Source organism: Lotus japonicus, chromosome 4, assembly GCF_012489685.1.
Source record: "Lotus japonicus ecotype B-129 chromosome 4, LjGifu_v1.2".
NCBI classification, from domain to species: domain Eukaryota; kingdom Viridiplantae; phylum Streptophyta; class Magnoliopsida; order Fabales; family Fabaceae; genus Lotus; species Lotus japonicus.
The window spans coordinates 81,313,971-81,435,777 of NC_080044.1; the positions used below are offsets into that span (position 1 = coordinate 81,313,971).

At 35.5% G+C, this 121,807-nt stretch overlaps 17 protein-coding genes and 1 long non-coding RNA gene across 27 annotated transcripts; 7 read left to right on the forward strand and 11 right to left on the reverse strand.

Moving 5' to 3' along the window:
* The first annotated feature begins 1,258 nt into the window (after positions 1-1,258).
* On the forward strand, positions 1,259-5,129 carry LOC130715914 (pollen receptor-like kinase 1). Its single transcript, XM_057566070.1, has 3 exons — positions 1,259-2,131; positions 2,834-3,418; positions 4,300-5,129. Exons 1-3 carry the CDS (start codon positions 1,453-1,455, stop codon positions 4,917-4,919), a joined length of 1,884 nt encoding a protein of 627 aa, XP_057422053.1. The 5' UTR covers positions 1,259-1,452; the 3' UTR covers positions 4,920-5,129.
* Positions 5,130-7,721: 2,592 nt separating this feature from the next.
* Positions 7,722-13,560, forward strand: LOC130710650 (U-box domain-containing protein 52-like). Of its 2 annotated transcripts, none has more exons than XM_057559989.1 (10): positions 7,722-8,181; positions 8,724-8,842; positions 8,978-9,099; positions 9,572-9,780; positions 10,021-10,078; positions 10,435-10,723; positions 10,990-11,091; positions 11,419-11,844; positions 12,336-13,130; positions 13,226-13,560. In XM_057559989.1, exons 1-10 carry the CDS (start codon positions 8,007-8,009, stop codon positions 13,313-13,315), a joined length of 2,385 nt encoding a protein of 794 aa, XP_057415972.1. In that variant the 5' UTR covers positions 7,722-8,006; the 3' UTR covers positions 13,316-13,560. The 2 variants fall into 2 exon arrangements, with proteins under 2 accessions (XP_057415972.1, XP_057415973.1); XM_057559990.1 differs by having other exon boundaries at positions 9,575-9,780.
* A 430-nt stretch (positions 13,561-13,990) lies between these two features.
* LOC130710651 (biotin carboxylase 2, chloroplastic) lies at positions 13,991-21,264 on the reverse strand. Its single transcript, XM_057559991.1, has 15 exons — positions 21,027-21,264; positions 20,600-20,937; positions 20,337-20,478; positions 19,516-19,614; positions 19,347-19,403; positions 18,746-18,817; positions 18,148-18,237; positions 17,630-17,689; positions 16,683-16,961; positions 16,536-16,617; positions 16,285-16,391; positions 15,548-15,623; positions 15,153-15,199; positions 14,983-15,045; positions 13,991-14,386 (listed from the first exon to the last, which is right to left on the reverse strand). Exons 1-15 carry the CDS (start codon positions 21,081-21,083, stop codon positions 14,324-14,326), a joined length of 1,632 nt encoding a protein of 543 aa, XP_057415974.1. The 5' UTR covers positions 21,084-21,264; the 3' UTR covers positions 13,991-14,323.
* A 2,885-nt stretch (positions 21,265-24,149) lies between these two features.
* LOC130711183 (DExH-box ATP-dependent RNA helicase DExH10) lies at positions 24,150-32,165 on the reverse strand. Its single transcript, XM_057560690.1, has 16 exons — positions 31,007-32,165; positions 29,196-29,510; positions 29,002-29,106; positions 28,833-28,901; positions 28,253-28,420; positions 28,095-28,166; positions 27,875-27,991; positions 27,421-27,603; positions 27,148-27,306; positions 26,853-26,942; positions 26,660-26,752; positions 26,247-26,400; positions 25,996-26,144; positions 25,824-25,919; positions 25,369-25,461; positions 24,150-24,751 (listed from the first exon to the last, which is right to left on the reverse strand). Exons 1-16 carry the CDS (start codon positions 31,961-31,963, stop codon positions 24,641-24,643), a joined length of 2,931 nt encoding a protein of 976 aa, XP_057416673.1. The 5' UTR covers positions 31,964-32,165; the 3' UTR covers positions 24,150-24,640.
* Positions 32,166-35,550: 3,385 nt separating this feature from the next.
* On the reverse strand, positions 35,551-36,062 carry LOC130715436 (mitochondrial import receptor subunit TOM7-1-like). Its single transcript, XM_057565534.1, has one exon. It carries the CDS (start codon positions 35,986-35,988, stop codon positions 35,770-35,772), a length of 219 nt encoding a protein of 72 aa, XP_057421517.1. The 5' UTR covers positions 35,989-36,062; the 3' UTR covers positions 35,551-35,769.
* A 1,492-nt stretch (positions 36,063-37,554) lies between these two features.
* LOC130714914 (homeobox-DDT domain protein RLT3) lies at positions 37,555-48,494 on the forward strand. Of its 5 annotated transcripts, none has more exons than XM_057564892.1 (17): positions 37,555-37,704; positions 37,954-38,238; positions 39,452-39,510; positions 39,591-39,845; positions 39,952-40,029; positions 40,112-40,328; positions 40,424-40,524; positions 40,885-40,971; positions 41,104-41,235; positions 41,338-41,478; positions 42,291-42,413; positions 42,604-43,062; positions 43,278-43,670; positions 43,872-44,486; positions 44,940-45,044; positions 45,144-45,379; positions 48,023-48,494. In XM_057564892.1, the coding sequence occupies exons 2-16, from the start codon at positions 37,989-37,991 to the stop codon at positions 45,339-45,341; spliced, it is 3,213 nt and encodes a 1,070-aa protein (XP_057420875.1). In that variant the 5' UTR covers positions 37,555-37,704; positions 37,954-37,988; the 3' UTR covers positions 45,342-45,379; positions 48,023-48,494. The 5 variants fall into 5 exon arrangements, with proteins under 5 accessions (XP_057420875.1, XP_057420877.1, XP_057420876.1 ...); XM_057564894.1 differs by lacking the exon at positions 48,023-48,494 and adding an exon at positions 46,621-47,999 and having other exon boundaries at positions 45,144-45,345; XM_057564893.1 differs by lacking the exon at positions 48,023-48,494 and adding an exon at positions 46,621-47,998.
* Positions 48,495-48,504: 10 nt separating this feature from the next.
* On the reverse strand, positions 48,505-53,304 carry LOC130714915 (ABC transporter I family member 6, chloroplastic). 4 transcript variants are annotated; one of them, XR_009011485.1, is made up of 7 exons: positions 52,962-53,304; positions 52,626-52,847; positions 52,126-52,248; positions 51,864-52,040; positions 50,532-50,653; positions 49,781-49,867; positions 48,505-49,038 (listed from the first exon to the last, which is right to left on the reverse strand). XR_009011485.1 is itself a non-coding variant. In XM_057564896.1 (6 exons), the coding sequence occupies exons 1-5, from the start codon at positions 53,244-53,246 to the stop codon at positions 50,564-50,566; spliced, it is 897 nt and encodes a 298-aa protein (XP_057420879.1). In that variant the 5' UTR covers positions 53,247-53,304; the 3' UTR covers positions 48,505-49,038; positions 50,532-50,563. The 4 variants fall into 4 exon arrangements, 1 of the variants encoding a protein (XP_057420879.1); XR_009011484.1 differs by having other exon boundaries at positions 49,781-49,870; XR_009011483.1 differs by having other exon boundaries at positions 49,781-49,897.
* A 2,483-nt stretch (positions 53,305-55,787) lies between these two features.
* On the forward strand, positions 55,788-60,336 carry LOC130713765 (ethanolamine-phosphate cytidylyltransferase-like). The gene is made up of 10 exons (XM_057563561.1): positions 55,788-55,913; positions 56,604-57,011; positions 57,137-57,372; positions 57,616-57,767; positions 58,071-58,142; positions 58,287-58,354; positions 58,434-58,554; positions 59,056-59,115; positions 59,200-59,322; positions 60,003-60,336. The coding sequence occupies exons 2-10, from the start codon at positions 56,659-56,661 to the stop codon at positions 60,072-60,074; spliced, it is 1,257 nt and encodes a 418-aa protein (XP_057419544.1). The 5' UTR covers positions 55,788-55,913; positions 56,604-56,658; the 3' UTR covers positions 60,075-60,336.
* Positions 60,337-60,927: 591 nt separating this feature from the next.
* On the reverse strand, positions 60,928-62,699 carry LOC130715377 (uncharacterized). Its single transcript, XM_057565470.1, has 2 exons — positions 62,247-62,699; positions 60,928-61,644 (listed from the first exon to the last, which is right to left on the reverse strand). The coding sequence occupies exons 1-2, from the start codon at positions 62,506-62,508 to the stop codon at positions 61,286-61,288; spliced, it is 621 nt and encodes a 206-aa protein (XP_057421453.1). The 5' UTR covers positions 62,509-62,699; the 3' UTR covers positions 60,928-61,285.
* Positions 62,700-63,770: 1,071 nt separating this feature from the next.
* LOC130711535 (isoamylase 1, chloroplastic) lies at positions 63,771-72,547 on the reverse strand. The gene is made up of 18 exons (XM_057561205.1): positions 71,904-72,547; positions 70,925-71,107; positions 70,659-70,751; positions 70,422-70,574; positions 69,471-69,562; positions 69,018-69,159; positions 68,422-68,529; positions 67,590-67,675; positions 67,380-67,451; positions 67,161-67,287; positions 66,983-67,069; positions 66,050-66,142; positions 65,607-65,765; positions 65,259-65,342; positions 64,905-64,985; positions 64,743-64,825; positions 64,560-64,677; positions 63,771-64,220 (listed from the first exon to the last, which is right to left on the reverse strand). The coding sequence occupies exons 1-18, from the start codon at positions 72,252-72,254 to the stop codon at positions 63,957-63,959; spliced, it is 2,376 nt and encodes a 791-aa protein (XP_057417188.1). The 5' UTR covers positions 72,255-72,547; the 3' UTR covers positions 63,771-63,956.
* Positions 72,548-80,931: 8,384 nt separating this feature from the next.
* On the reverse strand, positions 80,932-81,754 carry LOC130711969 (auxin-responsive protein SAUR23-like). The gene has a single exon (XM_057561774.1). It carries the CDS (start codon positions 81,636-81,638, stop codon positions 81,192-81,194), a length of 447 nt encoding a protein of 148 aa, XP_057417757.1. The 5' UTR covers positions 81,639-81,754; the 3' UTR covers positions 80,932-81,191.
* Positions 81,755-83,243: 1,489 nt separating this feature from the next.
* Positions 83,244-83,627, reverse strand: LOC130713447 (auxin-induced protein 15A-like). Its single transcript, XM_057563212.1, has one exon. It carries the CDS (start codon positions 83,625-83,627, stop codon positions 83,244-83,246), a length of 384 nt encoding a protein of 127 aa, XP_057419195.1.
* A 2,032-nt stretch (positions 83,628-85,659) lies between these two features.
* Positions 85,660-86,455, reverse strand: LOC130714053 (protein SMALL AUXIN UP-REGULATED RNA 12-like). The gene has a single exon (XM_057563908.1). The coding sequence runs from the start codon at positions 86,356-86,358 to the stop codon at positions 85,912-85,914; it is 447 nt and encodes a 148-aa protein (XP_057419891.1). The 5' UTR covers positions 86,359-86,455; the 3' UTR covers positions 85,660-85,911.
* Positions 86,456-86,882: 427 nt separating this feature from the next.
* On the reverse strand, positions 86,883-89,048 carry LOC130714212 (uncharacterized). Its single transcript, XR_009011197.1, has 2 exons — positions 88,934-89,048; positions 86,883-87,157 (listed from the first exon to the last, which is right to left on the reverse strand). It is a non-coding gene; the product is annotated as an uncharacterized LOC130714212 (long non-coding RNA).
* A 2,559-nt stretch (positions 89,049-91,607) lies between these two features.
* Positions 91,608-101,163, forward strand: LOC130711592 (galacturonokinase). 2 transcript variants are annotated; one of them, XR_009010726.1, is made up of 15 exons: positions 91,608-91,872; positions 92,487-92,600; positions 92,801-92,872; positions 93,071-93,114; positions 93,900-94,050; positions 95,276-95,341; positions 95,626-95,705; positions 96,475-96,574; positions 97,596-97,771; positions 98,199-98,239; positions 98,336-98,364; positions 99,080-99,149; positions 99,248-99,337; positions 100,183-100,267; positions 100,612-100,751. XR_009010726.1 is itself a non-coding variant. In XM_057561272.1 (14 exons), the coding sequence occupies exons 1-14, from the start codon at positions 91,840-91,842 to the stop codon at positions 100,854-100,856; spliced, it is 1,311 nt and encodes a 436-aa protein (XP_057417255.1). In that variant the 5' UTR covers positions 91,609-91,839; the 3' UTR covers positions 100,857-101,163. The 2 variants fall into 2 exon arrangements, 1 of the variants encoding a protein (XP_057417255.1); XM_057561272.1 differs by lacking the exon at positions 100,183-100,267 and having other exon boundaries at positions 91,609-91,872; positions 100,612-101,163.
* Positions 101,164-101,313: 150 nt separating this feature from the next.
* LOC130711593 (phospholipase A2-alpha) lies at positions 101,314-103,576 on the forward strand. The gene is made up of 4 exons (XM_057561273.1): positions 101,314-102,026; positions 102,121-102,163; positions 102,271-102,396; positions 102,861-103,576. Exons 1-4 carry the CDS (start codon positions 101,907-101,909, stop codon positions 103,034-103,036), a joined length of 465 nt encoding a protein of 154 aa, XP_057417256.1. The 5' UTR covers positions 101,314-101,906; the 3' UTR covers positions 103,037-103,576.
* Positions 103,577-104,492: 916 nt separating this feature from the next.
* Positions 104,493-106,783, forward strand: LOC130710505 (uncharacterized). Its single transcript, XM_057559801.1, has one exon. It carries the CDS (start codon positions 104,734-104,736, stop codon positions 106,222-106,224), a length of 1,491 nt encoding a protein of 496 aa, XP_057415784.1. The 5' UTR covers positions 104,493-104,733; the 3' UTR covers positions 106,225-106,783.
* Positions 106,784-110,047: 3,264 nt separating this feature from the next.
* LOC130710506 (cytidine deaminase 1-like) lies at positions 110,048-111,176 on the reverse strand. Its single transcript, XM_057559802.1, has one exon. The coding sequence runs from the start codon at positions 111,123-111,125 to the stop codon at positions 110,241-110,243; it is 885 nt and encodes a 294-aa protein (XP_057415785.1). The 5' UTR covers positions 111,126-111,176; the 3' UTR covers positions 110,048-110,240.
* Between the last annotated feature and the right edge of the window lie 10,631 nt (positions 111,177-121,807).

A 121,807-nucleotide genomic window follows, 5' to 3' on the forward strand; every position in this document is an offset into this window, starting at 1 on the left:
ATTTTTTATAACTTTTTCTGAATTCATAATAATTTTTGCAAGATTTTTAAATATTTCAGATATATTATTATTTTAATATATGGACCCAATAAATTCATCCAACCCAATCCAAACTTCGTCGGGTTGGTTCGGATCGGGTCCGAAAAAGAAATTCGTGAAATTCAACCCAACCCAACCCATACAATTTTGATCGGTTAGGATTTTATTTTGACCAAAATTCATCCAACCCAACCCATGTGCACCCTTAATGAAAAGTCATAAATTGAGCATTTAGGAAAACAACGACAAAAAGATTAAAAAAAGAGCTACCCGAAAAAACAAAAACAAACATTCAGTAAAAAACATACAAATTTATGATTTCTTATATCTAAAATAAATTTTATTCTTTTAATCGGTAAAATATCTTTTAAAAAATAACTCAAAAAATAAAATGAATACCCCCGTGCATCGCACGGGTAAAAAATACTAGTTAGTACACAAAAGTGAAGAAAGCTATTTTTATTCAAAAATATTATTTTTAGTGTTTCTCTTGCAGTAGAAGGAGAAAAAAATGAAAAATTACTATTCTATTTAATTTTAGAAATTTAAATGAAATAAAAAATATTTAATAGCAGAAATAAAAATATTTTTTCTGCAATTTTTCATTTGTTTAATCTATATTAATTTCTCAATTTCACTACTCTTGATTTGGACGTTAGTGTAAAAGAAAATGGTCAAACAATTTATATTTTACGATTACACAATTTGAATGGTTAATTAATTTAAATAAAATATTTTACTATTTCACTATTTTTTTGAATTTGTTTTGTGAACAATTTTTTACACAAATATAATTTGTATGCCTTACACATCTTTTTCTCCATTTCTTTCTCTTTGATTACATCTCTTTTTCGCTCTTTCCTTTTCCTGTTACTCTTAAATAGGAGTGGAAGTCTGTTTGGTTCTTGAGACTCTCTTGAGAAGGTTAAATGTACACAGGTTAGTGCAGGAAGATGAGAAGATGAATCTTGTATCGTCTTCGACATAGCATAATGTACTGAAGTGGTATGCTGTAGTTGTTGTTGTTGTTGCCCTTTCTATGGTCAAGGTAAAGTCTGTACAAGCCTTGAAAATAGGCATTGCAAAAGGTGCTAAATCTATATTGTGCAATTTAAAGGCTGGCCGGTTCCTTCTCCTGTTTAAGACACATTTGTAAAACAAACACTTTCTCTGTCTCCTATTCTTGGCTTTTCCCTTTTCTTCCTTCTCTCTCTGTCTGTTTCCATTCAATGCCATCAAAACTTCTCCACCCTCCAAATATTTCTCCTTCACGACCCCCGCAGTTACCCCCTCTTCTCTCCACTGCGAAGCAGGCCCTTCCTGAGGGCGCACACGCCGCCCCTAGCGTGTGTGCCTACCACCCTGCCAAGAATTCGTATGAGCGCCGGTCGAAGAACCTGAAGATTATTCACTATGGCACTCAGTGATGATCTTAGGCGGCCTCGGTGCATCACATTATTCTTCATCTTCCTATCATGTCTTGTTCTTGTTGTTGCTTCTTCTTCTGACTCAGAAATTCTCCTCAAGGTGAAGAACAATCTGCAAAACAGCAACAGCAACAATGCATTGTTGTCTTCATGGAGCACCTCAACATCTCCCTGTTCAGGAGACAGAGCAAATTGGGAAGGGGTCCTCTGCTACCAAGGACAAGTCCACGGCTTGAAGCTTGAGAACATGGGGCTCAAAGGGGTCATTGATGTTGAATCCCTCAAGGAGTTACCTTATCTCAGAAGCATTAGTTTCATGAACAACAATTTTGATGGTCCTTGGCCTGAAGTGAACAAGATAACTGGGTTGAAGTCCCTTTACCTTTCAGATAACAAGTTCTCTGGGTTGATTCCTGATCAAGCTTTTGAGGGCATGCAATGGTTGAAGAAGATCCATCTGTCAAATAACCAGTTTGAGGGTCATATTCCGGCTTCGGTGGCGTTGTTGTCAAGGCTTCTGGAGTTGAGATTGGAGGGAAACAAATTCACTGGTGTCCTTCCTGAACTGCAGACATCCGAACTGAAATCATTTAGCGTAGCTAATAATCTGTTGCGGGGTGAAATACCATTTCACCTTAGAAAAATGTCGGCTTCTGCATTTTCTGGTGAGTAACAAGTTCCAATCCCCCTATCCAATTGAATAGTTATTTTGACCCTTAAAAGATATGGTTCGGTCAACTTAGTCTTTGAAAGAAGCAAAATAATCCCTGGAGATAAAAAACAATCATTGATTTACAATGAATATAATGCTTGAAAGATGAAAAAGGACGCCACTTTTTAGTCCTGAAAGACAACATTGAAATTTGGTTTCATATTTTAGATATTCTTCTATCTATTTCCTTAATAAAGGGACGAAAATGGTCGGCTCTAAATCTTTCAGGGGCTAAAGAGATTATTCACTTCAATTAATATACATCACATAAATGTACTCATATCTAATATGTTAGTGGATTTAACATGAGTCCAATAACTTGTTTGGTTATGCAATAATTCGCCTCATAATCCCTTTTTGGAAGAAGGTAAAAAGTGTAACTTATGGAGTAATTGTGTTTTGGACTGTGTGCCACCACCAATCCAGACACACTAAGCACAATGCCAGGTTAACAGGAGTTGTGGATACATATATAGACAATTATAAGCAAGCACAACTTTATATAGCTAGAGTCACTGAATTTCACCTAAAAGTTATGAGAAAATTAATGGAGGTGGGCTGTATGCAAATTGATAAGAAGTAAAATTACGATTTTGTGTGTTGACACTAAAGTATAGCATCAATCTAAACTATTATATATGCATCAAATGAGCAGCTAATGAAGGGCTATGTGGAGCCCCATTGGAAGAATGTCATTCCAAGAAGCCTTCATTTGTGAGTATTTTTGTGGTTGTGGTAGCTGTTGTTGTGGCAATGATTGTGATTGGAGCAGTAATACTCATGCTTAATAGAAGAAGAGAACGTGGACCAGCAAATTCAGTGGAAAATCCACCCCTCAAAAAGGGACGTGTGAAGGATTCAGCGGATGAAAGTCAGAGGTCATCTAGATCAATAAGCTCCATACGCAGCAGAAAAGATCACATGAAGTTATGTTTTGTGAGGGATGACAGAGAGAGATTTGATTTGCAAGAGTTGCTGAAAGCCTCAGCAGAGATTTTGGGAAGTGGTTGTTTCAGTTCTTCTTACAAGGCTTCTTTGCTGAATGGTCCCTCAATTGTGGTGAAGAGGTTCAAGCAAATGAACAATGTGGGCAAGGAAGAGTTTCAAGAGCACATGAGGAGGATAGGAAGGTTGAGTCATCCTAATCTGCTTCCTCTTGTGGCTTACTATTACAGAAAGGAGGAGAAGCTCTTGGTTACTGACTATATTCAGAATGGAAGCTTGGCTGTTCGCCTTCATGGTATGTATTATAAACAATTTTTCATTTTTTTAAACTACCGAGTAAAAATGCTAAAAAGGTTTGATTAGTGTTAGGAATATAATATATAATCATGTATGTGTCTTTACTAAACAACTTAAACTTTTGAGATAGTTGATTTGCGATAAGGTATCTAAGCCTATATGACTAAGGATTTGGGTTCCTTGGAGTCATGTCAATCATACATTAAAGGAATTCAAACCGTTCAATCAAAGATCAATTGACTCATATTTTATCAATAACAGACGATAAATATAAGCTTAAAATTTGAGCCGCCCGATCTTGATCGAACAATTCAAATTCTTTGACTTGGTGAATATAGAAACTTTCTGACTGGAGGGAATCCAATTTCATATGACCAAGTAGTATAGAGTTCGATCTATGTTGCTTCCATACTTCTAATTAAAAGTAAGCTGAATTTCAACACAAAACAAATTGAATTTCAGCACATGATGTGTGAGTTTGTGCATTATTCACCCTTTAAGCCCAATGATCTCCTACACGATGAGCTTATATGAAATATAATTTAAAATCATTCGTATGTCTTTCCAAACAACTTAAATTTTTGGGATAGATGGTTTATGGCAATTAATTTTTCATCAATGAATTGGAGCTGGCCATAAGTTGTTCCTTTGTATTTTAAAATTGAAGGCAAGATTTGAGTTAATAACTAGTTGCATGTGTTCTATTCACTAAATAAATATGAACTTCTTTGCTTATAGTTAGGCCTGCAGGCAACGTAAAACTAGCCATATCATTAATATGGATTAAGTGAATCATATAGGGGATTTCACTTACTGGGATAAGGCTCTTATTGTTGTTGTTGTTATGGTGAAGTTTTACATGGTTGTTTTTTGTTTTAGGACACCAAGCTCTTGGGGAACCAAGCCTAGATTGGCCAATGAGGTTAAAGATTGTGAAAGGCATAGCAACTGGTCTTGAATATCTATACAAGGACATGCCAAGCCTAATTGCAGCTCATGGAAATCTCAAATCCTCTAATGTTCTTCTGACTCAATCTTGTGAGCCCCTCCTCAGTGACTATGGATTGGTACCTGTGATTAACCAGGACCTAGCTCGGGACATCATGGTGGTGTACAAGTCACCAGAATATTTGCAGCATGGAAGAATCACAAAGAAGACTGATGTGTGGTGTCTTGGAATACTGATTCTGGAGATTCTAACAGGAAAGTTCCCTGCTACCTTTTTGCAACAGGGGAAAGGGAGTGAGGTGAGTTTGGCAAATTGGGTCCTCTCAGTTGTCCCAGAAGAGTGGAATAGTGCTGTGTTTGATAATGAAATGGGGGCAACCGAGAACAGTGAGGGAGAGATGGAGAAGCTTTTGAAGATTGCTTTGACTTGTTGTGAGGTAGATGTGGACAAGAGATGGGATTTGAAAGAAGCAGTAGAGAAAATCAGAGAGGTGAAGGAGAGGGATCATGATGATGATGGTGAGGATTCTAATGCTTCTTCTTCAAGTTGAATATTGACGTAGATTGCCTTATTGATTACTTGGATTTCTATTTCTTTCAAATGTTATACAACATGGATGAGAGATGGATTATCTGAGACTTTTTGTTTTCTCTCTAGAGATCTATATCTTAATGTAACCATGCCCATGCATGATGCAAGAAATGTAAAATATGAAAGGAGGCTTGAGGTTAAGATTGAATCAACTAAGGCTTATCTTTTCTTTTCTTTTGATAAAGAAGTCATATTTGGCAACAAGCTTTATTTAGAAAGACATACTTGCTAAACACATTCGGTGGAAATCTTATACTCCCTCCGGTCCTTTTTATAAGAAAAAAACTACTTTTTAGGTTCATTCAATAAATGATGTATCTAACCTTTTTTAATGCCTAGATACACCATTTATTGAATGAACCTAAAAAGTAATTTGTTTCTTATAAAAAGGACCGGAGGGAGTATCTTACAATGAGAGGAAGAGTACTACTCTCTTATATAGGACCAAACTCAAATACAACAGATTTATATGGCTTCATCGCATCATCCGACAAATGAGCCCAAATACGATAATGATACAAATCATCTTACGTGAAAATTCTCATTTTTTTTGACAAAAAAAAAAACTCATATTTTTACGTTGAAGTTTTGCGTCTATTTATTTCTTCATTGTTTTTATAATAAGAAATATAAACACAATATTTCATTTGATATTATCATATCCCATGAGAAAATTTAAATCCACGATAACTATAAAAATGAAAAAAGTTACATCGCAAGTTTTTTGATATTTTTAATGATAAAGTAGAAAAGAAGTTATTTTATTCCATGATCCATTTATCTAGATAGTAAAAAAATAGAATGTTAAATGGACTTCTTTGAAATTTATTCCATCTTATTTTAAATAGTCGAAATAACAAAAGCTTTAATGATTTCACTTTATTCATTCCCTTTCTATAAAATTTTATACGTTGATTCTCGATCAAATTATGAATTTGGGTGTAAGAATATTAGTAGTAATACTCTTTTTTTTGTTGAAGTAGCTCGGGCTCTCTCATATATATATATATATAGAGTAAAATACACTCACCCCTTCAAAGTTTGTGAGAATAACACTTAACTCCATTCTTATCCAAAATATACACTCCACCCCAATAATAATCTCATAATTACACTTAGCTCAATTCTTCTCTGAAATCTTCACTACACCCCACCCCTTTAACACCATCCAAAAGATGCTAACGGAATATTCCTTTAACTCAAATTAATTAATTAAAATATAAATGATAAATAAATTACATTATCCTCTAACCAAATAATAATTGTACTATAATTTTGTAAACATTCTAAATATTTATAAAATATTTTAAATACCTCCAAATAAAAAATAATAATTAAACTTGATGTTTATTATGGTCAAAATATTTCTCTCTCTAATATAACTCAAATTTAAATATGGAGTATTTCAGTCAAAATATTTATCAAATGATGAGTTCTTAATACCTATGTATAACCTTAAACAACTTATATTTTAGAACTTAAAATGCCATGTGCTTAAGTGCTCATACAACCTAATAACTAAGGTAATCACATATCGTCATAACACAATTATACTTTGAAAGTTTAGTAAACTTATTGACAAATTTTTTTAGTAAACTTAGTGGTAAAGTTTTTGAGTTTTGATGGTTCTGACATTGAGTTAAGTTTTGCTAAATTTGTGATGGAAAATGTTGTTGCCTTGAAGAGGATGATTTCAAACTTAGCTGGAAGCTACGTAACTCAGATCCGGAAGAAGTAAAACAGAAGTTGTTCTCGTTTAAGAAATGTTCTAGTTCTATGAATTTGGAATTACACCAAGAAGGTCAGAACATGCTTTATTGTAAATCATTTGTGCTGCCCTCCAAATAACAATGATTTGTTTACTTGAATGAGCAATGATTATCTCGTGCTACTTTTTTTTTTTAAAAAAATGTATATTTATTATTTAGTTAGAAGATAATGTAATGTATTTATATTTAAATTAATTAATTTTGAGTTAAAAGAATATTCCGTTAGCATCTTTTGGATGGTGTTAAAGGGGGTGGGGTGGAGTGTAGAATTTAGAGAAGAATTGAGTTAAGTGTAATTGTGAGATTATTATTGGGGTGGAGTGCATATTTTGGATAAGAATGAAGCTAAGTGTTATTCTCACAAATCTTGAGGGGGGTGAGTGTATTTTACTCATATATATATATATATATATATTTATACATGAAAGGGATCTTAATATCATTGTGATATACCAAAATTAATGTTATGAAAACTTTTGAAATAAGGGTCGTATAAATGACTCATGAAAAAGTTTGGGTTAAATAACCCATCATCCAATGACATTGAAGATAAGTGAGTTTAAATTTCTATATTTTATTTATTAATTTATTTCTAACTCACTTATCTTTAATGTGATTAGATGATAAATTATTTAACCCAAACTTTCTCATGAGTCATTTAGACAGTCACATGCTGTTGCATGAGAAGAAACTTAAAAAAAAAAAAAAAGAGAAGAAACACAAGTTTATTTTCCTAAAACTAATTATAGCTGTCGTTAGTGTTAACTTTCCTAGATTAGCGCGCAATGTTGATTCTGGAAAAAAATGTACAAAGATGTACCCGTGAATCTTCACTAATTTTAGAAGCTAACAACAAAGTACTAACTAATAAAGCAACAAGACTCAAAATCTACCATGAATGTTCACTAATTCTCACGAAAGTGCTTAAAATAGTGCATAAGACCAGTCACATACACGTTTCAGTTATTATTGTTGCACCTAAATCCACCATTTTGTTACCTCATATGTGGGAGGAACAGAACAAACAAAACATATAAAACAGACAAACCTAGGCTGCCAAGACCGGCAGCGTTAGGACTTTGTCTGATTTATTTTTTAGAATCTAAAAACTCTTTTCAGAAATAATTTTTGAAACTTGTTTTTCTAAAAAAGAAAAGAAAAACTTTGCTGAAGAAAGAATCGGTGATTTGAAAACTAAAATCAGCGATTGCTTGCCGGTAAAGTGATTTCGAGGTAATTGAATTCTCTAACAAGAATCCTTTGAGAAAGTGAAGAAGATGTCAAGGGCCATAGACAAGAAGCTTGGTGCAGGACGTGTGGTGGCTGTAGCCATTGAGAACAACAAAACAAGCCAATATGCCGTCAAATGGGCTGTTGACAATATTCTTCCCAAGGAACAACATCTCTTATTAGTCCATGTTAGACAAAGAGCTTCTTCCATTCCTACACCAAGTAATTCTTATTGCTCCATGCATATACATATTGCTTGAATCTATATGTAACATTTCTATTTCATGTTACAATCCCATAATATAGGAATATTGTATATTACAGAGTATTGATACAACTTTGCCAAAATGTTGGGATTGATATACGAGGAAATTTAGGCCTGCAATTTGCGTAAATATTTTAGAATTCTGAGCTGACGAATATAAAAACTAACAAAACCCAAGAAAGATTTAATGTCATAACATTGTTGGGGTTTGGCGGAAAACACAAGTTTTTTAATGGCTAAATCTCCATTTGATGGAAAACATGGAGATGTTGTGCTATCAGTTCTTGCATTTCATTTCGTGAAATCCAGCTTTTTTTTTTAGAGATAACATGAGATATTTGAGGAATATTTGTAGCAGGTGAGAATCGCGTTTGTACTATTGTCATGTATGTATTCAATTCTTTGTATATATGCATACCAGAAATTTTTGTTCAATGTTGTTTCAATCTTTGTAACACAATCATGCACACATTGATGACTTGAATAATTATGAATGCAGCTGGAAACAATATATCCCTTGATGGCAATGATGATGTGGCTAGAGCATACAAGCAACAAATGGACAATGAATCCAGGGAGCTTTTTGCTTCATTCCGTGTCTTCTGCAATAGAAAGAGTGTATGTTCTAATACATTATGTGATCCATCTTTCAATAATGAAATTAAAGAGAAAAGCAGAAAGACGAGAATGGAAAACATTGAAGAGAAAAATGAACAATCAAATTTAACAATGATTTTTCTTTGTCTACAACAGATACTATGCAAAGAAGTGTTGTTGGATGACACAGATATAGCTAAGGCAATAATTGAAGGCATTTCATCCTATTCCATAGAGCTTCTGATACTTGGGGCCCCATCAAGGAGTGGTCTTGTAAGGTAATTGTTCCTTCCTAGTCCTAGCTCTCACTCTCCAAACACCGGCCCTAGCAATATGCTTCATAGTGCACAATCAAGTCAGCAATAACAATTGCTACTTATCAATATAAGACGATCATGAGTTAGCAAATAATGATGAATAAAAAAAAATGAATGGTACAAATTACTTCTACAAAAGCTAGTACAAGTTAAATTTTAAAACTTCGACCGACCCTACGACCCGTTTGTAACAACTTTGGTAGTTCATGTTTGAAAATCTTTCTATAATTGATTTTAAAGTCAAAGTCGATTTTAGAAAGAAGCTTTTGTGATTAGCTTCTAGTTGCTAGAATTGATTATGGGAATACGTAAGTTGATCCAAGCATGCACGCAGAAGCATTTACATAGTAAAACATGAATAGATACTCTTGAACTATATTTTGTTCTGTTAGAAGGAAACATAATCCTAGTTCTAATGCACTGTTCATGGCAGAAGATTTAGGACATCGGATGTTCCAGGTGTCGTGTCAAGAGGGGCACCGCCATTCTGCACTGTGTACATTATTTCCAAAGGAAAGATCTCATCAGTGAAAACTGCTACTTCTGCACTACCTGCTAAACCTACACCAAAATTGCAGCCTCAGCCTGTCCTGAGTAATGAGAAAATGGAGGCACAGCTAATTCGCAGCCATCCACCACGACGTATGCCAATTTCTCTTTGATCTCTGTCCCATATAGGATAATCTAGTTGTAAGAGAAACTAAATAGTTTCTCGTATCAGGAAATATATGTGATAGGAGTAACATATAGTTTCTCTTATATTCATATTCTCTTATATATCTCATCTCATATCTAATCTGGCTTCTGTCATTCTTCATAACAATTTTCTTGTTTTGGTAATGTTGCTCATAAAGCACTATTTGTTTGTAATATCTATTACAGCATCAGCTGAGAAGCCAGCATACCTTTCTCGCCAGATTCAGGATGAAGATGAAATGAGGTAAGCACCTCATAGATCCTTAGTTTGAGTTATATAAAGTTAATGTAAACAATGATAGCATTATCCTATGACATGTTAACTATGTAACAAAAAGTCAAAAACCACTCAAGCTAAAATGCCATCATTTCCAAGCATATGACATACAAATGCTAATTAGAAATGTACATGAGACATGGTGATGGATGGCTTACTGAGAGGACTAATAGCATGTTTGGATTAGTTTCTCTTTTCTCATAATCAATCTTGACATACAGAAGAAGCTACTCATAGAAGCTCTTCCCCGAGACTGATTTCGGCTTTAGAATAAATTATAGACAGATTTTCAAACATGCACTAACTTGATATTCTATGGACAGGTCACCTTTCACAAGAGTTGGAAAACCAGGCCACAGATCCTACGAGTCCTCAATCCCTGACTCTGACATTTCATTCGTGAGCAGTGGAAGGCCAAGTATTGATAGGATGTTCCCTATGGTATACGATGAAATGGACTCAACCCCTCGGTTTTCGTCAGGATCAGATAATGATGTTAGAAGTTTCGGTTCATCTTTCTCAGGTGCTAAGTCAATTGATCAGGGTGACTACTCATTCTGCTCACAAGACAGTGGGACATCAATGTCGTCAGCACCAAGGTTTTCAAGTGGGGTAAGCACAATCTAGGATAAATTATAACTATATATGTATTCAACATGGCGAACAAATGTACCTTATTAGTATGACTAAGAACCTGGCTTTCCAAAAAAAAGCATGACTAAGAACCCATGATTGGAGCTGCTTGTGTGCCTTCCTAACTGTGTTAGGAACTTAGGATCAAAGGGCCTATCTGATTGTTGTTTTGTGAAGCAGTATAGTTTTAAAATCAGAAAAAGAAAAAACTTCTTTGATTTAATGAATATGTTTTGAAACAATAGGATGATGTGGAAGCTGAAATGAGGAGACTGAGGTTAGAACTGAAGCAAACAATGGAAATGTACAGCACAGCTTGCAAAGAAGCTCTGACAGCAAATCAAAAGGTACTTTACAATCTAGTCCAAACATACAAGTTCTGAAAATACTAGACAGGGTCAGGGCAAACTTGAACTTGTTAATGCAACTTACAACACATATAACTAATTAACTATGATAGCATGTTTGGATCAACTTCTCTTTTATCAGAATCAACTCTGAAATCCAGAAGCCACTCACAGAAGCTTCTGACCAGAATTGGCTTCTAATCAGAGTTGATTCAGAATCAATTGTAGAAGAGTTACCAAACACGTTGTAACTCATCAAAATAGGGATTGCCATTTTCATTTGAAGAAAGAAAGTGATAACTGACAATTGGCACTTCTCTTCTACAGGCATTGGAACTTCAGCGTTGGAAAATGGATGAACAAAGGAAATTGGAAGCGGCGCGATTGGCTGAAGAAACAGCACTGGCAATAGCTGAGAAGGAGAAATTAAAATGTCAAGCAGCCATGGAGGCAGCAGAAGCAAGCCGGAAAATCGCAGAGTTGGAAGCACAAAAAAGAATGAACGCAGAAATGAAAAGCATGACAGAATCTGAGCAGAAGAACAGGCCAGGAGACAGTATTTCATATGGAGCCAGGTACAGAAGATACACTATTGAGGAAATAGAAGAAGCCACAAACTTCTTTGCAGGCAATCTCAAGATCGGTGAAGGGGGCTATGGACCAGTCTACAAGGCTGAACTAGATCACACGCAGGTTGCAATCAAAGTGCTAAAACCAGATGCATCTCAAGGACGGTCACAGTTTCAGCAAGAGGTATGGAAAATAGCAATAAAAACTTGCGCATGAAATGTATCCAAGAAAACACAGAATTTGCATGATCCTAAGTAACTGCATAAAGTAAAATCATTAAGAGCATATTTGGTTCAATGTTCACGAGTGTTAGAATTAATTCTCCTCTATCAGAATCAAGTTTTGAGTGTTTGGATGTTTCCTTTCAATTCTAGCTTTAATATTAACTCTTGGATGAAGTTACAAATTTTAGCTTCTATAGTTTACATAATCAATTATGAGATTCACAAAACTAGATTTAACACTACCCTACAGAAATCACTTTTTTCATACATGTATCCAAGCATACATTACTTCAATTTCAACTTACTTTTACCTTAATCAATTCTACCAAAATCAATTCTACCGACAATCGATTTTGACAGTGCTGATCCAAACAGGCACCCTATTAAGGTAAACAATGGACTATGATTAGACATTGCTGAATCAATCAATTTGGCGTTTAATTCGTGCAGGTTGAAGTGCTAAGTTCAATAAGGCATCCCAACATGGTTCTCCTCCTTGGAGCATGCCCGGAGTACGGTTGTCTAGTGTACGAGTACATGGCGAATGGAAGCTTGGACGATTGCCTCTGCAGGAGAAGCAAAAACTCACCAGTTCTTCCCTGGCAGCTAAGATTCAGAATTGCAGCAGAGATAGCCACTGGCCTCCTTTTCCTCCACCAGGCAAAACCAGAACCGCTGGTGCACCGCGACTTAAAACCAGGAAACATTTTGCTTGACCGAAACTTTGTGAGCAAGATCAGTGATGTGGGGCTGGCTAGGCTTGTCCCTCCTTCAGTTGCAGACACCGTGACACAGTACCGCATGACAGCAACTGCCGGAACATTCTGCTACATCGATCCTGAGTACCAGCAAACAGGCATGCTTGGAATCAAGTCTGATATCTACTCACTTGGGATCATGCTTCTGCAGATGGTAACAGCAAAGCCTCCAATGGGTTTGACTCACCATGTTGGAAGAGCTATTGAGAGAGGGACATTTGCTGAGATGCTTGACCCTGCTGTTGAGGACTGGCCAGTTGAACATGCCTTGCATTTTGCAAAGATAGCACTGCAGTGTGCTGAGATGAGAAGAAAAGATAGGCCTGATCTTGGAAAAGTTGTGTTACCTGAGCTCAACAAGCTCAGAAACTTCGCTGAAGATAACATGCCTATGATGATGATGATGTTTGGTGGTAAAGCAGGATTTACTCCTAGAAGTAACAACAATTTTTCACGCTCTACATTTTCTTCCTCAGCCTCAGCTCAGGTGAGTCAGTGTGACTGATTACCACACCTTGCTATTTTTTGGTATAATCATTGCATGCAAATAACACATCACATTACATGTTTCCTTTTCTATAGGACTCTATGACTATGAGTGAATCAAACTCCTTATCTGGAATGTCTGGATATGAAAGTCGCTCAAGCACATCATCAATCACGAAAATGTAAACTCTGAAGTTCATAGTTTAACGCCGTGATGCATAAAATGGGTGCAAGTTAACAAGAGGAGGCATGCAGCATGAAAGCTGGTTTAACAACAGCATGATGACAATGCAACAAGCATCCACTTCAAAGTCAAGTTTTAGGTTAATCTGTCTATAACAGGCATAAATTCAAGAAGTAGAATGTATCCAGACAAAACTGTAACTGTTCAAGTTATTTGCTTAAAGAATCACAAAGTATCCATGGTTGAACTTCGTGTTTTTCTTTTTCTGCAGAACGAACGATCGAGTCATATATTAAATTTATATTCCTTAAATTACATTTGCAAACACAAACGAGTAATCAAGCTAATTCATTATTCAATGACCAATGACAGTGTCACAGCTCAAAATATTATTTTCTTTCACACTTGTTTTCCATTACATTTTCTCCTTCATATTCTACTCTCTCGTTTTCTTTCCTCATCCAATCAAATGGAAAGAGAGGGCAGATAAGAAAAAGTCTATCCATGTTGAGTACAAGTTATAAAGATGATACATGAGAAAAATCTATGGAAGTGAAGAAAATACTTATGAAAACGTAAAGGAAAACCATCAAAGGAGCTATTTGAAATAATTGTATTGAAAACTTGATTTATAATAATGCCCAGTGACACCAATTGATCCATGAAGCAAACTCAACTTACTAGGATAAGGTTTAATTTTTATTGCTGTATCTAAAATAGAGTTCTTAAATACAATTACAAACAAGACCGCAGACACATCCTCTAAGAAACCATTGTGACAACTACAACCTGAAAGAAAATGCAAAGTGAGCCATATCATTGCAGGCTTGCACTGATATTCGGGATGAAATTGAACATTAAATTAATTGATTTTACAATATGATTATTGAACAAAGAGAATTGAGGGAGACTAATTATCAAAATTTCCTGAGAACTTTCACATGCACACACAGACGACATAGTGATTACAAATGCAATTTTTAAATAGGGTGGCATCAGAGTCATATTCATCAGGCAGTTGCGCCATTTAGCTCTTTCGTCGTGTTAGAAAGTACCCTCTTTTGCGGCGGCGGCTGCATTAGAAGTGGACATGGAATAATATTACAAAATCAAACAAAGTATAAATTTTGTAAACAATAACTAATACCACAGGAAGGTTTCTTTCCATTAACATTAAGGTTTAGAAACATCTAAGAACACATTACCAAGGTTGGTGAATAGTGTTAGCAATAGGATCATTGTCTTACACTCTTACTCTCGCTTACTAAATCATTGACAGAATGCATGCAGTTCAATGATTTAGTTATCTAGAGACTAATTTTACACACGTACTCAGATATTGGATGGAATAAATGGACACAAACTATTGTACTTACAACAGTAACTTTTTTCTAAACCAATTCAACTATTAAATTGAAAGTTCTTATAAAGTAGATGGACTTCATAAAGTTTCATACAAAAAAAACTACTGTTACCTCCTTTTATATAACATATCTAATGTTTAATGCACCATGATGATAATATTGAAGGATCCTGTGTATAATTCTAAAGACAAGTTCATGTGAAATTTTCCTGACAAAACTATTTTGTAGTAGCTCCAACAAGAATATATAAATTTTAAACCATTGATAGGGGCATAAATACTATAAAGGAAATATGAAGTTCTTACCACCGCCAACTCCTCCTCGTGTTTTGGAATAAAAGCAGTATCAACCTTGCCATTTTTGAAATCCTGTGATACAATGAAGATATTGCATATATTAATCATAATATCAAGTTTTGACTAACAATATTGTCAAAGAATACGTGTTAGCAAAAGTACATAAAAGATGCACTGACCTCAATGTCAAGGATAAGTTTATGATAATCAATTGTTGTAGGAACTCCTGTAACAAAATTGTTGTAATTGTTAATTATGTCATAGAAAGTGAAGGCTACAAAACAATAATAAAGATAACTGGAAGGCTTTAAAGCATATAATAAACACTATGTCAAAGACACTTCAATGGATATGAATAAGATCAGAAAACTGCACCTCCTGCAATTTGTTTCAAACTGCAGAGGATTCAGGTCAAACAAACTTTGTTTTTTTTTTGCGAAGTGCATATACCAAGGTGCAAAGGAAATGTATATGATTCTTTTCAGTTTTTTATGGCTTCAGGCACAAGATTGACTTACATGAAGCACAGGTATCTAACATAATAAACACCATCATAAACATCAAAGTATTTTACCTGTGATGATAGTGTCATCAAGTGCCCGTTTCATGCGCTCAATTGCTTTTTCTCTTGTTGGTGCCCATACAATCAGCTACAAAATGTTCACAAAGTCAAGAGATGAGTAAGAGTTTCAAATATAAAGAGCACTTCAGATATAGTTGGGTTTATTTATACACTTGTAGGATATTTTATTAGATGCAGTTCATTGAATGCTCTGAACGTTTTTTGCTTGTCTGTTCATTCTTCCCACTTGTATTGCATAGGGAATCAAAAACTATGACATCTGATAAATTTAATGTGTCATCATCAGGAACTGAAAGAAGTTTAATTTTTGGAGGGGTGGTGATATCTGTTGTATACTGACTATAAAATGCAAATCATACACCGATATACAACACATCATTCTCCTTTCTAATAATCATAGGATCCATTTTACACTCCTAGCTTACAAAATTCAATCAAATAGCCATCGCCTTCTATATCAACTAATGTCTCACACATAAAACAAGTCATCACCTAATTGATCTCTATAATTATATCCCATCATTGCTTAAATCCAAGAGCCCAAGCATATGAGGACGAGAAAAAACTTCGAAAGTAATTGAGAAATTTATGAGAAGACCAAGATTAGTATATGCTCGTATTAAATATTGACATCGATTTCATTGAAGCGAACAACTAAGATACGTTATAATGAACTCAGATGACGATGATGAGAAATCAATGTTAGAAAAGAGAAAATAACCGCACACCTTTCCAAGAAGGGAGTCATAGCTTGGAGGAACTACATAATCAGGATAAACATGGCTATCCATTCTGACAAATGGACCTCCAGATGGCAAGTATGCTGTTATTCTACCTGTTGGTGGGGAGAAAATTCATTGGATTAATAAAACTTTCAAATGGCAGAATGCTAATAGACCAAACTACCAAACAAGTGAGGAAGCTGGTATTAGAATGCAAACACAATTTATTTTTGCTTTCATAATTTTCTTAAAAATACCTGGCCCTGGTCTAAACCCCTTAAAAGCATCTTCTGCATTGATACGGCATTCAATAGAATGTCCTCTGAGAACAATGTCCTCCTGCAGAAAAACTATGTTAAAAGCAAGCTTCTACAGAATCACAAGTAAAATATATCCTTGAGTACCTGTTTGTATCGTAGTTTTTCACCCATAGCTACACGAATTTGCTCTTCTATCAAATCAGTAGAGGAAATCATTTCTGTCACAGGATGTTCAACCTGGATACGTGTGTTCATCTCCATGAAGTAAAATGAACCCCTTTCATCCAAAAGGAACTCAACCGTTCCAACTCCTATGTAACCAATTGATGCAGCAGCTTGAACTGCTGCGTCTCCCATTGCCTTTCGCAACTCGGGGGTCAATGCAGGAGATGGTGCTTCTTCAAGCAGTTTCTGATTACGCCTCTGTATGAAAATTCACAATTAACAGAACTTATTACTTCAGGTAGGATCTCTGGCAACTCAATTGCTAAAAAGGGAACGTAAATAATCACGCCACATTTTGATCTATCCCTCTAACTATAAAACTACTTGAATAACATTGAAATCAAATTCAAGTTTTTTAAATTAAAAAAAAAAATTCATCATACAAGTAGTATCTGTGTTCATTATCCAATAACATCAGGCACTAGATATACATGTGGAATTTCATAGGGAACTAAGATATAATTAAAAACTATAAATAGAAACATCAATCTTTTACAATGCATAGTTGTTTAGACTTTAGGATATATATACTTTAGTCATATGGCATGTAAGGAGTTTATAGCATCTTTGAATATCCTTGAAGGAGGACTTCTATCTGAAAGATCAGTCAGTTTCATTTTTCTTTTGGACCAAAATATATATGCTTTAGTCAGAAAACACACATCTCATAGTATACATTTAGTTTTGATCTTGAATTCACTAAGGTCAGACATTACAAGTTTACAGAACACATATTTTTATCTTTTGTAAAATGGCATCATAATAAAAATAAGATGAGTATTATTATGCTTAATATAACTAACTAACTTGAAAAACTAAACATTGATACAGACAGATAAGAAATTGAGAGAGTTAGTTCATAGTACCTGGATACTGCAATCACGCTCACCAAAGTGAACAACATTACCAAATTTATCGGCAAGAACCTGTAAGTCATGAAGCAGAGGAATAGAGGAATTAAACATACAATATTATCACTAATTTCTTAATATGCTTTTTAAATCATTCAGGTCTTGGATCAAGTCAAAGCACCCGAACAATTAGGAATCTGTCGAATAAATTTAAGACTGTCCACTCACCCAATCCCCAATGCAGAATTTTTCTTCTACCTACTGTAACATATACCAGAAAAAGAGGCTGCAAGGTGTTTCTAAATTATTTAAAAAATAACAAAATGTGATGCATGTAATTTAAACTAACCATACTTTGAGTGAGCACCAATTTAAATTGAGTTAATGCTAAAGTTCACAGTTGACCTTATTGAGTAATCCCCAACTTGAATGTTTCCTTACATTCTTAATAGATAAAATTCCCTCAAAGGATTCTCCTAACCCAAGGCTTCAGTCAAATTAAAGATTTCAGGGAGAAAAAGGGGAAACATTACCTGGAACTCAATGTGCCTTGGGTTCTGAATGTACTTCTCCAAATAAACTCCATCGTTGCCAAATGCAGCAGCTGCCTCACTCTTAGCTTGCTGCATAGAAATCAAATTGAAAATTATTCACCAAAGAAGCACATTTAAATTTCTCATCAATGGGATAAGCTTTACAACTATAGACAATCAGAATACATCATCTCCCTTCCATCAGAACCAATTATGATTGTTTGACCCTGAAACTTGCTTCTGCTACAAAGATGGTTTCATGTCATACCAATTATTGGAACATAAAAATTGCAGGAAACCTTGTTTCACCTGTTGACCCAAGTAAGAAATATTGATCTTTTACGTAGTCAGAAAATAGATGTGCAAAAGAAATATACACATGGTACAAGCATTGCACGCTTCATTCAGTTTTTCGTTTTTATCTGATTATAGGTAATTTTGATCACTATGGCTTCTATATTTCAATCCATTCGAGTTTCAGGTTACCCCTTTTAACTTTTTCCTATAGCTATTACAATTTATAACAGAAAGGAAACTAAAGATTGCAATTTATCATGTAGACAACATAACAAGAATTTCATTCAGGCAAAAATAATACCTGTAACAACTTCACAAACTCCTCAGGTTCTTTAGCAAGACGCATGCCACGTCCTCCACCACCAGCTGTTGCCTGAGAAGCACCATTTGTTTATCAGTTCACATAAATTAGCAAAAGAAGGCTTTGTAGGGGAACTTATATGCCTCATGTAATCGGTTCAAATCAGCAATCAAATAAATCATAAGAAAGATCATATCAGAGACCAATAATGAATGAACCACAAACCAAATAAAATAATTGTGGTCCTAAGTTGAGCACTCTGTATAAGTGGAAAAACTATCTAGTTCTTCAACATTCCAAATGATAAACACACCTATGGGGTCATACATCACTTACACCACCTCCATAGCTATGGCCAGCAATGTATAATTCAATTCATTATCCCTCGCATATTTACTGATTGGGGGATCAGAAGACAAAATGTACAAGATTATGCTTTGATAGGTACATAGTTACACACGAGTGTAGAGTATATACATCTATGTATGTGCTCATATCTAATATAAGCATGTATCAAATAACCTACTTTCAATCATAAAAAAAGGGGAATTCAATTCAAACAGGAACAGTGTTACAGATACAGAATAATAAGGCAATTTACCTTGATCATCACAGGGAAACCAATCTCATGTGCAAGTCTGATAGCTTCTTCTGTACTCTGTTACATTAATTTTTATCATCAAACTGATGCCATAGAATCTGAAACTGACATCGAACTTTCACATTGAAGGTATATAAAGCTGTTTATACACCTGAATTTAATACAATACCTGTAAAAGCCCCTCACTTCCTGGAACAGTAGGAACATTTGCTTTCTTCATTGTTTCTCTGGCAGTTGCTTTGTCACCCATAACCCGAATACTGTCAGGCTGAAAGTTAAATATTCAGTTTTACCAAATAATTTGAAAGGGAAATATTAGAATCTTAGATTTTCAATGACATCTTTATGAATCAAAGAAGTTCTATATTTAACAGGGAAAACATTAAATATTAAGATAAATACATTGAAAGTGAAAAAAAATATTGGAATTAACAGACACCTTTGACTACACACGTACTAGAAAAATGCATAAAAGCGCTGACCTTCGCTAGCATACCAACAAGTTTTAATGAAAATTTTCAATATCAAACATAACTCGGCCAGCACATTTTCAGCATACAGGTTAAAAATGCTGTTATTCTAGCCATGCCACACTCAATAAACACTTGCTTAGTTGCAAAAATCCAATATTATTTTACGCGGTCACCACATAAAACCAGTAAAATAAACAATAAATCCTCATCATACAATATTGACGTGTATATAAACTAATATTATCTAGTTGTGTTGATCACAAACTCTAGCGATAATGACCGGCAATCAATCAAATTCATGTGGTTCAAGATAGTTTAGACAGAAACTAGTCTTAGGATTTAACAGGAAAGTTCGAATGAGTCTCATTCAATCTAGGGTGCAATCTTTGAAGGTAACCAATGTCATCATGTTACATACAATTCACAAACTCAACGGTAACGCTTAAAATTAAAGCAAGCAGTCATGAGGCGATAAGCAAAACAAAAAACAAACTGTGGAATGGAGTGTACTACTCACATTAGGCCCAATAAAATTGATTCCATGTTCCCTACACATCTCAACAAACACTGCATTCTCAGCAAGGAAACCATAACCGGGATGCAACATTGTGCATTTGCGGCTAATAGCAGCAGCTAGAACATTCGGGATCAGCAAATAGCTGCACAGAGAGAAATTACAATTGTTTTAAAAACACAGATTTTGATTAACAGGGGTGGTACCCATCACGAATTTATTTGTGTAGAAAGTGAAATTCATGAAGAAGAAGGGAAAGGAGTTACGATTGGCTACTGGGTGCTTCACCAATGCAAACGGCTTCATCAGCCAGCTTGACATGAAGCGCGTCCTTGTCAATGGTGGAGTACACAGCCACACACGGAATCCCCAATTCATGGGCGGTACGAATGACACGGACGGCGATCTCGCCTCTGTTAGCAATGAGGATCTTCTCGCCGCTGCCGCCACCGCAAGTCACGCGGAGAGGGCCGCAGTGGCGGCGAGTCTGGTGGTGCTGCTTGTTGAACTGAGCAGCTTGCCTCGGGAATTTGACCTTGTTGGTTTCAGCTAAGAAGCTGCATTGGGTGGAACTCTTCACTCCTCGTCTTCCCGCGAATAAACCCTTGAAATGAAATTGAGAAAACGAATCAGATTCAGAAAAAGTGATTATAGGAATGAATTCTGAAAAGTGATTGTGAGTGAGTGACTTACTGTGACGGGAACGGAAGAGGAGGTGATTGATTTGCAGGCGGACATGGTGGCCTCCATTTGTTGCTATGCTTGAAGCAAGAATGGAGAATGGAGAATGGATTTGGGTTGGTTGAGTTGGGTGTTGGTTTTGAAGAGTGGGGGAAGGGGGTGTCGATGCAAACGAGGGTGCTGCCAAATTGAAACCTCCGCCCAAAATCTTGTATCTCTTTTTTTTCTTCAATTTAGTTGGACTTTGGATCAGGTTGGAAAATATGTACACTTGGCATGTAAATGCTTATTTATTTATAACTTAGGCTAATAAGTTTATTTAGATAGTTTAAAAATATAAAATATAAAGTGTGTTTGGTGAACAAGTGTGTTAATACTCCTTAGTCCTTCTGTTCCTATATATATCTCACACTATTTATAACTGAATTTTGTTCTTAATTATCTATCACTTTACAAAGTTAATTATACTTCATTTATTGGTGGTAGGAAAGTTGAAAAAGTTAGAATTAATAAGAGAGATAAATGGTATAATACGAATTTATATTGTAATTTTAATAAAACAAGAACATTAATTGTTATTTTTTAATGTTTGTGCAACAACCTTAAAGTGTCAGTTATATAAAAACGGAGGGAGTATCATAAACACTTATTTCTATGCTAAGTTGTTTGATTGAGAAAAGTTAAAATATCATATAAGTAGGTGTAAATATTTATTTATCAATTAGTATGGTAGTTATAAAAATAAACATACGCTAAGTTTTTTTACTATAAAATGAACTCAAATAAGTTATTACAAATAAAGAAGCTTATTGAAATTGGTTTGTATAAGTGTTTGTTGATAAATTAATATAAACATAGGTGGGTGATAAATTGTTTATACAAGTTCGTTCAAAATTGGCATAAACGATTGCTAGAAAACAACCTCTCTCAAATGAGACAAGAGGCTTATAAATAAGCTCATTTAAGCGTTAAGTTGAAAATAACACATAATATGATATTTGTATAAGTTTTTATCTGAACATTTATATAAACAAATTCATATAAGCTCTTTCAAGCTTTGGTGGACGTTCAAATGTGATTGTAATCCCCTCTCTTTTTTTTTTGGACAAAAATCCCCTCTCTTTAATAACATCACAGCCTGGCACTAACAACTATGGTGGCCACACGGCCCACACTCATACTCGGGTTTCTTTCTTTAACGTCTGTTTACATACAAAAGAGGAGCCGTTTAACATGGACCAGTTTTTTCTGGTCCATGGTTGCACCACCCACCTTTTGACCTGCTAGTCCAGGTTTCCCGGTTTTAAAATAAAAATAAAAATACATATTTATTAATCACAAAAATTAATATAATTAGTGAATAATTAATATGATTAAATCTAAGTGGATCATCTTCAACCTTTCACAATCTCATCATCTCACCATCCACCCCAACCACCACCGCCCAAGCCACAAGATCTAACAACACCATCTTCAACACAGATCAAAAAATTCAACCTCCCTTCAACACAACCTTCCATCTCCAGATCTGGATTTCCCTTTACTCCATTTACCCATTCAAACCTCTGGCACAGTGATTCTATCATCAAACTCTATATCCAAAAACACAGGCAACTAACACAAATCTTCAAAATTTATACTTTCATGATAAAACAGATTCAATACCACTCAGTTTTCATCTCGAACAACATTAACAACAAGAGTAGCATGTTAAAAATCACAAAGCTGTGAAGAAAAGCAGAGAGGAAGAAGGAGGCGTCGAACCCAGACAACCTGCAACTGTCAGATCTGGTTGTTGGGCTCATGAGGAAAGTAGATCGGGTGATTTGAAGATTGGGTTCCAATTAATGAAGGTTGAAGGTAAAAGGGAGAGGAAGATGAAGAGGTTGTTGGTGATGAAGAAGCAAAATGGAAGACCCTTTAACTCCACCACCTGCTTCGCCTTCTCCGCCGCCTACGGCCTCGCCGTCGAGGTAACAGAACTGGTTCGCCTCCATCCCCACCTTCAACGCCTCCACCGCGGTTTCCAGATTTGGGCAAGCTTCCATAGACCTGCAACCGGAGTTTCTGGCGTCTTTTCAAAGCAAGACAACCACCATTGGACTTCTCTTCTTGAGAACTTTCAGGTCCTGTAGCCAACTCATCGGGTTCTGGGTTTCTGGCGTTGATTGTGGTGAGTGGGTCCTGGGTTTCTGGTTGGTGGTGGTGGTGGTAGGTTGGTGGTGGGGTTTAGGGTTGTGGTGGCGGCGACTGGGTGGTCGAGTTTAGGGTTGTGGGTGGCAGTGGTTGTTGGGTGGGAGGAAGAAAAGAAGAAGATGAACTAGAAAAGAAGAAGAAGAACATAGAAACTGAGATAGATGGAGATGATACACTGAGGGAGATGAACTAGAAAAGCTAATTCAATTAACCTAATAATTAATTAAAGATTAAGAAAATATGTTTTTTGATTTTTTTTTTTAAACCTGTTATTGTAAGTCAAAAGGGAGTGGTGCAACTTTGCACCACACAAAAGTGGTCCATAATAAATTTTCCCTACAAAAGAAACATTGTTCATGATTTATTCATCACTTTTTTACACATCGCTGTTTTGCTGCTTATACATTCTTAATTTTACCATAAATATACGAACAATCACATTGTTACTTAAATAAACCCTGACATTGTAACTTGAATAAAGTTCAAAATCAGAAACTTTAAAATAAGAAAAAGGCATGCGTCGGATGTTTTTTGTTGGTTTGCAGGAACCGCTTAAAGATCTCCCACACTTCAACTTCCACCAAAGGAGGGAAGATTGACCATCTCTATCTAACGTCTCTCAACATGGAAACTCTTCAAACAGAGACGTAATTTTTTAATTTCCAAGCAATTGGAGTGTGTAAATAGAAAAAGATGCAGAAACCAATTTGTTTCTTAATTTATCAAATATAACCACTTGTAGCGATTACGATGAAAAACAGGTGTGCAAAAACCATATTTTTCTTAGAACATGTTAGCTTTTTTTTAATTTTATAAACGAAGAATGTCTAGAATTAGGATCTTGTATATAATAACTTAACAGCACAAATGTAAGCATGTAGAGAATTAGGATCACATGACAATAAGCGAATCATTTCAACCCATGACCACTTAATCAAATTCAAATGAAAACAAAATATATATAAGTAGGAGAATCTTCTCAGTTCAATCGATCCTATTATTCAAATAGTCACTAAAATGATGGTCTCTCAATCAAAATTTGAAATAGCAGTTTTTACAGGCAACAATGACTCATCTGCAAATTGATGACTATGCTTACACTACTTTCTTCGCCATCCCACTCCCCAAGCCATGATGCAGACAAGGGGTTCTGAAGAATGACTTAAAGGAGAAACATGCTACTACTCTGAACTAGATGGATACAAGATGTCACAATCTTAATAAATTACACCTTCTATTGACTGGATTTTTCTATCACTCTACGACCACTCCTTTTACTATCAGTGACTGTATACAGTGTGCATCATAATTGAACGAAAATATTTACCAGAGAAGGAATTAGGCGCACCCAGAAAGTTGGATGTGAAGATAAAAGCTTTCTGCCTCCCAGAAAAGCCATGAATATAGGGAATGGCCTGCAGGGAAACAAGTCACAGATACAGAGAATTTGCAAACATAATACCTCTTCGAAGGCTTTCACTTGCTGCTGCAAATTTTTTCTCCAAGTCAACCTCTCCTACTGCATTAGCAGCAGCACGCAACTGGAAAGAGGCAAGACAATCAGAACTCCAAAAATCCATAATGTCAATGCAAACATGCTTTTGGTTTCCAAACAATAAAATAGACAGAAAATGTTTCGTAGAGATGACTTGGAAAATAGTCAAGCCTACTGATATTTATGGTATAAGCTTCTAAAGGTAAAATCTGAATATTTTGCAATACTTGAAGAACATAGATGGGAAACTATGAATTTCATTTGTCCCAAAATAATAACAGAGGTAAATGAATTTCAAGAACTGCTAAAACATACTCAGATGCAATAATCAAGTAAACTATGTCTGATTTCCCTCAGGGAAAATCCCTTCTGCTTTTATGGCAAGTACACCACAAACTTCAAGCATATATCAAATGTTCCATATGTAATGTAGATAAAAAAAAAAAAAAAAAAAAAAAAAAAAAAAAAAAACTGTGTGAACTAGTAACTATCCAGAATAGCACACTTATTGAGCCATGTTCCACCAACCCCACCTTAACCACATTTTCTTGCCCTTTTCCACTTCTTAGTGAATGGGCTATTAGCAAGACACGAGTTTTAAGAAAGTTAACATAAAAAAATGGGACCACATGTTTGACAGTTAGAGGGTGGATACTTGGATACCTGATTCAGAAACTCGTCAAGCCTTCTAGCACTCCTAATGATACTTCCCTCAAAGATGTCAGTCATTTGTATAACATCCGAAAAATTTGCACCCTGGAAGACAAATTTGAAATGAAAGACGAGAGATTAATATAAACTTTGAAAACCTGTAAATCAGTGTTGCTTTGTTCAATCAAGTCCAAGACCCTTCTTGTGTCGGTTGTTGATTATGAATGTGAGTTTATAACGTGTTTTTAGTGATTTAATGGGTTTTTTCTTATTCATGCTAGACACACACACACATGTATATATATATATATGAAATCTTACAATTCATGTTACAATTTTGATAATCTAAGATTTTCATTCCCCTTCCCAATTCATGGTAAAATTTAGACTTTGACTACATTGGCAGAAATCGAGCAAATGACTTACAAGTAGATAACACGCTCAAGCTGAAGAAATATATAACTAACCTTTGACCAAGAGTATATCACATCCATCAAGTATGGCCTTGCTGTTGATTCCACGTACTCATTCACATTTATATCCAATTTGCATTCATGTTGTATCTGTGACCATGGAGTGATCCCACTTATAATTTAATTCACAGATTCTCAAGAAATACAAAGTTAAATAATAAAACACCTCTGCTATCCTTCTTGCACTGTCTTGAAGCTGTTGTAGTGGTCTCGCAAGCTCGGTTCTCAGTTGTATCTGCTCATTCGACTTATCTCCTGGTATAAAACAACTTGCAAGGGCAGCCACTTGATGATGGTCTAAATCATTAAAAGTACCTATTGGGAGCATGGAAAAAAAGAAGAAGAAAAATAGTTACATATTATGCAGTAGGCTTTACAGAAAGCACTATGCAGAAAATGAAATGCATATTGAATCACCGTTGAACATTAATTCGGTGACAAGGAGTTCATCGCCTGTGTCAATCAAGCAGGCTGCCCGTCCCTTCAACTGAACTACACCGTCAGCATCAATATGACCTAGCTTCTTTAAAACTCGTGAGCGATTCTTCAGTTCTTCGCGAAATTTTTGTAGCTGAAAAATTTATGCATGTTTTTCAGTTACTAATGAATCCATACCATAGTTTAGGAAATTATATAAAGGAATACAGTTATCATTGTCATCATTCCACAGTAGTGAACTCAAAATTTGTCATTAATAATATTGACATATTAACATCTCATGCAATGTTAAATTGTTCATTCACATGGGCACAAATATAATGCATAGCAGATACTATCATGTGGTTTAATAATAAAATTTAGCAAATAACGAAGCCTGGGCAATGAAATACCTGAGAATCCCGCATTTTTGTCTTCAGTTGCTGGATTTCATGATTCACTTCTGCTTTCCTCTCAAAGCTTTTAATTTGATCCACATTTTGATGCTATGTTACAGCAAAATATTAAGGAAAGATTCAAACCAAAGAGCAAGCAATGTTACATCTATAAGATACAAAATAGGGGCCAGAGTTCATTTTAACAAACCTTATGCATAGGATGAGCAAACAACTTTTTCTCAAGTTCCTCTATCTGATTGACAAGTTCAACTATTTCTGGATCTTTAACATCCATGTCCTGGAAATTTATTTTAGAGAATATTATGTATATATAATGTTGTGATTCTGTTAAAGATCACTCAAGTTCAATATGACCATGTGTTAAAGAATCTTCTCCACTAAAGAAGGAGGATGAGATGGAAAAGTCATAAGATGAACAACAATGAAGAGAAGTGGATATGATACAGAAAAGGCATTCAAGGTTGAGATTGGAAAATAATTACCTTCACAGGGTTAAGCTTTGGAATACCTTGAGGGAAACGGTTGCCCATATCCTGTACAGCAAGGAGTGTACTTTGCCTTGCCTCCAAGGGTCGAAGATCAGGAGGAATATATATCCTCAGTTTACTAAGACAAGATATCAATGGTAATTGAACAGGGACCTATTGCAAAAGGAAGCAATCAAAAGAAAGTAATAGAAATTTTTCAGATATGTGGAGGGAGTTACAATAGAGAGCCATCAAAAAGTAGCAAAATTGTTTGGGATGTCAGCTTACCACATGCATTTCACCTTTCTCTCCAGGCCGCGGCGGACATGGTTTTGGTCGTGAACTGTTTTCATTTGAGCCAGGTGAACAATGTAGTAAAGTATCAACTATATAACCACCACCAGAAGGTTTCTTAACAACATTGACTACAACACCCCAACCCCAATCAGTTGCACCTTCTCTTACTTTGATCTGCAAGGTTAAAAAAATTCATCTATCTCAGTTAAATGTGCTGGAAAAAGTAGCAGCAGAAGACAAATTAAGAACAGAAGAACCTTAAATGAACAACTGCAAGCAAAGGCACAAGAGGGATAAAAAAACTTAACAAATACCTGACATTTATTAATATATATTCATGCATCAATGATATCATAAACTCATTTAATACTGACTCTCAGGATTAATTAGAGAAGGGAAAAAATAATTCAAATGCATTTCCAAGCTGATGCCTACTATTACTTACCAATCGACCAGGGACAAGAAAATAAAGAATCATTTCAGGCCTTATAATTTGTGCCATCATCTTCTTCTCAAGCTGTGCTATTTCCAGTTTTAGCTTATGATATTCAGATACCTCGGCCTACATAAGTAATTACTTGTATTAAATCAAATATCAATATATTAATACAACATAGAATACATAATGAAGAAATCTAAACTGATGGCAAAGGAACAAAGATTACCTCCCCTGAAGCATCGAGTAAGGCTACTTCCTGCTCCAACTTTGACACCCTTTCTCCCATATCAGGTAAGGCCTGAACAAGAGTAAGGTGCCCATGAGTTAAACACCATAGTGCAACATAAGCTAATAAGATTTTGAAGGAAATGGATCAGTACAAACCTTTTCATATTGAAATTGATGAAATGAATTCTTTATTACATGTTCGGCAGTGAACTGGCCTTCTGCACGGCTCATCAAATTTAAAATTGAGTAGTAGCTAAGCCTGAATGTACTAACTAAAGGAGCAGGTTTACCCAGAACCATGTCCTTGAGGTTATTCATTTCCATCTGCACAAAATAATCAGATAAGTGCCGGGTTGATCAATGCAAAACCAATTATCATTCAAGTTTCTGCCTAAAATCCAAGAAGAGAATTTGTTATATAGCTAAGAACAGAATGCAAACATAATATTCAGATGATAGAGCAGTATACTAGTACCCCCGTCATACGATTGAAACCAACAAAAGCATGCGCGTATATGATCTCAATATGTTGCAGGACGTAAACATATTACTCAGCGTAATGTGAGCAGTTATGAATGAATTACTGCATCAAAAGATCCCAGACCCACAAGGCTAAATAAAGAATGGGCAATTCACAGGGTGGATGAAAAGATAAGATCAGTTGAGGAAAGTAATATGACCGGATGTTCATAAATTGAAGCAACAGAAAACCAAATACACTAGCCTCAACACTCACCTGCTCATCAATCATAATGATACAAATTCCACGCTCATCTTTGCCACGGCGCCCGGCCCTTCCACTCATCTAAAGGTGGCATATTGATAATAGTAAAGTCAGCACGGTAATATCTTGATAGGAATGAATAAATAATCACCATCATCCAAAAAAATAAATCATCACGCACCTGTATATATTCACCAGATCCAATATAACGGTGACTATCACCATCCCATTTCTTAACAGAAGTGAAAACAACAGTTTTTGCTGGCATATTCAAACCCATTGCGAACTATAGAAAAGTGCATCAGAGTCTCATTCTAAAATAGTATCAGAAAATAATGTACAGGGAAAGAAATCAGAAGGTGGACAAATTCTTACAGTCTCAGTAGCGAAGAGGGCCTTTACAAGACCTTCTTGGAAAAGAAGTTCAACCAATTCTTTGATAACAGGAAGAAGGCCAGAATGATGGACAGCAATTCCTCGCTGAAGAAGTGGCAACATCAGCTCAATAGCAGGCAAGCTCCTATCTTCTTCATTCAAACAGAGCACTGCATTACGAAAAATATGTTCCACTGTATCCTTTTCATCGTCGGTATTGAAGTCAAGCTTGGACATAGACATTGCGTGCTGCTCACACTCTCTTCTACTGAAGCTAAAGATGATAACAGGTTGGAATTTCCTTTCCATGATCATCTGAAAAACAGGAAACACTCTAACTCAACTAAAAAGCAATACACACACACACACACAAGTAAAAGTAAACAGGAAATAAGTCGTCCATAAATGATGTAGCGCGGCTGGCTGCGCGCTTCGACGATGACGTCGCTCGTCGGATGAGCCCGGTCGGATTTTAGCCTATCTGAATCCGTATCAGGCCCGCAAAACAAAATTAAGTATTTTATTAGGATTTTATTAATTTTCAATTAGGATCTTTTAGGATCTTGTTTATTTTTGCTTAGGAACTTATTTATTTTCAATTAGGATCTTTTAGGATATTATTTATTTTTCTATTAGGATATTTTCTTTTCCTATTTAAGCACTTGTAAGGCATAGCCTATTCAGCTTTTTGATTAATAATAAAATTCCAGAGTTTTCTCTTCTTTTCTGGTGGATTCCAGAAACCCTTTTCTTTTAGGATTTGCGCTTGCAATCCTAGTACGACTTCCGCTGTATCAATAAAAAAGAGAAAAGTAAAAGTACACACCAAAAAACCATAGACATCAATGTAGTAAAGCAAACCAATTCGTCAACATATCTTAAAGGACACTCCTTCAAAAAAATCAGGTGCCATACCCATATTAAAGGCAAACATCTAATCTTATCCCAAAGCAACTGCTGATTTGATTAGATACTCTCACAAATGCAAGAAATAAATGGCTTAAATGGCCACCTAATCACTGTAGCATGTCATGGCACTAATTAGGAGGGCTTTGTGGTTTTGATGTGTTTATTATCGGTTTCCTCTTTTTCCTTCTTTTCCCCTTTGCTAAGAAGGATGTAATCCATCAAAAACTCAGCAATTAATTATATTAGGTCCACATACTAATTTAAGTTTTTTTACAATATAGAGTAGATGCTCTACTGCTTATTAACCTGCCCAAGACAAAACCTTCTATTCCATGACTCAAAAATTCAGGATTTCCATCTTAAAGAACAAATTTAAAGAATTGATGGCAGCTTTAACACATATTTGCCTGCTTCAAACAGAAAAGTATAAAATTTTCTAAATTTGCCCATTTGGCAACCAGGGGAAAAGGTTATTTCAATTTAGCTAATAAAACTAGACTCTTCATATACAAAATGTACTTAATGTAGATGTGGATTTTGAAGACCAGACAGAGCAGAAGAAAATTATATTGCCTACAAATTTCATTCAACTACGAGCTCAACAAGAACCCCACTTATGACAATATCAACTTAAGAAAGTGCAAATATGTCATGACATTAACAAACAGAAACCTGTAGCCTCTGCTAACAAAATACTAAGTCATCTTCCCATCACTATGATTTAACGGAACAAGATCCTCAACAAAATAAGTTGATAACAGAGAAATAAAATAAAAAACTATCGAAAACACAACAGAAGTATTCATAGCCCTAGATCTAAAATATATATATTTATAGTCCACATGTTGAACGAAAAATTCTCGTCCGATCGATAACAACACAAGGAATAGCTGAGAGCTGACCTTAACAATTTTGAAAATGTCAGAACCACCAGAACCAGAGCCACCTTTGCTGAACCTGCCATTGGACTTAGCACCCCTGCCGCTATCACCAACCTTCTGCTTGGAGAAAGTATCCTGCAGCTTCATGAAATTGTCCTCCCTGAACTGCTCATTCTCATCAACAACCAAATACAACCCATTCCCACCAATGGGGAAAACATAGTGCTGCAAAGGGGTGGGGCGAAAATCAGTGTACACCACATGACAAGGCTGCTTGTGAATGTTACAAATCCACTCTGCAAACTCAGTGGCATTGGACATGGTAGCAGAGAGGAAAACCATTTTGATAGCAGGCGGCAGAAAGATAATACTCTCTTCCCAAACAACACCCCTCTCTCGATCCTTCATATAGTGAATCTCGTCGAAGATAACCCAAGCAACCTCCTTCAACACCTCAGAGCCACGATACAGCATTCCCCTGAGAATCTCCGTGGTCATTACAAGACACGTCGCGTGCGGCGAGAGCGTGACGTCTCCGGTCATCAACCCTACATCCTTGAACTCCTGGCTGAGCTCCCTGTACTTCTGGTTACTCAGCGCCTTCAACGGCGAAGTATAGATAACCCTCTGCTTATCCCGAAACGACATTGCAATGGCGTACTCCGCCACCGCAGTTTTCCCGGCGGAGGTATGCGCGGAGACCAAAACCGACTCGTTTCGTTCCAGGCAGGAAATGGAAACCTGCTGGAACGGGTCGAGGGTGAAGGGGTACGACTTCGCCATTGGACCGTTGTACTGAGGGTTGGAGAGAGTGCCGTGAATTGCTTCCTCCTTCGTGGCGAGGTAACCGCTCGAAACTGCGACCTCGTGGACGCATGTTCGTTCTCTGCTGCGAGGTTTCTTTGGGATTGGATTTGGAGTGTCGCTGTTGAGCTCAGATTCTCTTCGCTTTCCGAGTGTTGAAGATTCCTTCTCCATTTTCTTCCTCAGCTGCTAGTGCTTGCTGCAACAGTGGTTCGAAAACCCCTAAAACCCTCTTCTGAGGTTGAAGGTGGAAGAGAGAGAGAGAGAGAGAGCGCGTAAATTGCAGTGAGATTTGGTTTTGATTTGAGGCCGAAACCCTAATTTTTCTGTGGTGGCGAAATTTTTTTCAGTGTCTGCGGTGATTTGGGTTGGAGGTTACTTGGTTGCAGGCCTGGTGGCTGGAATAGAGTGGCAGGCCCAAATGATTGGATTTCAATCTTTTTTATTTAAATCACGGATATCTCTCAGGTGAATATTTAACGCAATCACGCTTATAAAGTCTCACACTCGAGACTTCTGCAAGTTATAATAACTCTATGTTATTTGATATACGTGTTTGGTGGTCGATTTCAAGTTTTTTCGAGTGCATGTTTGGAAAACAACACGACAATTGTATACTCCTAGATATAATTGTGATTCTTAGGTGTTGGCTAGGGTGTATCATCATACCAACATGTGTGGGTGCACCATTGAAATTGGACATATTTACACTTAATTACTTTTGAATTTATAATATGTCATTATCTTCTTCTAAGCAATTCAGGCATGTTCGTTGGATTCGTTGTACCTTACTAAAAGATCGCAATGAAACATGCACAACTTAGAGTGAGAGGGTTATGTTTGGTCAAATTCCTAATAGTTATTATGTTTTGTTATTGCAGATAAACTTGCTTCAAATAAGATTTCTCAATGACAAATAGCCAAGGTTGAGGAGTCTGTTCAAATGATGCTTTTACCTCATTTAGATGTAGTTATTGCACCTTTGGTCAAGAAAACACATGACGTCAATTTCAAGTGGAAGTTGAACTCGAAAACAATGCTCTGGTGGAAGAGGTTTCAAAAGGCAATGCTTTGGCAGCTCGAAGCTAAACAAGTAAAAAGGGTGTTGAAGCCACTTCTCCTTCAAAACTTGATGTCATCGAAAGTGATGTGAATACTGGTGGTGAGAAACAGTTTACAACAGGATATAATTCATTTTCCATTACGATTTATTCCAATGTGGGACTGATCCAACGCAAGGGCTTATGACAAATGATGCAGTACATGTACTAGAGAGGGTTGTGTTTGGCCAAAACCTAAAAAAGGGATGGAAGAGAAGGTTCAATGTCATCGAAGAGGAGAGGATACAAGGTTATGGTGGAGGAATGAGATAGTGATAGCTAGGCAGAGGTGAGGGACGAGGGCGGCTGTGAGGGCAACCTAAAGTCGTCACATGATAGGGGTTGGGGGAGGAAGAGACGGTTATAGAGGAGAATGGGAAAGAATGTGTGGAGAAAGGATATTTTAAATAATTTACTCATTAAATCTCAGTCATCCATTATTTTATCATTTTATCAATGGTGAAAAACTATCATACATAAATATGTGACCAATTCCATTATGCACCATAGTCATCGCCAATTCTATTGTGTCTTGTTGATGAATTTAGTAAGCAGGATAACCTCGTGACACCCAACATTGAGCTTTTATTATTTAACGTGCGATATACAAAAAATTACATTAAAATCAAGGGCCATGTGACCATTACTAATAGGGAAACATAATTAAACCACGAGAGCAAAGGGGGAAATAGACAAACAAAGGCATGTAGGATGAAGAAGATGAGTTAGCTGCTGGAAGGAGATCAAGTAGTGCCATGAGAACAATGGTTGGGAAGGAAGGAAACTCTAACCTTCAGTTCAAGCACCATGAGAATGCTCTCCTCATTATGGAAGGCCCCAGGTCAAAGTAGCACGTATAAGATCAACTTGTCGATAAAGAATTCAATTTTGATTCACACAAATAAATGACATCATAGTTAAAAGGCATACAAATGAAGCAAAATTCAGGTTCGGTTCAACTAGTTTTGTTATGAAAAAGAAAGAAAAAAAAACAAAATGATGGAGAAAGATTTTGCCTAAAATTTATAGTGAAAATAATTAAAATTGAAGACGTATGCACACGTGTAAAACCAAAATGATTAGGGATTAGAGCCAACCTTGAACACCAAATATCTACTTGATTATTACTTACATGACACAACCAAAAACTCACAATCACAAATTCTAATGACTTGATAACTCCTGAACACTGATTCATATGCTTTTCACATAAAAAGTAAAAACCAACATGCTATCAAATGTGTTTTCAAAAACTAGTTTCATGACTGATTTTCACTGTAAAATGTACACAATCTATATGACTCATAATATTGTTTGCAGTTTCCTGCCTTAAGATATTCAAATCAAATTGTAAAACTCAGCAGCCATATCAATCATGAAGAGGGCAAGAGGGGGCTTTATACATATTTAGCTCAGTTGTCAGAAAGAGTGAGTAGAGGGTGAGGGGAATTGGACCCTCTCATGTTCCCAGTCAACATGAAATAAGCATCTCAAGTATTCATCAAGTTTAAAGAGATTGTTAGTTACTGCCTCATGAGATAAGTTGATGAAATGTTGTATGCGAAGTGTGCTGTAGTTGTTTTTAAGATTAGAGAGTTACTCCTGAGAAGGAGTAAATGATTCAGGAAAATACCATTTTAGCTTTCAAAGCACACAAAGTGGAAGCACAGCTTCTTTCAAGGTTTGAAAGTACTTTCAAGTTTCAACTTAGAAGTAACTCAAATACAAAGAAGAGTTTTGCTGATACCAGTTGAGTGCAGCATGAATAGACTTTCACCTTAATCTATAAGAAGAGTTTTGTTGATTTTTTTTCTTAGAGTGAGTGCAAACCTAACAAGTATGCATAGACTAGGTGAGATGCTCTCATATAAAATAACCATGTTTAACTGAGACATGAGAGAATTCATTAGCGGTGGGTGAAGAACCATCACCGCTAATGATTTTTCTATCTGACCTTTTCAATTTCACAATACTCCAATCTCTAGTCTATCTATAGAAATTAAACTATAAATAAAGTCAGAATGAAAACTACTAACTACTAAACCTCTGTATATATTGCATTGGTATGATTATCTCTGTGAATAAAACGGAATGTCAAAAGAAGATCCATATTCTTAAAGCCTTGTGTGACAACTCACAAAATATTGCACAACTGTTTAACAAAAACACCTGCATTATGCTCTGTCCTATCTTAACCTGCATAGTGCATACCAAATACTACCAGAAATTACCTAGTCTTCAATACATATGATGAGGAGAGGACACCAATCTTACCGAGGGACAACCCAAACTGACTGAAAAATAAAACAAAATGTAAAGTGTAAACCCCTTATTAGGTCTCTGAAAGATTAGCAAAATTAAATTGGTCCAGGAATTATGATTTTTGGTTATCAGTTATCACATGACATCAATTTGATCCCAGTAAACTGTAGCTTCTGAACAATTTCGGTGTCAAAAAGCACCATCAAATTGATGTAATTATTATCACTTCAGTACAAAATTAATCTTCCTAAAATCTTTCTAGAACCAAAACAGTGCCTTCCTTCAACAAAAATTATCAATCTTATGCATTAGAGACACAAGTACAAAATCCAATAATGCACTAAACAATCTCAACTGAAGCATTGGACATCACATCATAGAATGGGATTCAAAATCACATTTCATGTAGCTAACCATTACCATCCATAAAAATATAATCATCTTTCAGATCATGCAAATTGAAGCGCATAGACAACATTTAGATATCATAATAACTATAGAAATAAACAGATTATTCTTCTACTGCGTCTTTCAAAATTATCCAGAATAAAGCAAACTACATATAATATATCACATCAGAGTGATGGGAATTGAAGAAAGAGCGATGGAAACTGAGAATCAGACGGGGCTGAGAAGCTGGGAAAGCTGGGGCTTGGGGTCAGAGTTCATACCAATGATGATGATCAAAGGGATGAATCCGTAGTGAGTCACCACTTTGGCTTTCCTCATCGTCCATGTGGTCCACTCCTTCAGGCACTCGCACGCTGTTTTCTCCTCCGATGCCTTCCCCTTCGAGCTCTTGCCTTTCGCCTTCAGAGAAACACCCCTCGACGCCATTGATTTTCCTTCTTTCTCGAACTCTGTATTGCTCTGGTTAATGGTTCAGAGTACTCACACCATAAACCCTAATTATAGTGGGTGTTGTTTACTTCATACAACGACAGCAAACACTGTCGTTCCACCTTTTCTGTTATATTTTCTAATTAATTTTGTTTGGATCCGATATTTAATTAAATTTTATAACTTGTTGTTTTCCAAGTTGTAAACAAACAAGCAAATTTACAACATCTCACTGACTTCTCTTACCTAATTAGGCGTTCATTTTAAGACTAAAGTATTTTAATCCTTTTTAAACTGCATCTTTTTATCAAATTAGCTCTTAACGAAATAATTTTCTCAATATTTTAGTCACTTTAAATACTTAACAGTATTAGTAGAGTGTACAAAATGAAAGAAAAAGAAAAGCTAAAACCTCAAATGAAAGGTGCCCTACAATTTTCCGGCAAAAAAATGAGACAACTTCATGTGGAGGTTGATGGTGAACCTAGAAGTACTAGCACCTTCTTTGCCCAAGAAACATACCACCGCATTCCTCTAACAAAGAGTGCTATGCAAAGTCACGATCTAAACTAATATATTCATTTAAGATTTTACAAGGAGCTAATGTGGAAGCATTATGATTAAACTTTGGCTGACTCCCCTAGAGGAGCCCGAGCACAAAAGTTGATTTGGTATAAATCATCATATCACAAAGCTCATGTGTTAATAAAAATGTAAACCATGTTAGATCACATGCAGCTCGACCTTGATGATTTTAGAAACTCATATTCCTAAAAGACCAAAGTAACAAACAATCCAAGCACCATGGGTTGTTGCGAACCACTCCAACATCTACTTTTAAGATTCTTAACCTACACACGATCTAACTTAACAAGAATTTACAGAATATTATTGATGAGTTATAACAAATTCTGGCAACCAACAATGCAATAAGGAGATGTAACTAGCTAACATAATACATGCATATCATTTTCATGTCTGACTCTCTCAAATTTCATCTCAAAATTTACATACTTATTTATTTATTTGTACATGATGCAAATTATTTAAAATGTTAAGTGATCAATCTCACAATCACATTATAATCATAATTTTGACTAAAAAGTGAGATAAAATATTGAATTTTGGCTATCACAAGCTATTTGTAAAAAATTAACACACGTTGGTTGAGTTTGTAATGACATAGCACTTTCTTAAGATGATTGTGTGTTCGATTTCCACGATCGATGTGAGGATTGTGTTGGTGGGCGATCTATAAGTACTTTTGTAAGCGGTTGATAGTCTCAGAAGCATACCATAACCTATGGTTGTGACCAAATCGTACCCCACCCGGACTTTCAATCATCGGAAAAAAAAAAGGTTATTTGTGAAAAATGCTCTTGTGGCTCACTTAATTTGTTTTCCTCAAACTTTCCAAGTTATTTGTGAAAAAATGAATGAATATGAACATGGGCTGAAATGGAGCCCAATATTTGTTTGTACTGATATTTCATAATTATTTTGGTTGGGAATGAGTCATTTTCATTTTTATTAGGATTTATTTTTGATAGGGGTAAAAAGGAGAGAGATATTTCTCTTCTTCCACAAAACCCAAAACCCTACTTCTGGACTCTGTTATATTATCCTCTGCTTCTTCTTCTTCTTCAGTCACTTCTTCACTCTCATTCCATTTCATTCACCAGAAACATTGCCGAACCTCAAACTGCAATCAAGGTCATAGATTCCTCCAATATTCCCTCACACTCCAGCTCAATCTCACTTTCTTCTTCCCATCTTCAATTCTCCTCTATCGTTTTCGTTTTTGTTTTCTGCTTCAAAAACCTCAACAACACTCAATCACTATAACCGAATTCAAATCAAATTTCTCACGTGATCGCTATAGTTTTGCATTTCTAGCTTCGTTGCGATGCATTTCAGTATCGTTTCTCAGCTCTGATTTTGAATTACTATTTTGCGGTGCAGATGAGATGAGAACCATTGAACGCTGCTGATGCGTTATGGAAGGAGGTTATTACAGAACGCAGAGGGAGATGGGAGAAAACGGAGTGGTTGTTCCGTCGTGCTCTTTCGCCTCCCATGGCGGTAAAGGAAAAGGACCGTTGGGGAGGATCATTCAGCAGAGAGAGAAGGCTAACGTGCCTTCGTCGGCGAAGAAAAATCAAAAGCGGAAGTGTCTTCAGGATTTGGGTACCGTTCTGCGGAACGATGGACCTTCAATTGGTCGGGAATTTGATTATCTTCCTTCTGGTGCGTCTCTCTCTCATAGTAGTTTATATCACTGAATTCTCTTTCTATTTTGTTCTGTAATTAGATGTAGAATCATGGTAATTGATAGGGATAAGGATGAAATGTAGCCTTCTCTGGTGGTGAGTGGTGATCAGTGGTGGATGCTGTGGATGCTTTCTTCTGTTATCTGCCAATTTTCATGTATGACAAGTTATGGATATTATGTCAAATTAATGAAGCTTGGATATAAAAAGCTAGGTTAAGGACTTAGCTTACTTAAGGTTGGTAATTTTTGAACTGCAATATTTGGTTTGTGTTGGTGGTAGTGGGTTTTAACTTAATTTAAGAATAGATTACAATTGGCCTTCATTGAGGTTTATGAAACCCTTTCCAACAACCCCTCTAGCCTAACAAATTAGGCTCACCTCCCTGATAAAATACTAGCTGACGAGTCCTCCTTTTAGTTAAATTCTTGTTTTACCAAACTTATAAAAAAGGGATGCTTGGTGCTAAAAAGCTTCTGCTATGGTGGGATCCGGTGAAGTGTGGGATCCATTTTGGGCTTATTGGAGGCAATCTTACATTACATTTGTCTGAGGAGAATATTATGACTAGAATATGATACAAAACCATTCATGTGTACATGGGCCTGTGCATTGTCTACGCTTCAAGTCTGATCGGCTCTTTGCATGAGGAGGGGTGTTAGAATTAGAAATGCTATTTGTCTAACATATATCAGAATTCAGATTGCACTAAACCCCGAAAAAAAGAAATACAAAATTACACCTTGACTTGAGGACTGAAGGAGGCTATTTCAGAAATAAGAATCATAAGCCTGGCATTTAAAAAACTGAAACAAAATTTTGGCCATTTTTATAGGGATGAATATTACCCCACTATTTTAACACCTCCTTTTTTCTGCATCAAACTTTTGTGTAATATTTATTGAAAAATGTGAAGTTAAAGTATGCATTTATATGTGCTGATTACAAATATTCTCTAACTTCTTTATTGTGGAAGAAAATTATTCTGGCTCAATTGGAAATCAATATAAAATGGCACTTCATTCATTTTCTTCCATGGTGCTCTTGTACCTAGCAAATATACGCTGATTTTTACTTCTTCCATTTGTCCATTTCTATTCTTCTATTTATTCCTTGAGTTCTCTTATGTAGCTCACCATTTTAATTTAATAACTTACCTTATTTTGTCTACTTTGCCTTTGGTTACTTAGGACACAAAAGTTACAATTCTACTTGTCGAGAGGACCAACAGCCTGCCAAAAGGAGCAAGGTAACTATTGGTCTCCCAATAGTTTTTTTGTGCTTCTTTTTTACACTCCTGTACAGTTGCCTCAGGCCCTCTTTCCTTAGGTTTCAAAGGGTACTGGCAAAGGTCTGATGAATGCATCTGTGAAGAAACACGGTATTGGCAAAGGTCTGATGAATGCATCTGTGAAGAAACATGGTATTGGCAAAGGTCTGATGACAATTTGGAGGGCAACAAATCCTGATTCCGGAGAACTTCCCGTCGGTTTTGGTTTTGCTGACCGAGAAGTTCATCTAATCTCTAATTCTAAGAAATCTGTCCGTGAGAACAACAGGTCATCGAAAACAGCAACCATGAATGTTAGTTATCGAAATTCATAATATTTTGTTCACTTTATTTCCTCCTATATGAGCTGTGGATTTTGGTTACTAATAATAGATCTTGATGCTTTTCCCCCCTGAACAGAGAATGCTGAAAAATAAATTGCAGAATAAGAGAAATAATTTACAGGATAAGAGGAAACTTCTCATGCAAAGAAAAGCGGTAATGAAAAAACTTGAATATGCATTTTTTTTGGGTTATTTTCGATGGTTTTGTAAATATACAACTGGTTCTTATCTGGCAGGGGGAATCAAACCAACATGTGACTCGAAACCAGTCACTGAAGGAAAAATGTGAACTTTCTTTGGATAGTGAAATATCCGAGGAGGGTGTTGATCGAATATCAATGTTAATTGATGATGAAGAGCTAGAGCTGAGAGAATTACAAGAACGAACCAATCTGCTTATTTGTTCAGACCATCTTGCTGCCAGTGGAATGCTTGGCTGCTCACTTGGTAAAGGTAATTTTGGGAGGAATTTGTTATGTTGTGATGATTTTCATAAAGCTGGAATTTTCTGATTATTACCAGTTAATGATTGCTTGTGGCTTTTACAGATGTGCTAGTTAAGTACCCCCCAGATACTGTTAAGATGAAGAAACCTATACATTTGCAACCTTGGGATTCCTCTCCAGAACTTGTGAAGAAATTATTCAAGGTGCATATTTTCAATCAGTTGTGACCTGAAAGATCTGATTTTGTGATGCTTATTTGTTTGTTGGAGTCAGAACAGGGGATGAACGTAACGGGTTATAATATAAAGGAGATTCTTCGTGGTTCTGGGTCATTGTGGGACAAACCATATTATGGGTTTATGTTTTAACATGAATGAATTATTACCCAAGGTTGGAATTTTATTAGTTACCCTGCTGGATTTTTTGTTTTCAGACAGGGAGTTCTTGGATTAGCATGCATTATCATTGTCAATCCTTACTTCACTAAAGTTACTATCTTACTTTAGTTCTTATTCTTTTCAAACAGAATTTATTTTGACATAGAACTAACTTCATTTTGGCAGGTTTTCCATTTCATTTATACATATGCTACAGTTGTTGATATTTGCCCCTTCACTCTTGATGAGTTTGTTCAGGCATTTCACGATAAGGTGAATGTCATCTTTGGCAGTGGTTTACATTTTTGAAACATAGTTTTCTTTTTAATTTTGATCTTGTCAGGGCTGTATCAAATCGTAAGTAACATCCGAAATGTCTCTAACTTTACTGCATGTGCCTCCCAGGATTCTATGTTACTTGGAAAGATTCATGTGGCCCTTCTTACACTTCTTCTCTCTGACATTGAAGTGGAGCTTTCTAATGGATTTGCACCTCATTTAGATAAGTCATGCAACTTTCTCGCCTTGCTTCACTCGGTGAGCTTCTTAACTCAGTTTTAGAGGTTGAGTTGTTGCATGATTGTTGTGTATTATTATTTATACAGAATACTGACACTCTAACATTTGTCCACTTGGAAGGTTGAAAGTCAAGAATATTCCCCTGACTTTTGGAGAAGGTCTCTAAATTCTCTTACTTGGATTGAGATACTCCGTCAAGTGCTGGTTGCGTCTGGGTTTGGTTCGAAGCAAGGTGCCTTACGACGAGAGGCCCTTTCCAAGGTATTTCAAACAAGCCCATTTTAGATATGACTTGAATTGAACATGTTTACATTTTTATCTCTGTATTTACATAAGATTGAACACTCAAGAGGCTTTTGATTATCGATGTAATTTCATTAGTATTATTGGTGTCGTGTCCTAATTGAACACCTGTTTTGCTTGTCATTTACTTTAGCAATTTTCTAAGTAAAATTTTATTTGAATCTTATATTTCATGTGACTGATTGCGATAAGTGAGGGATATATGCAGTCATAGAAAAGTAGGTTCCAAAGGTACCTGCGATTTTTAAACATCTGCTTCTTTGCCATCCATATTTCCATTTCAAGCAAGACTACGTATCTTTATTTTTCTACCCCCCCCCCTCCCCCCACAGACACAAAAAAACACACGTACAAAGAAATACTCTCTTCTATGATCCACTCCGTTGGCAGTGTAAAACGTTCTATGCTATCAATGAAGTATTAGGGCCACCTGTTCAAAACATTTGTTAGCAATGTGGCTCTTTTCTTGCTACTGATAATGTGAGCCAGTTTGCATGGGAATTTAAAAGTGCAGGCAAGTATCTTTATCCACAAATAAAAAATGAAAATTGTAGCCATGTAGGCTGTAGCTGTAGTTAATCAGTAAGAATGACACCAAGTAGGCAAATGGCTTGATATTCTTCGATTAGGTTTTGTTTTTTTATTTTAATCATTCTTGTTGTTCTGTCCCACTTTCAATAAGCATTTTTTAGTTGTCACTCCAAGTTTTTAGTAATTGTATGTTTTGATTTTGAGGTATAGTTGACAAATTGCGTGCTTTGTTTTTGTAGGAATTGAATCTTCTCATAAACTACGGCATATCCCCTGGTACCTTAAAGGGTGAGTTGTTTAAGATCTTGTCAGAGCGAGGCAACAATGGATGCAAAGTATCTGATCTGGCAAAAGCAACACAGGTAACTAAGTTTTTTTTATGGTTATAGTATTTCTTGCAATACCTAGGTAAGACTACCGACAATGGGTCTGACCCTTCCTTGGAATCTGCCTTGGTGAGAGTGGGAGCTTTAGAGAACCTAGATGCCCTCTTTCTTGATAGTATTTCTCTATATTATTAATGAACTTCAACTTTATTTTGATTCTATGTAGATTGCTGAATTAAACCTTGCCAGCACAACAGAGGAACTGGAGTCTTTAATATGTTCCACACTTTCAAGTGATATTACGTTATTTGAAAAGATTTCATCATCTGCATATAGATTACGTATGAGCACAGTTACGAAGGACGACGATGAATGTCAGTCAGATATGGAGGACTATGGAAGTGTTGATGATGAACTTGATGACTCTGATACATGTAGCTGTGGTGATGATTTTGAAAGTGGTTCAGTAGACTCCAATATAAGAAAATTGAAGCGTGTAAAGAGTCACAAAACTAAAAGTGCTAAGCTGACAGTATTCAATGAAATCGATGAGAGCCATCCTGGAGAAGTGTGGTTGTTAGGACTGATGGAGAGTGAATATTCAGATTTGAACATTGAAGAAAAATTGAATGCACTGGCAGCTCTAACTGATCTTCTTTCATCTGGATCCAGCATCAGGATGAAGGTAAAATACTGAACATTGCAGCAAAGGTTGTATTTGGTCATTGGATTGTCTCCCCCTCTCAAATTGAAATGCAACTTTTAAATGATAAAGCTAAAGAGCCTTTGGCTTCCTTCTCTTGCTTTCCTACCCCTTCCCCTCCAAACTCCTAAAAAACACCTAAAATATTTTTTAAACTGCTCTTAGGCATATGAAGTTCTAACTGATATTATTTACAGGATCCTGTAAAAGTTACAGCTGATTACGATTCTAGCATCCAATTACGTGGTTCTGGAGCAAAAATTAAGAGATCTGTAGTAAAGAAGCCTGTTCCATTTTGGAACCAGTTTGGGCAAATGCAACGTGTTAAAGAAGGGCACTTGAATTCTCATCCCTGTCCGGTAGATTCCTCATCATTAATGTCAAAATTCCGTAGTCATGAGCCATCTTTTGAGAAAGGAAAAGGTTCAACAGATTCACACCCCATTCAATCAGTGTATTTGGGATCTGATCGTCGGTACAATAGATACTGGCTTTTCTTGGGCCCTTGTAATGCAGATGATCCTGGCCATAAGAGGGTTTACTTTGAATCTTCTGAAGATGGTCACTGGGAGGTGATTGATACTGAAGAGGTGAATATCTTAGGTTTTCTTGTTACGGTTAGCTCTGTTCAAAGTTTGAAATTTATTTTGTCATAGATATTTTAGTTACTTATCTGGGAAATCTTGTAAACAACAAAACATGGATATGTTTAGTAGTCTAGTGTTTCTGTTATGTGCCTTGTTAGTAGTTTAGTGCTAACAATCGTTTACATACTATTAACCTGTGTGCAGGCCTTGTGTACCTTGTTGTCGGTTCTCGATGATAGAGGGAAACGGGAGGCTCTTCTTATTGAATCTTTGGAGAGACGACAAACATCTCTATGTAGATTCATGTCCAGGGTTAAGGTTAACGGTATTGGAACAAGGTGTATGTCACATTCTGATCAATCTGAGCTGGATATGGTTACAGAAGACAGTAACTCTCCCGTATCTGATGTGGACAACCTGAACCTTTCTGACAGTGCTAAATCCTTGCCTTCAGCTGGGGCTGTGGTAATTGAAGCTGGAAAGGGAGTAGAGGAACAAGTCCAAAAGTGGATCCGTGTTCAAGAATATGATTCTTGGATTTGGAATTCCTTTTATTTAGATCTCAATGTTGTAAAATATGGTAGAAGGTCTTATCTGGATTCTCTAGCCAGATGTAAGAGTTGTCACGATTTATACTGGAGAGATGAGAGACACTGCAAAATTTGCCACATGACATTTGAGCTTGATTTTGATCTAGAAGAAAGATATGCAATCCATATAGCCACGTGCAGGGAGAAAGAAAACAGCAAAACACATCCAAATCATAAAGTATTATCATCACAGATTCAATCGCTGAAAGCTGCAATTTATGCTATTGAGGTGAGTTGACATTCATTTGCTTCAACTTTCATCATTCATTATATGCTGCCATTGGCGTTTTATTTTGTAATACCAGATCACTTAGGAGATAAATCCAAGGTTTGTACTTTTGTCCGGAAAGAAAGAAAAAGGTGTTTAAATTAGTGGGTGTTTGTGTGGGAAAATTGATACTCCATTCTTCTTTCCACCTGGGTTTGTTTGAATAGGTAACTATATTTTGGAAAATATATCAAATTGTCTGTTATGTAAATTGCTTCTCATCTAACGTAAACAATTAAACATGATATTATGTTGATACTTAATTGTGTTACCCTGTATCTCTACCATTTTGACTACTACACCTTTCTGAGGTTTTATATTGAAAATTGTAATGGTTAATGTGTATGTCTTAAGCATGTGATAATTTCCAAGATTGATTTTCTTTTTCCACTACTCCCACCGCTGTTTTTGCAGTCTGTTATGCCCGAAGATTCCTTGGTTGGTGCTTGGAGGAAGTCTGCTCATAAACTATGGGTCAAACGACTCAGACGCACCTCAACTTTAGTAGAGCTTGTGCAGGTTTTTGTCTTAACTTGATGTTTAATTGAATTTCCGTGAGTGCTTGAAATTTTGTTGTTCTTAAACTCATGTTTTCTTTTGAATTTGAAATTTATGTAGGTTCTTACTGATTTTGTTGGTGCCATCAATGAGAGCTGGTTGTTTCAATGCAAATTTCCGGATGGTATGGTTGAAGAAATCATTGCATCTTTTGCATCTATGCCGCATACGTCATCTGCCCTTGCTCTGTGGTTGGTGAAATTAGATACAATAATTGCTCCCTACCTGGATAGAGTCTATCTTCAGAAGAAGCAGTGAATCAGTAAGAGTTCAAGCTTTCTACATTTTAATAAATAGTAAGTTACATGAGATGAGATACTTATTCAGGCTGTTATAGTTGGGTTTTGGTTGAGGTTTTCACTTATTTTAGATTTTCGGTCATCTTCTGGAAAATATTGATAAATGCTCAATGATCTTCTGATTATAGTTTTATGTTTCTCTGCTCACAATCCCTCTCTTTATTTTTCACCTTCCGTAGCATTGGTATTTGGTCTGTCAAAGACAGGTCAAACTATAAAAGGATGCAACCTTTAATAATGTCAACTTCTACACACGCTCTCTGTTAGATTGATATTCTTTTTCTCATTGGAAAATAATTGTAATATGAAAATATTATGAGTTTCCAATTGTATTTGGTTGTTGTTTGGAGCTTAAAATAAGGGAAAGTTTGGTGATTAGTGTGTGTTCTTGTCATTTTATAAGCAGTTAATAGTTTTTAGAGATTTTGATTTTGATTATTAATAATAGTAATTTTTTATTTTTAGATAAGTTACACTCCACTCCACCTCCTTAAGGCTTTCTCGTATCACTAAAGTCATTTGTTCAAAGAGGCTAACTACATCTTAACACCGTTAACAGTTAATTTTTTTTTTAAAAAAGATTCAATACAAATAGCAAGCCCCAAATTCATTTCTCCTAATATTAGGGTGTTATTACATTAGGTGTTTAAAGATTTGTCATCGAATTAGTCCCTCAAAAATTAAACTGTCACCATAGTAGTCTTTCAAAAGAGTTTTTTATCAAATTTTTCCATTAAGGAAAACACCCTACCTTTTTCACCAAGACAGAAATTTCAGATTTTGTTTCTCTTAAATCTCACCTTATCCCTATTTGATTTACCTTTTGCGTGGAGTAGAATTGCTTTTGAAGCCTAAAAATCAATTCTCACCATAATTGATTGTGTTCAACTAAGTCTCAGACTCAATAAATATATCCATAATTACATTTCTGAAGTGGTTCAATTCTTCAAATCTAACTTTATCAAGTCTAAACACAAATCAATTTTTGCATTTATTCTTTCAAAACCAGTTATTCAATTTTCAACAACAATTCTTTCATAATCAATTCTTTCTCTAATGCTTTTATTCACATTCAATATGTGAATTTCTCTTATTAGCAATACTTTGTTCTAAGGGCTGGTTATGATATTTTGTGATATTAGTTCTCAAATTGTTTTTTAATATATCTATATTATCTGAGAAAATGTAGAAAAGTTGAACTGTTGTTATAGTTACTGCTTCTTTTGTGTTCGGATCAGATGGCTGCACATTGTTCTGGGAATAGGCTTCTATCATAGACTTGGTCCTACTGATTCATAGCCTATGTAATTCAGTTAGTTGTTACTTACAAGTTAGTTAGCGCACAGCTGCGATTAACAGGTTGCTATATTATCTGTGAAGAATAAATCACTGCGATATAGCAGCTGTCTTGTATTGAGTAATTCATTCAATGAAATCTGTGATTATATCACAGAAAAATCTGGCATTTTCTTAGAATTCTTTCATTTTCTATCTCAAGATCTTTAATAAAGGCTATATGTTTTAATAAAGAGAAAATCAATGCTCTTCTGAATGGTGGTTTGTTAAACTACAAACTTCTGTGCTGTAGGTGTGTGGTTACACTCTTTCCCTTCTTCTCCTACGTTTCTGTAGGCATTTTAGTTGAGCTATTTCTAATTGGCATTCGACTGTGAGTGACTTCTATTATCATTCGAGTCGGGCGCCTCATATTTTCACTAGGTTTTGCTTGCAGTTAAATAAAATGGCACTTCACAAGATGGTGTAGTTTTACCTTCTAGAATAGGTGGTATATTCATGTCATATTGCTTAATATACAGTTTAAAACTTATCTACGATTTCTTGCTCCACACTTGCATCTTTTAGAAACTCATCTTCAAACCCCGTCTTGCTCTTTGAGCACAAATTTTCAATTCCATCATCTCTTTGCATGTAAAAATAAAGCTTCAGGGAACAATGACACAGAAGAGAAACATTAAGCCAATCTCATTATGTTTTCTGTAATTGTTGCTGGTTATCTGGCTTGAACTCAGCAGTTAATTTTATGACTCAAGTTAATGATCTTAGTCAAACAATAACAACTCCAACTATTGTGCTGAGCAACGCTCACTCTATTCCGTCATAAAATTTTCTCACAAACACTTACTAATTTTATTCATCTCATCCCTCTCCATCTATGATTTGATATCCACAAATAGTTTAAGTGAGGTTAGCTTGTCAACCTAGAGTGTATGGGAATATATGAGGGGAAAATGGGGACTAAAAAAGTATAATGTTGATACATAATAATGTGTTTTCTTGCTGCTGGATCGTGGAATTGAAATTTGTAGGTTCTTTGTGCAAATTGGTCATGTATTGATGGGTTCATGTTCTTTTTCTTTTCCAGATTTACGAGTTATTAAAATACCTGTGAATTACCAATACAGACTTGTATTTTGCAATTAGAAATAGGATAATTGATGGAGAGAAAATTTAGAAGTAAAATATTGAATGGATTATTTTTTAACTGTAAGGTTAGAGTTAAGAGTATAGAAGAAAGACGTCATTAATAGAGCAAGGATGGAAATTAGTCTTTGTTTTGTTGCAGATATTTTCTATTTTTGGTGTTCATGAGATAAAGATCTTGATGGTTTTTTCTTTCAGGTAAGCACGTTTTTTGGTGATTGGTTTACACAGTAAAAGACATGCATATCATTGAAATTGAAATGAAGGAACGACCTGTTCCGCGATATACGTGTTCTGGCTTCACTTGGTTCTGAAATTTCACTATGACGACAATTTGGCAAAGGCAACACAGCATGTCTCGAATTCACATTCCTTTTTTCACCTTTTTTGGTTCTTATTCATGTATACAGGCAATCGGCAATCCTGTTGATCAGATGTATAGCTTTAGATTAGAAAACATTGAGTAACTTGAGTTTTTTGGTACGCAATCACTTGATTATACAAGTTCGCCCATGTTCCTTACTTTGTGGTGATTGTTGTCATCTCTGTCGAGAAATCAATTTTGTCTTGTAACTTGCAGAATAATGTCGCCCTGATTGAAAACTTGTTTGTATTACGGATATTATTGAGTTTCAGGCCATTCAATAAAGAAAACTAACAGTGATGTATACACTTTTAACTTCCGAAAGATCCCTAAATTCAGGAAAATTTAGTACTTTTTTTTACTGAAGGAATTACAAATCAAACTCCAGTAGCTGCGAACTTGGCACAATTTATGCAAAACCAAAAGTTCGTAGAATACCTAACAATTCTTCCAATACAATAATGACCAAGTCTTTTCTCACTGCTGGGCTTGGAAACAATACTTCAAACTTATAGAAAGACAAACAACAAAACTTTCAAAATCTGTATATTACAGATCTCCATTGATAAGTTGTTAAATGCATAATTCAATGGTTCAATACTCTTTTTAATCAGATCCTGTGGAAACGTCAGAAGAACCCAATTCAGTAAATAAAAAAATCCACCTACACAGAAGGGGGAGGAAATGGAAGGAGCTATCCAGAAGAATCTGATTCAATAAATAAAATCCGCCAAAATGAGCTTTACACAGCCTGCTACTTCAGTTTTACCGAGAGGAGGGGGAGGAAATGGAAGGAGCCATTAGAATATATGTTCTACTGCTTCACTCATCTACAACACTGCTTACTTATCTGCAACATAAACAGCCTGGTTAAGTGAAATTATATGAAAATATTATAAACCCTTTCCATTCCCATTAGTATTATAGTAGCTCTTACATAGTTATAATAGAATGTAAAATCTACAGATTGCTAGTTTAAAGTATCTTTTTTTTTCCGGTGCTGGGATGGTTTGGGACCGAGGACCGGTTGGTGGGTGAGATTCTCCAAACCAACAAACCACCCAGGAAACCGGTTGGTTTAAAGTATCTTAGATGATCTTTTAATATTAAATTCCATATTTATTTATATTTCATGATTGTATTCTTATTTAACCAAAGTCTAGTTCAAATCTAAATAGGGATCAAGATTTTGTCTCATGTATCATAGCATATCACATCAAATCAATATTCATTTCAGATTATTAAGTCTAATTATCGTCTTTCTTCCTTACCCACCTAAATCCCTATAATGTCAAGTCCAATAGAAATTTGAGACTAATGACAACTTTCTGACAAATGAGTAAGCCAAAGTTGATATCTAGCTGGTTGAGATAATCAATAAATGTTTGAAGGACCAACCTACTAAGTTTCATCACTAAGCTTAGTCATATATGTTACCTTGTTAATGGTAATCATGAAAATATTAAGCAACATATGATAAGCCCTATATAAGAAACAATAAGGAAAGACCAAATGTTTTGGGATAAACTAATTGAATTCAGTGCGCAGAATTTAAAACAGGCTTTATAAAACTGAACGAGAATGAATTTTACCTACTAGTGCACCCAAACTATGCTCATTATCTGGAGCGATGAAATGAGAGACTAATGTTGATGCACTGGGATTCAAAGTTTTCTTATCTTCTAGCATGTTAATACAGAGAAAGGCACCTGTAAGCAACTCCAGTTTGAATATATAGAATATCACGTGAATAAATATATAAAAGAACTTTGATAGCTTAACACCTATGTATTCTTAAAATTACACACTTTATATGCCTAGGGTTGGTAGTAACTGTTATTCTTAGCATAGAGAAGTACAGAATATCTTGAGTGCACACTGCACAGAAACATGAGGTGTTGTAACGGAGGTTAGATAATCAAACCGCCATTGTATCGTGTTTCCACAAAGATGATATTCAATTAAATCTTCCAGCAATGAAACAGTCAATTTCCCAAAGTCATCAAAGAAAGTTCCATCACATGCAATTACTGAACACCAGTACAGCGCAGTACTACCACTGTCATCTGGGTTTTGACTTTCGAGTAAGAACTCCAATATCAAACCAGAATGAAGAAATGTTTCAAATTAAAATAAAATATAGCCATGAGCCCCCAGATGAGTACACCTTACACGGCCTTTAAATAGCACCTTTTAAGAGATTTTTGTTTATCATTCTACCTAACTATATACAGTTTGTACCCATTTATGATCTTGAAAGGGATACTCATGCAAAATAACTCAAGAGAAATATAAACAGCATGGAATTGAATTTAAACTGAAACAAGTATAGCAATTTCGTACCAAATTCAGAAAGGAAACAGATGGCAGCTGTATTAAGTTCTAGCGGTGACTTTTCCAAATCCATCTGCTTCAATAGATTCTACGATCTCCATGCCGCCACTCCTTGTAATTTTCCCTTCCTCCTGATATTTATTTAAGAAGAAAAAAATAAGTTCAGTAATGTCATTTAACAGTATCGACAAATATGCATTCAACTTTTCCCACTGCCTATGGCTATAAGTGCTTTCTATGTAAGAGAAACAATATTCTATAAGAAGGCTAATAAATGACCATAAAATATATCCATGACTCGATTACAGGGAATTAACAATAATGACAAAAACATTAAAGGAACAACTTAACCAACAAGATAAATATGTAAATCTAAAGCTATTTTTCCCTTCAAAAAAGAAAAAATATCATAAACCTAGCTAGCAGAGAATGTATGGGCCCTGATAGTGTTTCAAGTTGCTGATTCAGTATCTAAACCTTTAAAGCACAAACAATTCAGAAAAAAATATTGAACGACCATGAAGTGTGTGTTATGAGACAGGGGACAATCAAGACCATGAATGATACTGATCATGCAGTAAATTGCAAAATATACACAGTAATCTTGAAAATTATATTACAGCAAAAGTTATATCATTATCCTTTGAGCACTGGGAGATTAAAAAATCTAGAAACCAACTATTTCTTTAGGAACTTCACTTCTGCAGGTACACCTCCACTTTAATTTTCAGATTCAGTCTGCTCCTGTCTGCATGTTCTTTAGACATTTTTTCCCTAGCTTGTAAACTCAAGCCACTCAAATATTTAATGACATGCCCTCCAGAACCCTCCCAAAGGTCAAAACCTCTTTACTAAATATTCCTCATAATAGCCCCAACAGATATCCAAAGGAAGTGGAGGATAATGGAAAAGAGGAGTACGAAAGCAACAGGATTAGCATTCTAATTTCAATTATTAATTTATTACAACTCATTTGTCATACAATTTTGATATGCAAGATTACTTTTAGGATTTTGCTATCAATAGAAAATAGTAAAATAAGTAGAAATTGAAGATAATAACCTTCCCATAAGATACAAAATATGCACATAAAAACTATTCAACAAATGTAGAAGCTTCTCCAAACTATTTAAAAATCAGTTCTCAATTCAGTCACAGACTCACAGATATCTGCTCAAACTGCTATAAGTGAGTGCATTGATAAAAAGGTAAAGCAATGACAGCTCAAAGTTTTCACTCACAGTAATGAAAGGGAAACTATTCGCTATGTCTTTTCACTCAAAGTTTGAGTCCCTTCAAGTCCAAAACATGAAATAATGTTGAAGATCACTCGCAACTTACCAAAACATGGACCCTTTCAGGATTCAATAGATCCAGGACTCGTCGATAATGAGTTATGATCAATAGAGAAGTATCTTTGGTCAGAATCTGTTTAACTGCATTCGTCACATCCCTGAGCGCATCCACATCCAATCCAGAATCAATTTCATCCAGAATAATCAAGTCTGCACCAAAAACCTATTCCATGGACAGAGGTAAACTTCAAAAAAACAAGCCAGAACATGACAAAAATAACAACATTGAAACACAGGTCATAGGATACCGCGAGCTGCAAAATTTCATTGCGTTTCTTTTCACCACCACTAAATCCTTCATTGACATTCCTATTTTGGAATCCTTCCTTCATGTTAACAAGTTTGGTTTTCTCCATGAAATGAGTCAAGAACTGCAAGACAGAACCAATGTGTGTGTGTGAGAGACAAATGAAAACAACAACAACAAAAAACAAAAAACAACCATGTCTGTTCCTACCCTCCTACATTCCTACTAGTTTTTTTTTATAGACAAATGTTAGTAGTCAGTAATGTAAGTAAATTAGTCCCTCCTCAGGTTCGTCGAACCCTGCACCCTTCATCCCCCCAACCCTTATGTCCTCTAGCTCTTACCACTTGAGCTAACCCTCGGGGACTACCCTCCTACTAGTTGAGATCAGTTACATTAATCAAACAAACAATGCCATAAGAATTAGTGTATGAGGAATGAATAAAAGACAAAAAAATTGCAGAATGGATGAGATAGGAATAAGAATGAAGGGATACAAACCTCAATTGCTCCAAGCTCAGGGAGGCCAGATTTTTTCCTTCTAGCATTGTAAGCCATTAGGAGAAAATCATAATTACTAACACCAGGAATCTCAACAGGGGACTGGAAACTCATGAAAATACCAGCAAGTGACCTATCCACCGGTTCCATGTCAAGCAGATTCTCCCCTTTGTACACAGCTCTACCTCCGGTGACCTCATAATCCGGGTGCCCAACAAGAACCTGCACGAAAAGATTTCAAATTTATCAAATTGGAATAATGGGTAATTGAGAATCAGAAGATTAAGAAGAAGGTTGCTAGGTTTCAATTGAGAACAGTGGTGGTGGTGGTTTGACCTTGGCAAAAGTGCTCTTTCCAGAACCGTTTGCTCCCATGAGAGCGTGAACCTCTCCTCTGTTGATGGTGAGGTTGAGGCCTTTGAGAAGGTCCTTGTGTTCTCCGACGATCTTAGCCTTGAGATCATTGACTTGGAGCAGAGGACTCTGTGAAGTGTCAGTGGCAGCGGTCGCCGCCACGCAAGTGCGGCGGAGAGTGACGAAAGTGGGTTTTGGCGGTGATCGGAGACGGAGAGTGTTGGTGGTGGGAGAGCAGTGGAATGGGGAAGATAGTGATACAGCCATGTTGTAGTTACACTGCAAAACCCAACACAGAGATAACAAAACTAGGTGTTTCTCTGTGCTCCCTAATCCTATTATATAAAAAATAAAAAAATTTAAAATGGGTGGTATTTCATTTACAAATTGGTTTAATTCATTTACTCACGGGGCACGGGTTTTCCAACCCGCACTCTCTAGTAGACCAACTTGCCTGACCCGCAGTTAGGCAAGTTGAGTGTGGGCTGGGTAGGGCGCCCTGCCACATGTAACGTCCCTAAGCAATTGCTGATTTTTAAACAACACCATTCCACATGACAATGCTTCATTGAAAGAAAAAAAATGTTACTTATGAGTTAAGACTGACTCAAGGCCGGGGGGATCCTGGCCAGGTTGCCTTGTGAAATGGAATTGTGGTGGTGGCGTTTGCAAATTGACTGATGCTGACCCCCCATGACATGAATGCTGTCCTGTCCGTACATACATTTTATGATGTCAAAATTGATTCTCTTTCCACTATTGGTTTGTTTTCTTCACTCCGTTTGCAATCCCCATAATCTTTTGTGTCCAAAACAATTTTATGTAATCTTTTTTATTTTTGTTTTCTTTCCATATTAATACTAATTGTGGTCGTTTTTTTTTTTCTCAACCAAGATATCCCGACAGCCGTGAGACTAATTGTGGTCCTTTATTACTGTAGTAGTATTTTCACTTTTATCAATTTTTATTTAAAAATAAAAATATTTTACTAAAAACTTGGACAAATTATGTTGATGAAGAATTCAGGGTCTAGCTCCTCCAATTTTTAATAAAATTAAATGGAGAATTTATTGACTCATCCTACTTTATGTTAGCTTCTAGAAAACTATAATAATAATCAAAGAAGCATTTATGAAATATCTTTCAAACACCATCTAAATTCCAATAACATGTTACACCTGTCTAAAAAAAACGTGTTACATCACCAAGAAGAAACTCAGGTGGATGGATAAGGACATTAATTTTGGTACTCTATTTACATTTTACAATATCTCACTAATAAAATAAACTGTATTTATATTTGCATCTCATTTATTTTTCGATGTACCAAAAAAAAAATATTTGCATCTTCATTTACTTTCTTGTCTTTAATTTCATTCATTAAAAAAAATATTTACGGTACTAATTACATATCACAATACAAAACATACATCATTGCAATCATAGTTACGGGAAATTGCAAAAATATAAGATGAAATAAGAATGTAAATGAGTGATAACAAACTTAATGCTCAACATTAAATGGAACTAAAGCTCCATTATTGTGGGAACAGAAGAGTACTCTCACAAATTATGAGATTTGCAGGTTTTTCAGAACAATTTTTTTTTTCTCTTAACCAAATTAATCTTCCATCTCATGATCAATGCATTAAACACTAGGAAACTATTTTATGATTTTTTTCTATTCATAAAAATCCAGAATTGAGCTCAAACCACTTACTTAAAACACGAAACGGTGAGTGTGATTAGATTTCTAGAACAACTTATTATTTATTAATATTATCAATAGGAAAAAAAAATATTTTACTTTGACAAGTACTACACCCTCAAGTCACAATTATAAGTAAAAATCAGTTTTTTAGGACCCGTTTGGTGGTCAGGACAAGATATTACAGGATATGATATGTGAGCATGATAACAACAGGATATGATAAGAGCACGATAAACTCTTATCTTATCTTGTTTTTTAGGTGCACATGATAATGACAAAATATGATAAGGAAAATATATCAAATTTATATTTGAATAAAAAATACATTTAAAAATTTATCATTATATTAAATTTAATTTTTTATACATTTTCATGAATGAGTCTATATTTTAAAATAATTAAATTTTTATTAATTAGCCTATTTTATTATTTTGAAGATACTATATTTTAAATAAAATTATGCAATTAACCAATTAGTTTTCACTTAGTTGTGGCACGTGATAATTAACAATAAAAGTTAACTAAATTAAGAATATTATTATTTCAAAATTACTTTATGGTTAAATTATAAATAATTAAAAATTAACTAAATTTAAAATATTATTATTTCAAAAGTAATTTATATTTAAATTATTATATAAGTAGATAAATAATTTTTAAATAATAGGAGATGAAAATATTAAATTAGTCTATAACTATTAAAGTAAATTATTATTATAAATTATAAATTATATAATATTAAAGTAAATTAATTTGAAGTTAGGATACTGAAAGAAAATATATAATTAGTATCCTATCATGTTTTATCATAGCTCCCCCTCAGATAACTTTTACACATGATAAACATGATATGATAAGAGACAAGATAGTGTTATCATATCATGCTGACGCAACAAACTACAGACTCAATAAGATTATTACTATCCTGTCATATCCTATCATGTCCTGACCACCAAACGGACCTTTAGATTCATTGAATGAATGATGTATGTGATCAGCTAAAATTTTGACCAGTGTAAATGGTTACCAATATTTTTCAATTAATTAATTATAGTTCGAATATTTTAATATTATTATTGGGACAAAATAATGGTTGAAAAAACTACAAAATGATGAAACACGAGAAGGAGGAGCTTACTTGTTTGCATAGGAATCCGAGGAAGAGAAGAGAGAGAGAGAGAGGAGACACAGACAGACAGGACACAAGCTCCCAAACGAAACAGGTTCAGATTCGATCTCTTGTTTTTGCTTTCCGTTCCACATTCAATCAAAAATTCATACCAATTTGTTGAATTTGATTTCCTTGTGTCGTTAATTTGCATTTTTTTCTTCACGATCTCAGGTTGGTTTTGTTTTTTTCTCTCTGGTTGGTTGGAATTATATAATTCACCTTTGATTCTGCATGCTCCATTCATCTTAACAGACATTTGTTCAAATTTTATTCTCATAAAGTTTTATTTTTATTTTTTATTGTTAGCTAGATCAGGAATATGAAAACACCACAATTCTCAATTTTTTGTTTTTGTTTTTCCATCTGGATTGGTTGGTTAATTTCATGGTTGAAGAATTATTTTCTCCATTTTCATTCATTTTCTATAGTAATGTTTGTTTGAATTGAATTTCTTAATAAATGGCATGTGTGTACATGGGATTCTGGTGAGAATTAGTACATGTTTTGAAAATTGATTCTGAAACAGGGATAAGTTTCTCATATCATGTTTGGATCAGCTTATTCTGTGTTCAGAATCAATTCTAGCAGTTCACTGAAGGTTCTTCTCAGAATTGATTTTGATTTCAGGATGAGCTGTAGATAATAGCTTCTTGGTGTCAGAGTCGATTCTGAAGAAATGGAAGCTGATTAAAACATACTAATATGAATTTGATTTTTTTTTTGCCATGGTGGTTGGCTGCAGGTCTGTGCCTCCTCTATATAGTAGCTAGTTTTTGGGACCAGAAACAAAGGACCACATGGATTATGAAAGTAACAGTTGGATATGGGAGGGGGTGTACTACTATCCACATTTGTTTGGTGGTCTAATGGTTACAGCAGCCTTGCTGGGCTTGTCAACCAGCTATTTTGGAGGGATTGGTCATTTGCCACTTCCATTTCCCTGGTCTAATTCGGGGATTTTTCACAAGAAGAAATCAGGGAAGAGGCGCGTTCGGGTTTACATGGATGGCTGTTTTGATCTGATGCATTATGGCCATGCCAATGCTCTCAGACAAGCAAAAGCTCTAGGAGATGAATTGGTTGTGGGTCTTGTCAATGATGAGGAGATCCTTGCCACTAAAGGGCCTCCTGTTTTAACCATGGCGGAGAGGTATAAATATTTCTGTTTTCTATTTATTTATTTTGACACTAAAGGGTCTTGTCTCTTCTCTTGTACTTGGCGTTTTTTAAACTGAATTATCGATTGATTTGTTTGAAAATTTATCTATGTTTCAGGCTAGCCCTTGTGAGTGGATTGAAGTGGGTGGATGAGGTCATAACTGATGCTCCTTATGCAATTACTGAGCAATTCTTGCATCGTCTCTTTCATGAATACAAAATTGACTACGTCATACATGGCGATGATCCTTGCTTGCTTCCAGATGGAACAGATGCTTATGCTGCAGCAAAGAAAGCTGGTCGTTACAAGCAAATCAAACGTACTGAAGGAGTTTCCAGCACAGACATCGTAGGTACTAAATTTCTCTATTTATACCATAAGAAAGCCATGAGTTTTGTGAATCATGACCATATCTTTTGGTTCTTAGATTTCTTTTTGTGTGTGTGTGTGCAGTTAGGCCTCCTAAGATGAAAAATATACTTGGAGTTATCGATTTTTTGGGGCTTGATAATTGATACCTTGCTGATGTTCGACAACTAGTTCTATAAATCATAAACTAATCATATGTATTTGATCAAACTATGCTTCAATACAGGAAGAATAATGTCTTCTTTAAAAGATCAAAAAACTTGTGAAGATCAAAATGGTACTGATGTAAAACGTCAAGAAGAAAGCATGTCAAAGGATTCCCACATATCTCAGTTCCTACCAACTTCCCGACGCATTGTCCAGTTTTCAAATGGGAAGGTATTTTGGTTTCATTTCTCATCAACTGTTTCAAAGAAAAAATGTATATTCAGTTCATAATTCTAAAACCAATTTATAGTTTCACTAGATGAACTTTTAGTTTGATACATTTCTCATATTTCTTTAAGAGGTATGCTAAACCCCCATCAACTGTTATTTGGATATACTTTATGCAACAATCACTGATTTGAAATTTATGTGACTACTGGTGGTTAAGTTAAACATGGGTAGAAGAAATTTGTTTTCTTCAGTATAGTTTGCAGAACTTCTTTATATAGTAATCCATTTTTCATCTTATTTTAGGGTCCTGGACCGAATGCTCGTATTGTATACATTGATGGGGCATTTGATCTCTTCCATGCAGGGCATGTTGAGGTACTGAACGACTCATAAGTTTCATAGACTGTGTAGTTGTGCAATTTATTATCCTATCAGTCAAATGCTTACGTTCATCAGGCACCATTTGACCTAATTGTTACAGTATGATTTTGAATCATTCATTACTGCATGTTCTATCAGATACTTAAGAGGGCTAGAGAGCTTGGAGATTTTCTTCTAGTTGGCATACACTCGGATGAAACAGTGAGGTATGCAAGCTTTTAATCATGCAAAGTTGATCTTGTTATTATCGAGGCATCGGTGCTGAAAGTAACTACTTTCCTGCAGCGAACATCGAGGAAATCACTATCCAATTATGCATCTACATGAGCGGAGTCTTAGTGTGCTAGCTTGCCGTCATGTTGATGAAGTCATTATTGGTGCACCTTGGGAAATTACAAAGGACATGGTATGTCTCTGATTCTACATCTTCTGGATATCATTTTAGTAATTCTTTTACCATTTTATTCCTTGATGCATTGAATCTTACTAAGCTTGTTTCTTTTTCACTCAAATGAAGGATTTAATTTTTATTATACATGGTAATCTCATGAAGAGAAATGCTCGCAGCACATTCCTTAATGATCTCTTTTCAACTCATTCTCTATTATTTGCTGAAATAATCTCCATTATACAGTGGACCTAGGTTGTTTAGTGAAGCTAGCACAAGATTTCACCTAATTATAAATATTGTCAGAAAATGTATTGCTAGCATTTCTCGCTTTGTGAAACATCATCTCCAGTTTACCCTGTTTTCTTCTTGAAATGATCAGAAATGTAACTTCTTGTATGCACACATTGCTTCTACTTGAGAGTGAGAGAGCATCTGAAATGTTCTTGGACATCAATTGAATCCATTGCTTATTTTCTTTATCATGAGGTTTATTTTTACTTTTTGGAATCAAAACAGATCACAACTTTCAATATCTCACTAGTTGTGCATGGAACTGTTGCTGAGAAGTCATTACATGTAAGTTTACCCATTTTTATTCACCTGTGGTGCAATATCATTTTCTTTTCTGGGGTGTATTAGTGAACAAGTTGCATTGTGCAGAGTGAAAGAGATCCATATGAAGTTCCAAAGAGCATGGGAATGTTCCGCTTGCTTGAAAGTCCAAAAGATATCACTACCACTACGGTGGCCCAAAGGATATTGGCTAATCATGAAGCTTACGAGGTAATTTAGTAATTTTTACTTCTATCCTTTTTTTTGGCTTTCTTTCTTAATATTTGAGCAGCCTTCAAAATTTTTATTTGTTTATATGGTTAGTCTAATATACATGTTGAGCGTCTAATTTGTCAAATGTGCTGCTAAATGTATAATCCATCACAAATTGCATCGTTGAGACATGCTACTAAGTGCTTGTTCTACAATTGATCCTGAAACCAGACTCATTTTTTAGAAGAAGTGCTAGCTTCTGGGTTTTTTAGAATCAATTCGGATGAATGAAAAATTAATCCAAATATGCTATAACACTCTCTTATTGGCTGAAAATCGTGTAAGGTCCTCTAAATTATAGGGTCTCGGCATAAATATTTCATAGGGGAATTTTTTGCTGGAATCAAATTATAGTGGGGTTTTCATTTACCTGATGTTCTTCTTTCAAGACCATACTTTTAAGAGGATTCAGGCACCCTTGGGAGAACAACTTTGTTCTTGTTGGTCATAATTTAAATAATTTAGAGATGAGTGCTCAAAATTTGAATCGAATCATCTCAGGCTACTTGAAGCTCAAGATCTAATCAAAGTTTACTCTTCAAAGCTTTATCTCTTATTGCTTTCCGTGTCAACATTCTGATAGATGTTTTAGTTTTCAAGATTATTTAGTTACCCTGATTCCTTTTCATCTGATGCAGAAGCGCAATGCGAAAAAATCTCAGAGTGAAAAGAGATACTATGAAGAGAAAAATTATGTGTCTGGAGACTAGGCATGGAGAGTAGTTTGATTCTGCTCATCAAACTTAGCCCTTTCAGCTTTCACAGAGATGCTTGTTATAGCAGTGCAGGAATCTATATATATAGATATTTATTGTGAAGGACAAAGAGTACAGAGCATGGCATAGAATAGCATCATTTAATTATAGCTATCACTTAGGAATAGCAATGTACTTCAATGTCCTGACATTATTCTTGTCATCTGAAAGGCTTCCATATGGTTTGCCCAGCAATTTTATGGCATCTGGTTTTTTCTGTGCTTTTGCTTTATTTAGAGTGCTCCAATGAGAAAACGCATTGCCCTGACTGGGATTGTACTATATAACTATCAGAAGCGAAACGCATCAGGAGTGATTTTTTGAATTGCTTTAATTTATTTCAAGGTAGTAGAGATGTAGAATTATTCAAGAAACATACTAGCAATGCTCACTTTAACTCAACTTCCAACATCTTGTTATTAATTGGTTGAAATTTACGCGAGTTCACTAAAAATATAGGTCTAATTTTCACATAATTTTAACCAATCAATTAATGAATGTTTAGATAATGTATGTGTTCCAGGTGCTCCTCATTAAATCTCAGTATTCAATGGCCAATTTTTAGATAACTTATTATGATTATTATGATTTCACATTTATTTTCTAAAATACACTCGTCAAACCTAATGTAGATAATTCAACTCTTTAAACATGTTGACAAGGGTTTGATCATGAGCCATGTATAGAGAAAAAACTTTGTTGGTAGAAACAAAACTCACTTATGTGTTCTTTCTCTTTGTGCCTTAAAAAATGAACAGTTAGCTTGTTCAATGAAGATAGCCATTTGTAACATAAGATAGAGACCAAGTTGAGTGCAATACTCTGAAACTATGCATTCCTGATCAATGTAGACATGAAAACACCTCAAAGAAGAAGGTGGAAAAAGCATACAGATTAGTTCATTCCTTTGCTAAACTTGGATGGCCTACTGAAAATGTAAGAAACTAGCATTCCCATCCCATCCATGTTACACGGTCACGAATATAGACAATGACCAACCAACTCCCATACTCTGGTGAGAAAAACTACTAAACCAAGGCATTGGAGCAACCCAACAACCCATTTCTGAGCTAGCAAAACTGCAACCAAGCAAGCCTATTATCTTAGTCTAATGAGTCTAGCATTCTATTATGAACAGCCACAACAGCTTCAAAGCAAGTTATGTTTCAACGAGTCCAGGTGATAGGGGTTGAGTTGCTTTGAGGAAGGTGAGGTAAAAAGCAGTGCTGTTGCTGCTGCTGAAACCCCTCTGGCAAATTCATTGTTGTTGGGAAATTGGTGATTGAAGTTGACGGCGCGTTACCAACAGCAGTGTCTTGTTGTTCTTCTTCTATATCCATCACTCCTTCTCCTTCTTCTTGTTCTCCCATAACATCATCAGCTTCCATCAACTCTACATTGGTGTTGTCTTCATCAAGTGTGGAGAAGGATGAGGATTGAGGTACCCAAGGCACAATTGCCAAATGATGGTTGTTGCTCTTGAGGTCTCGTTCCTCCTCGCGTGTCCACCAAGGAAGCTGTTGATCTGCAATCAAAATTAATAGCATGAGCTTCTATTTTCTCAAAATCAATTCTAACACCAAGAAGCTAATCACATAAACTACAATTCACTTCTCTTTACATTTAGTGCATAACATGTTTAAATGAGCTTCTATTTCCTCAGTCGAGACACCGAGGTTAATCACATAAACTACGAGCTTCTATTTCCTCAAAATCAATTCCGACACCTCGAAGCTAATCACATAAACTACAATCCACTTCTCCTAACACTTTGTGCATGATTGGATCATCGTTTATCACAATTGTTTTTCAAATTTGATTGGAGTAAAAAAAAAAGTGAGTTGAAAATGCGTTTGGATAAAGTTACGAAAAGTGATTTTGGTAGAATGTAGAGTAATATTATGAAATTCAGTTGTAAAATTGATTATAATTATGTTGAATACAGAAACTAGTCTCTAGCTAGTAGCTACTCTGACAATTGATTTTTGAGTCTAAAATCAATTTTCCAAAATTGCACAGAAATATGAATATTTTGATCCAGAAGTGATTTTCGTGTACTAGAATTGATTCTGGTTTAATTAAGAAGTAAAATCAAAAGAAGAAGAAGAGAGAGAGAGAGATTCTTACTCTTGATTTCAGATAGAAGCTCAGAATCGACGGTGAGAGAGTAAGAGGAAGGGGAATGATGATGGAGGGGCTTGAAGAGGACGAGAGCTCTCTCGTCGTTCGTGAAAGACGGTGGTTGGTCGTCTTCTTCGACAATCGGCGGCAAGAGAGAAGCAGAATCGAGACGGCGAATCTTGGTAGCAGGTGAAGATAGCGAGAAATCGGAGAAATCGTGGCTGATTTCATCGACTCCTTTTCTCTTCAACAACCTGTGTCCCGCCATGAAAACGAAATTAGCAATTACACAACACAGAGACAAAGAGAATGGCGGCGGTGGTGGTGGTTTGTGGAGCTCTGAACGGTGATTTGTTGTGCAGAGGGAGGGAGAAGAAGGAGGGAAATAGTGCTTGTTGGTTCCGTGTAGACTAGACTCTAGACTTCTCTGGAAATTCTTCACCTTTCCCAAATCTTCTACTTTCTTTCCACGTGTAATTATTTGTTACCCAATGTTTTCTATTTCTTCCTTCTTTAATTTAATTCAACTCATTAATTGCTTTTTCTTTCTTAATCAAGCTATCTATCTCACACCAACACAAACTTCTGTGGTTGAATCAAGTGATTCGTGCATGTTTAATTTTCGATTTTTGTTAAGCAATGTTTGAAGTTAAAGCCTTGTGAATGCAAAAAAAAAAAAAAATACGCTATCAAAAAGTTAGCCCCACCAAATTAAGATGTAGATGTGTTCGTTTTGAACAAAGTTGTTTATGTTGAGGTTGATGATACATCATACATGTCTAACAAAAATAAAATTAAGGTATTTCACATCTTACAGCATGATTGCCGTGAAATTAAATGTAGGGGGCTGACCAATGAGTTTTTTCTATTCGTAAGAGTTGAGATTTGAACTCCCAACAACTTGTTTAAATGATGAAGTGTTGAACTACTACACCAACCCACTTGGTTAATGAACTTGAATATGATTATTTATTATAAGTTTGTTTGATAAATTGATAAAACATAAATGTTATGAAAGTACTAACATCAATAATAAAAATGATTACTGCCCGGTGAATGTAATATATCGTCTACACATATAATAACTCAAAGGAGATTGCTGTCAAAAAAAAAACTCAAGGAGATTAACAACAAAAACGACCAACACAATGGTCATTGAATTTGAAGGAAATCTATCGTCTACACATACAAAAGATTGTATATTACGTTGAAACTGGTTCTAACCTTTAGACTTGTTAACTATTTATCAATCAATTGTATTATGTCAGGAGAGTTAAAGGGTTTTCTACATCATTTACCAAAAATCACAAAATAATAAAATATATAGCAAATTGAAGTTAATAGAGATCCATTTTGAATTTTCATTAGCTAATTATAAGCAATTGAAAGCATGTTACATGTTTTTCTTTTTAAACTTAATCTATCAAACTTAATTTTATCCATCTGTAAACAAACAAACCCTTAGGTGTTAACCATTATCTTCATTTTTAATACTAGTACATTATAACTCAATAGATAGATAGATTGATATACATACAACTTGCTCACTAGTCCATAATCACATCATTTCATTACTAATACATAGTTTTTCCTTCCCCTCTATGTTTACATTTCTACGAAAAGAAAGTAATCTTTCAATGTATCCTATATGCTTTGTATACAGATCCAATGATCCATTTATGATTCAACTACTAATACACAGCAAGATCCTCCACGTTAAGCATTTTCATCTGGGGTACGCAAGAGGATGATGGAAGAGTAACTAAGCATGGGATAAAGATTGGCGTCAAGAAACTGAGCATACTGTTGTATTGCAATATCTCTCCCAGGAAGGTCAGGAGTGAGAAAATCATATGGTGCAGACTTGCCGGTGTCCACGAGGGGTTCCCATCTGTATCCAGGACGCTCTGGCAAGGTAATTGTGACAGGTAAATGACTTGTATTGAAAGCAATGTAAATTTCTCTCTTTACTGAATCCACCTGGGTTCATGTTCATGCCAAAACAAAGGGAAAATTAGCCATTTATGGAGTATCCAAACCAAGGTCGTAAGGGGAAAATAAGTTCTTTAACCTAGCAGCTTTAGTACATGGCATATAGGAGAAATTAGGAGGCATTCTAATGTTGCCAGATACAGTGTTGCTTTGTCCAACATATAACCTCAAAGTTGTTATTGGAAACATATCCTCATTCTACTTTTTAGGTGAAGATTATAAGAAATTGATCCAAAAGACATGATTCACTGATTCCCACAGCTTTTTACCAGCAACAGAATTGTTACCTCCACATGCCATTAAATATGGGCAAGAAAAGTATTTTACCATGGTAAAAGCCACAAAACGGCTAGTTTCAGACCAGTCTGGCTTTCCGGGAAAATGACCATGCCATTGCAGTCTATCTGATGTTGGGAAGTCATCTAAGCCCAGCGACTCACATTCACTGCAGGACTACAACGTTAGGATACGAGAAAAATACAAAAGTCCAAGAAAGTAAGAGGTACTTACTAGCGGAACTTGGTCATAAGGCAGCAAAATCTGAAGAAGTCTGATGATGATTCTTCCTTTATGTCCCATTGGAAATAATTAAGCTGTAAAAAGGTTAGGGTTAACAGAATTAACCAAAAGGTGATATTGAAAAATTAAAATTCTAGTAGATAAGAGGATCACATAGTTATCATGACAATAGGTATTGTTGTTCCCCCCTTTTGTGTGTCCATATTCATCTCCCATATATATCATCGGAACTCCCTGATAAGATAATTTGAAAGTCAGTAAACAGAGCTCAGTCCTGTAAACAACATCTACATAAAAATCAGAAGAACGTATAAACACATGGGATGTCCCTGCTGAATACTGTGATAGGAGTTTCTGACGAAAGTAATTCTCATCACTTAAAACACCACATAGGAATGAAGAAACATTTTTAGTGCAATACTTATCAGCTCACATGTAACATAAAGAAGCCCTTACAGTGCAAACAAATTTTGTAAAATGCCTATATGTGCAGTTGATAGGCCTTACCTGGGAAACCATGAGAGAGAGAAAGAAATTCCGCATTTGTCGTTTCCTCAATTTCTTCACTGAGGAACTGGCAAACTCCCCCTCCTACATTAGTTTGAGAAATAAAATTTAAAATTCAATAGAAAGGTGAAACTAACTCATTTAACTTCAAAGTACATAGATTAAGCTTTCAAAAATGCCATTTTAAGGATTTAGAAAGTGTGCTGCAGTAAAATATAAAGAAATTAATCAAGCTCAGATATGCATGCACAATACACTGACACATATAAGAGAAAATAGACAGCAAACCCACAACAAGTCAAGGTTCTATGATAAGACCAAATATCAAGCAGGGTTCTAAACATCTACCTGTCCACAGTTCCAGCTATTATTATGATTTTCTCCATCATTATTGTCTTCTCCATTTGGCAAGTTATGCTTGTTGTTATAGGTCACCAAGTCAGCTAGAGTGAAGCCATCATGAGTACATACAAAGTTAATACTGTTCCATGGTTTTCTTCCACCACCCTGTGCCCAAGATAAAAGAAAAATGTCAACCACACAAAAGACCGGAACCTAAAATTTAGCTGAAATAAATGCTAATCCCCTGAGAGTAAAATATATTGAGCAAGTTCAAAGACAGCAAAATAGGATGTTTACATGTAAAAAAATTGAAACAACAGTAACGGGTAACCATTCCAAGTTCCAACAGTAAAGACTACGACAAGTCGACAGCAATAATAAGAATAGATGGGGGAGTTTACATCCAAAAGAATCTTCTATTGTAGTGTGACATGAGACAACAGACAAACCTGATATACATTAGGACTCCCACAAAGGCATTCAGCAAATGCTCCAGCAAAGCCATCTGTACCTTTTACAAACTGACGCACTGTGTCTCTATACTGCAAAATGCAAGATTTGCACATTAAATAGTTCATGCATAGCAAAAAAATTGCTATTATAATATACAATTCGTAGATAACATATTATTTAAAAAATTGGTGAGTATGCAACAGCCAATCATTTAGTTAAAGAGATTTACTTACATGGGAAGCAAAGAATAAACACACAGGTGCATGTAGAGGAAATCAACACATCTCATCAAAGGAAAACAGTCTATAGTTAGCTTGCATAAGGTAACAAGAAGGTTCTGATTAATGTGTGCATATGATCACTCCTTCACTTGTCCTAGTAATTATACATGTTGTAGAATGATCTAAGAAAGGAGAAAAATCATTCTAGTGTATCCACGCAAATTTATTTACTACTTCTATCCTGAGTCCATTGTCCAAAAAAATTCCTCATCAGGATTGAACATTTGAAAAAGTCATGGCATTGCTGTTTAGATTACAGTAATTCACTCATCAAATAGCTGATTCCATCAGAACTTACAATTTGAGAAAGTAATAGTGAAGAAATATTGGAGACAAACATACATTACATGCAAAGTTTAACTGCATTCCAGTGTTGACAAGTTCATTTAGGTTGACACCAGGTTATTTTCATAAAATTACATCTCAAGCAATTATTCATACAACTTCACATAAAAGGCTACAAGGTTAGATATGCATGATGCCAAGATGTGATGAACTTATGATACTTCAGTATTGTGTTGTGTTATCAAGTTCTCTTTCTGAAACAAACTTGTTAGTTACATTCAAGCTGTGCTCCCACATCGTCTTATTTTCAGTACAGCGTAATAAATGGAGTTATGAATCCAACAGCTGCATGTCTGCACTGACCTTCCCATTCCATTCTGACCAAATACCCCAGTGAGGGAAAGTGCCAACTTGGTAGAGGCCTCCAGCATCCCAAGCTTCAGCTATAAGCTATAAAGAGGAAATCAAGAAACTTAGCATATTAGCTAACTGCTTCCAAATGAGTGAAGAAAACTTTAAGAGAGTATGCAAGTTGAGAAACCTTCACTCCGTGAAGTATTGGATCGTTACTGATCAAGTCAATTAATGGTGGGCTAACTAGAGGGGTTCCAGTTGCCAGCAAGTCACCTTCTATTGAAGTACCAAATACATTAACTCCATTCCAGAGACTGGTGACAAACAAAGAAAAGGAAAATAAGAACAGAAAGATGCAACAGACTCCAGCAAAATTTGAGCAACAATACACTTGAGGGTATATAACCTGCTACTCCTGGTCATAATAGAAGCAAGATCGAAGCGAAAACCATCCACATGCATTTCTGTTACCCAATATCTGTTGCATGGTAGACAAATAGTAAGGCCTTCAATCTAATATGTTAGCAATTTGTGACCCCAGAGCAAATAACAATAAACAAATATGTTAGAAGTGATATATTTAAAGTCACACCGCTGGTAATCATTGTAAGAGTACCTTAAGCAGTCCACTATAAATTGGCGAACAACTGGATGGTTGCAATTTAATGTGTTCCCACATCCTGAATAGTTATAGAACTCCCCCTAAAACATGGAAGTAGGTTAAGTTAACATTGTGCATGGCTTAGAAGTAACAAAACACACAAGAATAAATAAATTTGAAATAGCCATAGAGCCATAAAAATCCAAACTGCACAATAACAACAAGCCTCAAGAAGTAAAGATGCAGATTTTAAACAAAATAGGCGTTTTATTCATGTCAGCAGAATACAGATCCTGAGCTGATGTCATGCTGGAAAGTAGAAATTACTAACTTGATAAAAAAAAAACATTGGATTTAGGCAGCACACTCAAATAACTTTCTTTCTTCTTTAAAGTTTGGAATTTGGTACCATGTAGTGTCCCAAAACTTCTGTATGCATAATGTGTTGACCTACTTTTCAGAGCTGGAAACAGCTAATCTAATCCATAACACTGCTACCATTCAAATAAATGAGAATAAACAATTAAAGTTAAATGGATTCTTATCTATTAAATGTAAATAAATTTGCATTAGACGATACATATGCTTTTCTTTTGGGTAATTACAAAAATAAAAGAATTTTTGTGAGTGGTTCCAGTTTAGGAATATATAATCACTCAGGTGATAGTTAAGTTAATATGTGGTTACAGACTAACCACTATTTGATCAATGTTAATTAGTTTAGTAGTTATTTTGGAAATATTACCACGAACGCCTTTCTTACATTTTACCAGCCTTTGAGTTCCTCCAAGGTTTCAAAAATTCCAACCAACCAGCTGAAAGAGGAAACAAAAATAATGAGGAATACCTTGGGTGCTATCATGTAATAGATACTGTTGTCTACACCTCTGAAAGAAATAATGGGACCATTCTCATTCCCTTCAGCTGTATGGTTGAAAACAACATCCATGATAACCTGTTCCAACAATACAGCAATGAAAGGATAGTTTATTTTTTTCAAAAATAATTAAAAGAAGAATCATAGGAATGGAACTAGAGTCAAGAGTCTATGAGAGGAGAAAGAGGATAGTTGCAGCCTTGCAGGTGATCAAAACTCTTGATAGTGACTGTCACTGTTATGATAGGGACTGTTGTATGAATACCTAACTGACCCAAAGTGAAGGGTTAGTTGGCTGGTCAGGAGGATGTGCAGTAGTAAAAAGGGGAGAGAAAGGCCCATCGTAATGCTAGGGAAGATATTGGGATTGGCCTATAGGGAGAGAACTGAGTGTTCAAGTGATCACTCTATTCGTTCTTTCCTAAGCTGAGTTCTATTGCCATCTTGGGACAGGGCTGAGACCTTAGGCAGTATAGCTAGTCTTTCACCTACTTTTGGTTTCAATTTTTCTCAACAAAGAAACAAAAAACAATTGACAAAATGACATAATATGTAATCCTGGTTACCTCTATTCCCCGTTTGTGCGCCTCTTTGATCAGGAACTTAACTTCATTTATCCCGTCACGGCCACAGTTTTGTATACCAGCAGATGAGTATCTGATCATTGGTGAGAAGTAGTTGACAGTTGAATACCCCCAAAAATTGACCCTAAAAGAAAAAGGATTCAGCACTATCATATACTTGAGATAAACTTACAGAGAAGCCAAAATAAGAATTTTACAAAGCCACAAATGTAGAGAGTACCACCCAATTGGATCATGAGTTGATCAGATTAAATTATTAAATTGGAAGAAAGATCATGACATCATACTTTGAAAGATACAAGGCATCAAAGGTTAAAAAGCTATTTCAAATATTATAATAAATGGCAAACTATGATTAGCATTTCAGAAGATTACAATATAACAAGAAGTCAGTGATAAAATTATCATGATTTTGTCAGCAAATATCTCTTTTACCTATAGTCCCCTTGTACAGAATTGTAACTGAAGTACTCCAGCTCGTTGAACTCATGACATGGCAATAATTCGATACAATTTACCCCAAGTTCCTGCAAAATGATAAACACCAAATGAAAACAGTTAGACTATGAACTAGTTAACAGTTTATGCATTCATGTATGCGTTATGCAGTACTACAATGAATGCAGTGTAAAAATAAAAAAATGCAATCCCAAGTTCATGAAATATCAATATTGTAGATCTGACAGTATGGGGGAATTGTATGGATGATGACCATTTCAGTGGACCTTAACTATATGGTATAATTTTGATCAGCAATAACATGAGGCACCAGGGTTGGGAAACTCATTGGCCAAAAGTATGGATGACAGTATGACTCAGCCCAAAGTCCACTTTGACTCTATAATCAAGTTCCTTTACTATCATGCATTGATGACTCACTGCATAAGAATATGCCTTTCCTTTGCCTTAAATGAGGATACATGTGTCCTTCCTTCTACAAGTGACGATTTCATCACAATTAGATTCAGAAGTGTGCAATTTGATTATTCAGTATTATTGATGACAGAAAGATGCTGGAAGTTTCTTGACTCAAGTCTACCCTGTCTCTTCTATCGCATCAAATTAACAAAATGAACATTATGGCTTCGTTTTGGCGTTTGGTTCAAGGCTTTATGTCAAGGGCATCCATCATGAGGATACATTGACCAGTTGTGGGCACTGTTATTTGATTTATATTTCTTCCTTTTAGAAGACACATTATCTTCTGTGTAATGTAATTTTCCTCTTTTGATGAATTACGTTTTCTGTCCACGTGATAAATATATAGAATCAACAATTTTTCACAAAGAAATTATAAAACTATTAGACTAATTTCGCATAATAGCCATTGGTAGAATGCCAAAAGGAACTTTTTTAAGTAATTTAGAAAATGATCCGAAACTTCACCTTTAAGTGGTCAAGCTTCTCCACTACACCAAGATATGTACCAGGAAACTTGGTCTTGCTTGACTCGTGCTTTGTGAACCCTCGCACATGCATTTCATATATAATAAGATCCTTTTGTGGGTACTTCAGAGGCAAGTCTCCTTCCCAGTCAAACTAAACAAGTTGCATACCAAGTAAAAATAAAGTGAAATATAGCTTTTGAAAAGTTCGAGTAAATAACCATAATAAATAATGTACCTCATCATCATTAGAAGGTACCATGCCAGCCATTTGGGGCCAGCAGTTACCATCAGGTCCCAAAGACCCAAACTCTCCTCTGCTTATAACTGCCTAGACAGATAAGTAGCATATTATTAGGGTCCACTGCAATGTGATATTTATAGAAAACCAATAATTAACCATAGATGGGGTTTTCATCATGTATCGCTCTTCACTAGTGTTGATTTATATATTACTAGTAACTAAAAGAAGAATAAGTAGAAGAAGGGTTCAGAGCCACTAACTTTTGCATAAGGGTCCAATAGTATAAGAGAAGAGTCATAGTAGTGTCCCTCAATAGGAGAAAACTTGCCATCAAATTTGTATCCATATAGCATATCTCCAAAATCACCTTTCAGGAAAACATGCCAGACACTGCCAGTCTTATTCATCAACGGATCAAGAGTAATATACTCTGTCACTTGATTCTACAACAAACGAACTGAAATTACTAAGACCCCACAATCTAAGTGGAAGATCTGCAAAACTGGCCAGAAGTCTCAAGAATCTACTTTGAAGTAACATTTTCAGAACATATAAATTGGAGAATGCTCTTTAGCACAATGCATTTTTAATACAAGTTGCATCAATAACAAAGATGATTGAGATTGATTAATAAAGTGAAAGTGGGGCATTCCGATATCTTCAAAAATAGTTTCTTTTTACATAAACCCGACCATCTATGGTTATATGTTTCCACTTTGAAGTAATGTTTTCAAACTATGTAAACTGGAAATGCTATTTAGTACCAAGGAAAAATTATTATTGGCTATAAGAAAGAACATGGGCTATAAGAAAGAACATGGGGTCCAAAAATATCTTTAAAAACAACTTTTCCATGACCTCACCAAGTGTTGTTTTATATTTCCATTTTTCGTACAAAATTTCAAAATTCATTCTAATAAACATTTCCAGATTTCAGTGCATGTTTGTAAATCCTATTCTAAAGCCAAAATCAATTATGGTAAGAAGTTTCTATAAGTAGCTCATGGATGACATAATTGATTCAGAAGAACAAATAAGCTGATCCAAACATGCTCTGAAAGTACATGATTCTAACAAACATTTTCAGATTTCAGTGCATGTTTGTAAATCCTATTCTAAAGCCAAAATCAATTCTGGTAAGAAGTTTTTGCGAGTAGCAAATGGATGCCAGAATTGATTTTGAACAAAAACATGCTGATCATCCAAACATGTGTTGAAAGTAATTTTAGAAGAACTCACATCCTGAAAGTCAGAGAGAGTAAACAAACAGAGAGTTGCAGAGACTGCATTGAGAGAGTAAATGGCGAAATTGACCCCGCCATCTCGAACAGTAGCACCAAAGGGCGCGGGGTAACCCCTGGAAACTTGGAAGCGACCCCCCAGCTGGGGTTTGTCAACCACCAAAGTAGTCTCAGTCTCAAACCCACTCCCATTCCCAGTAGCCAAGATCTTGGTCGTTGAGCAAATGCTCTTGTGCTTCTCAGAGACCCTTTTGCTCAGAGAAACCCTGCATTGAGAATCAGAGTGAGGGAAAAGGGAAAATGTGAGATTGGGTGGAGATGAAATGTGGGTGAAGGTGAGGATTGACATGCTTTGTGGGTTGGATCATTCATCAAACAGGTGGTGTGCAATTTGAAATGGGTGGAGTGTGATGGAGATTTGTGAGGTTATCAATATTCAATATCATTATCATCATCATCATCATGTTCTACTACTCTTGAATCAAGACACACTCTCATTTTTTGCTAATTTCTAAACATGTTTCAGCACTTTCAGACAAACACAATGTTCTTGTTCGTTCGCGCTTTGTGTTGGGCCACCACCATCTTCCTTTGCTTTGTTTGCAACCGTCAATTAGTTACTTCTTGAGTTATTGTCATTATTATTGCTATTGCTGTTACATTACAATGACATACATGCAGATCTTAGTAATAATGGAACTTTTGAAATAATAAAACAAGAGAGGCGTTTGTTTCAAGATTTGAAAAGAGATTCATGGAAATATGAAGGTTAGGAATGAACATTCATGCGTTTGTTACAAGATTGAGAACTATGATTCCTGGGTATCAATCATTCCCGGGAATAAAATAACTTCCACAATTCCCATGATTTCCTTCATATTAATTCCCATGAAAAAAGTTGGGAATCTTACATTCTCATGGGAAAGATGAATGTAACTTCCTACTTCTCCCACAATTTATCATTTTTACCTTTATTTTTAAGTTTTTTTAATTTTTAAATTAAGAAAATTTTAAAATGTTCCCGAGAATACAAAATACTTACCAAACACATTTATAAGATTTACCCAGGAATAACATACCCGTTAATCATATTCCTGGGAATAACAACATCCCGGGAATGTGATCTCAAACCTTGAAACAAACGCCCCCAAGGGGATATTTTTGGGTAAGAATAAAATAAGGGGATCTTCTAAAAAAATCATTTTTGAAAAAAAGAAAAAATATTATAGAAGTAAAAAAAAGGAAAAGTAAAGGTGCCGACTCTTTTGAGCGAGTTATGGCGTGGGCTACTGCTCTTCATTTATTGTCGCTTATTGACCTACCTTCTTCTAACCCCTCGGCGGTGCAGGAGGTGGCTTAGTGGCATCTTCTCCGGGTCGGGTCAAAGTGGAAATTGATATTTCAGTTTGTGACCCTTGGGTGGTTAGTGTTGGTATGGTAGCTCGTGATCAGGGTGGAGAGGTCTTGGCGTAAGCTACTATGTTGTTAGCAATCGATCTTGACTCATCTTAGCTCAAGTGGTAGGAGTTTGGGACATATGGGTTAGGTAGGGGAAGGTTCAGGGATCGATTCTTGACGGGTGTAATTTTATCTTTCTGATGTACCTAAAAAGAAGTAAAAAATAAAAGAATTTAATCGAAATGCACGTTAGTATAAACATTTTTTATATAGACATCCAATGATAGGTTCCAAATCAGAAAATAAGCTTTAATTTAATTAAAACAAAAAAAGAACATAAATGTTTTTTAATATATGACACTCAATTATTGAATGTCTGTGTAAAACATTTTTACACTAAGAGTGTACAACCACGTGTAAATAGTAAAAAAAACTACAAAACATAATTTCCCACACACACATTGTCAATTAGTGCTTTGTTTAACTCCGGGAGAAACAGTGAAATAGCCCATTCCCAAGTCGACATGGGTTCTAAGACACCCAAGCCCATTATCCTGGTGTGGGGCCTTAAGTAACTAGACCTTTTTTTATTAAAAATCTAAAGAAACATTTGAGATTTGTAGTGGTAATACAAAATAGTCTCTTTTTTTGGTAGATGTATGCAAAATAGACTAGTACTCAATATTGCAAAAATAACTATTCCACCGACGAACAGATTGAAAAACTAACAATTGAACCAAAGAACCCTTTCGTAATTAGAAACCTTTTTTTTTAGGAAAAATGAACTCAATTGTATATGAAACTTAGTTTTTCGAAGCATCGTTCAAAAAAAAATCGAAGCAGAAAAAAAAACTAAAAACTTATTTAAGCCATCAATCTCTATTAATGATCGCTTAACATTTTTAATTTGTCATCAAATCCACCCCTTGTTATCATCAGAACCTACGTACGTACCAAGCAGTATATAATATTATACATGCATTAATATAATTTTTTAATGAGATGTTCAAGTATGTTAAGATGCATGCCTGCTTCCATGTTGTTGAATTTAACAAAGTCAAGTCGATGCACGCTTTCGTTTAGGTGATGGAAGTGTTCTAATTAACATAAATTATAAAGAATTCAAATAATTAGTTAATTAATTTGACTACTTAATATAAATAATAAATAACTCAAATAATCGATACAAATATGCATAATTTGATGATGAGCTCTGGTTCATGCATCTCATCAGTCTTTTTGAAAACATATTTATCTCAATCAATACATAATTTGAATATCAGCTAAGCTAATATAAAATAACAATTTATCCAATCCATGTAAAAAATAAAGTTCAGTTTATTTTTTATTTTTATCTCAAATTAAGTGTTAATATAACATTTGTTTGTACGTCAATGTCTGTTGGTACTAATATCGTGAAATTTTGATTATGAAAGCTTTGACACGTAATCTACTCCATAAGGAACATTAATTAATTAACAATCAGGATGAGAGTGACATAGCTATAGTGACCAGGACTCCAGCAGCATGTATTGCAGTATTCAATTCATGGCATGCATGCACATTCTGACGTACTTAATGTATAGATAGGTGCAGGTTGTGCCACTTGTGCCATGCATTCATTTTTAAGCCTTCACCTTGAGCATATATACTCTCTATGAAATATTTAATGGCAAATAATTCCTCTCGTAAAATAATAGAAATTTAAACTTCATATCATTTTTAATTTATTGTTCATGTTAATTATTGATGATGTTTAATTTGACTTTTGAGCCTCGAAGAACTTATTATTTGAGGTTCTCTGGTATTATAAATGTTAACACAAGTTTGAAAAAAAGTGTGTAAATAGTTTATAGCATACTAATTATAATATGTTTTAAGCTTAATTATTTTTATAAGTTGTTTAAATTAGTTTATTGTGCAATGCAATGTGTAAGCAACTTAATCATAAGCTAAATTAAAAAACTTATTAAAATACGTGCAAACTAGATTAAGAATAAGCATAAACTTTTATTTATAAGTTAAATATAATGAATAACGTAGCTTATGAAAATAAACTCAAACTAGCATGGTCAAAACCTATTTGTCCCGAATTGATCATCCAAAAAGCTCAAGTTATTAAGTAAATAACACACGATACACATATGCTCACTTAACAACTGTTTGAGCTTGAAACGTAAAAAATGCACGGACTCATCTAACATATGTTGAAATCCAACTATTTTTTATTAGAATGATTAAGAGCGGTAAAGATCTAATACACCACTTAGTTATACTTATAGAGACTTTAATATTATGTCAAGAATCAATTATTCGAAAAGTTTAAGCAATATTTAATTTTGATACTAAGTCTCACAAATACTTACATAAGCAATATTTAGGCTACCTAATGCATCTATCACTTATTTCAATAAGTTTAATTTTTCAAATCAAATTATGACTAAGATAAGGGAAATTGAGAGATTTGCAAGGTGAAAGGGCCATGATTTAAATCCTGACAAAAAAAATAATTTACTAACAATTAACAACTAACATTTGCTTATAAAAAAATACTAAGCAGTTAACTCTACTAAAACACTTCTTGTTATTTGTTCTTATGGAAAGTTCAAAACACACCATTTATCAATTGAGCTAAGTGACCGGTGACTAGCACATGACATGAAATGGAAATTAATAATGAAAACAGAGTTGGAGTTGGGAAAGGGAAAGTGAAACAACCTAAGCTTCCCCTACCGTCAGATCATGATCCGATCACGGTTTCAGTGATCTTAAGCTACACCAAACGGTAAAAACTGCCAACATTACGTCTTGCCATTCATTTGTAGGTCACTGATTCTGGTTCAGCTACTCCATCAATTCAAGGACGCGCTGAGCAGCGTACGTGTTATGGAAACGGTCCACTTACTTTGTACGTGTACAACACACAGCTTCATATCTGAGTGGGTCAATGAAATTAATGGTTTCAGAATTCTGATACGTTTGATCCACTGGACGCAACGAATCTGTACTTGGTAGTTGGTATGCGTGGTAGGTACCATATGTTTTACCCGACAAGAACCTCTGCTTCTTGCATGCTCCGTGCTCATTTTGTTGATTTTTTTATGTATCCAGATCAGTTTGGTGACTGAAAATGATGTACGAATTACCATGCAGGTTTCTCCTTTGTTAATTGTTTTTGTTTATCTTTAGTGTAGAGATTGTGCAATTGTTAAGTGAGTGATTTGCGGGTGTGGATCCGCAAATTGTGAAAAGAAAGTAAGGTTTGAATCTAATAAGTAAGGTTTAGTTGAGTGGATCAAGAGAAGAGAAGAAGAAATCACGGGTGGTAGTGTGCCAAATCTCCTTGTGTACGTTGTGGTTAGTGAGAATAGTAATTAATATGCACCAAAGCCATGTGGAGTGAGCGACTCAGAAAACTTTAGTAGTTTACTATGCCAAATTGCAAATTACCAAAAGGACAAAAGTTACATATTTTTTATATATAGCTAGGTTGAATTGTTTATTTGGAATAACTGAGAATGCTTTTCCAGTTCCAACTTCCAACGAGAGAAAAAAACAGAAAAGGGATAAGTAGGTCACAAGTCACAACAGATTGATTACGTTATTCAGAAGAGAACTGCAAGCTAGTGCAGGCATCCATGTGGGGGTTCAGTACCCGCGCGGCGCATGCATACGGAAAAGAAAAGTACTACGGCGCTCCCATAACTGCTGCACAACTTTCAGCTCTGTTTCCCTTTCCTCTTTTAAAATTTAATATCCATTTTTTCTTTGTAAATCCATCACCACCAACAATAGTAACCGAAATGCTCGGTTAGCTCATAAAATATGCTCATTGCAAACTTAACTAGTGATTAGTATTATTTAAGATAAATGAGTTTAAAAATTAAGATTTTTTATTTATTTATAAGTACCCTTGAGAATGTTGTTAAATTACCCTCCTGAGGGGTTTAAATTTTAAACAACCTCTATATAAATAATTTTTTTGAAATTAAATTTCATTTTTCCAAAGTTTACAAAGTTAAAAAAATGGGCCTGCTTGCCTACTTTATGTTTATCATTCGGAGGCACAAGCTCTTGCATAGGGCTATAAGTTGAAGTTTTTCCTCGAAATTAGAAATCAAAGTTTTTGATTGAGAATAAACTAGTTCATTCAATAATTGATGTATCTAGCCTATACTAATGACTAGATACATCATTTATTCAATGAATCTAAAATGTTATTTTTTGCTTATAATAGTAATCAGAGGGTGTACCAAATAGTGTGCAATACATAATAATTATTATTCTTCTAAAAATTGAGCTAAGAAGCTCTCTACTCTAATAGAGTGGTGAACGTGGTCATAAATGTGGTGGAGCAGAAAGAATACACATGATAAAGAGGTTCCTGCAAATGACATTTTAATACCCAAATTTAACTACTCTCTTCGTTTCAGAAAGTTTGTAGTTTAATGTTATGGCACAAAGAGTAAGAAAACAATTATTGATAGTACAATTTGACTAGATTGTCTTTATTTATGATGTTCTATTTCTAAGGATAGTGGTAACTATATCAAGAATTGCAATAAACATAGGGGATAGATCAAGTTTAATAAATAAGTGTATAGAAGGAAAAAATGGGGAAAAATGCATTGGCATCCGAAAACAACAAATTATTTAAAATATTGAAATCATACCCAAAACTACAAATTTTCTGGAACAGGGGGGGTAAAAGATTAGAGAGAGTATCTCAAAGTCTATGAGAACAATATGATAGCAAATTAATAATATTTAAACTACATAGTTCTACCAAAAAAAAATTACATAGTGATCATACATGTATTTATAAGGTTTGATATGGGTGATAATGAGTGTGTGTAACCTTAGCATGGCTAATTAAAAAAAATACTTACCATGGTTATTGTGAATAGTTTTTTAAATGCATACTCTAGTGTCTTGAATTATTAACTTTAACAAGTTAATATTTATTTGATTAGTTAGTTGGACGAGTTAAGACTTTATCATGGTCTCTCTAATCCACTAAATTGTCGTTAATTGCATGACTTGTGAGTCTTTTAAACCGAACGAAACGATAGTGCGTCAAGTGACAATTTGTGTCCACAATAAAACACTTATATTAAAGAGTCAACAATTTAAGCAATACTATTCCACTCAAATAGTATTCAATATGATATCTCTAATTAATAGTTTGTTAATGATAGTAGTAATTCATCCTTTTTTTTGAAACTAGTAATTCATCCTTATCCATGGCTAAATTGGAAATGGTCGGTGTTGACTATTTCTAACTGATAAATAGGCGATAATTTCTTGTTTCAGGATATCTTGCTCGTAATCCAAACAGAAATTCATTATCGAGAAGATAGATGATGGGCGGAACCAGAAAAAAAAAGGAATCGGAAAACAATTGACACACTAAATAAACAAATACAAACTTTTAAGGTGATGACTGATAAATTAAAGCTATGTTTTATAAGCTTGTATTAAACCTTTTCTTAAAAGCACTTTTAATTGTGGTTTATATATGGAGTTGAGATAAAAGTGAAAATCAATTTGCTTGAAATTCATTGCATCCTTTCATGTTTTTCTTTAACTCTTGATTTTTAATTAACATTACTCTATTTGAAAAATTGAAACAACTGATGACAACGTGGCTTCCAAACACGCTCTTAATTTTTATTAATGAACAGTATCAAATTTAGATTATAGTTGTTGTTTTTTTTGGACTCTTGAGCCATCCTGGCTCAACCCACTTTTTTAGTAAGTTGAGTTGGAAAAAAATAGATGTTTCATAGATGAATTTTTTTTTATTGACTCACCTTAGTGGATTAAATGGGTTGGAGCCGTAGTATGCCAAGGTTTTTATTAATCCCCATAATATTCTTGTCATTTTAAGGGCATGCTCTTACTAGATTTTTAAACGAAATAAAATAGCAAATAAGTTCTCACAATAGTATTTTTTTCCCATACAGATGCATCGAATAATTGAACAAGAACCACAAGTTTGAGGATTTGGTAAATACCCCAGTTTAGAATACTTAATCCAGATTAGAGGACAATTATTAAGGTGGTGACCTATGAGCAAGGAAAATAAAAGAATGCAATTTGCATAATTTTAAGCTCTCCTACGTTATTCTCCCTTCCCCCAATAGTATATGCTCTGCAAGTTGTTCATAACAATCATTAATCGTAGATTAGAAAGAGGAAACTCATCTCAGCAATAATTGCAGGTCACCTGATCAAATAGAAAATTTCAGGGACTCAAATCAGAATAATATCACAATCCATGTCTATTCTGCAAAGAGAACTAAAAAAATAACTTTGAATGAGCTAAACACGAGAATGCGAATCTATTAAACTCGTACAAGTAATTATATTTTACATACACATTTCAACAGATATCCTAGTGACATATATCATTTAGTAGTAGCTTTCGCCCATTAACATATGATTGGGCGCCCGATTTTAAGCATGATAAAAAAAATCGGTGAACCATATGCCAATTGAATGTTGCTGTATATTTGTACATGAAACATTTTCCAACTCAATCAATTGCACTCAATGGGAAAACTTGAATTTGAGTTGGGGAGTAAGCAGAAAGATCATTGGAATCTCTCAAGCCAAATATTGACACATGCCCAACATTTTCTCTCATAACAAAACAAAAAGAAACAAACAAAGTGGAGGTGATTTATTAACACCTGTGGAATCTCAGGTGTGAGAATAAAGTAAAATAAGCACAAAAAATGGGGAAAGCTACAATTATAAAATTATATAAATCATAACAGAAAGGCGAGATTCCTTTTGCTAAAATTCAACCTGAACCAAAATTCTAGTACTATTGAAAGCACAAGTGGTTCTAGTTGCTCAAAATACAAATAGGTTAAGCCTAATCTGCAGTTCATTTTAATTTTTAAATGACCTACTAAAATTAAGCTCTTCTGGCATGTTTGTTTCGTGGTGAGAAGCTTCATAATCATTTTTATCAAGGAGTTGTAAAGTATAGTTTCAAGCATGCACAAAGTCTAACTTCTAGACTTAGTGTACGCTTTGTTTGCCATGGACATCTATCCACAAAGTAAATTTGAATGACCATACTAAGAATCAAAAGATCACTCAAAACCTTAATTTACATGAGTCGTTTTGGTATTTAAGTGAACATGAAGCTTCGTAGGCAATTTTTAACTTCACATACATCTGAAACACTAACCTATTATGTGACTGCCTCTAACCATGTGGCTACAAGTGTTGTAATTCCGAATTCTACAAGGCACGTGACGAAATGAAAGGTCGCCCAACCATGTTGCCATATTGATCTAGTTCATCTACTATTTGGCTCGAATTCGATAATTCTAGACGCAAACGGGAAAGTACACATCTCATCTCAGAGAAATCTCAACACAACCTGAAGCAAAATTTTGCAACATTGACTCAACTGTCCACTTATTATACTTTGAATTATGTGTCACCCTCAATCCAAACAAGATATTCATCTTCTAATTTCAAAATGCAAGCTAGCTAGATCAAACAAAAATTTATGCATACAAATAAATAGCTAATTAACAACACCAATTAAAAATTAAAAATTAAAAATACAAAATGCAAAACAAATCACAGATCTAGAATTACCATCATTCATTAGTAACACAAATTGTATTGATCACTAAAAATTGATCATCATCATCATCATCAGAACAAGAACAAGATTGGGCATCAATCATAACAAATATCAGAAAGACAACCCAATCTTCAAAACAAGTCTTGAAGGAAAAGTCCTAAAACATCTCATTCAAACCCACCCACTGAAAATTTTATGGAATGGATCCAAGGATGATCAGAACCAAAAACCCAAAAAAAAAAATCAAATCTACTCTGAAGTCTGAACTAAGAAAAACTAGACCTCTGCTTTCTGCAACAGAGGAGTAAAAACGACGACGTTTTGGTCCTTGCAAGAATCAAAATTCGCCGCCGCATCGGAAAACGTGATGACAAACTGTTCCAGTGTGAGCTTCCCGTACTTGTTCTCGTTCTTGTGGAGGCGCTTGACGATGTGCGTGAAGAAGCACACATCGCAGGGGAGGATGAGGCCGCCGCTGCCTCGGAGACCGAACTCCTCCTCGGTTTCGTCGAGGAGGCCGGCGAAGACGGGGAGGTTGAGGAACCGCGCGGGGATGGCGAAACGCTGGCGTTCGTGGCCGACGTAGACGTAGAGGCAGCCGGAGGGTGGGCGTGGGTCCGATGAGTCGTGGCGGCGGAGGCTGATTTGCTTCCACCGCATCATGACCTGTTTGAGACGCACGATTTGGCGAATCTTGTCGACCTTCTTCATCGCACCGGCCATCAGAGAAGAGAGGAAAACGAGTTTGAATGTGATTTTGATTTTGATTTTGAGTGAGTGAGAGTTTTCTGTTACCTTTGGTTTTGGTGTTTCAGTTATAAATACTCTTTAAATGAATCTATACCTGTTTGGATTTGGAAGAATGATTGTGTTTTCTTTTCTACCAACAAAAAAAATCACTTAACTAACCTTATTTTTTTCCATTTTCAAATTTAGATTGTATGTGGTTAGGAAAATTTCGTATTCATGAGGTCGAGTATTGTTAGTTGTCTGATCTTTGATCGAACGGCTCGAACTTGTAATGTTAGTTATTGATGCTTTAAGATACGTGGATTGTGAGATTACTCAATGGTAGTGTGTCACATTAGATCATATTCTAAAAGTAGATAATTTGATTATTTTATTTTTCATTTTAGTCAAAATAACAAATTAGCAATTAAGGGGAAAATAGTTGGATATCCGTGAAGATAGTAGATTGAGTTTAAATCCATTTTCAAAGTTTGTTGGAGAACTTCTTAAGTTCTTATCTTCATAATTTTTTTTTTTTTATCTTCATAATTGATAGCATTATCAACAAGTGAGATTAACAAACTGATCACTCCTTAAAATAATAATAAAAACAACCTAAATACCTGATTGCGATAGTAATGGTTACTATTATTTTATTCAACTGCATTTTTATTCTAATTTTATTATTATCATTTTAAGAGAATTTTGCGTGTTTAGTTTTGCATATTTTTTAATTTTTAGTAAATGGCATGATAAAAGTCCGTGTAGAATAGCTTAAGTGGTAGGAGCTCGGGACATATGGATTGGGTAGGGGGAGGTTAAATGATCGATTCCTGGCGAGTGCAATTTATCCTTCTGATGTATAAAAAAAAAGGAATGGCAAAAAAAATGAGTAGATGGAATAACCGTTTGGGAAATAAATGCAGATATAGTGATACTTATTTTTACTTTAAAAAAAAATTACTTATTGCTATAAGCGCGTGGTCAATATAACATTAGTGCGAACTTAATAATTAATAATAATATTTTTTAGGGTATAATTCATGATAATATTGCATCAAAAAAAAAATTAATGATAATATTAACTGGATTTAATTTGTATACTTCGACAATGACTTGCTTAGAAAAAAAGGCAATGACCTAAAAGTTATTGGTGTATTGGGGAAGAATTTAAGACTGAAACTCTTTTTGTGCAGTTTGTACTTTGTATAGATTTTTGGGCCTAGCTAGAGTATTGTTTGGCGGACTTTTGATTTCTGTTCTTAGGTGGTTTTGGGCTTTTATGGTTGGGCTTTTTATTGGGTTACATTCTCATCTTGTCCCTTGATGATTGAACCTTTTTTACATTTGTCCAAAAATATCATTGTTTACATTGTCAAGGTGAGACTAACACACTCCAAACGAGATTTTTCTATTTAACATATATCACTTGAATCAATCAGAATCAATTACAACAAATAGTCAAATAGTGGGTGATGACAAATTCTGGAACATCAAGATGAAAACCTAGTATACAATATTTGTTTAATTTAAACAAAAAAAAATTCTTGTATTCATTTACAAATTCAGATTCGACAATCAGTGAAAATTAACGTTCCCCTAAGCACATGAAACCATATTGGCAAAATCTTCCAAAGAAAAATTTCCATATTTATGCTCATCTTTGTTGAGGTGCTTGATGATTTCTTCAAAGAAAGCCACTTCACAAGGAATGTGTACCAATCCCATGATGCCTTCATCAAGACCAAATTCTTCCGCAGCTTTCTCGAAAAGATCCTGGAAGATAGGGAGGTTCAGGAAGCGCACAGGAACGGTGAAACGCTCGCATTGGGGTCCAACATGGATAAAAACACAGCCCCTGGGTAGATATGGATGTTTAGAATTAGGAGGGTCAATTGTATTGCAAAGTTTGGAATAAGAGTAGTGATAGCTGCCAATGCCATTGTTGTGTTTCCATCGCATCATGAGCTGCTTGAGACCCATTGAATTCAAAGTAATTGTATCTCGGTGATAGCAGAGTTTATGGATAGGAGTTTTCACAAAGACTAACTTGTGGTTAGGAAAAAGGAAAAAGGTACAACTTGATGATACCTTAAGATGGTTAGGGACTTAGTTTAGGTTTTATATGATATTAATTATTTATTGTGGTAACTACTCATCATAACAACCGGACTTACATTTTCAAGTACAAGTAACTACTATAAGATAGATTTATGTAACTTTAACTAAAATCAATAATATCTAGTATGTGATTTTTTTGCCAATATAAGGATTTTTTTTTGAAACATAATATAAGGATATTAATCCGCACCTAGCTGAGTTAAAAAAAAAAATCCGCACCTAGCTAGATCAGTTGAGACTTCTAATAAGAATTAGAGTACTTTCAAATTACAAGATAAAATACTTTATCATAAAATTAAATAATCAATCATTTATATATACATTTTTATCTCAACATATATATATACCAGGGTTGTTTATCACAAGCAGTATTTTCCTAACTTCTCACAATATTCAAAGAGATTAATGGATATGCAGCTTTACACTGACGTCCAATCACATTATGCCACATAAGACTAAGTAGTTACAAATCTTTTTAATTTTAATTAGTAAATTAATAAATTGCTGATGTGGCAGAAATCAATTAGGTGCATGTGTAAAATAAGTTTACACTGTCAGTGGATCTCCTATTTTCTCATATTCAAATGGATGTACTTGTTCTAACTTACCTAACTACCATATCAAAAGTCAAATTTAAATTTACTCTCCGTTTCAACATATTGAACTTTTTTTTTTATAAAAAGAGCGTACAAAACAGCAACAACATATTGAATTTAGTTGCAAACTCGTTATCTTTTTATATCTACATGTAGAATTAAAATTAGTTTCCAATTATCTCTATCATTTTACCAAAAAATACAATACAAAATCCTAATTTTCTTTTATTGCACAACTTTTTTCAGAAATACATTTCAACAAACTAAAGTTCCAAAATATATAGAACTTTTTATTATTTTTTATACTCGATCAATAATCAACGAGTTTAGTATTTCAAAAATCATTTCAAAAAAAAAAATTCAAAAAAAAATTTCAACAAACTATATAAAGTTCAAAATTTAATGTTAATAAATTATATCATATAAATTATTTCTTAATTTTTAAGAACTTAAGTCAAAGTACAATTCAAATTGACAAAAAAATCATCGTAAAATATATTTTATTAGAAAAATGAATATAAAAAAAATCCATATATGTGAGTATTCCAACTTAATATTAGACATTTATTTGAATTAAATACATTTTATTAAATTTAATATATCTTTTAATATTTAGAATTTTTAAAAATATGACTGGTTTAATTAAATTGGTCATGATCGACTAAATATCACTTTTTTTGACTCGATTTAACTGATTCATGACTAGCTCTCATTGGTTAGGGTTGAGATTCACTTGATCAACCCTTGATTAAACCACAACTACCAGAGTTCAATTTTCAAAATTTTCAAAAGAATACTTCCTCCGTTCCTAAATAACTGACACTTTAAGGTTGTTGCACAAGTATTAAGAAATAACAATTAATGTTCTTGTTTTATTAAAATTACAATCTAACTTCCTACAGATAATTAGGAACAAAATTTAGATAGAAATAGTGTCAGTTATTTAGGAACGGAGATAGTAGTATTTATGAAATATTGGTTAATTAGGTTCACCGATCATAATGGAAAGAAACACTTTCTTGTTTTGAATTAAGGAAACAAGCCAAACACAAAACTATAATTAACATGAGTAACACAAAATTTCAATATTGATCACTAATTAGAATTTGATCAAAGTCATCAGCATAATTAAGAAGAAGAGCAGGATTTGGCATCAATCATAACAAATATGAATAGAGAACCCAATTAATCGACAAAACAAAGTCTTGAGGGAAAAGGCAAAGGTTCCCTTGCTTCAACCTAAAGACTACCTCAAAATACTGGGACACTTTCTTGTTTTGATGAATTGGGCAAACACAGAACTAGAATTACCATCTTTCATTAATATATATATAAAACAAATTCTCAATATTGATCACTAAAATTTGATCAAAGTCATGAACAAGATTTGACATCAATCATAGCAAATATCAATAGACAACCCAATTAATCTACGAAACAAGTCTTGAAAGACAAGTTCAAAAACACCACATTGAAACCCACCCTCTAAAATTTGCAGGGACTGGATTCAAGGATGAAATATATTCTGAAGTGAACTAAAAACTAAACCACTATGCTTTCTGCAACAGAGTAGTAGTTAAAGCGTTGACGTCTTGGCCCTTGCAAGAATCCGATTTCGCCGCCACTGCATCGGCGAACATGGTAGCAAACTGTTCCAGAGAGAGCTTCCCGTACTTGTGCTCGTCCTTGTGGAGGCACTTGAGGATGTACGAGAAGAAGCTTACATCGCAGGCGAAGGCCACGTAGTTTTTGCCACGGAGACCGAACTCCTCCTCGGTTACTTTGAGGAGGCCGTCGAAGACGGGGAGGTTGAGGAAAAGCACAGGGACGGCGAAAGGCTGCTGTTCGTAGCCGACGAGGACGGAGAAGCAGCCAGAGGGCGGGTGTTCCGGGTCGTTGAGGGGGCGGTGGCTGATTTTCTTCCAGCGCTTCATGACCTGCTTCAGCTGCACGATTTGGCAAATCTTGTTGACCTTCTTTAACATTGCACCAGCCATTGGAGAAGAGAGGAAAACGAGTTTGACTATGATTTTCAGTGAGTGACGAGAGTGAGAGCGTTGTTTGCAAATCGGATATCTGTGTGTATTATATATAACGTTGAGTAGATAGAGTTTGTTTAAATCGTTTTTAGAAAGTTTGTTAACAAACTGATAATATTATATTATCTATAAGTTTGTTTTCTCAATCTTGTTTGTTTTGATTCATTTGTAGAGAAATATCAATCAAGAGTTCATTTGAGATGAGTACGTATAATATGTGCAATATTTTACACGGTTTCTTCCATATTTAAGAGTTGTAAATTACAATCACAAGATATAAGTGATATTGATCTTAAATGAATATAAGCATCATACTTAATTAATAAGTAAATTAGTTTCAAAACAAGGGTAAATGGAAAATGTAACGCCCCAATTTCTCAACTGAGGAGTCACATTAGTAACCTAACAAGTCTAAGGACTATTTCTTAATCCTGAGAAAACACAATATATTTTTTTTTCCTTTTCGAAACAGCTGAACATAATTGAATATATAACATAGACTTTATTCAACAACTCATTCCCGACATAATAATAATAGTGTCATACATCATCATGAACAAGTTTCCAAAGTAAGTACGCTCACTTAGACAAGTGACGAATATAAGGTTTAAACAACAGAGTTTTCAGAAGGAAAAAGAAACTCAGACATAGTCCACCAAAAAGGGAGAAGCAACTGCTTCATCCACCTCTACTCGACCGCCCACGGTCACGGTCTCCAACTTGAACAGCTAAGCTTCAGCGGAAGGCTCTCCATCGCCTAATAGCGTTAAGCGCCCAAACAACAAGTAGCAAATAGAAAGGGTTAACTCCATACAATTACCATGTATGAAAGAGAAAATCATGCTATTCAAATTTAACTACCTATCATGGTAAATAAACCAACAACATAACTAAACTCATATATCAACAACCTAACATATACCATCAATTCAGATATCGACAACCTAACATATAACATCAATTCAAATATCGACAACCTAACATATAACATCAATTCAGATATCGACAACCTAACATATAACATCAAATCAGATATCAATAAACTAATAACAACATAGGGTTAGGTGTTAGTTCCCTATAATGCAACTATATGCTTCTACCAAAATGGATCGATCAGCAACGTCTCTCAAGACGGGACAATCACGCGGGACCACACCCACCTCATTGCCACTTAACGCCACTCCGGACGGGACAATCGCGTGGGACCACACCCACCTCATCGCCACTTTAGAACATCTCGAAAGATGGGACAATCCCGCGGGACCACACCCACCTCATTGCCACTTTATAACGCCTCGAAAGACGGGACAATCACGTGGGACCACACCCACCTCATCGCCACTTAAGAACCAAAGCCTATATGTCAAGTCAGTCAACAACAATGCCCAAACCAATGATCAACTCAGAATAACCAACTGTTATTCATAATTTCAACAAGCATAACTCATTCAATTGCATACTAACTCAGTTCAATGATAGAAACCAGTAAACGGCCAGAGCCTCTCAGAAAACGGAGACACACGTCTCAATAAGTTTACTCGGCCGAAGCCTTCAGAAAACATTTGGCACAAGCCTCAGAAACAGTCAACATAAGCAAGCATAATAATCATAATCATCTGCCAATCAATATAAACATCTTCATCTCAAACACAGGCAGTGCGATAAAAGCATGCAAGACTCAAAGACGCTCTAAAACTGAGTTACCCTTACCTTCGTGAGTAGAAGTTGGGCATGGAAGTTGTGAACCTAGAACAAGGAAACACAATCATCAACACAAGCTTCACTAGAAGCAACACGATCTAACAATACTAATCGAAATCGTAAAGAAAGCTTTTAAAGCTTCAGAGTTCCTATTTAGGCACAAATTGACAACGGAGACTTCGTTCGCTAAAACGAGCATAACTTGAGCTACAGAACTCGGAATGACACGAAACCAGCGCCAAAATTTCGACAATCAAAAGAGTTACGCAATGGCTCAGGTCATAGAGACTCAAAAATTATTTTTGGACACGGTACCCTAACAAATAGGTTTCGGCCACTCTCAAAAATAGGGTTTCCGAACTTTTTCTTCGATCTAAATCAATTCCTAGGTATTCCTAGGCGATATCTAGGCCAGGGAAACTCTCAGAAAAATTATCGGATCGAAAACTGTCACAGGGGTATTTTGGTCAATATTTTTAGCTCGGAAACTCAAAATCAGAATTTCGAAAAACAAATTAGATGGGGTCGACACCAACGACGATTATGACGACTAATCCTACTAACGCTAAGCTCAGTCGAGAGTTTTAAGCCCAAAGGACGGAACTTTAGCCAAAAATGGGTATTTCCTACAGAAATGAATTCCGGCAGCATTTCGGCGACATTCGGCAAAATGTAATCCGCTAGAAGTACTCTTGGGTACGAAGAGAATATATTTAGACACTAAAATCAACCTATTTGGACAGTTTTACAAAAAGCTCAAAACTTGGAGCACAGAAAGACATAACAAAAAGCGACGGAATTTAAGATCAGAAGAAAGAAATAACATCAGTACCTCAAGGCCTACGCGTAGCAACGAACAGAACGACGATCGGTCAAGAATTGGAAAAAATCAAATCTCCTCCTTTTCCTCCAAGAAGCTCACCCACGGCCAACAAAGAAAATGAAAAGGATGGTGTGATTTTTTTGAGTTTTTTGAAGTCCTATTTATAGGAAATTGAAAACGTGAGAAAATGATTATTTCGCGATTCCGATTTTTCCTACTGATTCCAACGTATTTTAGACACGATATTCTTCCCGCTGAAACTTCTAATTCTTCAAAGAAATATCAGCATGATTTTTGGTTTTCGAGGCTTGTTTTTTTAATGTTTACCGGCTTAAAATGCACTTTATGCACTTTATGATTTTGACCTCGGATGCAGAAACTTCCTTCTGAAGAAAGATTTGGAACGTCGATTAGAGTGGGCGTACGCGTGTGGAATCTTCATCTGAAGCTCCGAATAGAAAAAGTCTTCCTTGACAGTTCATTTTAGGGTTCTTGAACTATCAGGGTTTTAGTTTCGGCAAACTTCCGATGATTGGAATCGGACGTTCGTAGATCCTAGGGTTTCACCTTGAAACGCTTGTTATATAAGGATTAAGAGAAGTTCTAACATTTCTCTGAAGATTTTTGGAATTTATTCCTATAGTGTTTCAAGGGTGGAAGATCTTTGGAATTTATTCCTATAGTGTTCCAAGGGTGGAAGATCTTTGGAATTAATCTTTTCCTAAGGTTCTTGTCCTAGGTTTAAGCGAATACTGCTTGTGTCATAAGTTCCGTCGATTCGAATCTTGTCCTTAACCTTCTCGTGAAATATCTTCTCCATACATTTATTCCATTTAATAAACGTTTATCCAGCTTCCTTACTTCACGTTACATCGAAATTATTCGTGAATAAGAAATTTCACTAATTTATTCTAAGCTAAAAACTTGGGTCTTACAGAAAATCCGTTTGAAAAATCTATCTATCTATCTACAAGTAAAGTTTTTTTTTTTTGAAAAATCTATAAGTAAAGTTCACTTGTTAATTCCACATGTAACAAAAAAAAATGTATAGTTAACTTGAACTTTATATTTTTTTTTATAGAACTTGAACTTTTTTTTGAACTCGATAGAACTTGAACTTTTTATTAATGAGAATAATAGCAAATTATTAATGATATTTAAGTACTGCAAATTATAAAACCCTCAATTATATATATATATATAATATGTATTATATAATGATTCACTAAAAAAAAATTCTTAAATAATGAATATTAAACTAATTTGAAATTTAAAGTTTTATCCTAAAACTATATCTAGACTTATTATAATTTAAAAATAATTTATTTAATTCATAATTTTTTTAATTAAGCCCAATAATATTTATAAATTGAAATCTTGATGTAGTAAGGAGAATAGAAAATTATTAAAAAAAGGAGAATCGAAATTATTAATTATTTCAATAAACTACATGACATTTATAATATATATATATATATATATTATTTATCAATTTTTATTCATTTCTCACTTTTAATAGTGGTAGAAAATGTTGTATTTATCAATTTTAAAAGTTAGACCAGTTATTATTGAACTAGTGAAGATATTGGTTCACATTTACTACAAGACAAAGCCATTTTAAAATTTAAAATAAAGAAAATGTTAATGGGAGTTTCCTACAAACAACGAGGATTGAGTGCGACAGGTGGAAGAAACCGCCTATGCTCTTGAGAAACAAGTTTTGAAGATTAAAAAATCATTTGCATACAATGGACGGATCCTTTTAGATCATGTGATATGTGAAGTTTTGAAGTTTAAAAAAGATGAAAATTTTAGATCATGTGATATGTGACAAAATAACATTTCTAATAAAATAATTAAATGGTTGATATAATATTATTATTTTTGTTATTTTTTATGATTGTCATTGTTGTTTGTAATGGCAAATGTATTTAATTGTTATAGATATGTAACAATTTCTTCATCGAAGCAACACCAAATTTATGTTGTGATTTAGAATTATTCAATTTCATCTCTTTGTTTTTCAGTGGTAGATGGAGTTGGACGACTTTAGTTATTGAAATATATATATAAATTTGTTTTTCACAAGTACCATGTGTTAGGCTTTGAATTCTTAACCATGTAACTTTTCCACTTCACCACTTTATTTCTCTATTCATTGTCTCAATTTATGAGAAACGAGAAATGAGTGCAAATAATAGGGGAATCGCGTTAATCAATTGACAAAGGCGTATGACCGAATTAAAAGCTTTACAATGCATGATACTAAATAACAAACTGAAAAATATGTATGTATATTGCAATGATCAAACTATTAAACTATATCTAAACTAAAAAACAAAAAAAGTGATAAAATAAATAATTACCAATGCCAACATTTTGGGTCGGCCATGGTCAATAACGTGTTGTGTCGGCTTAGAGACGACTTTGTTAATGCAAACATGTAACATCACCTAAATGATTGATGTAAAATGTTAGCTTTGAGCCTCTAATTAACTTCATCGATTAAACTTACATTTAATGAGCAATTTTCTTCTAGTTGCTCAATAGGCCTATCATGATCAACCGTGATTAATTTAATATTTTCACTTTGTGCTAGTAACAAAATGATTTTTTTGAACATGTTTAGTAAGTGATTAGAGAATTAAGATTTAAATAAATAAATTTAGTTGAATGGCTTTATCATTGTGATGTGATTATTAGTGGTGGTGGGTGAGTCTCACAAACGAAGAAGAAGTGAGCCGATTTTGCCGCTTCACCAACCGCTAATTCACGTTCATTTCATGTATGATAGAGATTGAGGAGCAAGTGCATTATCTCATCTCACTATGAATGTGCCGTGCTGAATCCATTTTCCAAGCTCCTTTCCGTTTCTGAATCCTCCTTCGCGAAATCACAAGCTTCCAATTGCGGAAATGGCTGGAATCGCTTGGCCTCCTGAATCTGAGGTACGTCAACATTCCGATTCCGATCCGTTCCTTAACATTGATCTCGCTCAATTTTTCACAATTTGCATCGCATTGTCACAATGTGCGTTCTCTATGCTCTGAACATATGAATCGATCTTGCTTTGCATTGTTTAGCTTGAAATTGAATGTTTACCTGGAATGTGATATTTACGTTTTCGTTATGATTACTTCAGTGTGTGTTTGATTCTGTTTGCCTCAATGTAAATTGGAAATTGCAAATCTCAAAGCACAAACCAAGAAGCAATGTCATATTGAAACTGAAATCAACATAGATCTGGTTGAGTTCATTAGAAATTCAAACACAGACTTAGATGCATAGGGATCGCCGGATCGGTAACTGCCATCATTTGCGTAATGCCTTGTGAATTGTAGTATTTGCGATCAATTTTATTAACTTATAACGGCGTCTGCAGTGTCGTTGTTGATATTTTTGAGCCCTATGAAGATTGAAGGAATTGAATATTGCAATGGAAATATAAAGAATTGAAAAATATTAAGAGAAAACCTGAACAAAAAGTTAGATTGAAGGAAGTATTACGTTTTGATAAACTCTTTGATACTTACTCAGTGAGTGATGTGTATGTATCTTGCAGCTAGATGAAATAAGAGAGATAGTTTCCAAAATGGCAGATGTGAGTAAAGAGGAAGTTCGAGTTGTGGTATCTCCCTATCGAATTTGTCCTTTGGGAGCACACATTGATCATCAGGTACTTTGATGCATGTTTCTGTTATGTTTGTGCAAATGAAACTCAAAGATTGGTATTTAGAAAGTTTTATAGGGAAACTTCTGTTTAAGCAATGAGTAATATAAAAGTTGGGGAATGGCAGATAAATTTCACCTGTTCAATTACTGAGCAATATTCTCAAAAATTTCTGAAAAGAGTTCTCTAACACTTGGTACTTGCAGGGTGGGATGGTTTCAGCTATGACAATTGATAAGGGAATACTTCTGGGGTTTACTCCTTCTGACAGTAATGAGGTGCAATTCGATCATGTTCTCAATTTCCAATCTTGAAAAACATCAGAAAACATCTGGAAATATCCTCTGTTCAATTTGCAGCTAAGCATATCATTAAGCTGTATCAGTACTGTTTAAATTGACCTTACATACACACAGGCTTCTTATTTATGTTGCTTTCATTCATTTATTGAATGACCCATGGGACTTTTCTTGCAGATTGTGATTCGTTCAGGACAGTTTCAAGGGGAAGTCAAGTTCAGGTCTGTGGTCAGTAATCATAATGCTAATTTTCTTTTCAAAGGTTCTCTTCCATTGCTTGTAAAGTAATCTGAGTATTGCTAGTTATACTTATCTAACCAACTCTTTTCAATACACTATTATTAGTGAAATTCATGTAGGTCCAGTTGAACCCACTCTTATTTGGTGAGATCCATATGAAATTTATCTAATAAATAATAATGAGTATGTTGAAAAGAGCAAGTTAGAAAATGTGTTGCTAGCATTTCTCAAAATCATTGTGGGTGAATGTAATTGTTAGATATGTACCTCCTCTGCACAAAATTGCAAATTATTAGCATTACAAGACATGTTGAACAAAATCGTTAGTGAAGATTAAATCCAAATTTTTAGCTCATACTATTTGATAAATGAAGGGAAGATTTCACTGGCTATCATTACTTATATGGCTGAATCGTGGGTTGTTTGAGCAGTAACTGTTTTATGATTTAAACTGCCATTTTATTTGAGGTCGTGATTTACACTGGAAGGGCTAGTGGCAGGGTAAGGGCCGGGTGGGGGGGGGGGGGTAGATGGCCTGGTTAAGACTCAAGCCTCTAACACAATCATCACACCCAAGTCTTCTAGACTTGGGGAGAAGACTTGGGGAGGTGCCAATCGAGCTACTAGCTTGTTGGCATTTCAACTGCCCTTCTGATCCTACTCTGCTATTCTCATTTTCATTGCATAATTTTGTTATCTTGAAATTCCCGAATAATACTATATAATATGCCCAATATTGAGTTATAAAGCGATTGGCATTTGATAGGATTGATGAGAATCCACAGCCAAAACGATCCACGTCAAAAAATGAGAACACGGTAAAGGATTCTTCTGTGCTCCAGGAACAATGTAACTGGGGTCGGTATGCTAGAGGAGCCATATATGCACTGAAGAGTAAGGGAAACAATCTTTCTAAGGTCAGAGATGATCCATGATGCTTTACCTTTCTGCTCACCACTTGACTATGCTAAGCTCTTTTTACACAGATATAGCAGCTCTGTATGATAATCTTGTTTAACTTATTATACTTTTCGCTTTGATAATGAGAATGATGGAATAAGAAAATATACTTTTCTGTTGAATATCTTTGCTCTATACTGTAGTTTACTTGGACCCTAAAAAGTGTTTAGTAAAAGGCATACTTAGCCCTAAGCTCCGTGTTCTGTAAAAGGATCCGTCCATTGTATATTATGATATTATCTTAGTATGACCCTCGGTTGCAATAGCTTGTTGTCAACTTCCACATGAGTTTTCTTTTATGTTAAATGCTAAAATCAATTAGCAGATCAAACTAAAGCAATTTTTTCATAATTGTTTTGTCACGGTGATTATGTTTTAAATATTTCATCTCACCTAATTTTTACAATCCATTCAGCTAAGAAATTTTGCATATGCCATTATAATATAATCCTTAGTAATTATGTATTTTTTAGGTGATTGCCATGGTTGCTATTTACTAAATATTGACGTTGACTTTCGGTGATTGTTTTGCATCTTTACGGGGCAGAAAATTTTTATGTTTATCAGCAGTCAGAACGCGTGTAAAGAAGCCTATGATTTAAGTATAATGGGCGTTGCTTGCGTTTTGGTCTTAGGTTGCCTTGTCTTCTGTGAATAATGATACTAAAAAGTTGGTGCAGTGTGCATACAGAGAAAGTGAACTATACAAAAGAAAGAAATAGTTTGAAATAATCAGAATATTTCCAAGATTTGCGCTTTGCTGTATATCAGAAATGCACCTGAGTCAGACTGTTTTATTCACCATGCAATAGTAAACGCAATAAATAAGGACGCTTAGAAATCAGCATAAGTTTACCAAAAGGACTAACGAATTAGGTGGGATCTTTAGATCATGCGCTTGGGTGTCACGTTATAAGGTTCTAATTTGGCACATCCATATTATATTAAATTTTAATTGTTTCAAAGTTTTTGTTGTTCTTCATACAAAATTTTTAATGATGGCATTTGATCTGCAGTACTAGAAAATAAGCATGGAATTTATCTGTCAATTTGATCCAGTATACCTAAAAAATTACTTGTGATGCATTTGTGGTTTTCTTGCAATGAAGATCACTGTATGGAAGTAATTTCGATTATTTTGAAAAGTATACCATCCTAGTCACAAACTCACAATGTTTACAGGGTATCATAGGATACATATGTGGTTCTGAAGGCCTGGACAGTTCGGGCTTAAGCTCTTCTGCTGCGGTAAGATAACAATTCCTTCCTGTCTATTTTTTTTTGTGGTTAAAATTTTGAAAAGTCTGAATCAAAGGGCCGTGTAATGAAAATTGAAACAAAGTTCACCTGAACTTGAATCCAGCAAATTTAGCTTCTTGAGCATGATTCAATTTTGTTTTATTTTTTAATAAGCTTTTCATTATGGTTTTCTTTCTGAAAACACTACTACAGATCCCTAATTGCTGACGCTTTGGGAACTGCTCATGTTTTATGGTTTTTATGGGGGGGTTTCAACTTTTATTGTTTGACAGGTTGGAGTAGCTTACCTCTTGGCTCTGGAACATGCAAATAACTTAGTAATATCTCCCACAGAAAATATTGAATATGATAGGTAAGTTTATCCGAACCCTTGGAGACTGTTACAAACTTACAATGCATTCTTCTTCAACCATGAACACATGTATGAATCAGGGTAGTCAAAGGCCCACCAGATGTGGCGCTAGAAGGCGTTAGGAGTTAGGACCTCTTGGAGTTTTAGAAGCGCCTTAAAGGTTAACAGTTACATAATATCTAAAAGACCATTCAACTAACATGCCAAATGGTCAGAATGTTAAAAGAATACGTTAGTTCTTGGACTTTGGGAGTCGGGACTTAGGTCCGAATGCCAAATGGCAAGCAGCTTATGGCTTTGTAAATTTACCTTCATGATCTTTTAGATTTACTGTGAATGTTATGCGAGGGAAGTTAATTTATATGGAAAATAATGTAAAAAAGTCAAATAATTTGAATGACTTTCCGCCAAAGCTAATGTATTATACTATCTTAGCAAGTCTTTGGCTCCTTTATAGCTCAAGGTGTGAAAACCCCCCTGCACCTTTTGCCTTTAATTACCTTGGTCTGAGTGGGCGGTTTATGGTTTGATAAATGTCAATATTATTTTCAATCCGCCCCTTACAGTTTTGTTGCACCTCTTTATGCTAGCTAGTTACTCATACTACGTTGGATAAAATTATACTTCCAAATTGCCACCAAAGTTCAAATGAAATTAGAGCTTTAATCTTTTCAGTCATTTTGGTTATAGATAAGCCACTGAGTTATTACTTAATTGTCTGGTGATAATCAGCCCTCCTAAGTGTTACTTTTCTGTTTTCTCATTGCAGGTTAATTGAAAATGAATATTTGGGTCTGAAAAATGGTATAATGGATCAATCAGCTATATTACTTTCAAGCCATGGTTGTTTGATGTGCATGGATTGCAAGGTAATATCTATATCTGGATTAATGTCTGGCTTTGCAAGTTCTAATCATATTTTATTTTTAATTTTATAGCATATCCATCGATTGCAGAATCAGATTTGATATCGGGCATGCTGATCATGTTCCCTTTTGTCACTCTAACTTCGTGTTCTGTCTGTATGTTATCTACGAATATATGTCCTTTTCATCTTTATAGAAGGCTGTACTGAGGGCGGTTGTTTGAAAAGCATCCAAACAGGGAATTCATTTTAAAATACAAGGCAAACCAGAGTCACTACCCTCTCCTCCTTTCTCCACCCTAGAAATAAGTTGCAGCTCATCTGAATTCTCAGCTAAAATGTTTTTATATTTCTGTTTCTAATTTTCTTGGAGAAAAGAGACTTTGCTAAATGCTAGGGAAACTACAACTGTCATCCAAAACACTTTCAATTTCTGCCCACTAACTTGTGGCATAATTTTTTATCTCACAAATCTAGAGTTCCTTGTTGACTTGTTCAACTAACATATGCTAACTGCTGAATCTTTTTCATGTTTGCATTGGTTTTTTAAACGGGCTTAATTCATGTCATGTTTGCATTGTTTTTTAATATGGTACAAACAACTGGTTTCTTGTTTATTTTATTTTACATTAGTTTCGCTTAAAGCCCTTTCTATGGTATTTACTATTTATTGGGTCATTTATCTGCTGGTTTTAGCACAATAAAAAAATATAACTATTCATTCATTAGCCACCAGTTGACTTCCTCAAATCTTATATTCATAGCAAGAACTATTTTTTAAATAAAAAATATTTTTTTGTTAAAATAACAGTAAATTTTTATCAAATATATGACACGCTTGTTTATGTGGGTGGCTTCTTTGGTTGGATCACTTTCTTTGAATTTCGAATATCTGATCAATAAACTGTACACATTCCGGTTAAAGAACATAAATGCATTTTATGTCTACACAACACTGTTCTTGACTTGTCGCTGTTATTGTCATCATTCCTCTGTTTCATATATTTTTAGTTTGGCATATGCAGACGAAAGAATATGAGCTTATACATCGACCAAAAGTGGAAGAGAATGAAGAGAGTGAGGAACCAAAAGCAATCAAAATATTGTTGGCTCTTTCAGGGATTAGGCAAGCTTTGACTAGCAATCCTGGATATAATAAGCGAGTTGCAGAGTGTCGAGAGGCAGCACGAATTCTACTAGAGTAAGTTTTTTTCTCATTTTATTGAACATGTATCGCTATTTTCATTCATTTTTTTGTGTGTACTTTACATGCATTGCAGTCATGCTGAAATGCATAAATTAAGAGAAAATATAATATTTTTCCTATTTTCTCTAGCTCCAATTTCTCGACATTGAAATTTCTTATGAAGTTGATCATCTTTAGAAATTTCCATATAGATAACAAAACTAACTGATATCTCATCCCATTATTTTATTTTAACGCAAAATATATTTTTTTAAAATATAAGTAAATATTCTCTAACATACTTAATAATGTTTGTTATATGAAATTTAATATACACCATCATGAAAATAATATCACATCATTGAATAAATTGATTGGTTAATTTAGCTTGATAATCAATATTTACTCAGGTATTTATTTTATTTTTTAATTCATTCTGCAGAGCATCTGGAGATTATGAAGCAGAGCCCATCCTATCTAATGGCCAGTATTTTGACTCTCACATTTGAACTTAGTTATTATTATAACATTTATCAAATCGCTAAGTGATCTAAGTTATTGTCCTTTTCCACTGAACAGTTGCACCAGAAGTTTATGAGACTCACAAGGTATAAAACATTGACATTCTGTGATATAATGCACCATTGACATCTTCATTAATGTGAATTTGTCTGGCATAAGTATTTCGTAAAAATGAAGGCAAACCACTGTCATAAAAGATGATTTAAACATGGAGGCTCGTAAACCATCTTCCATGTATAGAATGCTTTCTCAGTTTCGAAGCCACTCACACTTGACTTTGGGTTAGATTTTGGATAGTACCAAACCAAGTGCTAGTAAATCGCAATTATGGTTGGATATGTGAAATTCATAAATTACTTCCTTAGAGTTCCTTCAGAGTACAAACAGCATAGTAAAATCTTATATGGAAGCCGTATATGGTTAAATATTTGTATGTAACTTAAGCAGTCTCTTATCTCTTGTGCATTCATGCTCAAAATAGGCTTTAAAATGATATCCAATGTGGAAACGGCATATTCCATATGCCAAGATTTAAGGGAACTTGCATTTTAAAAGTTTACCAGTTTGAATGTTCAAATTGCTCATGAAATTATGCATGTTAAATCAAAATTCGGAAGAAGTTACTGTTATCCCCAGCAGCCGTTTCCTTCTGTGCTAGTTAATTAATGTATTCTGTTAAATGTTGCTTGTTCCAGGTTATTTACTGTTGTTTTTCATTTGTGTCCTATGTAAAATTTGAATTCTGCAGTTCTGCTTACGATTTTAGCACAATCAAGTAAGTCCTGCATTTTTTTTGTGCAGTGCAAATTAGAACCAGATCTAGCCAAAAGAGCAGAGCATTATTTCTCAGAGAATATGCGTGTTTTGAAAGGTACTATCTATTTAATTACTTCAACAAATCTGAACTTCAGAGGTAAGTTTGAGTCCTACTAATTTCTGCTTTTGTTATTTATTTAATGTTTAATCCAGGGATTGAGGCTTGGAAAATGGGCAAGTTTAATCATTATGGAAATCTCATTGCTGCTTCTGGACGGAGTTCCATTCAAAATTACGAATGTGGTATAACCTAAACCCTAAAATTCCTTATGGAATATTCTGAAATTCTATCTTGCTGTAAAAGATGAAATTGACTTGAAATAAACAAAAACTATAGGGGCTGGAAATTTCTTAAACAGTTTTCAGCTTTGCAATATCTTTCTATTGAGTCCTGAAAAGTTAAGCAAAACACAAAATTGAGTCCCCGGAAGCTACTATACCATTTTACGCAAGAAAGTGTTGGATTTTGAACTCATATATTGTTCCCTTTACTACTTAGTTTTGTTCTTCCCCTCTTTTATTCTATATTTTCCTCTAAACATTCTTTTTCTTTGTTGCTTTCCTAACCATTCTTCCAAGCCCTTAGTAAATGATGTTCTCTACTGAAAGTTGAGATTCTCAGCAAAGCAATATGTTTTATTTTCTAGTCTAGTTCTCCCAATTCAGTTTTTCCTGATCTCAACAACAGATTGGGGTTTTTCGGGTGTTACCAGTTGCAGTATATCTGGAACTTATTGATAAACTGAAGACCAAATGCAGCTTCTTATGAATTATTAAGAACATTTTAATTATTGAATCAAACACTTCATGATTAATTTTTCCCAAGCTTTGTTTTAAAAAAAGTTGGTGGGGCTAGAAGTGATCCATAAAGTGATTAGAGATCCTGGGTGGGCTTAGTTGACATTCATAAAGCTGCTGAGGTGTATTTGGTGTGTAGAACAAATGAATTGTTGTATAAGTTTAGTTGTCAAATAAAAGTCTTCAACCGCTGCTAGTCTAAGGTTGGAAGTTTGCTGATGTCTTTGTATATGACAACATCACTAAATTGCAGCTTTCATGGTGTGTTAGGAAACTTGGTATGTTTTCAGGTTAGGAGGAGAAGTGATTATGTGAGAAGCTCCTGAGAGTAGAGAAGTGATTCTGGGAGGCTTAAGTGTGGATCCAAACATACTGGTACTCGAGGTTTAGTTGTCTAGTTAGCAGATATAAATTTTTTCTTGACTTTATCCCTTTTATGTAAATGCAAAAATCTCTATCCAGTTTTATTTTTTCTAGTTTAAGTTAAAATAATTTAATTATTTGAGTTTATTAAATTCACTGGGGCCTGCTTTGTGGGGGCTTTATAGCAAAAGTCCTTTGAAATTAAGAGTGAAATATTGAATGTAAGAATTAAAAAATATATTTGATATACTTTCATTTTTACGTTTACAATACATGAAACTTAACACGTTGTCCTTGCATAATTTGATGACTACGAGTAACTAATGATGATTATGTGAAATGATGTGTCTCCCAAGGTTCTGAACCACTAATTCAACTGTATGAGATCCTTCTGAGAGCTCCTGGCGTACATGGAGCACGTTTCAGTGGTGCTGGGTTTAGAGGGTGCTGCATTGCATTTGTGGAGGCTCCCCTTGCAACCGAAGCTGCTTCATTTGTTAGAAGAGAATATCTAAAGGCTCAACCTGAGATAGCTAGCCAAATAAACGAAGACACAGCAGTTGTAATATGTGATTCTGGTGATTGTGCACGTGTAATTTGAACAGCATTTTTCTGTTGCTTCCACTTAATCAAGGTCCAGGGTTCGTGTATTGTGTATGGAAAAAACATCTGCCGGGAGAGCTAATCCTACCAGGATGTTGATGTTCCCGGCCCGAAGAGGATTGCCTCCGGTGCAGGATAAATGGAGTCTTCTTCATTCTTTCATTTATGTATCTATTGATTTTTCTCTTTGTGGGGTTTAAGTTGCCAATTTTAAAAGAATGTAAACTACAATGGATCAATACTAAGATTTAGAATGCAGCATTACAGCAAGCAATGTCCTAATGCATGAAATGATCTTTAGAACATTCAAGTCTCTCCAGCCTTAGATCAGAGGCTATAAATATTAAATTTCATCAACGCGATAAGGAAGAAGAGGCTAGACTCTATCTTCAACATTAACTCAAATATTTCAAGTGTTATACTCCTTCTGCCTCTTCAGTTCCTTCATTGTTTTAGTGTGTAGTACCTCTTATGTGTTAGATTGAGTGTATTTTATCGTTTGTAATCTTTTATATTTTACTGTGAAAGGCATGCATGTGGTTAATAATAGATATTCAATTCAATAGGTTGGAAATTAATATGAAAGTTCAACTCAATTATGCTACAACCTTTGCCAGTTATGCTACAGAGTTTAAATAACATTTAACTTTTATAACGGCTTATCCAAATTTTACTCTTAGTTGCTTCAATTTTATTTATTTTGAAAGGGTGCTTCAACTTCAATTACAGTTTAATACAATTTTATTATCACTAAATAGTATTAAATAATAATCACTTGGCCTTCCATGTAGCTACTTTAAAACTGGTTGAGTATGCAAGAAAGAATAGAACAAGGCACAAGAAATGATGATAGTATCCCCTGCAGTCACGAGCTGCTACAAAACAAACATTCCAATCTTGCTTTCTGAGTTCTGTCAACTCTTCTGGACTACAGCCACATAGTCCTCTCCTCTCTTTCACTCACTGTCTCTCTTCCTTTCTTCCTCCTTTTAATCAGAGTCTATAATCAAAACCACTCTTTTTAAAACTTACATTAATTTCACAAAAAATGACTCTAACTCAGTCACTCAGCTATGCTTTCCTCTTCTTTTCTTGCATCAACTTCCTTTCTGTTCCTGTCAGTGCCCTGAATATAGGAGTTGAAACCACTGGATTAACTGTTTCTGTGGTTTGTTTCTTGCTTCATCTATCTAATTCCCAACAATTACTTAAGTTACAACATAAAAATAAGTTTTTTTTTGTTAATTTTGCTTCATCTGCAGAGCAAAGAGTGCAGCAGCAAATGTGAGTCAAGATTCTGTTCAGGTAGGACTAGTACTTGTTTGTTTGCTTTCCCATTTTAATTTTGCAACTTGAAAACACTTTGAATTATGGTTTTCAATTTGATTTGTTTAAATTTTGGAATGGCACAGTGCCTCCATTGTTGAGATATGGCAAGTACTGTGGGCTTCTGTATAGTGGGTGCCCTGGAGAGACTCCTTGTGATGGCCTTGATGCATGTTGCATGAATCATGATCGCTGTGTGCAAATAAAAAACAGTGAGTTGTTCTACTTCTATACATAATACATCATCATCAATTCCTTGATTCAAACATGTTATATTATACTATGGTTTGGATTGAATTATCAGATTCTGTTCTGTCTGATCAAACTGGGGGGAATTGGAATTGTCCAAGTTCCTTTTGAGTTTTGAGGCTAGATCTTCCATTTGGTTATTTTAATACTGTCTCTTGCTGTTCTTTTTAAAACAAAAGATAAATCATTTATAACATGTTTGGATCAGCTTCTTTTTCCTCATAAATCAATTCTCACATTCTAAAGCTACTCTGCCTCCACATAATTGATTTCGGCTTCAAAATTTTGATTGTAGAAAGATTGAGAAATTACTTTTTGATAAATGTTATTGGAGAGCTGAGTAAGGATAAACATGCGTGTGGCTTTGAAAGCTATGGTTATGAAAGTAATCACTAAATTGATAATGGTGCTATTGCTATATATGCAGATGACTACCTAAGCCAAGAGTGTAGCCAAACATTCATAGAGTGCATGAATAAGTTTAAGAATTCAGGAGCACCTACCTTCAAGGGAAACATGTGTCAAGTGGATGATGTTATTGAAGTCATCAACCTTGTGATGGAAGCTGCATTGCTGGCTGGAAGTGTTTTGCACAAGCCCTAGAGTAACTAAAGTTACCTTCCTTATGTAGGAGTATGTAAGCAGGGACAAGTTGGTTTCATTTTGCATGCAGCTTCCAAGTAATAAACACTGGAATTAAGCAGGTTGTGACTTCTGAGGAAGCAGAATTCACCAAGTGTTGGATTGTTCACCCACCAGTAGGGAACGTGAGCTGGGTTTAGACCATATGCATGAAAATTTAATTTGATTTTAGAATTAAGAAGAACAAAAACTGGCAATCCTTCTTCTGTTTCTACAGTCAAGCAGCTGTTTTGTGTGGAAATTTTTTTCTAGGAATTAAAACAAAGCAGAATCACTATGGTGTGTACCGCAAATGATTGAGTGTTAAAAATTGTGATTATATATTTAAAAAATCTTAATACCGTTGCTTAGGTTGAAATGAACGCATTTTTAATACTAAGTAGCTAGTAAGAAAAATTAAGTGTGTATTTGAATACCAGCTGAGTGCAATATGCACTGTAATGTGAATAAATGTTCATAATAACTAAAAGAGTTTCATTATTTTTTCGGCTGGAAGTATGTACTGACATTGTATTGATATTAATGGATATTCAAACATATTTTAGCTAATCCTTTCATAGTATCTACCTTTTAATAATAGTTTTCTTCTTTTTCTTTCAATTTTCTTTTACTCTAGACTTTCAATATCTGAAAGTCAGGTGGACTCATATAGGATATAAAGCTCTCTCCCTAACTAACACTAATCAATGGAGTCCAAACTCAAGTTAGGTGGACTCATTTAGGATATAAAGCTCTCCCTAACTAACTTACACTTATCGATGGAAGCCAAACTCCTCCCTAATTGGACCTACATGCACTTGTTTAAAAAAATACCTAACTAACTTACACTTATCGATGGAAGCCAAACTCCTCCCTAATTGGACCTACATGCACTGGTTTAAAAAAATAAATTAAAATGAGATAAAATTATCATACATCCAAAGTATAAGTATCTTAATGAAAGGAATGCATAATCATATAGAACTAAACTTTTGTGAGAGATAACGAGCAATGGAAAATGTGTATAAATAATTAAACATTGAGGTTGGAAAAAATAAGGATTCATTATCTTACTTTATTGCTTAACAATGTGCTGTATGAATAAGTTTTTTAATATCATGACATATGACAAAAACAAAAGTTGAATGAACTAAAAATATTTTTGAAAGAAAACATCCTCAAAGAGTTAATTGAGTGAAGCATGATAGAGTCTCATATCTAACAGGTCACAGGATTAAACTTCCGTTAATCTCCTTAGATAAGGTAAATGCAAGTCTTCTATAAATATTTGGCGGCTCTACACACAAAGGAAACATCCATAAAATGAATGAAATTGAAAGAGTTAAATTGAAAAATAAAAAATGAATTTGGTATAAAAATATATTTTGTTAATTATTTTCTTGTAGCATGTTATTGACACGTTTCTTGCTTACTTCCCTTTAACTTCCAAATGTGTCCACCACCAACCACTGAGCTTCTTCTGAACAAACATTGATTGCTTTTGACTTTGACAACGATCCTCCACCAGTTCGTGTCTGCAACTGCAACTGCAACTGCAACTGCAACCCCATCATCGTAACTCCTTCGATCTCACTCAATCTTCCCATTCTCTCTCAAACAACCAGAAGAAGAAGAAGAAGAACCTGGTCAGCGTTGAACTCTGGTTCTTCACCTTCAACATGGGTTCCGATCCTTTCTCTTCAACAAAGCCTATCCCAATCCCAACCCATGACCAAGAAGAACATGATTCACCTTCATCAATAGCTCTTCTTGCTTTCAACACTGACTCTTCTTCTTCTTCACCTTCTTCACCCCACAAAGCTCTCTTCATCTCCCTCATCATCATCACCTGCATTTCTCTCTCAGCAGCCACTGCCTTCGCCTTCCTCTTCTTCTCTTCACCATCACCAAAACCCCATCTCACTCCCACTCCCATTCCCACCCCTGCTTCTTCCTCTGTCTCAACCGTGGCTCGTCCTCTCACCAAGCTCAAACGCCCTGTGGTGCTGTTGATTTCCTCTGATGGGTTCCGATTCGGGTACCAATTCAAAACCCCGACACCCCATATCACCCGTTTGATAGCAAACGGAACAGAAGCTGAAACTGGGTTGATTCCGGTTTTTCCAACGCTAACTTTCCCTAACCATTACTCTATTGCCACTGGACTCTACCCTGCTTATCATGGAATAATCAACAACCATTTTTCTGATCCACTGTCTGGTGAAGCTTTCTACATGGGAAGCCATGATCCTAAGTGGTGGCTTGGGGAGCCTCTGTGGGAGACTGTGGTCAACAATGGGTTGAAAGCTTCTACATTATTCTGGCCAGGTTCTGAGGTAATAAAAGGATCTTGGGCTTGCCCTGTTGAGTTTTGTAGCCATTATAATGGTTCTGTTCCGTTTGAGGAAAGAGTTGATGTTGTTTTGAAGTATTTTGATTTGCCTAGTGATGAGATTCCTGATTTTTTGACACTTTATTTTGAGGACCCTGATCATCAGGGTCATAAGGTTGGATCTGATGATCCTGAGATTACTCAAGCTGTTGCTAGGATTGATAGCATGATAGGGAGGTTGATTAGGGGTTTGGAACTAAGAGGGGTTTTTGAGGATGTTAGTGTTATCATGGTTGGTGACCATGGAATGGTTGGTACATGTGATAAGAAGTTGATTTTTCTTGAAGATTTAGCTCCTTGGATTGATATTCCTCCAAATTGGGTCATAACACATACTCCTGTGCTCGCGATTCGTCCACCTGGTGGTTATGCTGCATCGGATGTTGTTGCTAAGATGAATGAAGGGTTGAACTCAGGGAAAGTTGTGAATGGGAAGAATTTGAAGATGTATCTGAAGGAGGATCTACCTAGCCGGCTTCATTACGCAGCAAGTGATCGGATTCCGCCGATAATTGGTTTGCTTGAAGAAGGTTTTAAGGTTGAGCTGAAGAAAACAAAGCACCAGGAGTGTGGTGGATCACATGGTTATGACAATGCATTTTTCTCCATGAGGAGTATTTTCATTGGACATGGTCCTCAATTTGCGAGAGGGAGGAAGATACCGTCATTTGAGAATGTTCAGATTTATAACTTGGTTACTTCTATTCTCAAGATAAAGGGTGCACCTAACAATGGCTCTGCCTCATTTGCTGAGTCTGTTCTTCTATCTGGTTCATGAAGCTATTAGAGTTTTTGTTGGATGAGGAAATTGTAGCTGTGGAACACCAGTAAGTAAAATATTGAAGTGCCAAGCTGCAAGATAATGTGCTCTCTAGGAGAGATGGCCAAAGCAGCAATATGAACATGCAGAAAGAAAAAAGTATCAATTGCCTTTGCATGCAACGAGGTTCCTGAAATTAGTTATCAGAAGTTGCACGTAAATAATACATGTACTTCCATTTATTTGGTTCCGATATTTAGTATGCTTGCATCAGCTTATTTTTCTTCAGAATCAATTCAGGCACCTGAAAGTTACTCACAAAGCTTCTCTCCCCCATATTGGTTTTGGCTTTAGAATCAATTGTAGAAGATTTTCAAACATTATTATTACTTATGAGCTGCATAAGTAGAAATCACTAGAAATCAAGCAAGTTTAGCTTTAACAATGTTTTATTTGGGGTGTAACTTGAAAGTAATATACGATCAGAGGAATTTGATGTTTTTGAGATAGAGTGAGATCCCCATTTGGATATTGAACTTCTCATTTTCCACTTTATATCTTTGATGTTTCCTATAAACTGGATCTGATTAAATTTAGATTAGGATTCTGCTGAAAATAAATTGTTTCCAGTGTTTTAATTTTTCGGTGGCGGATCAATGTTTAGGGTGAGGACAAACTCTCCCTAACCCAAGGCTTATGATTTACAGTGGGATGATTCCACTAATCCATGGAAACCAATTTCAAACCCAGATCTGTTTCTATCTTTAAATTGCTTTTATTTTTCATATTTATTGGTTGATCTTCATCTTCCTTTCATGTAACTTTACTTACATATTCAATAGGCCCTGTGTCCATAAATTTCATGTTTTAAATATCTGCAATGGGTAGAAGTCTCTGATTATCTGATTGCTAATATAGAATGTAAGTCCTCTTCTGATATAAAATTCAATTCAATTCTAGCTACACTGACCTTAGTGGCCTGCGAATCAATTCTTCTTTATTCATCAGAACTAATAGTCTATCCCAGAATCATGTGTTTGTTTCCTGATGCTGTTTCACCTTCACATGTTTTTCTGTGCTAGTATGAAACGAGAAAACAATTTTAAGTTTAACTCCTCATATAATTGAGCAGGATTGCATAAGATTTTGAGTTGACTCATGTATTCTCATAGTCATAATCCTTCTCTTTGTGCATATAGAGGGTAAAAAGACATTGACTTATTTCCTAAATAAGTCTTAGCTTCAGTCATTTTCAGCATAGTTTAAAATGTCAGAGGTGATTGTGTTAATGCATGAACACATAATTACAAATTGTCTTTTTTAACTTGTACCTGTTCAGTTAATGTTATGGCCCTTTCTATAAGTTTCATGCTCTAAATTTTTATCTGATTTTCGAGACTCACACACACCATTACACATACCAAGCTTTCTTTCTCATGGCTCTGCTACCACCATCATCCTCCTCTTCCATCACCTATGCATTCACTTATGATGTGTTCCTCAGTTACAAGGGCTCTGACACCTGTCACTGTTTTACTGGCAATCTCTACTAAGCTCTTTATGATAAGGGAATCCACACTTTTATCTATGACGAGGAGCTTCTGAAAGGAGAGGAAATCACTCCAGCACTCGAGGAGGCCATTGAAAAGCCCTGGATTGCCATTGTTGTGCTAACTAAGAACTATGCATCTTCCTTGTTTTGTTTACATGAACTTTCCAAAATCCTTGATTGCTTCGAGAAAAATTGTCGGTTTGTTTGGCCAATATTTTATGATGTGATATTGTGATGTACAAAGCAAACAGGAAGCTAACAAGGAGAAATTGCAAAAATGGAGTGCAGCTCTATAACAAGTGGCTGATTTGTCTGGTTGACATTTCAAACATGGGTACGTTTCTAAACTTAATTTCTTTACATTTTATTGTCTAATTGTTATGATTTGAGTTAAAAAATATGGACATGGTGCATTATTATGACTTAATTCAACTTCACTGAACCTTTAGTATGAAAAAGGTTCAGACTGTGCATAAGTTAAATTTGTTGCTTTTAAACTGGAAAATAGTACAGATCTAAACAAAATGTTGTTGACATCAACTCTCACTGTTTGTTTCAATAAAACTTTCACTGTTAATATGTCTAGGAAAAATAACGTGGCTGTGTTTTTTTTTTTAATTTAGATAGATTGAAGATAGAATAAAAGTTTTAAAATAAAGATTTTTTGAAAAGGAAAAAAACATAAAAAATAAAAAAGATTTTGGGATGCAAAACTAAATCTTTTTTTTTTAACATATTGTTCTTCCAAATTTGAATGATTTGTACTTTTTTCCCCTATAAAGCCATCTTAATCCAAGAATTTAGTCTTTTGTTGCATGTTCTATTTTTCTTGGCTCAAACATTTTTTATATGACTGGATAATTGAATGTCTTGGTGGTGATTCAAAAGCATTTTTTAGATTGTTAAGACCAATGATTTCCTGATACTAATGCTTTCACCAATTCAAGAGCAAGTTTGGAATCATACTCTCCTAACAACATTTTTTGCTTCTAGCATATTTGAATAAGTTTCTCTTTCATCGAAATCAATTCTCGCACTCAATTGCTACTAACATAAGTTTTCCCCTTAATAGATTTTCACTTAAGAATCTATGGTAAAAGAGTAGTATCACTTCTCCCTTAACAAAAGCTGCTTTCATTAGCTTCTTTCAGAAGCACTTCGCAGTCGAATGTGAAAACATAACAAGCTTACAAACATACACCAATAGAAACTAAATCGCAACTAGCAAAAGTAATTTCAACCAAGTTATTCCAGTACATTCCAGCTGCTCCACCGTTCTGTTCACATACAGAGCTTCTAGTCCTGTTTGATAATCCAAAAATGCTCTGTAGAAAGTGAATTGCTTGGTCTAGTGGGATAAAGGAAAGTGCTGCTGTGATGATAGCAACCTCACCATCAAAACTCATGTTTCTAAGCTCTTTATTTCCTAACCTTGTTTTGGGATTCTAGGGTGGGGGGCCATCTGATAATAGCCCCTATAAGAAATAAATCTATTCAGCAGAGAAACTCAACTTTTCCATTTTGCTTTTCACCTAAATTGTGCCATCATAGTTGGCCCATAGAAGAAACATGTTATAATAGCATGCACACTAGGAATGGTCACGAGAAAAAAAGATGTCTTCGACATGACTGAATTATGAGAGCTTTTAGGAAATCATTCACTCTGTAATGGCAGTTTTTGACATTATTTCTTACAAATTTACACTATTACGAAAAGTCCGTAATATTGTGTTGGAGATTACACATTGACTAGAAATATGGTCAAAGTCATCTTTATAAAAGTAGAGTGATCATTAAGCATAAGCTAACTTCTTAATATTAGTTTGATACAGTTTATCTTAGATTCGTTAATTGAATCATTCATTAATTTGTCACTAGCAAATGTTCAACGCTGTAAACTTCCATTCAGGCCACCCACCAACATATGTTGAGAGTCCCATAAACTTCGTTGTTCAAATGTCTCTAACTTCTTAATTAGTTAGGTTTAATCCGAATTGTAGAATGTTAGAGGCTACACTAATAAATCATAATCCACAAGACTCCAAATTCGAAAGCAAAAAGACTACACTGGCCAAAAGTACAAGCTCCCACTACTTGGATGTCGATTTATAGAAAACAACACCTTGTAAAACACTCTATGATATCAAACATTCTTCTTAGAATTTGGATTAGACTTAAACTATTCCTCAATTACAAACCTTCTATGTGATGTTTAATTTGTTTAAGAAGCAAATGAAGCTGATCCACTAATTTCAAGATCATAACACAAATGAACTTGTCCAATATATAAACGTGAAGGATTAAAACTGTTCCATTTTCACATTTGAACCACAAACACATATAAGTTACCAATCATGATCATCCACCATCCATGACCATTGGTCATCACATTCAATCACTCAACCATTATTCTCTAATAGTAATTGAGTGGCAATAACATTTTGGAGAAAAAAAACAAATTTATATTTCATTTTTTTCATTTCTAATCTTTTCTTGATTGCTGAGAGTGGCAAAGAAATGTTTCAAACTGGCAATTTGGAGCAATAGAATTCAGAAGCAACTTCGCAGTCTGCTCCTGTTTCACCACAGTTCCATCCTTCTCCACCAACACCGCCTCCACAATCTCCTCATACTCACCGCCACCGCCGGCAACAAACGCCACCAGCGCCGCCTGCACCGGCCCCAAGCTCGGGTTAAACGCTGCAGATTCCACGTAGGATCCTCTGTACACTTTTCCACCGGAATCCACCAGAGCCACTCCGGATGGAGAATCACTGTACGGTGCATGGGATTTGTTCGCAGCCTCCAAAGCCGCGGCGAGCTTTGATTTTGACTTCTCCCGGAGCGCGTGGCCGTTGTTGCAGAACCCATTTTCACGGAGGAGCGTTAAGCCGTTGTGGTGGTGCTCCAGCAGGAGCGGGGCGCGTGGAGGGAGGAGGTCGTGGGGGGAGAATCTGTGTGGGAGGAAATGCGATAAGGGTGTGAATTTCGGGTCGGGTTCTGAGGTGATGAGGATTTGAATCTCCGGGGCTCCGCGGAGTTCTTGGAGGAACTGGCGGCAGTGGCCACAGGGGGCGGCGGAGACGGCGAAGGAGTGGAGATTTGTTTCGTTGTTGAGGGAGAGGTTGGTGAGGAGGAACTGCTCGGCGTGGACGGAGTGGTGGAGGGGGAGGCCAGGGAATTCGAGGTTGACTCCGATGAAGATCCGACCCGATGAGGAGAGTCCGACGGCGGCGACCCGGAAGTTGGAGATGGGTGGTCGGGCGAGGGTTTTTGCGGCGTTGACGAGGCTTGGGAGGAGTTGGGTCAGGGTGAGACCCGTGGATTGGGATTCGGAGGGTTCGATTATGAATCCGGGTCGATCCATTTGGAATTGAATTGAGAGATTGTGATTCAGATTCAATCGAGAGAGAGAGAGAGAGAGAGAGAGAGAGAGATTCAATTGAATTTATTTATAGATGATTGATTGCTATCTATCAACATCAATTTACCAGCATCATGCCAACGTTTGCCAACAAGGCTAAGATTGGTACTTTAGTTTTTCTTTTATATAATATACATTCAATCATATAATATAATTTTAATATATGTGTTTAACGGTTATTATTTAGTCAATAAGTCTAATGAATATTTATATGGTTAATACTTCATGACTATGAATGTGCCAACTTGGTAGAGGTGCTCCAAGTCTGGGATTATGTGTCTACCTATTGGGCTAGAGATACGATTGTTCGAATATGAGCAAAATGCTAGATTGGGATATTGGGATATTGGGATTGGAGCACCACAATTGTTCACATTTTGAGGGAGTATAAGTGTATAATAAAGTTGCGGACATGCTGGCTCGTCAAGCGGCTTGGGAAGGTTTGCAACAGCGGATTAAGACGCGACCTCCGTCTAGTTTGATTCAGGGATGGATGTATGTTGGTTAAGGGTGGGTCAAATGCCCCCACCAAAATTTTCATAAAATGTGCTAATAATAGTATTGTATTGAGATTAAAAGAATTTTATTGCCCCCAGTATACAAGAAATGCCCCCACACAGCCACACACCTATACATTTTCAATAAGTTTGAACTTTTTTCAATGAGTGCCCAACCAATGTTCACACAACTTGCCATGTTTTTAATTTACTAAAATTAATGATCAGTACAATTAGATCATTAGATTGAATTTTGATAATAATCTGTAATATTGATATAATCGTATATACCATTTCATGACATTGACCATTATTTTAATCTTTAATAGTGATATTTTTTTATAATTTAGATGCTACAAATTTTTGTGAAAAACAATATGTATATATTGCCCCCACAACATAAAATTTCTGGATCCGTCACTGGTTTGATTGCGTCGTTGTACCATGACACCATAGAGTAGTTGTTTTTGTTTGTTTCTTCTTTCTTTCTCATGTAACCAAATAAAATTGCTGTATAATTTTCTTAAATTTTTGTTATACATGCATTTGCTAATAAAGTATTGAAATGATTTGACTTATGCATTAAAAGAAATATGGATCGACTTGTGTTGAGGAAGCACATGCGCAGCTACTACGCGTTTAACACATGCATCTATCTAACTTGCACATTGTGTTGACTTGACATCATTTCCACTCGGTTCAGTGTTCAGTAATGGAGAAGGAAATGGTTTGAGAAAAATTAATAGAAGTTCTTGTATTGGTTAAAAGAAAAGAAAAACGACAAAGATGAAAACCAAGTCATTGAACTATGCATTTGGTTCTTGGGTTAAATAACAAATTAAACGCTTAAAAATGTGAAAACTCATTAAAGTTAGTTTAATATGCACATTAATTTATTGGTTAGTTTAATACCTTGCTTAGATTTTAGAGTTCATGCATCTAAATTATGCATTTGGTACTTTGATATTAACAAGTGCATGATGCCATCGCCATCACCAACAAGGCTGTGATTGGTACTTTATTTTGTTATTGCATGTAGCTAGACAGAGTACTGTCTGGTAGTAGTACAATATCTGTGTTTAACGGTTGTTATTTAGTCAACATTAGTGATTAATGATATTACTATTTTATATGTTCATTGCACTCTTGTAAGGCTGAGATTAATTAGGATGGAACTGAGAATTTCTAACGATGATTTCTTATCATCAGAGAAACTGTTCATATTGCATGTCATGATTCTTTCTTTTTTTTTTTATCAAAATTTTGCACAATGGGCTTCTGTTTCAAGCCCAGTATGAGAGTACTATGGTATAGCATTTAACAAAAAAAAAGTTTAGGGTAGCATATTTATTGGACTGCACCAAGCAGATATTTTGGAAACATTGGGTGTTTGTTTTCCCCCAGCATTTTCACAGACAAATAAATCAAACTCTCTGAAATGTTTGTTTCTTGTATTCTATTCTACTAGCAATAATGCATATAGAAATGCTATTCACAAAATACTTTAAAGTGAATGCTCTATACAAGCATGTATGTGAAAGTTTATGTTATGGTTTCACAATTTGGACATAATGCAAGACATATTTACTCAAGATATATATGTCTTTAGTACAATCACCCATCAATATGAAGAAGCACTTTCCAAATTACACAATTTCTTTCATGTTTTAGCTTTGGGTGCTGTATTTTTTCCATTTCTTTTGCATTGTAATTAGAGAAAATAGATGTTCGAGAGTTTCCCAAACACACTCAGAAGTTAAAACTTGAGCTTTTAACTAGAAGTGATTCTACAACATTTTACCGTGGAATCAAACCAACTAAAAAATGAGGATAGCAGCAGCATTGACTACCAATGTTTATTTAAAGGAAAAATATCATAACTGAACATAGAATTTCTAGTCTGTCATATGCTCCAAGGAAAGGTAAATATTAGGAATGAGACAAGTTAATACTTACAATACCTGTGACTCAATACGCCAAAAAGAAATGGAATATGTACACTAATGACAAAGGCTCTTACAGAGATAAAGGGACGTGAAAGAAAACCCAAAAGGCAAAAAGGCTAGTGTTTGTGAATGTTTGATTTCGCGATTTGCACTTAATTAAATCTATGTTTACTCAAAAGCTAGGATTTAGTATAGCTTCTAATAATACGTGATTATAAAAAATTTCACCGTGCAACTGAACATAATAAGTTAACAACTTTGTTGTGTTGGGAGGAGAAAGGATCAAACCCAACCCTGTTTGTAACGGTCGAAGAGGTCTTCTGTCTGGGCATTCTTGAAGGCACTGCAAGCAATGATATAGACACATATAAGGACCACCACAGCCACAATCAGAATGATATTTGCTTTCCTCCATTCTTTTCTGAGGTTCCCCAGTAAACCAGCCTTGCAAGCATTGCAATTGTAGCATAGCTGGTTCTGGTCATTGTTCCACAAGTTGCAATCTGGATCAGCCATGGGATTCACAGGGTTTGTCCACAATATGGGGCTCACAAAATTGTACCCACAAGCAGTTGGAGGTTTGCAACATCCTGACTGCAAAACCAATCAAACATTTTACTTAAAGGGAGTAATAGACATTAGAAAAGTTTCAATTTTTGTTGTTTGCTTAAACCGGGGTATCCTCTACTAAGACAATCATAGATATGACCGCTACGGGCGGCAAAATTCACAGGGACTCGAACAAGAGACTTCTAGAACAATAGTTTCAGTTTTGTTAATTGAATTTTTTTAAGGATATAGAATTAATTATAGAGAAAAGAGGGGTAAACAACTATCAGAACATGTCACTACACAGACAACAAGCTGGCAGCCACAACTTTTTATCTTGTTGTGCAATAGAGACAACAAGTGAGCTTAACTATTCTAGGATGAATAAATTAATATGTCTGGATTTGCATGATATGAATCATTCAGTGGCTATCTCAATAATTCTTGCTACAGAAAATGAGAAAGGTCCCACATAGCTCAAGTGTATGGTTAGCCAAGCTGGTAACAAAGCATGGGTCTAATGTCTTCTACTCATGATCCTTGTGGTGGGTCAAGTAATGAATAAGATGGAAACTAGCTTGCAAAATTTACCTGATAAGAATGTATGTAGCTTATTACCAACAATGCATAGAGCCCGCTTGGATACATGTAAAAAGTATGAAACGGAATAATAACACATCTCAAGACACTTTTTGTTGATGTATTGAGGTGCATTATTTTTCTGTTTTCATACTTTCTAACACATATTTGAAGCGGCTTACAGTAATAATTGTTGTGACCAGGTGAATGTTATCATGTTATGAATGGATAGCAGAGTGCACCATTTCAATGTAATCTTCATTGGCATTTATTAAGAATCTCTGTTGGTCCCACTTAAAAAGTCACGGAGACAATTCTTTCCCAACTACCATCATAATCGAGTAATTCCAACTACCCCTTGTGACCTTGTCCACTGGGAAGGATACAAGCTTCACTTACTGTAAGTGCCAAACTGAGGAATCTTATCTTATTCTTATTAGAGCTGTGTATATGGTATTATGGTGGAATGGAAGATTCAAGTAATTAAAAAAAAAACTAAGAAACGAGAGCTTGTAGATCTAGTATTCTATAATACTATCAGGACTTAGAAAATAAGAAGAACCTAGAATCCGGTGTTTTTTGGTTTTTACTTATAAATTAATCCTCAAATTCAGGCATTGGAAATGTTGTTAAACATGTAACATGGTATCATGTGATGTGGGTCTGAAGTGCTTTTAGAAAAATAGTACTACTAATTTTCTTTATGAAATCAACAATTAACATTTTGTATGTTTCCACTTTCCAAGAAGCAAAAGCAAACCACTGGGGTGGATCTGGTGACTGACTTAGCAGTACAAGTACTTGATCTTAAAACCAGTAACAGAATGCAGGGAAGGTTCAATGATTAAAAGAAGAAAATTAACACTAAAAAAACAGAGAGAAAAGCCAAAATTCGTTCTGCCTCTTAAGAAAAAGTGAATTAATAAGACTTACTTACAATTTCCAAACAAGAAAGAAAAAAAAAAGAGTAAATTCATATCCTTGTTTATCAACAAACCAACAATGTCCGAAGGAAGCAATGTCAAAAGCATCTAAATTCTTCTAAAATTAATTGTCCTCCTTATGAGCTTATCTTATGATTTAAATACGTGTGTGTAACTGTTTGAAAGAACTTATGTAAATAGCTTGTAGTCTACCTGACTACCTATTAGTTATTTTGAGCGTATTTTCGTTCAAATTAGCTTATAAATTAGAGTTTCTACTTACCTGCAACATATTTTCAGCTTATCTCTGTTAAAATTAGAGAAGCAATGAGAGAGAGAAGAGAGAAATAGAAATATAACAGAAAATGTATTATTGATAATCTGAGTGATTACAGAAGATGTGATATCCTTATATAGAAGAACAGGAGAATGCCAACAGCTGTAACATACAGCTGACATAAATAGGAGAATACCAACAGCTGACATAAATAGGAGAATACAAACAGCTGCATATGTCAGCTGTCATAACTACTCAAAAGATGATGCAGCAGCATAGTAAATACAAACTCAATGTACTCTAACATACCCCCTCAAACTCAAGGTGGTTTGACAAATGAAAATTTGTCAACCACATTGAGTTTGTCCTTAAGCTCATGAAACCTTTCTGAAGAGAGGGCTTTAGTAAAGATATCCGCTTTCTGCAGAAGAGAAGGAACATGCTGAACAATAAGAGTCTTATTGAGAACCTTCTCTCTCACAAAGAAAAGATCCATTTCCATATGCTTAGTTCTAGTGTGAAGGACCGGATTAAGAGTCAAGGCTACGGTGCTCAGGTTATCACAGAAAATTGTTGGTGTTTGGAAGGGAATATGCAGCTCAGTCAACAAGGATTGAATCCAAAGAATCTCAGCTGCTATGTTGGCCAGACTCCTATATTCCGCTTCTGTGCTTGAGCGAGCAACCAAAGTTTGCTTCTTAGCTGACCAAGACACTAAATTGGGGCCAAAGAACACACATGAGCCAGAAGTTGACCGTCTATCATCCGGGTCAGAACCCCAATCTGCATCACAGTAGGCATGAAGTGCTACTGGACGATCAAGAGAGAAAGGCTTAAAAAGCAACCCATGATGAATGGTACCCTTAAGAAACCGCAGAATTCTCTTAACTGCCTTCCAATGTTCATCATGAGGCTGAGACAGAAATTGACAGACTTTATTGACTGCAAAGCTGATATCCGGCCGGGTAATTGTAGCATATTGCAATGCTCCAACTATGGATCTATAGAGAAAGGGATCATTCATGCAAGTACCTCCAAACTTTGACAGTTTGCTGCTACTAATCATAGGAGTGGGCAGAGCATTGGCTTCAGACATATTTTCTCTCTCAAGAAGATCTTCAATATATTTGGTCTGATTAAGTAGCAAAGAGCCATCAGACAAGTGTGTAACCTGAACTCCAAGAAAATAATCAAGTTTTCCTAACTGTTTTAAAGCAAAAGAAGAATTCAGTTTGTCAACAAGATGTTGAATTAGGACTGAAGAACCTCCTGTGATAATAATATCGTCCACATATACTAGAACATATGTGCAGCAAGTTGGTGAAGACAAAGTGAACAAGGAGGGATCACACTTACTAGCCTTGAACCCTAATTGAACAAGAGTGGCAGTCAACCTGTGAAACCAGGCTCGAGGAGCTTGTTTTAGGCCATACAAAGCTTTGTCAAGCTTACACACAAGGGACTTATCACCCTGTTCAAATCCAGGTGGCTGAACCATGTAAACCTCTTCTTCTAAGTTCCCATTGAGAAAGGCATTATTCACATCTAACTGTTGAAGAGGCCACCCTTTGGAAATAGCAAGAGATAGAATCAACCTCACAGTTATAGGTTTGACCACTGGAGAAAATGTTTCAGAATAGTCAAAGCCATGCACTTGATTGAACCCTCTAGCTACAAGTCGAGCCTTGTACTTATTCACTGTTCCATCTGGATTTTCTTTAATCCTGAAAATCCACTTACAACCAATAGGCTTTCTTCCAGCTGGAAGTGACATAAGAGTCCAGGTCTTATTAGTCATCAATGCCTCATACTCTTGCTGCATTGCACTGAACCACTTACTGCTCTTGAGAGCTTGTTTGACTGTAGTAGGCTCTACTTCTGTCAACAAGACAGAAGGAAACAAGCGAGGCTTGACAATGCCATTCTTTGCTCTGGTGAGCATTGGATGAGCATTAACAGGGATGACAGCTTGAACATTATCAGGTGTAGCAGCTGATGCTGGAGGCTGCTCAGAAGAAGAAGGAGAGACATCCACTGAACCAGAGGAGGAAGAATTAGAACCCTCAGAATGCACTGTCACAGCAGGAGAAACAGGTGCAGAGATAACTGGAGATTGCTCAGACGAAGGAGAGACATCCACTGAGCCAGAGGGTGAAGAATCAGAACCCGCAGAATGCATTGTCATAGCAGGAGAAGCAGGCTCAGCAGCTGGAGAAGCATTAGAAATAATATTTGGAGCAGCAGCAAGAGGAATCAGCAAAGAAAATGATTCTGGAGAAGTTGTTTCTGTAGCAGAATCAGGAAACATTTCAACATAAGGGAACCTATGCTCATTAAACAACACATCTTTAGAGACATAGACTCTGCCTTGAGCATCCAAGCACTTGTATCCTTTGTGTTGAGAAGAGTAGCCCAAAAATACACACTCTTAGGACCTATATGCCAACTTGTTATTGGTATACGGGCGCAGAAAAGGATAACAAGCTGACCCAAATACCTTGAGGAACTTGTAATCAGGTTGAGAACCATACAACTGAAAATAAGGACTTTGTCCTCCTAAAACAGAAGTAGGCATCCGATTGATAAGATAGGTAGCTGTAAGAAAAGCGTGATCCCAAAAGTGCAATGACATTTTGGCATAAGCAAGCAAAGCAAGTCCCGTTTCAACAATATGGCGATGTTTCCTCTCCACACTCCCATTTTGATGGTGTGTGTGAGGACAGGTCACACGATGAACTACCCCTAACTGAGTAAAATAGGGAATCAAGGATCGAAACTCTCCTCCTCCATCAGTTTGCACACTCTTAAGCTTACATTGAAACTGCAGTTCAACCAATGCTTTGAAGTTTTTAAAAGTCTGAAAGGTGTCAGACTTGTGTTTTAAGGGATAGATCCAAGTGTATCGTGTGCAAGCATCAACACAAGTAAGAAAATATGAAAAACCAGCAAAGGATTCTATGGAAGCTGGTCCCCATAAATCAGCATAAACCAACTCAAAAGGCAGAGTATAAACAGTAGAAGAAGAAGAAGAGGGCAACCTATGTGCCTTTCCCATACAACAACCAACACACATGGCAAAAGAAGTTTTATTAGGCAAAGGAACATTACATAGTTGTAAAGTAGTTTTCAAGACCTCATGATGAGGATGACCTAGTCTACAATGCCACAAGTCATAGCTGGAATTACCTAAACTGGAAACAGAAGACATATTCTGTGATTTTCCAGTACCTGGATACACTGTAGATAAAACAGAAGGAGTACTAGTAGACAAATCAGATTTAGAACAACTAGAAGAGACACTAGCAGCGTTGACATCATCAAAGGTGTATAAGCCATCAGAACCAACACTTCCACGAAGCAACACTTTAGATGTTTCCTGTGATTTAACAAGACAGAAAGAAGCGTGAAACTCAAAATAAACATTGTTATCCTTGGCAAACCTACTAACACTGACAAGGTTTTTGGTGATAGAAGGAACTAGAAGCAGTTGACTAAGAGTGAGAACAGTGTGTGAATCATATGGTGAGGGAATGGTGCAAGAACCAATAGAGTGAATTGGCAAACCTTGGCCATTGCCCATCAAAATCTGCTCAGTTCCAGTGAATGAAGAAGTGTCTGAAAAATTTCCAGCAGCATTGGTAACATGGTGAGTGGCACCAGAATCGGGATACCACAAAGTAGGCTTGTCAGGACGCTGAGATGCGGAAGAAGAAGCATGGTGCAGAGGACCAGCAAGCATAGCATGAGCAGGAGAGCGAGGCTGAGAGCCAAGAAGGCCCGGATAAGATGGAGGTGAGGGCCGAGGTGAATTCCAAGAAGATGATACTGGACCAAAAACAGCTCCAGGTGCAGAATATTGAGAACCACCAGTAAAAGCAGGAAACTGAGAACCTGGAGGGTAAGCACCATTGTAAGGTCCTGCGGAAGAGCCAAAGTAATTCCACGGAGCAGGTCCAGAAGCATAAAAAGACGGTGAGGAAGAGCCAAAAGTGGCAGAACCAAGAGGCATAGGAGGAAAGGCTCCAAAAGGTGCAGGACTAGGCATATTAGTAAAGGTGCCATTCTGTACAGAACCACCTCCAACGGCGCGATGGTAGCAGACACTCGCATCATGTCCCCACTTCTGACAAATCTGACACTGCAAATTACGGCCGCGCCCACGGCCGCGTCCACCACCGCGTCCACCAGCAGGATAGCCACCACGGCCATCGCCTGGTCCACGTGAATCATTCTGGTCATGATAGGTATCACGATTGTCACCAGAATCACGATAATTTGGACGTTGTTGATCATTCCGATAGTCACGTCCACCACGAAATTCAGCAGCATAATTGGCCTGAGACGGCGTCAAATCCACAGAAGGTGGCGGCGTTCGGGAGATCTGAGGTGAAATCGGAGCAGGAACCGATGCGAACGCATGTGTATGCGCAAGCAACGCAGAAGCAGTAGAATCGCTAAGGCTACGTTTCCGTGATCGTTCCAGGCGAGCATCATGAGTAATGATCATCGCTTCGACCTCAGAAATCGTGCTCGAAGAAGCATGAGTGAAGATAATCGTGCTTAAAGCACTATAATCTTCAGGTAAACCATCAAAAATCGCTTCAAGGTGATCGCGAAAACTTACGGGTTCACCAATGGAAACCAGAGTGTTGACGATCGTCTTGATGCGTCGAAGATATTCAGTGATCGACTTTGAACCTTTGGTTATGTTCTTCAGCTCAGATCTGAGCTTAGCAGACTGTGCGCGACACTGATTCTCAAAAAAGTCAAGGATCTCACGCCAAACCTGCGATGATCTCTCGCAGTTGATCACCGTTGGAAGAACAAACGGAGATAGAGTCGTCAAGAGCCATGTAAACACCATGGAATCTTGCTTAATCCAAGTCGTATAAGCTGGATTCTCAGTCGCAGCTACACGATCCTCTTCAGTCAGAAAACGTTGTGGAATTTCTGGATCAACCAGAAAATCATGAAGCTGATGCGATTGAATCGCACCTTCAACTTGTTGACGCCAAGAATAGAAATTCGAATCATCAAGCTTGATTGTTGCAGTACGAGACAGAGACTCAAGAACATTGACAACGGAAGCAGGTGCAGCAGCCATGTATCAAGGACCGATTGAAGCTCTGATTACCATGTTAAAATTAGAGAAGCAATGAGAGAGAGAAGAGAGAAATAGAAATATAACAGAAAATGTATTATTGATAATCTGAGTGATTACAGAAGATGTGATATCCTTATATAGAAGAACAGGAGAATGCCAACAGCTGTAACATACAGCTGACATAAATAGGAGAATACCAACAGCTGACATAAATAGGAGAATACAAACAGCTGCATATGTCAGCTGTCATAACTACTCAAAAGATGATGCAGCAGCATAGTAAATACAAACTCAATGTACTCTAACAATCTCAACAAGTTTCCCAAATTAGCTTACGAATAAGCGCTCATGTGATAAGCACTTAAGTTTCTCTCTCTCTCTCTTAGTTTCTAAGTGCCAAAATTGATTCTCAAAATAAGTTGATGGTGAAGAATTGGTACCTGTAACGGAGAGAGGTGAGAATTGAAGAATTGATCAGGAGTGATGTAATTGCGAGCAAGATTAATGCAGACATCAGAAGCAGCCAAACAGGGTCTAATCTTCCGCCAGCTTCCAGACCCCGTAACATGGTTTCTCAACCACGAGGAGAATCGATCAAGCGTGTACTCCTTGTACCCTCTTCCGGGAACATCGTAGCTCCCATCAGGTCTGGTAACAACGAAGGCGAAGACGAGGAGAATGAGGAGGAGAGCGATGAGAAGCGCCATGGAGAAGAGGTAGAGAGCTAAGAGACCCTGTTTGTTCCAGTAA

Bases quoted from the DNA above. Each gene is read 5' to 3' on its own strand.
- LOC130715914 (XM_057566070.1), top strand. From the start codon at position 1,453: ATGGCACTCAGTGATGATCTTAGGCGGCCTCGGTGCATCACATTATTC. The intron at 2,132-2,833 runs GTGAGTAACAAG...TCAAATGAGCAG, and splicing joins GTCGGCTTCTGCATTTTCTG to CTAATGAAGGGCTATGTGGA. The intron at 3,419-4,299 runs GTATGTATTATA...TTTTTGTTTTAG, and splicing joins CTTGGCTGTTCGCCTTCATG to GACACCAAGCTCTTGGGGAA.
- LOC130710650 (XM_057559989.1), top strand. From the start codon at position 8,007: ATGTCAAGGGCCATAGACAAGAAGCTTGGTGCAGGACGTGTGGTGGCT. The intron at 10,079-10,434 runs GTAAGCACCTCA...TTCTATGGACAG, and splicing joins CAGGATGAAGATGAAATGAG to GTCACCTTTCACAAGAGTTG. The intron at 11,845-12,335 runs GTATGGAAAATA...TAATTCGTGCAG, and splicing joins GGTCACAGTTTCAGCAAGAG to GTTGAAGTGCTAAGTTCAAT.
- LOC130710651 (XM_057559991.1), bottom strand. From the start codon at position 21,083: ATGGAGGCCACCATGTCCGCCTGCAAATCAATCACCTCCTCTTCCGTT. The intron at 18,238-18,745 runs GTATTATTTTTG...ATTTCTATGCAG, and splicing joins AGTTTGTGAAGTTGTTACAG to CAAGCTAAGAGTGAGGCAGC. The intron at 17,690-18,147 runs GTAATGTTTCCC...CATGACTTACAG, and splicing joins CAAGGCACATTGAGTTCCAG to GTTCTTGCCGATAAATTTGG.
- LOC130711183 (XM_057560690.1), bottom strand. From the start codon at position 31,963: ATGGAGAAGGAATCTTCAACACTCGGAAAGCGAAGAGAATCTGAGCTC. The intron at 25,920-25,995 runs GTGTTTTATTAT...CCATGGTCACAG, and splicing joins GTGCAAGAAGGATAGCAGAG to ATACAACATGAATGCAAATT. The intron at 24,752-25,368 runs GTATCCAAGTAT...GCCTCTTTCCAG, and splicing joins TTGACGAGTTTCTGAATCAG to TTGCGTGCTGCTGCTAATGC.
- LOC130715436 (XM_057565534.1), bottom strand. From the start codon at position 35,988: ATGGCGTCGAGGGGTGTTTCTCTGAAGGCGAAAGGCAAGAGCTCGAAG.
- LOC130714914 (XM_057564892.1), top strand. From the start codon at position 37,989: ATGGAAGGAGGTTATTACAGAACGCAGAGGGAGATGGGAGAAAACGGA. The intron at 40,030-40,111 runs GTAATGAAAAAA...CTTATCTGGCAG, and splicing joins TTCTCATGCAAAGAAAAGCG to GGGGAATCAAACCAACATGT. The intron at 41,236-41,337 runs GTGAGCTTCTTA...TCCACTTGGAAG, and splicing joins TTCTCGCCTTGCTTCACTCG to GTTGAAAGTCAAGAATATTC.
- LOC130714915 (XM_057564896.1), bottom strand. From the start codon at position 53,246: ATGGCTGTATCACTATCTTCCCCATTCCACTGCTCTCCCACCACCAAC. The intron at 52,848-52,961 runs GTCAAACCACCA...CTTTTCGTGCAG, and splicing joins GAAAGAGCACTTTTGCCAAG to GTTCTTGTTGGGCACCCGGA. The intron at 52,041-52,125 runs GTATCCTATGAC...TCCATGGAATAG, and splicing joins ATGAAATTTTGCAGCTCGCG to GTTTTTGGTGCAGACTTGAT.
- LOC130713765 (XM_057563561.1), top strand. From the start codon at position 56,659: ATGGATTATGAAAGTAACAGTTGGATATGGGAGGGGGTGTACTACTAT. The intron at 57,012-57,136 runs GTATAAATATTT...TCTATGTTTCAG, and splicing joins GTTTTAACCATGGCGGAGAG to GCTAGCCCTTGTGAGTGGAT. The intron at 57,768-58,070 runs GTATTTTGGTTT...ATCTTATTTTAG, and splicing joins TCCAGTTTTCAAATGGGAAG to GGTCCTGGACCGAATGCTCG.
- LOC130715377 (XM_057565470.1), bottom strand. From the start codon at position 62,508: ATGGCGGGACACAGGTTGTTGAAGAGAAAAGGAGTCGATGAAATCAGC. The intron at 61,645-62,246 runs GTAAGAATCTCT...TTTTGATTGCAG, and splicing joins GCTTCTATCTGAAATCAAGA to ATCAACAGCTTCCTTGGTGG.
- LOC130711535 (XM_057561205.1), bottom strand. From the start codon at position 72,254: ATGTCAATCCTCACCTTCACCCACATTTCATCTCCACCCAATCTCACA. The intron at 69,563-70,421 runs GTGAAGTTTCGG...ATCATTTTGCAG, and splicing joins AGAAGCTTGACCACTTAAAG to GAACTTGGGGTAAATTGTAT. The intron at 67,452-67,589 runs GTACTCTTACAA...ACCATGCAACAG, and splicing joins TTTATAGTGGACTGCTTAAG to ATATTGGGTAACAGAAATGC.
- LOC130711969 (XM_057561774.1), bottom strand. From the start codon at position 81,638: ATGGCCGGTGCGATGAAGAAGGTCGACAAGATTCGCCAAATCGTGCGT.
- LOC130713447 (XM_057563212.1), bottom strand. From the start codon at position 83,627: ATGGGTCTCAAGCAGCTCATGATGCGATGGAAACACAACAATGGCATT.
- LOC130714053 (XM_057563908.1), bottom strand. From the start codon at position 86,358: ATGGCTGGTGCAATGTTAAAGAAGGTCAACAAGATTTGCCAAATCGTG.
- LOC130711592 (XM_057561272.1), top strand. From the start codon at position 91,840: ATGGCTGGAATCGCTTGGCCTCCTGAATCTGAG. The intron at 98,365-99,079 runs GTATAAAACATT...TTTTTTGTGCAG, and splicing joins AAGTTTATGAGACTCACAAG to TGCAAATTAGAACCAGATCT. The intron at 99,338-100,611 runs GTATAACCTAAA...GTGTCTCCCAAG, and splicing joins CATTCAAAATTACGAATGTG to GTTCTGAACCACTAATTCAA.
- LOC130711593 (XM_057561273.1), top strand. From the start codon at position 101,907: ATGACTCTAACTCAGTCACTCAGCTATGCTTTCCTCTTCTTTTCTTGC. The intron at 102,027-102,120 runs GTTTGTTTCTTG...CTTCATCTGCAG, and splicing joins CTGGATTAACTGTTTCTGTG to AGCAAAGAGTGCAGCAGCAA. The intron at 102,164-102,270 runs GTAGGACTAGTA...GGAATGGCACAG, and splicing joins TGAGTCAAGATTCTGTTCAG to TGCCTCCATTGTTGAGATAT.
- LOC130710505 (XM_057559801.1), top strand. From the start codon at position 104,734: ATGGGTTCCGATCCTTTCTCTTCAACAAAGCCTATCCCAATCCCAACC.
- LOC130710506 (XM_057559802.1), bottom strand. From the start codon at position 111,125: ATGGATCGACCCGGATTCATAATCGAACCCTCCGAATCCCAATCCACG.